At 35.9% G+C, this 112,212-nt stretch overlaps 1 protein-coding gene across 1 annotated transcript; it reads right to left on the bottom strand.

Annotated features, from left to right (window-relative positions):
• Positions 1 to 15,219: 15,219 nt before the first annotated feature.
• LOC132547908 (androglobin-like) lies at positions 15,220 to 77,962 on the bottom strand. The gene is made up of 49 exons (XM_060211712.1): positions 77,622 to 77,962; positions 62,310 to 62,412; positions 61,703 to 61,750; positions 60,686 to 60,784; positions 60,361 to 60,438; positions 57,792 to 58,010; positions 57,382 to 57,521; positions 56,683 to 56,772; positions 54,930 to 55,115; positions 53,832 to 53,964; positions 53,424 to 53,547; positions 52,593 to 52,652; positions 52,157 to 52,272; positions 51,533 to 51,710; positions 51,284 to 51,377; positions 50,814 to 50,952; positions 49,374 to 49,523; positions 48,076 to 48,202; positions 47,077 to 47,260; positions 46,667 to 46,730; positions 46,262 to 46,288; positions 43,493 to 43,633; positions 41,113 to 41,149; positions 40,643 to 40,825; positions 39,812 to 39,835; positions 38,993 to 39,149; positions 38,627 to 38,741; positions 38,089 to 38,256; positions 37,777 to 37,918; positions 37,300 to 37,377; positions 36,029 to 36,046; positions 32,793 to 32,822; positions 30,678 to 30,692; positions 29,559 to 29,595; positions 28,991 to 29,085; positions 28,529 to 28,622; positions 28,141 to 28,275; positions 27,723 to 27,876; positions 27,266 to 27,468; positions 26,458 to 26,675; positions 26,145 to 26,227; positions 24,228 to 24,290; positions 23,601 to 23,712; positions 21,901 to 21,930; positions 20,524 to 20,738; positions 19,034 to 19,129; positions 18,644 to 18,879; positions 18,218 to 18,401; positions 15,220 to 15,426 (listed from the first exon to the last, which is right to left on the bottom strand). The coding sequence occupies exons 1-49, from the start codon at positions 77,960 to 77,962 to the stop codon at positions 15,220 to 15,222; spliced, it is 5,970 nt and encodes a 1,989-aa protein (XP_060067695.1).
• Between the last annotated feature and the right edge of the window lie 34,250 nt (positions 77,963 to 112,212).

Below are 112,212 nucleotides of genomic sequence, written 5' to 3'. Positions count from 1 at the left end.
AGATATCAAGTTAGAATTTCTTTTCCTCACTTTTGTTGTTGTTTTTTTTTTCAAATGAAGATAAAATCATATGATGATTCAGATTAAACATCAACTTGCAAGAAAGGAGAATACTTATGCTATATAATTTCAAAAGTTCAGCTAGTACTGATGCAGTAAACTAGATATAAATACAAGTGATTTCTAAATTTTAAATCAGAGTAGCATCATCTTTTTCATTCCAAGCATTAAGCTGAAGTCAGCTTACATAATTAAATTTTTTTCTCCTGCAAATGTCTGTCAGATAATGGATGCAATTTTATCCCACAGCTACTTGGTAAACATGCGACGACATTGGCAGTGTTAATAGCATGTCGCTACAATCCTAGCAAAACAGGTGAGTTAATGTGCTGAACCTGACACCATCGTGAGACCAGGTCTGTGTGCTGATCAAGTTAATTGAAGAAAGTGCAACAGCTTACATCAGTTGATGGCAACAAGGTACATCTCCCGTAGTTTACAACGAGTACATTTCAATCAAAATATCTTATCAATGTGATGTCAAGTTTTTTTGAACGCTGTATTTAAGTGAATTGCATCTGATAAAGTAGCGACACTACACCTAACATTGCACTCCATAAACAGTAACCATGACAATAAATACTGAAATTTTGTATAGATCTTACATATCCACTGATAACCCTAGACAATGAGAAACCCAGCACTGCACTCCATCATGACAATAAATACTAAAATTTTGTATATATGTAACATTTCCACTGCATGATACATATATAAACAAAGTGAAACCTAACATTGCACAGTAACCATGACAATAAATACTTATTTTTGATAGCTAACATTTCCGCTGAAAACTACAGACAAAGTGAATAAATTATTTTACTCTGATGATCTATAATTTGTTTTAATATAAATCATATATAACTTTGTGAAGATAACCATCTGAATATTCTTGTTTGAGTAGCGAAGACTTCAGCCTATCGGAAACACCTCTGAATAAATACATGTACAATATGCTTACAAATGTTTTGATTGTACATAAATGAAGCAATGAAGCAAGCATATTGCAGTCATCTAGAGTTTGTAGCTTGTTTGTAGATATACATGTTAACTATATCAGTATCAATTGTCATCTTAACCGATCAACAACTTTTATAAGGCAGTAGAAGTGACACTCAAACATTTGTGGTGTTTTGTCACAAAACAAAATATCCATGACCTTACAGAAACTTTCATAACATATACAATATCGAGTCAGGATGTAATGTATAAGTTCTTTGTGCATGTGTTCAATCAATGTTCCACAATATTACATAATTAATCAGAAATACTTAGATGAAAAAGCAGGTGGCTGACATGCAATACACCTGATCACAGCTACCAACATATGATAACATTTCTGTTTTATTACCGTAGTCAGCCAACAGTGAGCCCAGAAGTCCCACACAAGGGGTGGGATTACATTAATGAATTGGGACTTAATACTACAAACACAAAAAACCCTACTAAAGTATGGTTTTATGTTGGGTGTTTTGGAAGTTGTGAATCCCACGGTTAATTCTGATGGGTGAAAGGGGTAAAATTCAGAGGTCTGTAGCTATCACAACTTCACATCACAACTTAATTTTAAGGATTTAGTGGCATTAATTAGAACAAAATAGTAGGCGAGTCTGTAAAGTAGCTTTGTTCATAGCAAAATGAAGAAAATACTGCCATGTTCACAAATTTAATGGATCCAAACTCACTGAAACTGGTGCAAAATATGGACAAAAGTCTGATTTACAATGAGACTTCAGAAAATGTACAATAAGAATAAGACCAGGTGTTCTGGAAGAGCAGCATCTTCTGCTTCATAGACAACACCCACCATGGAAATCTGTGTCAAAATAATAAGTGCCATGATTCCAGATGAAAATAAGGTAAACAACAACTGAGCCAAAGACAAACTAACGGGCATCAATGACATTCAGCTTCATATTGCACAAAGAAATAGAATATTTCTAGATGACAACCTTAAAACTTCCCCCTATTATTTATCAACCTGTATTTCTCAAAACCCTTTGTTGTGAGTTTATTTGTCAGTTGTCAACAAGCCATGGAATACTGAATCAACTGCAAAATGTAAACACTTTAGGTTTGGTATGTGCACTTATGTGACTATCCAGAAATGGAAAATTCACAAAAGGGAAATTGAAATCCTTGAACTTTGCATACATCTTGGTTGAAAGTTGTCGTTAATTCATTGTAAAAAAAGATTGAGGTATTCGGCTGTAGAAAAGTCAGTACAAGTTCACCAACACCACTACATACTGTAAATAAAATGAATGTCTCTAACCGTTCCACATTGAAACTAAGGACAATGATAGATTGTTCTGTTGTTTGATGGTTTATTATTAGTATTAAACTGCCATTGACATAATTAGAAAAGATAATCATAACATCATAGATTTAATCTGACACTTAAATAATTCAGATTGTTCAACAGTCTAAAATTCAGACAAGGATGTCATGCTTATCATGCTATATATATGGTAGTATAATTTGAAGCCATTGTGACAGTAAGATAATAGTCCTGCTTTTATAGTTACTATATATGTACTGCAGTAATTAAATGGCATTCAACTTCATGCAAAACCTGTCCCATTGTCTTTTGCACAGGTTTATGTTTCACAAACGCATGACATATTGCGAAAAACAAACCTTTCATACTATCTATAGTTTACCAATTTTTACAGCTTGAAGGACTGAGTAGCCTAGAATATAAGGCGATAATATATAATTACAGCACTGAAGCAGGTGATTGTAAAGCTACAACATATTTTCTACCTCCATTCACCAACTTGTCTCCTGTTACAGATCATTTTATTCTGTCAACCCCTAGCAGACCTTTTTCTATAGGACTCTTTGGGGTTAAATACAAGCCCTACTTCCAATTGGATTCATTTCATAATATGGCCAATCCTGAAACTCGAAAATACATAGTTAACTCCATAAGATTTCCTTCCCAATTTATCAATTTTCTCCTCTAAACAAAATGGGCTGTTTCTCAAATGAGTGGAAAAAAGCCCTGACTGGGGTAAGACAGATTACATGTGCTAACCTTTTAAACTGGAATTACGTCCGGGACTACTTTTTTGTTTACACACATGCATCGTATGCTTTGTTTGGAAACAAATTACACTGGCAGCGATATTATAATACAGATCTATGAAGTGACATTCAAAACAGGACCCTCACATCATGGTTTGGATTGGTGAAAATGGCATAGGATGAACAAAATAATAAACACTATCAATCCAACTGGCGTATGTAATACAGATAAATAGCTATATAGACAGTGGAATAGGCAATAGTGGAAAGGAGTAGCCAGTTGGAGTGTATTTCTACTTATTAAATACCACAGATAACAGCCATTTAAAATGTGCAAGTTAAAAATCATCTCTAAATGAAAAACTACATCAGAAACCAACTGATCTCTGCTTTTCTGATGCAAATGCAAACAAATCCTTAGGCCTTCTCAAGACACAACCTAAACGTTAACTCACTACACATCAATGAACACACGTAAAGCCACTGTCATACCAATTATAATACTGCCCTCCAAATTGGACATTAACCAAGGAAGAAAAAATACACTGAAGAGCAGCACAATACAACACAAGCTGGCCCTGTAACTAGCATATTACACACAGGACAAAGCATGACTTAATTTCTTCTACAAAATCATCCGCCATCATGCATGTAGTTATAAACACTAATTCCCTCATCCCAGTAAACAGAAGCATATAAGTATATATATGTGTTATTTGTGACAAGGCTTGTAACTCCAGGGAAGGGAAAATTGAACACATCTTTTCAAACTATTGTCTTTGATATTCTAAGGGCCGTAGTTCTTAGAAACACGTAAATAAACCCTTTGATATTCTATGGGCCGTAGTTCTTAGAAACACATAAATAAACCCTTTGATATTCTAAGGGCCGTAGTTCTTAGAAACACATAAATAAACCCTTTGATATTCTAAGGGCCGTAGTTCTTAGAAACACATAAATAAACCCTTTGATATTCTAAGGGCCGTAGTTCTTAGAAACACATAAATAAACCCTTTAGAGAAATGCTTTATCTTTACCTTTTTAGTGAGCTTTTGATGAACAAGATGGGCCAAGTACTGACATATTATGAAAGTTTTAATAAAAGCTGTATTTACTGGTGAAATGAACTTCTGTAAGAATTGTTACAAAATACTGTAGAAGATGTACATTTTGGTGACATTATTAATCACTAATGAAGAAAACCATTGATTATCCAGATATTTTTATTTCAAATCTCCTTATCCAGATGCTCATTATACAAAATTAGAGACAAAATGTTTCAACCAGATGAAATATACCTAGCCATTTCTGCATACCAGCATATTTCAAAATTAGTCAGATCATCACTTGGTCAATACTTGGCCAATCTCGTTCTTCAACCACTCATTGGAAAATAAACATTTATCTTAAAGGTAATGAATTTGTTACTAAGAAGTATCATCAATAAAATATATTATATAAGAACATAATTTGAAAAAAAAAATCAGTTTCTATGTTCTAATGGCCTTTTTAATAGTTTTTTTGGAAATAAACTAATAATATATACAGTATTTATTTCAGTCTGGTTAATTGCTGTAAAAATATTATGTATGTCATAACAATAAGGAAATATCCTGGATATCACAAGATCTTGTTAAGTCACATGGTTGAATTCATGTCCTCAATTCCCATCAAAAGATGGGTAGATACAGACAAAGAATGTTAATTCCTATTTGTACTAAACTATAAAACCTTGCATTGGTAAACAGCATCCTGGCAGACATTTATAAAAACTACACTACCTCATTTTATTCTATAATATCTTATAGTATAATAAAACTTTACTTTATATCAGAAGATTACTTGACTCTGCAATGCGGTTATCAATTAATTGCCATCAATGGTTTCATTCCCTTAATCATTTTTGATTATCAGGCCATACCTGTCAAAGGTATATGGTGACCAAACCGGTGATGACAAGTTTGAAGGTCAATCCCAAACTCTCTAGCAGATTTCAATGTATTTTTGCAGAAACCTTCCATGGCAAAAGGGGTACCATAATTGTAATTATGGTTCCCTTCCCCTGGAGCCAGAGAGGCGAGGCCAAAAAGGGCAAAAGTATCACGTTTCTCCTCAGGAGGAGATAAAGTTAAATATATATTTTATATCAGAAAATCTCCTTTTTAAAGAGAATTTGTTTATTTTCTATAAGAGATAGTTCTGACCTTGTTAAAATTGTTATGTAGGATGACAGTTTGATGATATACACATATTGACCCTGGCTGACACCTAGGAGCTGGTGGGCAGAGCCAAAAATCTTCTCAATACACCAATAAGGTCGGACCATTCTCTTTATGGATTAGTGTCTCAAGGTGCTGTACCAAAATTGTAAATTTCTTGATACCAGAATCTGATATTTCCTTCTTGGAAAGTAGAAAAATCTACTGCCGCACAGTTTATATAAGAAAATGACATTTTTTGAGCATTTTTATTTTCTTTCAGATATAGTTTAAACTTAGTTAGAATTGTTAGTTTAAGATGACATTCTTTTATAAAGATCAATTGGTGATGATTTATCAGTATTATTATGGCATATTTAGGAAGTTGTTCTTAACATTATTCATTTTATATGCTGAAATCTGAATTTTTAATTCAACTTTCTGGCTCCTTTATTACCTCATTTACATGACAGTCAGTTTATACTGACAGTGCTAGCTATGATATCTACAGATAGGCTTCTTCTTCATGTAAGCAAACACATGACAGCTATAACCAGTGCTTGTTTTAAAAGTGATATATTCTTATTATAATCACATGTTAGTGATAACTATATAAATGAATCACCAGACCTGGGTACTCCATGGCCATATGCCACACAGGGCCTTGTGTCCTATGTGGTTATGCTGATTTACAGGTGGTTCACACATCCTGTGTGTAGATTGCCCCAGTGTCTGGGTGAGGAAGGCTGGCCATCACTTAATTGGTGAATCATTAGCATATTATGAGAATTTTTCACTGTCACAGATGTAACCCTGGTAAAATACTAACCACAATACACTGCTGTGTGAGATATAATTTCTCTTTACCTCAATCAGTTGAGTGTCAGACAAGTAAGGCAGGGGTCCTAGATTCAATCCTATCAGAGGCATTGAAATAAATAATGACCTCTATTGCATTGGTACCAATGTAGGAATGCTGGAATAATATTTAGCATTACTTTCAGAAATGTTACTGAACTTCCTGAAAGCTCAAGGATAAGTTATATCCTGGAGGGGGAGTATGTAACCCTGGTAAAATACTAATCGCAATATACTACTAGACTAGTTATAATTTCTCTTTACCTCAATCAGTTGAGCATCAGACTAGTAAATCAGGGGTCCAATGTTCAAATCTTACCGCAGGCATTGAAATAAATAATGACCTTTATTGCATTGGTGCCAATGTAGTAATGCTGGAATAATACTTAGCATTACTTTTACAAACATTATTGTAATCCCTGAAAGGTCGAGGATAAGTTGTATCCTGGAGGCGGAGTATGTAATCCTGGTAAAATATTAACTGCAATATACCATTTGACTAGAGACAGGGCTCTCACACCCCATTTTGGGACTGGGGCCCTTAGAATTGGGAAAAATTGGGGCATTTTCCTTAGAATTGGGAAAACTTGGGGTCTAAATTAGGAAAAAAAGATACTATTTTGCATTGCGTATTCGGCCCAAAATCTGGCAAATCGAGAGCCCTGAGAGATAACCTTACTTTAGCTAGATCAGTGGAGCATCATGCTACTAAGGCAGGGGTCATGGATTTTATTTGTTACAAATGTGAACAGAAGAATTTGTGAAAAGTTGGTCCCGCTCAAGTCATCATCTTCAAACAGGTGATTTACTACAAAATGGTAATTTTCTTAGTGTGACCCACACAAATCAATGACTTGACAAGTATGTAGAAACAGCTGTTAAACTACTATATCACAAAATAATCTGCTGTCAACAGCAGTAATATTGTAGCTCTGACTGATTTCCCTTTACATGTCATATTAAATCATTTCAATACTTACGTGATCAAACAACAATCATAATTTCATATTTGAAAAAATGTTGCAAAACACAGGTACTGTACTTTCAATGATTTACGCACAGACACCATATGAGATAAAAGCCTGTGATTTACGTGAACTTTTATATCTTTTGGTACCAGTGGTTTTGACTGATCATTATACAACAGTTCACAGATTTCAGTAGATGGCCGAGTACAGGATGAAAAGTGTTTTATTTGAGAAAATCACTTACAATGCTTAAACTGCACTCGTGATATATTAAAATAGAATATATTTATAATATATTCAGAAACAAACCGACATTTAGACAGACATGCTGCAATAAACAATGCACCGGCGAATTTCCAACGCAATCAGAATGTTTTAGCAATTTTACATGTAATGACAGGAAGCATCGTATTACATAATTCATCAAAAATGCTGCATCTTCGCATAATTAAAGCATGTGAAACTTCAAAAAGTGAGATTATCCTTAGATAATATAACATTGACGTAAAATTCCTCGATCCATACGCGCTTACCGTGATAACAAGGATGCCGCCATTACAGGAAATGGAATATATCGTGGGATCTGATTCGACGATAATATAATTAGTCTACAGACTTAATAAAAGTTCTGTGTACTTTGTTGGAATAGTAACTTCGCACTATAATGTATTTGAGAAATAACACGATATAATTATCACCATTTTAACAAGGGATACATTTGATGTTTAATTTCAGTCAATTACATTTGAGAAATATCGTAACCGCACCGATTGGGATTCTCGTAATTTTCCGGTAGAATTCGTGTGTTTCCGTAAAACGTGTGCCTGTTCCACTTACGATGTACTTTATCAGATGAAAATGTAAGATAAATCATCTTGACTTAATACAAAAACAGTGAGCAATGACCAGCCTAACCATAGCCCTTTTTGGCAAGTGAGATGTGAATGTTGTTTTCCTAACAAAAATGACATTAATAAATTAACGTTACTTATTAAAAATGACTGAAAATTGAGTTTATTGGAAAATCACTCAACTTTTTAAATGCTATCTTTTTGAAGATGTTTTTCCTCATATATATCTATATCTGTGCATAGAAATAAACACTCACATGATATCAGTAACATCATCTATGTATAGTTTACCATCCTCGATACTCCAGGGGTTACGATCACTTTCGCTCATGTGCCTCTGGAACATGTCGCGGCCAAATTTCAGGCATAAGTGGAATAACTGCTTTCAGGAGAAAAAAAAACTTACCAATCACAGGTTGATACGCTCCTTTTGAACATTACAAAGTAGCGACACCCAACTTCAAAGTCATTACAATAAACCGTTATGCAAACTCGAGATTCGCTCGATGTACATCAAAGGATCAAACTAGCGTTTTCGACTTGTCCACAAGATGTCGCACATGGAACCTTCAATTTTGCTATGACGCCGAGTGTTCCAGCGGTACAGAGAGCAAAAGTGACCGTAACCCCTCACGGGAGTATCCAGGATGCTATCGACATTCATTACAAGTACAGTTAAGGTTTGGTCGGTAAAGTTTTATTAAAATCCTCACATTTATCACATATTGCGAAGAAAGTAGGCCTAGTATATTTTTCCAGTTTCTAGTTGAATAATTAGAGAACAGAATATCAAAACATATACATCATTTAGTATATACCACGAACTTAGATATATCCAAGTCCTTGGTATATGCTGGGATACAGTCTTGAAATTAAACACTTTAAAACAAACCCGGAAAGATAAAGGAAAAAGGGAAAACGTCTTGTTATCTATAACAATGATAAAAACGTTTTTAACATTCACTTACTTTTGGCTGTAATTGCTCACATATCATGCGTTATACTATAGGTTTCTATACAAGACAAATGTGCGACCAATGCAGGCTTTATAGTTCGACCTCTGAGTAGAATTTGTAAGTTAAAGCTTACGAGCTGGCAAGTTTTAATAAAAAGGCATGGTACCTGTCGGTCACGAGACTTAAAAAAACCCCGAAGGGTTACATATCAGAGCCAGAAACAAAACCGGCCAGTTGGGATTTACAAATAAAATAATTGATTTACCCAAGAGGGCTTTGCTACCTGGAGACATTACACCTTCTATATATGTCCTTGGGTACGTTCTCATGCATAGCATTTAGTTTCTAAAGGGCCTTATTTCATTCAACAGACTTATAAACATGGTGTTATTGAACAAGTCCTAAACACCTTTTACATTCAACATCTTTAGTCATAACCGACCACGAAATAATGTCATATATGTAATTTCCAAATCATCTGTTACATATTATTGCAGTTTTTAATTACACTAAGTATTTGACATGAATTTCACAAGTATTTGAAAAGTTTTTGACAAGTATTTGACAGGTATTTGACAAGAATTTGACAGGTATTTGACAAGTATTTGACAAGTATTTGACTAGTATTTGACAGGTATTTGACTAGTATTTGACAAGAATTTGACTAGTATTTGACAGGTATTTGACAAGTATTTGACAAGTATTTGACTAGTATTTGACAAGTATTTGACAAGAATTCTGTCATTATTAGTTATTAAATAATTATAGCTATTGTAATACGACGAAGACTAATATTAAAATGACTTTAGAATGCGGCTATCACGGACTTGATTTTCTAAGTCCATGCCATACATCACTGAACTTATATAGATGACCAGGTATATTACAGTTACTTAGAGAAGGTGACAAAGTAATGTTAAAATATTTTACAGGTGTTGCTCATAGAAATAGTCTGGAAACAATTAAAACCGATACAAACCCAGTTCGGCAAAACGATTTAAACTGTTGTCAACGCGAGAATATGTAACTAAGATAGGGAATTAGTCATCCTTCACGTGGTCAAATGATCAAATCGATTGACATACGTGATCTACTCTAATACCCTAACATATGAAACGTGTCACACACACAAATGACACTATGAAAGGTAAATGGTCGGTTGATTGTTGGTTGCATTTGGCTACAGTCTCCCTGACACTTCCTGTCGATAGGTGTCCTTTTCAGAAGGCCGTCGGTGATCTGGCGGCGTATTATAACCCAACCCCCGATCCCCCTTTCTAATATTTTGTTATCGGTGTATGGTAGATGATTAAACTGCGTTGAAGTTTAACAGGAGCTCTCAGATGTGATAATAATAATTTCACACAATATGTGCGTTTGTATGATCAATTCATCACAGCATTAATTAATGCTTCAATGAGCCTGCGAACGACATGCAAAACTTTCTATTTCTCTATACAATACTTTATAAATATTCGAATATGAATTAAATCAAATAGTTTATTTTTTAACTATTGTGATGGTAAGATCAAGGTCTTTTGAACGAAGAGGGTTGTGACTACTTCACACCAGCCGACGACCAGCAAGTTGTGCGTGGTACCACGTTTGTGGCGGTTTGTGTTTCTTGGGAAGCTGAGAAACGAACCAGTCTGTGCTGACGTGGTTTTGTTTCTAAACAAGAATTCCTCCTTCGTTGCTATGGGTTGCATGCCACGGACCTCCCGTATATTGTTCTTCAGTAATTTACTTACCAGGTACTACAAGAAATCATTGACTCAAGACGCTGCAGCCATGTATGTCCACGGGATGTAAACCCAACGTCAGACAATCATTCTTTTGAACAAAAAGTTAAATGGAAATTCAATTAACTTAACATGATTTATTGCCATAAAAGCCGTTGTCGGTGTCCTGCTTTAGACTTCCCGTCTTTTCCCAAGAGATACTTCACTTATGAGCAGGTGCTTCCAATCATTCTGAACCGGTTGTAGTCTCATGCATTCTGTAACGGAATCTTATGCAGATTATCGAGATAGAGTGTTAACTTTACCGTTGGTTTGACGGAAGATTTACCTATCTCGTCCGATACATGGAGAGGAATAGAAGCGTCGAATGTACCCGACAAAGTTCAAATATGACAAATTTCCCTGGATATACAGTAAACCAAGAGAATAAGGAATACAGAATTCATAGGGACGTAACTCTTTGGGAAATGCTTCAGAATCTAGAAAAATATACTTCCTGTCTTTAGTATACAAAAAATGGTAAATGTGTGTTAAGTAAAGCTAAGGATTTTTTAAGTACAGGAGAATGATACCAGATGTTCCGGAAGGGTTAGTGTCGTCTGCTTCATTGATGACAATCTCTATGTAAATATTGGCCAATCTAAGTAAGAAGGGCCACATTCACCAATGAGAAGTCGTTAATAAAATAAGCAATGACACTACTTCCCGTGGGAGGTTTTACATGGTTTACCCAATGACCGTAGGCGTTCGTTGAAATGTGTCTAAAGAGCTTATTTTAGTGTCCTTGGCTTATATCTATCGCGTTGTTGCCCTTTACCTGGCGCCTTGTTGCACTACATTTGGTGTGTTACAACTGTATATCCAGACCCTTGTTGCCGTATAATTGACTTCTTATTGCTCTATACCAAGCACTTTGTTGCACTATATTTGGCCAGTCATTACTGTATACCCGGCATCTTGTTGTACTATATTTGTCCTGTCATTATTGTATACCCTGTTTCGTGTTGCCGTATACTTGTCCGCCTGTAACCCTATACCAAGCACTTTGTTGCACTATATTTGGCCAGTCATGACCGTATACCTGGTATCTTGTTGCCCCGTATGTGCCCTATTGTTACCTTTTACCCGGCCCCTTGTTGGACTGTATTTGGTTTGTAATTACCTTGTACCTTGTTTATTGTTGCCCTGTACATCTCCTCTTGTTGCCCTGTACCCGGCACCCTGTTTCACTATACTTGGCCTGTCATTATCGTATACCTTGTTCCTTGTTGCCCTGTACCCGGCACCCTGTTTCACTATACTTGGCCTGTCATTATCGTATACCTTGTTCCTTGTTGCCCTGTACCTGTCTTCATGTTGCCCTGTACCCGGCACCCTGTTTCACTATACTTGGCCTGTCATTATCGTATACCTTGTTCCTTGTTGCCCTGTACCCGGCACCCTGTTTCACTATACTTGGCCTGTCATTATCGTATACCTTGTTCCTTGTTGCCCTGTACCCGGCACCCTGTTTCACTATACTTGGCCTGTCATTATCGTATACCTTGTTCCTTGTTGCCCTGTACCTGTCCTCCGGTAGCTCTATACCCGGCCCCATGTTGCTCTATACTTGGACTGGCATTAACCTGTTTCGTGTTGTTCTATAAGTGACCTCTTTTTTCCCCTATACTTTCATGTTGGGGGAGTTCAGATCGATTGAGATCGTCAATATTATTGCTAATCTTATGTCTACCCTTCCTCCCATATGTTCCAATGTTAGAAGATCCAGGAGCATCCATACTTTTGAGTTTGATAGAAGAAAAAAAAATGATTAGTATATGTCTGTCTACCCATAGGCAGACTGTTTTCATGCAAGGACCGAACCAGACAAAATCTTCCATTTTACATTGAATTTTCAAGAAAATCTACAATGTCATTGTATGAACATAACTTGAAGCCAGTCGCTTGCTTCAATAAAACTTTACTTATGATATAACTAATTGTAACATAATAGCAGATGTCCCTATTTTCATTTCTCTTGTCATGAATTTTCAATTCCATGTATTGCATGCCAAGCAAGACATTGCCAGTATTATCAAATAAGTCACACAAGTTCTTGTCACTAGGTGTATCAAAGACGTCCGTCCAAATTTTGTCAAAGATGCGTGTTAAATATGACAAGGAATATCTTCTCAATGGTGTGTATCAAAAATATCAAGTCATTGTCAATGGTGTTTGTCAAATGTCAAACAAGACCTTGTCAATAGTGTGTGTTAATATGTAAACAAGACCTTGTCAGTGATGTGTGTCAAATAAAGAATGTTTTTACAATGGTAAGCATCAAATATGTCAAGGAATATTTTTTCATTGGTTTGTACCAAACATTCCAGAATGACCTTGTCAATGATTGTGTCCAATGTGTCAAATAAGATCCTGTCAATGGTGTGTGTCAATCATGTCAAGCAAGACTTTGTCAATGTTGTGTCTGATATGTCAAGAAAGACCATGTCAATGGCATGATATAATGTGTATTTAGCCTTATCTTGTCAATAACGGTTAATTAACTGTAATTTGAAACCAACAATATCAAGTAAAAGTACTTGAATAAAAACAAAGATAATGTTTTGACACATTTAATAATTTATTGTAGACTTTTTATGGTACATTGCTGTCAACAGATATATGAATATTTTTTTTTACAAATATAATAAAACTTTGTTGTGGCATAGAGACAGAGGTTTTGACCTGATGCAGTGTAAACCTGTGTGTAGATTTTATATAGAAATGTTTCTACAACATCTGTGACAATATGAAGATATCCCTATTTCTAAAAACAGTAAACTCATTAATGTTAAACATATTCAAAATGTGTTAAGTAATAAACAAACAGAGAAAACCAGAAGCTTTTTTTTGTATAAATTATTATCAATTTCACAAAGTGGAAAATAGTTTTGTACTAGAAGCTTGCATCCCATTTCTGTAATACAACAAAAAGAAAGATATAAAAAAGATTATTTATTTGAGTAGAAGGTGGAATGAAATTGAACATCCTACAAAAATATAATTTGACGATGCAAAAATCTTCTTCCACATAAAGATACATTGACAACATGTAGGTGACAACAGTGACGAGACATGTATACGGGGCAGGACGGACATTACGTAAGGGCCACTTGTGATCGGTTTGAACCAGTGGAAGGACGGATTGATCTCGGACAATTAACTGTGTATCATCAACTTTGGATATACATTGGAATAAAAACTGAGACGTTTTTAATTATGGTCAACAAACCATTTTGATATCTATTATATCTAAAATGTAAAGAACAGATTTCCAGCAATACATTTAGTTAAAAGAAGTATTCAATGCCTTAAATATATTCCACGGATTATATCATCATCAATATATAATTTAAAATGTAAAATGAATAAAAGTAATTATTATGTCAGTCAGCTAAAAGAAGAAGTAACACTTGAGGTGTAAAAATAACACAGCACTTGTAATATGCATTTATTCTATATAATACATATTTATGCATATCTTAAATAGCAGTAAAAAGGAATGTTGATACATAAGCCATATCTACAATAGCAGTCAAAAGGATTGTTTATACATAAGCCATATGAAGGTGAAGTCAATAGAATTACCAAAAGCCTCACAACAGTCAGTTTATCAGCTATAGGACACAATCTACACCTGGGCTAGAATTCACTGTTGTATGATACAACTGATATGTTTTTTATTGGTAGGGCATTTTCATGCTTGATTTGGTCAAGTGAACAAAACATTTCTTTAATATATTAAACATTCATATGTACAGTGAATTTATTAAACTGCACTTTGTGCGTTTATCACAGATATGCATATAATACATATATTTAAATATCATTTGTTTTCAAACAACTGCTGCAGTTTCTTATCTAAGGTATAGGGTAACACTACCCAAAAGTTGTCAATCAGCATATACAGGTAGATGTAGGCTCAGTGTGCACAGAGAGATGTACAGTCAGTGTACACAGAGAGATGTACAGTCAGTGTACACAGTGAGATGTACAGTCTGTGTACACAGGGAAATGTACAGTCTGTGTACACAGAGATGTACAGTAATGTACACAGAGAAATGTACAGTCTGTGTACACAGAGAGATGTACAGTCAATGTACACAGCGAGATGTACAGTAAATGTACACAGAGAAATGTACAGTCAGTATACACAGTGAGATGTACAGTCAGTGTACACAGCGAGATGTACAGTAAATGTACACAGAGAAATTTACAGTCAGTGTACACAGTGAGATTTACAGTCTGTGTACGCAGAGAGATGTACAGTCAGTGTACGCAGCGAGATGTACAGTCAGTGTACAAAGTACAACAAGATGTACTATTAATGTCCACAGAGAGATGTACAGTCAGTGTACACAATATAATCTGATTGAAAGATCAATAAAGAAAGACACACAACAGCTGAATGAAATCCCTTTTTCTTTGATAAGTTAGTTAAGATAGCAACATTTTCAAATGCTACTTGAAATGAAAGACCTCATAGTACATTTGTTTATCCTATTTTGATGTCCTCATCATTTCTTCTTTTTACCACCCCCTGGACTTTTTGCTCCTTTTGCACTCTTGTTTCTACCCTTTGGTGATTTTGAGGTGACCTCTGCTGCCATTGCAGCCTCCTTCTCAGCCTCAGCTTCCTGTTTCCTGCGTTCTTCATCAAGGAACTTTTGTCGGAAAGCCTCTCTAGGTTTATTTATTCCTTCCCTGGCAGAGTCCAACATGGCCTGTACAACAGAGAAATAAGTGTGTCCTAGTATGAAACACAATGACAGCCTACACAGATAGTATACAACGTTAGACCTGATGATAATAAATATATTGTCAGTATCAACATTTCTTTGTAGTACTTTTTATGTAGTAATTTACAGGCAAATATAAGCTGTTTTCTTTATCTGGAAAACTGAAGGGAAAAAATGGAAAAATAAACATGGTTTTTCATTTTTTCCTTTGTAAGTATATTAAAGGTAAAATTATACATTATAGATACTGCATGTCTTTCTGTATTCTGTTTGTTTAATACAACATTCATTCAAATTTATATTTTGATTTATTTTTCCATAAACACCTGTTGTCTATTGTATATAAAGTAATTTTTCAGAAGTTCCTCTTTAAAGTGTGTTACATATCCAATATTTCATATTTCAATTCTGTGTTCAGGATCAGCATAAACTGAAACTATATCGTCATGGCTTTGAAGAACAATGAAATACATTAACAATGAGCTCCATTGAGATATAGCTTGACTAAGGAATTATTTCAGCACGACTTTTATCTTAACAATAAAACAATTTTCTTTTCAGAAAAAAATGCATGCTGTCTCTTTATGATAAAGTTCTTTAAATTTATTTGATACATTAAAATGATTCTCAGAGGAACACATTGTACATATGTATTAACATTAATGAATGTACACATGCTGCTACGCTACTGTGAAGTACAGAAGCCCAGAGTAACAAAAGTATAACTGTTATCAACATGTGTACATTACAATAACAGAAGCCTGCTAGACAAAATGTGAAACATGCTGTATATCTACTCATGTAAATACAGTGGCATGTGAATCTGTAAAACAAAACATAAAAAGATGTTAGTAAAACGTGAAGGAGTTGTTAAAGGGGAGGCACTCAAACAGACCAAGGACACAATTTATCAGAATCCTAATGGTAACTTTATAACCTGGTTATACTTTCTTTTGATGTGATAAAAAAACATGAATATGTACATATTATCATGTTGTTATACCATATTCACCAGTAAATCATGTAATTAAAAAAAAAACAAAAAAATAAAAAACATCAAACACTGAAATGTAAAATAACTTTCCAATGCCCAAATTAAAACATGATTAACACATCCACCAAAAATGAAAACTATCCAGTCTCAAAACGCCCGAAATTTGAATTCACACAAACTCTCACCATATCTAAATCTACAAGCAAACTACACTAAGTCTGATGAGAGATACTTAAGATTATCTCTGTTAGACCTGGTTTCATGTCCGCTATAATATCATACACAAACTAACAATTTCTACTTGGCAGACAATTTGCTGCGTTTTCTCTGTATAATAAATTTCTGTCGATATTGTTCACGAGCAAGTTGAAAGGCATCTCTTTCATCGTCAAGACATTCCTAGAATGGAAAAGGAGTAAAAAACAAGGAAGAGATTATTTGAAGAAAAGCACAGCACACAGAATCTAAACAGAACTAAAGCAAGTTCCTGCTATCATGAAAAATTTCTAATGACAAAACAAAGTTTTCAATTACCAAACCCAAGACCTGAGATAAATATCTGCATAATAGTGTTTCTACCAATCTGTTTTAGATTCAACATTCCAAAGTATATTTGCAGTAAACATTTCTTTATCATTATAGACACAAATTTTTCTAACCATGATTGTGGTTAGATATATTCACAGAAATAGCACTGATATACATGTTTGAAATATTGATAAGCAAGTAACAATAAAAAAAGACTTTAGATTAAGATAACTTACTGCTATGTTTACAGTGACCCTGACAGACTACAGTTAAAGAGTCGATCCAGATCTAAGTGAATTGTAAAAAGTAGTGTACAAAACAAGTGTTCTTATTTGACAGCTGTGTAAGCCTGTGTTCTCCCTCGACTTCTTTAAGTCACTGGCTAGGAACCCAAACTAACGTGACTCCATCCTTTGAATTCTTTTAAGTCATTGGCTAGAAATCCAAACTAACGTGACTCCATCCTCTGAATTATTTAAAGTCACTCGCTAGAACTCCAAACTAACGTGACTCCATCCCTCAACTTCTTTTAGTCACTAGCTAGAAACCCAAATCAACAAGACTCTATCCTGTGACTTTTGTAAGTCACAAGCTAGAAATCCTAACTACTGTGAATATGGTTGTTTCTTAAGGGGCTCAATTTTTGCAATTTAGACAGGCATACATAGGTGGGGGTTATTTATACAATCAGTGGACCTACCGGTATATGTACATAATGCGTCACAAATTAATGCATGTGGGTAAAATTTATTCAGCCGAATGACTTTTGTGTATTTAGTGTAAATTTTCCACATGCATACTTTTCCATGTATACAGAAACAAGACCGATCTCTTGACTTTAGTAAGTCACTAGCTAGAAATCCACACATCCAAGGCCTAATCTAACTACATAAACTATTTACTAGGATGAATAATCAGCACAATTAACTTCAGTGATTTTATATTTTGCACTAGAAACATTTCTTGTCTGAAAATAAATCTGCAAGCTGTAGATTAATAACCAGAATTATAGGACACATATATAAAAACAGCAAATTAAAGAATAAAATACACGATATCATGGCAAAAAAGAACTATTTCTAGCTATTAAATAAATAAGTTGTTCCTCTCACAGCAAACAGGCAGTGTACCTAGCTTTAAAACTCAAGTGATTGTTATTAAGGGTATTTCATGAGAAGATAAAAGTCTAGAGGATCAAGGATTGTGTGGAGAATAAAGAACACCTAGTAGACATGTTATAACGACCACACCCACCTGTAGGTCCTCACACTGCTCCAGCTGTTTGATCTTGATGTTGTTCCTCATCAGTTTATCTTGTTCCCTCCAATTCTTCACTTGTTCCCTGAAGGCCTTGTACTCTTCCACCTGTCGTTTGTTCTCTTCCTCTCGCCGCTGGATCTCATCTTCATCCAGGTATCGTGGCTCTCCATTCGCCTTCCTGTAAAATATTTTCTTCTGTTTAGAAACTTGTTGCCATAATGACACTAAATCTTCCTGAGAATATTATAGCGTACATCGTTCTGAGGAACAGGGAAGGAATGTCTGTTCGGGGTTTGTTTGGGTATAGGGGAAGATTACCCAGGTACATACTGACCTGAGGAATTGAGTGACATCCCACAGAAGGAATGTCTGTTTGGGTTTGTTTGGGTATAGGGGAAGGTTACCCAGGTATAAACTGACCTGAGGAAGGGAGTGATATCCAAAGGAGGAAGGATCTCTTTGGGTGTGGGTGGTGGTGGTGGCTCCAGGGTGAGAATCTCCTCCTTGTCTTCATGCATAGAGAGAGGGGTCTGAGGGGGTGGGATCTCTGCCTCTGACTCGGGTTTTTCTTCACCTTCCTTCACCTCTTCTTCATCCTTGTCTGGGTGAAGTTTGATCAGGTGAGTGTTTAGGTACTTGAGGCGAGACTGGAGAGCCTGAAATGGTCAATGGGAGCATATGTAATTCTGCTTTAAATCTACAATTTACATGCTTTCCATTTTCTTCTAAGATGCATTTCTATACAATTTCAATCTTTATTTTTTGTAAACTCAGTTATTACAGAACAGCCCAACAAAAATCAATCCATACCTTGGCAGCTCGGCCTGGCTCAGCATTCTCCCATGCTTTCTTCATGGCTCGTATCTCATCAGCACGCTCTGTGTCCTTTTTCACCTCAATGTCCTCCTGGTAACACAAATCCAAACATTACTGAGATCAGTTGGTATGTATATTTTAAGTTAAGTAAACTCTGAACCTGGTTGTAGTATATATTGGCTAGTTGTATAATTTTTCTGGTTATGAATTGTCAAGGTACACCTGCTCCTATCCTTGATACAAATACTTTATATGGTTTGTCTAAAACACAATTGCATGTCAGGTACATGGTTTTGTACCATTCCGTCTGCCTGATTACATGGTTGGTGTACCATTTACCTCATTAAATAGTTTTGTACCATTCCGTCTGCCTGATTACACGGTTGGTGTACCATTTACCTCATTAAATAGTTTTGTACCATTCCGTCTGCCTGATTACATGGTTGGTGTACCATTTACCTCATTAAATAGTTTTGTACCATTCCGTCTGCCTGATTACATGGTTGGTGTACCATTTACCTCATTAAACAGTTTTGTACCATTCCGTCTGCCTGATTACATGGTTGGTGTACCATCTACCTCATTAAATAGTTTTGTACCATTCCGTCTGCCTGATTACATGGTTGGTGTACCATTTACCTCATTAAATAGTTTTGTACCATTCCGTCTGCCTGATTACATGGTTGGTGTACCATCTACCTCATTAAATAGTTTTGTACCATTCCGTCTGCCTGATTACATGGTTGGTGTACCATTTACCTCATTAAATAGTTTTGTACCATCCCATCTGCCTGGTCACATGGTTTATGTACCATCTACCTCATTAAATAGTTTTGTACCATTCCGTCTGCCTGATTACATGGTTGGTGTACCATTTACCTCATTAAATAGTTTTGTACCATTCCGTCTGCCTGATCACATGGTTTATGTACCATCTACCTCATTAAATAGTTTTGTACCATTCCGTCTGCCTGATTACATGGTTGGTGTACCATCTACCTCATTAAATAGTTTTGTACCATTCCGTCTGCCTGATTACATGGTTGGTGTACCATTTACCTCATTAAATAGTTTTGTACCATTCCGTCTGCCTGATTACATGGTTGGTGTACCATCTACCTCATTAAATAGTTTTGTACCATTCCGTCTGCCTGATTACATGGTTGGTGTACCATTTACCTCATTAAATAGTTTTGTACCATCCCATCTGCCTGGTCACATGGTTTATGTACCATCTACCTCATTAAATAGTTTTGTACCATCCTATCTGCCTGATTACATGGTTTATGTACCATCTACCTCATTAAATAGTTTTGTACCATCCTATCTGCCTGATTACATGGTTTATGTACCATCTTCCTCATTAAATAGTTTTGTACCATCCTATCTGCCTGATTACATGGCTATACCATGTATAGGAACTAATTACCCATAAAATAAGTCTGCATTCAGATAAAATACCACACTGTATGTCCTATACTTACAAAAGAGCTGGCATCGCTGACCACTCGTAGTGTCCAGTGGGGCTTGGTCATGTCAAATGCTTGAGATGGAGGTCTTGATCCCTTCTGATCCTTATCTTTGTCCTTCCCTCCTTTCTTGTCTGTCTTTCCACCTTTCCCTCCCTTCTGGGAGCTACTAGATGTCGCAGGAGCCTTCTCCTGTTTGGGGGGAGATGGTGGCCTGTCTTTATTGGCAACTGGAGATAAAGTACTGGTTTATTAGTTACACAAGTAACACCTGATCATCGTTATCTTCAAAAACAGTTATACATGGAAAGTTTACCTAAAATGTATATTTTTGGATGGAAGCACATATAAGAAAGTGCAAAAAAAACTAAACAGCTGGATTCAACTAGTTACTTATCATTAATATCAAAGGGACAAATAGTAAGATTATGTTACAAAAGTAAAATCATGATCAATACAAGAAGATATCACCAACTTGATACAAAAAGATAAAGTTCTCAAGTTCTACGAAAAACCACAAGACAATCTGAAATAAGATAAACTATATCGTGTGCAAAATTCATATCAAATATAAAAGTAAATGAAAAATAAAACTTTCAACCAAGCCATCAAAAATATCTGCTTACAGAGTTTTAATCCTCCCCAAAATAAACAGATATTTTAGGTAAACTTAAACAGTTATTTGCAATTAAAATGCAACTGAAAAAAAATTGAAAACATATTTCTACAGAAATTTGTTTTTACACACACAAATATAAAAACGATTATGAACTGAACTGGATATGTAAGTCAGAAACTTATGTCTGAGTGATACATGCTGTGGTGATAAATTGTGTTGAGTGCATTGTGATAGGGTACCAACATGTCAGATTACATAGTCCAGTCAAGTTGTGCAACACTTAAGCGTGTCGTGGGCACCCATTGGCCAGTCTTACTAGCCAATCACATCTGTGGAAGTGTTGCTCGATTGATCACACATACACAGACAGTGATCATACTGGATGTGTGATTTTACTTGTAAAGCATGCACCATAACCTCAAGCTTAAAGATAATCCTTCTTCCCAAGTTAAATGTTGATACACTAAACAAATTGATAAATATATACTTGTGTATCTAGGTATATGAATACATGTACATCAGCTAATTAATTCTAATACCTTGTAAAAAAATTAAAAATACAAATCTAAAAACACTTGTATTCTAAATAATATAAAATTAATATTTAGTAGTATAATACATAATATGGGGTATACAGAAATATAACATCTTCTGCTACCTTAAGATAAATCCCCATTGCACTGTGCTCACCAATATTGAGTTAAAGGTCTTTTTTTACCTTCATATAAGACTACAAAACACCTAGTACGATCACTATATGTACAGTCACTTACTGTCTTCATTTGGAGGTGGTTTGAAGCTTACTGATAAAAAACAAATATAATCTAAGTTTTATTGAAGATGCATGCAAGTATTTATTTTTCTTCAAAGAAAACTGACAGAGAAATTATCATCAAATAGCCTGAAGCATGACTCATGTGAATATAAACTTTTATATGACTAGGAAAGTGTGTGAGAAATTATTGATATTTGCTAAAAAGATGCGAAACTGAAAGTTTGAACTAAAACAGTGTTTTCTAATTAAATTAGATGTCTAAAACATTACATGAGCATTATATATCAAATAGTTTTACAAACTACAAGGAATGGAAATAATAATGAGATTATGACCCTTATGTATAAAATATCAGAGCTGACATTTACATACACACAAAAGCTCATAGTATGGCATTTATATACACAAAAGCTCATAGTATGGCATTTATATACACAAAAGCTCATAGTATGGCATTTATATACACAAAAGCTCATAGTATGGCATTTATATACACAAAAGCTCATAGTATGGCATTTATATACACAAAAGCTCATAGTATGGCATTTATATACACAAAAGCTCATAGTATGGCATTTATATACACAAAAGCTCAAAAGCTCATAGTATGGCATTTATATACACAAAAGCTCATAGTATGGCATTTATATACACAAAAGCTCATAGTATGGCATTTATATACACAAAAGCTCATAGTATGTCATTTATATACACAAAAGCTCATAGTATGGCATTTATATACACAAAAGCTCATAGTATGTCATTTATATACACAAAAGCTCATAGTATGGCATTTATATACACAAAAGCTCATAGTATGGCATTTATATACACAAAAGCTCATAGTATGGCATTTATATACACAAAAGCTCATTAAATGTACACACTTAGTCTCACAGTATAATGTGTGTAAACACAAAGTCTCAGGGAAGGACATTTGTGTTCAGTTTTTGAGTATAATGACATACAAAGTCTCAGAACATGGCATTTTTATACATATGTGTACACAAAATGTCTTGGATTGTAATATTTGTGTACAAAAAAGTTCCAGAGTAGGACACTTGTGCACACAAAGTCTAAAAGTATGACATTTGTGTACAAACAGTGTCTCTAGGTATGACATTTGTGTTCAGTTTTTGAGTATAAAGACATACAAAGTTTCAGAACATGGCATTTTTGTATATATGTGTACACAAGAAGAATCATACCAAGACAATTGTATACATACTACGTCTTAGATTATAACATTTGTTTACAAAGTCTCATACATATATAGTATGACTTTTACCAGCATGACGTTGGTTGACTTTACTTTGATATTTTAAGTGGCCATTGAATTTCACTTATCATGTAGGTTAATTCTAGTTTTTAAAGAATGTCCAAAATACAAATTTCTGCTGTCTTTGATAGGGACACCAGATCAGTTGGATGTTGGGACATAAAGAAATAAGATAATCTCAGAACCACGGGGCAGAAGGACAAAACTACGATGTGGGAAAGAAATAAAGGGGTAACATTAAAGTGTAGAAAATTTTTCATATCATGGAAAAAGTGGGGTTATAAGAATTATGTGTCATCTGGGAACTCTATAACATTTAACTGAGTGAGACAATGAAAGGAAGGGTTTCTGATAGAGGGTGAAACCAAAGGACCATGTGACTTATGAGAAGTATTGTAGCTTGATGTGCCTGTAGCTACCTTTGAGCTCATTCTTCTCTATGTCCTTGAGCATCTGTACAAAAATCCAGCTGCTCTCGCTGAGGGGCCAGCTATTACGCATCACTGTTGCTTGGATGATGTATTTATGTGGCTGTAACAAACAAACATATCAATCAGAAACGTTCTCATTACTGCGTAATAAATCAACGAAATTTCTACGTTAAAAAATGTTCATATACTGAATATTACACTATCAACCTCATTGATTTACTAACGAAATACAGGTTATCAAATTCATGCAATTGATATGCAGTAGATTGAAAACAGCAGCATTACCAATATGGAAATAGGTCATGAAATTCAAAGCATCTCCTAACTATTGCATGCACAAAATCGCATTGCTTGCATTTTTTTTTTATATATATATATTTTTGAATTTTTGAATTTTTTACAGCTGTACAAAAAAAAAATCACATTTTCAATATTTAATATTTTCGAATATATATTTATACTCTTATACATGTAACTAAAGCAAGGCAGATTAGTGTTAAGCCTGTGTTAATTCTTTTTGTAATTCAAAATTTCATGAATCATAAATGTCTGGTAATTGCTTTTTCCAAAGTTTTACAACAATTTCATTTTTAGATCAAATCACAACTTGACTACCTTCAAGTCTTTTTCATCAATTTCTCCATCACTCACTCCTGCATCAGAATGCCTGCTTCCCCTCTGGAAAAATGACATGCCACATCACAAAAACATCACCCCATGCAGTCACTAAACTAGTCCAACGTCATGCTTTACAATATGGTGTATATATTTCTTTATATTAATTGTATTTGACTGTTAGATGTAAATTTTCATGCATAACACTTTGACTTCAATGAAGGTATCATTAGTGTTACAAACTGGACATGCGATTATTCTAATATAACATGCATTTAACTAAACATCACACCAAACACTGTGTAAATTACTTTATATGATTTTCAACACTTTGTATATTTAAGAGTACAGCACTCCAGTTACAGTACTAAAGGGTACATTCAGTACACAAGTTACCATGGATGTATTCAGAGGCGCAGAAATTACAGGGTATATTCAGAGGCGCAGGAATTACAGGGTATAATCAGTAACCAGGTTAATTACTAGAGGATATATTGAGTTTCTCAGGCACTAGAGGGTATCCATGGTACTAGTAGGTATATTACTATATTTAGTACCTGATGAACTAGAGGGTGTATTCAGTATCCATGGTACTAGTAGGTATATTACTATATTTAGTACCTGATGAACTAGAGAGTGTATTCAGTATCCATGGTACTAGTAGGTATATTACTATATTTAGTACCTGATGAACTAGAGGGTGTATTCAGTATTCATGGTACTAGTAGGTATATTACTATATTTAGTACCTGATGAACTAGAGGGTGTATTCAGTATCCATGGTATATAGTGGGTATATTACTATATTTAGTACCTGATGAACTAGAGGTGTATTCAGTATCCATGGTACTAGTAGGTATATTACTATATTTAGTATGATGAACATGTATACCATGGTACTAGTAGGTATATTACTATATTTAGTACTATATTGTATTCAGTATTCATGATACTAGATGTATATTACTATATTTAGAAGGTGTGTATTCAGTATCCATGGTACTAGTGGGTATATTACTATATTTAGTATATTACTATATTTCATGATACTAGTAGGTATATTACTATATTTAGTACTAGATGAACTAGAAGGTGTATTCAGTATCCATGGTACTAGTAGGTATATTACTATATTTAGTACCTGATGAACTAGAGGGTGTATTCAGTATCCATGGTACTAGTAGGTATATTACTATATTTAGTACCCCATAAACAAAATGGTAAATTCATTACCCATGTACTAGATTATATATTAAATGTTCCAGGTACTAGAGGATATTTTTAGAATCCTTGGAACTAGTAGAGAGTATATTCAGCATCCAGCGTACTAGAGAGTTTGTTTAGGATCCAGGGTATTTAGGATCCAGCGTACTAGAGAGTTTGTTTAGCGTACTAGAGAGTTTGTTTAGGATCCAGGGTACTAGAGAGTTTATTTAGGATCCAGCGTACTAGAGAGTTTATTTAGGATCCAGCGTACTAGAGAGTTTGTTTAGGATCCAGGGTACTAGAGAGTTTATTTAGGATCCAGGGTACTAGAGAGTTTATTTAGAAGCCCAGGCACCAGGAGGTATATTCTACTACATAGGTACAAGAGGTTATATTCAAAACCCATTTTTTTCAGGATCCCGGGTACAAGTCTAGAGAATATATTCAGCATCTCACATACTAGAGATTAGATTTAAAACTCCAGTGGTCATATTCATAATACAATGTATTACTTAATACACTTGGCAGTGAAGAATTTTCAGGTAGATTCAGCATGCTTCTCTCTGGAGTTAACACTTCTAATACTAGATAATGTATTCTTTGATCTTATTCTGTAAGAATCGATTGTGATTCCATTCAAATTATGTTACTGTAACTAGTGCAAACAAACACTCAGCTGCATGTTATAATGAAAGATCAGGCTTCACTTACCGAACCACGCCCATCTACACTTTTGGCGGACCCTGTACGCTTTAGCTTGCCTGTGCTGCCCTTTACTTTACCATCTTTATTAGCTGGGAAACAAAGATAAATCATTAACTTTCTGCATGATGAACATGAAATAAAGGATTTATTTATACTAGTTTCTGACAACCATAACAACACTTAATTTCTTATAACTACATGTATATATACATCCTTTATAAATTTATCATGTACGGATTACATTTTCCTTATGTGTCCTGTTCTGGAAAAAGAAACCAAAATCCCTATTACACCTCTGTTTACATTAAGTGTAACATACATGCTCTGGAGCTTGGACGTTTATCCTCGGAGTTCAAGTCAATGTCCTTTTGGAAGATGAAGGCTGGGATAACAGCATGACCTTTGCCTGTAGTGCTGGCAACCTCAACTTCATCGTCCAGAACAACCAGCTTGATATACACATCCTGTTTTGATGTATTCACTTGTATACTGGTTACATTTGGAGGCATGTGATCCTCATTCACCTTCACAGCATACCTGTGAACAAAGTTCTTAATTAAACCATATCTGTCAACAAGATTCCACATCTAATCACAACTATCAACAGTCTTCCTCAATAAACCATTATCTCTCAACAAACACTGTAATAAACCATTATCTCTCAACAAACTCCGTAATAAACCATTATCTCTCAACAAACACTGTAATAAACCATTATCTCTCAACAAACTCCGTAATAAACCATTATCTATCAACAAACTCCGTAATAAACCATTATCTCTCAACAAACTCCGTAATAAACCATTATCTATCAACAAACTCCGTAATAAACCATTATCTCTCAACAAACACTGTAATAAACCATTATCTCTCAACAAACTCTGTAATATACAATTATCTCTCAACAAACTCCGTAATAAACCATTATCTCTCAACAAACTCCGTAATAAACCATTATCTATCAACAAACTCTGTAATAAACCATTATCTATCAACAAAATTACTCAATGAATCATCATTCGTAAAAAAAAAATTTCAAAAAGAAAAAAAAAATCAATAAACCATTACATGTCCAGAAATTTACTCATCGAAGCCACCTCTGTCAAGGTAACTCAGATGCTACTCACCTAAATATCACATCCTTAGGGTTAGGTATGTAGTAATCCTTGAGTTCCCGTACATGGAATGTTGAGTTACATGTAACTTCATTTTTCTCATTCTTCTGTGGCGCTGGTAGTGGACTCAATGAGCCAATCAGACGCATCCGCCACTTGTTGGCAGCCAGTGGCATCTCTGTAGTCCTAGCTTCAGCCACAAATGTGTAGCCTTTCTATAAGTACATACACCTACCATCAGTGACCAAAAATATCAATTTAGAAATCCCTTGACTTACTAATAAACTAATGAAAATTTCTGAAAGATCTCTTGTAAATATATTTCTGCTGACATACATGTAGGTTAAAAGTACTGAAGAGAAATATTTCCTACATTAACACAATCTAGATATCCTCATTTACCCTTGTCCTATTCAAGTAACACATGCTGCTAATACAATACAAATTATGACTGAATAATGATACAGACCCTGTTTTTCTTGTAGACGTAGGGGGCGACTCGCTGGAAAACCTTGGGGATCTCCTCCCCATTATCATTGTTAATCACTCTCAGCATACATGTGTTGATTGGTACATACAGTTTGGGTACCACCAGCATCTCCTCTTGTACATAGAATATCTCCCTGACAATAGATAGTCTTTAAATATAGTTCTGGACATTCACAAAACATGTCAATGCTACCCCACCTTGCTATAACATGAACATTATCACATCATTATTCACAATTAGATAAACTGTAACTTGAATGCCTGGTTTCTAGAGTTTATTGAAGAATCACAACCAATGAGAACCTCAGAAAGATGAACTTTTTAATGATATTATAGCAACCACCAAGTATGAAGATTCATCAAACCCTAAATCTACTTATAGCTGGTAAAGAACTTACCTGAACACCACAAACCAGTTGTTAGCTGGCTGGTCTGGGTACTGCCCTGTGTAGTCAGCATACGAGATCTTGTTCCATTCATCTTGGTAGAATGGATACTTTGACATAATGTCAGGGTCCAGTTTGAACATGTACCTGGAGGAATATAAAAAAAACAGTCAGTTTTTATCTGACCTTAAATCAGGAAATAATTAAATGATTATAAGATCCTTCTGTGAATCTAGTCACTAGAATGCCAACTGTATTCTATACAATGCTAGGTTTACACCTGTTGGTTGGTTGTTTTGTTGGTACATGTTTCTCTCTCAAAGACTCTTCCTTTTGAAAGGTATTGTGTCACTGACAAATGTCTGTGTTCTGAGGATGTTATTTCACAACTGTGACTTACCTAAACAGATAAAGACCATTTTGTTCGATATTCTGTTCCAGGATGGCCCAGGATTTCTGTAGTGCTTCCATGGCTCGGCTGTTTTCTTCCGTCCCTGTAAACATATCAGGTTAACATAGAAACTGATGCTGATGGACCAGTTACACAGGCTGTTTTATCTGTAGTGATTCTGTAGTGAATAAGATTAACTACAAATACATACAACATGAAGGTCTAAACTTAGTAACAAAGAAACTTACCTAGAATATGTAAAGCTAACATAAAGTTTAGCTCTTTAATGTATTTTGTAGATCTGAGTTTTTAAATTAAATTTCACACCAGTTAAGACAGAAATACTTGACAGACAAGAAAATTTCCAAATATGACAAATCCAAGATTTGATCAAATTTAGTTGATGATGAATTACAATAAAACTATCACTATGTGATTCCCAGGTTTACGACCTACCAACAATATACTTACCAGGTGTGCGGGCATTGAGAAGTTTGCGTACAACATATCCTTTGCCAACCTTCTGGATCCTTATGGCTGCTATCTGCTCCTCAGTAGTAGGCTCCCTGTTGAAGAGTAAAATCTAGGTTCTAAGTTCTGTTTAATCAATAGATATTATGTCTGTTAGATCAACAGTCATACAGGATAATTTTTAATCTTTCTTAATATTTTAAACTACAGGCAGAGGACGAAGAATGTTAACAATATATTCTAATGTGCTCTTTTCTATCACATTTCAATTTATATATATATACTTTGATCATTTACTTTGTAAAATATTACACATCTGAAATCTAGGCCTTGATAATGTTACACTGGGCAGCTTTATCTGAGAGTTTTATATCACACCAACCTTCATCAGACAAATGACCAGTATGGAGCATACTAGCACTAATGCAGAAAGTCCACAACAGTCTTTTGTCTGATGAAGGTGACCATGTAGTCATCGAAACATCACATTCCAATCTTCTACTGGTTGTGTTATAAGAACTTCTATTTTATTAACATTACCAACCTGAAGAATATGCTAAGAACTTACCTGTTTGCCCAAGGGTTTTCTACTTTGTCTGCCTCTCCTGAAAAGAGACCATGGATACCATAAAAAATCATGTAATGGATGAGAAAACAAAAAACTTATCATAATATATAACAATATTGTTGATATGGTACTAGGAAACTATCACTTTTAATACTTTACTAGGTATCATTGTTTGTCATAGGAATGGCTAATATTGATAGAAAAGTGATTATTCCTTCACAATGAGAGAGAACATTACATCATTTGAAACCCTGAAACATCCTGACTGCAGAAATATCCATTTTTTAAAAAGTTTCAAATTAAACCAAACTTTGAGATACACCACCGATCTATTTGTTGTAAAAACCAGTTAGTTTCATGGCTATAATTTGTCTTTGATATCTACATCTCTAGTTAGCCAAACACATCACCTCACCAACACATACAGCAATCCGCAACACCAGAGAAACATCCTCAAACTTCTTTTATCCTTTTATGTTTTATTTAGACGAGATAGAATGAAGCAATTAAACATCTCTTAGAGACTTAAGTGAATCAGGTTGATCACAAGGCATTTTCGTTGTTGGACAATTATACCTGGTAATGAGTTTTTCTATAATGAAGTTCAGGATGAATCTCAAAACATTTTAACTAAGTAAAAAAAAATCCAATCTGATCCCTAAAAATAAAACAAACTCTCAACACCATTTTGTTTTGTCTACCAAAAATCATTCACCAATTACAATAAACCCAAACAATGTACAGTGAATCTTGTCTTGTATGCTGTGTCCTATACTTGTAGTTCCTGCTTTGTTAGATATTTGTCATGGATAATGTAAAATTAAAATTTTACGCAAACCATCAAAAAAAATCAATTATTTAACTAGTTTTCATTAAAAAGAATGATAATTTGTTTAAACTTGGTATTATTAATCAGCAACTTCAACATAAAAATGTCCGTTGTAACTTATGATAAATTAATGAATCAGAGTTTGGACACCTGAAATGCCTGTCACCTTTATCAATAGAACAAGTTTCACTGTACCAATTTCTACAACAATCACATTATAATATACATGCACATAATATCAAATCAAACATAGCAGCCAGTGTTAGACAATGTAGGTAAAACGGACATACCCTCTACGGACGGTTCTATAGGGAGGCATGCAGAAAAGAAAAACACATATTAGAACATTATAGGTGGTAAGGGGATGCAACTAAAGCTGAAACATATGGAGGATAATTTACATGTACATTATAAACAAAGGATCAGCAGGGAGGGATTATAAACACGGGCACAAATACACATTGATGGCTTATAATCAAAGTTTGAGAATTGTGGTGGGGTTAAGTTATAAGGTTTAAACAATGTTAAGATAGGTGAGTAGGCTACAAGGTTCAAAGGGATATCAGATGTTATTAATCACAAGGGTTTAAAAGAGTTTTTAACTTACATAGAAAGGTTCAGAAGTTTATTGTGGTGTTAGGGATATAGAGAAGGAAGTGTGTTCTTGTGTGATTAAATTCTAATAGTTACTGAGGATGGACACATTAGGACACATTCCTAACTTTTCTATCAGTCTTCTGGTATAGGATAAATCTATAGTAAACACTCATATTTAGTATTTTACTGGAGTTAAAATTTATTCTATACGTACTAAACAATAAAACATATTAAATATACTTTTGGTTTTTCTAGGTCAGTTGATATTTTTATCAAATTGAGACACTGAAAATGAAGGTTAGAATAACAAACATGTAAGGTTATAGGTTGTATAGTTCAATCGGACAAAAGGTTTTATATTGAATGAAGGCAATTCTAAGAATTGAAACATGTTGTTTTAGTAAAACTAGTAAACTCTATATGTTGAACTAGAAAGTACTCCAGAGCTCAATCATATTAACACCTTCCTATCACCATTCAACTGTCTACGAAAGTCCAACACACCATTCTCACTTGTCTCAAATTATCTACGAAAAAAATTATATGTAGACAAATAATGGTAGCAGATATTAGGAAAACCAACAATGTAATGTCAGAGATGTGTGAGGATCACATCATCCCTTTATCATCATTACATAATGTGTACCAATATTGACACTGTCTATAATGATATGTAACAGAAGTAGGTTATGGTTCTCCTGTTACATGTCCATCATATATCTTTTGATATACTTCATACTTGGTCTATTATATCAAATCATCAAATGTAATTATACAGTTCAGTCCAACTTCATCTGGGAGGAAATATACCAATTAGGACAATCAAAATTAGTGAAACTACTAAGTATTATATCATCTCAGGTTTTACTCTAATCTGACAGACTTTGTACAATCATCAATCACGGTTACATTTCATTTATTTGTTCTATAACTTTTGACCAATCTGATAGTAGTATGCTTATTATTAATGCACCTAGTTGTACTTTTTATATAGAATTGCTGTACTGACAGTGTTGAATCTGAGAACACTGTGGAATGTTAAGTAGCTTTTTCTCAACATCAATGATAGATTTTCAGAAAGACAACAGGATGGAATGAAGGCCACTCCCTCTATCATTCTGACAAGTAATTACAATAACATCCTCCATTAAGGGGATGAATATCTATACACTACTGTACTACTGTATTAGAAAGATAGTAGTAATTCTAATCATTCACTATTACAAATTATAGGTGCAAATCATTCCTAGGAACTAGACAAGCAGGTGTAAATTTCTCCTAAAGAGAATGTGTTTGCTTACTAACTGTGAAAAAGATTAATCAATATTACATTATAAACACACAAACAGATATACATCTGTACTCATTGTCTTCTCAGAATCTGTCAGGAATGTAATGAAAATTAGCTACAAAGTTCGCTATCCAACAGTCGATCAGAGTGAAAATCTTCTGATCATATGGTGATATCAACAATATAAGACTTATATATTCTTCTGTAAAAGCAATAATTTATCAAAACATAACAGATTAAAAGATACTGTAACATTGTTAATATCTAGAAAACTACTGTTAATATGGAAGGTAAACTGAATTTCCTGCGTCATCTGCAAGATTTAAAAAAGAAAAAGAAAAAAAAAATCATATCAGCTAGAAGTTTGGTAAAAATTAAAACCTACAATTTTAAACATAAGCAAAAGGATAAACAGATTCTTACAAGTAGCCTAGTACCAATATTATGTCCAAGCAAAGATCTAGCACTCAGTCAGATTCTGACCGGTGACGTCTATGTTCTATAAAACCAAAGTTACCTTGTGGTTTGACCTCCTGTTGTGTAACTCCTAAAGGGAGGTAATGATAAAGTTAATATACAGGGGTGCCAGAATGGACAGGTACAGCAAGGGAGATAAATACGTCGACAGTATGATATACAATGTTTATAAAGATTACAGACAATAATATATGATATACAATCTTTATAAAGATTACAGACAATAATATATGAGGAGGTTGAGCCATCACCAGTTATGATATTTTCCACCACCAGTCCTTGACTAGATGTTAATTACTATAACACAACACCTTCCAAATTCTTCTCAATCACTCCACTCTCTTACTGCCCATAATAAAATTACAGGAACAGTATATTTTTCAGATATCAAATACTAACCAGAACTGTGAAATGCAGATTTTGGGTGACAATTCTACTCAGTAAGGAACTAATTTAATGAAATACTTGTATATGTTATATACAGTTAAATTTAAAGCCATATTCAATAAGTAGTATTGTCAGCTATCCACTACCTCTAATGGCAGTGACTTACATATTAGATAACAAACCTTACTTATCAAACAATCATACAACTATAACATCTCACTCCCCTTCCAGGACCAGGTATAATTTAGTTCAGAAAAAGATAAAGACTCTCCATGAAAGAATAAGAATGATGACTAAGTAAACTTGTATAACAGAGAATAAGTTAAATAGTCATGTAAGGTACTTCTGGACATACAAATGTAACCATGGCAAACTGTAACATAATTCAGGTAGGAGATAAACAAAGCTTATGGTCTACATTACAATTAACCTTTGGTTAATCCAAACAAAAATCAAACAATATTGTTGAACAAGATCGAATTATACAAAATTATGCTAGTGAAAATAAATAATAGTTTGAACCATTGAGTCATTATTGCCAGAAATCATGAATAAATGTGAAAAATGTCTAAGCAAGACAGGAAACATTCTGATCCCCCAGAGTTACTGCCCTTGGCTTTTCTCTGTCAGATGGTATAGCAATAAGCTTGACAGCTGATGGGGGCTGAGAATGAACAGGACACAACCAAACTACCAACCAAAAACTAGAAACTGACAACAGCCTATTTGGACAATTGAAAAACATGGTGATTATAATGTAATTATCGTTAGAAACACTTACATGTTAATTGACTGATAAATGGCAGTTTTCATTTTGTACTTTATCCCCGTAGATATCGTGATAAAGAAATCATAGAGCAAGCCAAAAACACATGTCTGCTTGTGTATAGGCATACGTCAGTCACACGATGTGTTTCAGTTTGTAAGTAAAACAATTTGAACTATTTGAACAGACCAAAGGTTTATTGTACTCTTTAATAACACAGGTCTGATCATCACTGATACAGGTGTAACCATCACTGGTACACCATCACTGGTACAGGTGTAACCATCACTGGTACACCATCACTGGTACAGGTGTAACCATCACTGGTACAGGTGTAACCATCACTGGTACAGGTCTGACCATCACTGGTACAGGTCTGACCATCACTTGACCATCACTGGTACAGGTCTAACCATCACAAGTACATGTCTGATTATCACTGATACTGGTCTGACCATCACCAGTACAGGTCTGATCATCACTTGACCATCACTGGTACAGGTCTAACCATCACTGGTACAGGTCTAACCATCACTGATACAGGTCTAACCATCACCAGTACAGGTCTGATCATCACTGATACAGGTCTAACCATCACTGGTACAGGTCTAACCATCACCAGTACAGGTCTGATCATCACTGAAACAGGTCTAACCATCACCAGTACAGGTCTAACCATCACTGATACTGGTCTGACCATCACCAGTACATGTCTGATTCTCACTGATACAGGTCTAACCATCACCACTGATACAGGTCTAACCATCACCAGTACTGATACAGGTCTAACCATCACCAGTACAGGTCCGATCATCACTGATACAGGTCTAACCATCACCAGTACAGGTCTGATTATCACTGATACTGGTCTGACCATCACCAGTACAGGTCTGATCATCACTTGACCATCACTGGTACAGGTCTAACCATCACTGGTACAGGTGTAACCATCACTGGTACAGGTCTAACCATCACTGATACAGGTCTAACCATCACCAGTACAGGTCTGATCATCACTGATACAGGTCTAACCATCACTGGTACAGGTCTGACCATCACCAGCACAGGTCTAACCATCACTGAAACAGGTCTAACCATCACCAGTACAGGTCTAACCATCACTGATACTGGTCTGACCATCACCAGTACATGTCTGATTCTCACTGATACAGGTCTAACCATCACCAGTACAGGTCTAACCACCACTGATACAGGTCTAACCATCACCAGTACAGGTCCGATCATCACTGATACAGGTCTAACCATCACCAGTACAGGTCTGGTCATCACTGATACAGGTCTAACCATCACCAGCACAGGTCTGACCATCACTGGTACAGGTCTAACCATCACTGATACAGGTCTAACCATCACCAGTACAGGTCTGGTCATCACTGATACAGGTCTAACCATCACCAGCACAGGTCTGACCATCACTGGTACAGGTCTAACCATCACTGATACATGTCTAACCATCACCGGTACAGGTCTAACCATCACCAGTACAGGTCTGATCATCACTGGTACAGGTCTGACCATCACCGGTACAGGTCTAACCATCACTGGTACAGGTCTAACCATCACTGGTACACACTGGTATAGGTCTAAACATCACTGGTACAGGTCTAACCATCATGGGTACAGGTCTAACCATCACTGGTACATGTCTAACCATCACTGGTACAGGTCTAACCATCACTGGTACAGGTCTAAACATCACTGGTACAGGTCTAACCATCACGGGTACAGGTCTAACCATCACTGGTACAGGTCTAACAACCACTGGTACAGGTCTAACCATCACTGGTACAGGTCTAACCATCATGAGTACAGGTGTAACCATCACTGATCACCAGTACAGGTCTAACCATCACCGGTACAGGTCTAATCATCACTGGTTCAGTTCTAATCATCAATGACTCTTGTTTAGATTTGAGACGCTAAATTTGACCTTAGTGCATTCCTAGGGACTTACAACAGTATAAAATGGTCGGAGTTTTCTGATTACATAGTACTATCTACTGAGGACACAGGGATTATCCACAAGTACAGAACATGATAAGTTAAGACAAGAGTTATGGTTCTTGGTGATACATCTCTAATGTGAGTGAAGAATACTTTACCATGAGAAATTGACATGCCTGGAAACACATGGCTAATGCTGTTAAATATCTCACATCAATTAAGTACAAACATTTAAATGTTGATTATAGGGAGGGTATTCAAATGCTTTAATTCATCTTCTATGGATATTTTATATTCTAAATCTACTTTTGATATATTGTTCTAACAAAGTTCTGTCAATTTAACAGCTTTAGCGTTGACTTGAATGAACAATTTTTCAGAGTTCTAATGTATGTGATACAGAAATCTATATAAATAGTGCTATAATTATTGATTACTCATAAATGAGTAGCATGCATTTGTATACCATTACTGTCATGCACAATTGTGAGAGATTGAGTGACATGCAATATTACAATATATTGTGACATAGGGTGACGTGGCCAGAAGCTTGGGTGCCAATATACAAAGATAGCCAAACACCCAATATGTTCAGGGCATGATGTGGGCAGGATACAGGGCAAGGTGTAGGCAGGATACAGAACAGAGGTGGACAGAGGTGGATAGGATACAGGACAGGGTGTGGGCAGGATATAGGACAGGGAGAGGACAGGATACAGGACAGGGTATGGACCAGATACAGGACAGGGAGAGGACAGGATACAGGACAGGGTGTGGACCAGTTACAGGACAGGGTGTGGGCAGGATATAGGACAGGGAGAGGACAGGATACCGGACAGGGGTGGACCAAATACAGGACAGGGTGTGGACCAGTTACAGGACAGGGTGTGGGCAGGATATAGGACAGGGAGAGGACAGGATACAGGACAGGGTATGGACCAGATACAGGACAGGGTGTGGACCAGATACAGGACAGGGTTGGGCAGGATACAGAACAGGGTGTGGACAGGATACAGGACAGGGTATGGACCAGATACAGGACAGGGTGTGGACCAGTTACAGGACAGGGTTGGGCAGGATACAGAACAGGGTGTGGACAGGATACCGGACAGGGTGTGGGTGGGATACAGGACAGGGTGTGGGCAGGATACACAGTGGAACAGACAGAACAGTCTGTGTATGCGACACACAGCAAAATCACAAGGCAGGGTATCACTCCTGTGACAGGTGACACCAGGCAAAATTACAAGCAGGGGTCATAACATGTGACACCAGGCAAATTTACAAGCAGGGTGTCAGAACATGTAACACAGGCAACAAGGACATGTGTTTTAAACAGATTATGGACTCTGGGAAATGTGGCAAAGCACAAATTACGTACAAGGTACTGACTGGGGAAATGTGACACAGGATCCAACATTTCACTTACGCTTCTTGTCTTTATCCTTCTCCTTGCCTTGGTCTTTGGAAGGTTTAGCAGATCCTCTGTGACTTGTCATACCAGTTGCTTTAAAATCAAAATGTTAAAATTAATTTCTATCTCTTTTGTAAATTCAAGTTTTGCTTTACTGGTGTTTTGCACTGCAGTCATATGCACTGATATTCTAATATTTCATGTTTAGTTAGTACTTTCTGAACTTCATTGAAACTTCTATTTGCTTAATATACTTAGTTAAACTTTACCAAAGGAAAAACAATAATAATTTCAACCTTTCTAATGATATCTCTTTTTCAGCCACTCTTGTACTGGTTATATCAATCTGATTATTTCAATCATTCAAACAATTCACATAAATGCAGCTATATTAAGAGTGTTTGTGTAAAAACTCTCCTATGATGTCACTCTGAACCAGTATACATACAGTAGGTTATGGTTTCTCTACTTGCAGATGATATAAAACCATACCAGGCCTACTGCTGGACGGTAAACCAAGGATATTTTTGGTAGTAGCGTCAAAGGTAAATGATCTCCAGGCAAAGGCAAGGTCCTGGTTGGCAATATCTGATAGACACTTTCTCAGGGTATTATATAACGCATCATTGAAGATCTGGAATCAATAAAAATCAGTTATAAACAAAATGCCTCAACAATTTCATGTAAGGGTTTACTTTTCTAACCTACTAATAAATGGTTGGTGTTGACAGGAAATAAGTGGCCAGCATTTGAGACAACAACTGAACTTCACAAGGTCCCGACAAGTCTATTTTTGTAACCTACCTTGAAATGGTTGGCCTTTGACATAAGTTTATCATGTCTGTATGGGCAATGGTAATTGACAAGTTCCTCCCAGGCCTGCTTAAAGGCCTCACGATCGTTGAAATATGCAATACACTTGCCAATACTGTTCATTACTTGTGTGGCGTTGTCCACAAACCTACAGCTTTCCTGTAAGTAAACACACTTGTTATAATCTATCTGTAACACTTAATCAACACATCAGTTCTAATATAACAAAATGTTTCCAAACTACAACACATATATCAGTGCTATCATCAATGATAATATTGTCTCTACCTTTACAATGAAGGGAAGTAAAACCTATGTAAACACAGGGTGCTCCTCGGTTAAGTATCACAATTTACAATACATAGCTGTCACAGTATATTACTATACAAGTAAGTAGAAAATCTAACATAATATAGATATACATGACCTAAAACTGCACCTTTACCTTTCTAATAGACAGTTTTCAAATTACATTTTCCACACCATGTCTTAAATCCTCACTATCTACTGAAGTGGACCAATGTTTTACCTTTGTAAGTTGAGCCATCACAGTTTCCTCGTCACCAAAAACAAATGGTGTGGTGGAGCAGAGGTGAACGTGGTGGCCCAAAGGGGCCGTCATCTGGAACCGCAGAACGTGGCGCCTACAATACAATTCACAGCATGGTATATTACAACACAGATTTAATACACAATTTAGTTTCATTCCTGCTTTAAGACTATTTCATATGTTGATTTTAACTTTACACTTCAGGTAAAAAAATCTGCATTTTTGATAATATCATGGTCAAATTAATTTAAAATATATGTTTAAACATGCAATGGCAATGATATGGGGATTTGTACAATATGAAACTAGAACTGAAAACAGCTGATTGTCTGTGAATGTACATACCCTGCTGGGAGGTTGAGTACTGCAGCTCTGGTAGCTGTGGATCGTAGACGGAGAATGGGCTGTCCAGTAACAAGACTTTTCCAGGAGTATGGTTCAGCAATCAGTGAACCTGGATGGACTACAGGTGGCACTTTGTTTTCCATTCCTACCACTGAACCTGTACACCGTACAATGGTCATGTTATGTATTATCAGTTGGAAACACAATGTCTTGGATCCATTTAATAATGTTACCCACATACTTCTTTTTTTATTTCTTCACAGATATTTTTACAGGGCTATGAATGAATTTTCAACCAAATGCACTCAACAAAATTATCTGGAACTTAGAAACCAAATTCAAAGAAATCTTTGTCTTCTGATCTACAATGACAAGTGTGTTCCCTACAGTGTTACACTTTATATGTAATTGTGATAGAACACCATCAATTCATTTTCATCTACGTTGTCCTTCAGTCTGATCATCCACCTACAATTTTAAACTAAACTGACACCAAAATGCTAACAACCAAACAAAAAATACAAATCACCACATTGATAACACAAATTGAAAAAGTTGAAACACAAAACTACAGATGAAATCAACACCACATAATTATCACCAAGTAAAAAAAAAAAGTTTTCAAAATACACAAACAACTACTTTTTAGTACATGTCCTCCAAACCTTCAAATCATAATTGAATTTCTGTGACTTTTTCCATGTACACCGTCACCAAATCTCTACTAAACAAGCTGTATTTGTGAAATAAAATTAAAAAAAATAAGGAAAAACTATTTGTTGAAAATTCAGGAGAGGAAAACCACAGTCACCATCTTACCTTCTGTCAGATACACAAGGTCCTCTGTTAGCATTAATCACAAAGTGTTTTGATAAAAACAACAATCATCACAAGATCAAGTTTCAAGTCATTTTTTTTGATGTTATCTATGACCAATGATGTCAGGAAAGGAATGATGGAAAGATCCAATGATATTCAATCTTTTGCTATTTTTTTTCCCATTTTCCTAAACCATTTTTTTATATCTAAAACCATTTTGTCTTTCACTAAAAGGAATTTTTAGTGCAAGTTTGAAGAATGCAAAATACCAGTATCATCTGTACCATGAAGAACTCCATACATAATAATCACATTTTTAAAACTTTATTTACGATATTATTGGGAATGAAGCATCGTATATAGCTAAAAAAGGAATGATTCCAAAGAAGAGATTTTAAAATATTTGCACAGAGTAAGTCACTCATAATAAACAATGGGGAGAAAGCAGGACCATAAATGATGTAAGTGTCCTTGAGCAATGGACGAACATAACATATCAGGAAATAGAAGGTAAATGTCATCAGATCTGGAAGTCGACCTATCAGAGGACAGTTGTATATTATCCAATCAGGAGGAAGTCATACAATACAATCAGCAGGAAATTGTACAGTATCCAATCAGAGAACAGTAGTATTTCATCCAATCATTGGAAAGATGTTGATTGTCCAATCAGAAGAAAGGTGTACATTATCAGAAAGCAATTATGTATTGATTAAAGAAATTTCTTAATCAATGAAAAAGAAATTGTGCATTCACTAAGGAAGTAAAAGTTTTCATTATTCAATGGGTAAATGGTTGTATTTAAGAATGCTTAGGAGCAGAGATCTATACCTTCCATGACACTACTACTGGTAATGTTTGTAAGTTCCTTCTCAGGATCCTTGTCCCCTCCCTTTCCTCCCTTAACACTCGTGTGAGATTTCTTCTCCTCCATAGGTGTTGGTGGAGGGTCATGCCATCGTGAAAGCGAAGAAAAGTTCACTACAATCTCTGTTGGCTTCAGATTGTCAACATCTTTAAACATGGTTAAGGTCATTCTAATCAGGACCAATTTGCAATAATGTTGATAAATCTGTGCAATTTTCAAACAGCATGTTTTTGTACAAAGAATCACTTACTACTGACACTAATTGAAGATGTTATCTCCCTGATGATAATAAAGAAAATATATATGTATATATATCAGGCTTAATAAGTATTCTGTGATTAAGAAATTGTTTAAAAATAATACTTTTCATACTTCGATTAATTTCTAAAATGGTCATTAACACTAAATAGGAGTGTAACTATAACAAGGATACAGAGGTAGTGAGGTGACTTGTCATCTGATCCTGAAGTCTGTAGGGAAAAAATGAATTTATAGAATTACATCATAATACATATATATCTTACATCATTAGTGCAATTAATACATAACATAGCATATCCTTAACTGTGACTTAAATATTTACCATTAACAAGACATACAGTTAATGAACGTCTATTCTATACTTTTTTTTTTATATTTTTTTACATTCCACAAAAGAATATTCTTGATCTTTGCCAATGTAAGCATCCATGTGAAAAATGTATGTAGAAAATTTGTATAAAAAACACATGGAGAATTTAGTTTCTATCAAAACAGACCAAACATTTTGAATGCATCTTCATTTTTCAATTACATTTGTACATAATATGATTGTGATCAGTACCCTTTGCAAAACACCAACCCACACTTGTGCATTTGCATTGTGAACAGGTGCTTTAAAAACAAAATCAAAACTCCATTCCCCTACTATAAACATACACTGAAAAATATGTTTGATGAAAAATCAAACACCTGTGGTAATTTGATAGGAATTAATTATTTGTTATACAATCTTTTTCAGTTAGTGCTGTTACTGTAAGTAAAATCAGTTCACAATAAAAAAAAGGTTTTAGCAGTAAGTCATGTACACAAAAAGCAAGTGAGTCGGGGCATGCAAGATACAGCAGGCGTTGTAGTTTATTGTCATGCAGTTCTCCATCCAAATATCAGAAAAGGTATTTCATCCGTCCAGAAGGATTTTCTTTGATGTTTGGAATAGTGTAGATAGATTGGATACATTAGAACCAACAAAGGCAAGCAATATCTGTAACCATCACAGACATGTTTGTAACCATTGGAGACCATCAATGTTTTAACCAAAGGGATTATCAATGTTTGTGACTAATGGAGACTAGAAAAGTTTGTGACCAATGGAGACTAGCCATGTTTTAACCAAAGGAGACTATCAATGTTTGTGACAAATAGAGACTAGCCATGTTTGTGACAAATGGAGACTAGCCATGTTTGTGACAAATGGAGACTAGCCATGTTTGTGACAAATGGAGACTAGCAATGTTTGTGACAAATGGAGACTAGCCATGTTTTATTACATTTGGAGACAATGTTTGTGATCAGTGGAAACCATAAATTTTCAAATCAAATGTATTGATGTTATGTATCGTGATTACATCATGTACTTGAATTTCAAAAGTATCTGAGCTGAAATACCTAAAGTTAACATACATTCTTTCTGAAGTTGTTGGCAACATTTAAGACATACCATGCAAGGTCACAGTAAAATTCCAAGGTCGACTGTAGATACACATAAAGAGCCAGAAGTGAAGACAATATGGACTAACAGATTATATATAAGCATAGAACATTAGTGCATAATTATTTGATGTAACTAATCTGATGTAACTATGTATATCTAACCATTTAACATAATAAGGTATTTGACATCAGAATATTTATAGATATAAGCACAAGAAATGATCTGGCACTACTTGATATACAATGAAGAAATCAATAAGACTACAGACACCTCAGGCAGGTGTACAAATTAGCAAGTTCTGTATATACAAGCATACAAGGTCAACTTCACTGCAAGGTCAGCACATTATCACCTGTCATCCCTACACACCACATGGTATACGGATTGAGCAAGTGATAACAGTCAGTGTGTAAATCTGCCAAAATGCAATTGTGTGATAAAAATCATTGAAATGTGATTCAGAATTCAAATGCCTCACACCAGTTAAATAACATTGTTCTCTCCTTCAAAAGGAAAATGCCAACTTTATCATTGTTTAAAATGATACCTGTATCTGGTGCTCAATTGTGGTCTATGTTCTACAAACTAGGGGTAAATGGCATTAAAAATTCATAGGCATATTCCTAGTCAATTTTCGCAAAGATATTGCTCATAAGATGTTCTTTATAAAGGAACGGTTTACAATGATTTTATTTTCATTACACTCTTCATATGTAAACATGTCTGTTTTTATTTGGGTTTTTTTTTCATGTATATATATTTACATTTTTTTTCCTTTCAATTTTCTTTTATTTTTAAAGTGTTGAAATCCAAGGCTCTCAGCTATAAGATAGATGTTTTGGGGAACTCCCAACTAAACAACATCCCGAACATTGAACACCACGTGGTTACCTGTCACTGCCATCTAGCAACAGTATACACCACAGAGAAAATTCACTCTTCCAGACTTGATCTTGTTCATGGCATTTGCTACATTTTTGGACACTAATTACTACCATAAATATATTGAAGATTTTAATAAAGTAACCAAGAGTGAGGCCTGCTGAATGTAGGAAATTAAAGAGCCTGAGAGCCTTGGATTAGGGTAGCCATGCAGTGAAGTGTGACAGGCTATACTCACACTTAGGGTGTTTGTGGGAGAAGGTGCTTGCATATGGGTAGGAGTTTGAGCAGTCTTGGAGGAGGAGGTATTTACCCCAGCAGTGTTGGGTGCCGACTTCTTGTCTCCCTTGCCGGTGGGAGCTGTGGACGCGGTGACGCTCTGTAATGTGAAGCTTAGTCAAACACAAAGTCTACAGTGACAAACACAACCCAAACCTGTCAACTTCATTACCAAACCAAGGAAGCCAATAATTCTGTGAGGATCACTTGTATTAGATGTTTTTTCATATTAATTAGCATCATGGAGGGAAGTTTCTCTATCAATTATAAATCAGGGAAAAGAAAAGCATCATTGGACAATGCTCATCATTTCCACCGACCTTAGTTTTATCTACATTCTCTGTAATAACTTCTCAAAGTTATAAATTATATTAAAATATGTCTCTTATGAAAATTGAAACAAACGTCCATGATTTAACAAAACTGTGATTAAAGAAATTAACTTCAATGTCTATTTATGATCTCATTCAAACATGCAGAATTAAAAATATACACAACATATAATAATATTGTCACAACATTAAGGAAATCAGCACTACACACAATACATATGAACACATTAAGCAATATGCTAGTAATTACAAGCCAACAACACTCAAATCTACCAGTCACAAAACTTCTTTATGTAGATTGTAATAAAAGCACATCAAGCAAGTACTTCTGATAAATATCTGGATATATATTTTCACACAGTTTCAAGGAATGATAAAGAGTTAAGGAATGCTTCAACTGTGGGTACAAAATTCATTCCACATCTAGCTTAAAATTTGTGCATAAAGAACAGAAATGTGAAAAAATACTAACAACAAAAAATGAAATAATAACTTTATGTAAAATGTCAGTTTATGGTGGCAATTTTGTATGTCATCAGCAATATGGGCCTGAAGGCACTCGTAGGTACCTAATTATGTATTATACTTCCATACAGCAAAGTTTCTGCCTACCTAGATGTTTAGGAACTCTCTAACTTCATTATATAGATATAATTGTTTTCTATATTTGTGGAAAAAAAAACTGCAGAAATAATCTTGTTCTTCAACTATTTGCACACTTTCGATGTAAAATTACAAGTAGGCACATGGAAGGATTGAAACTTGAAATCTTCTTGGAGACAGAAATATATATATTGAAATAGATATACAGATATACCTGGCCTTTCAACACTGCAAGATCTGTATACATCATTAACCACACATCTATCATCAGTATTTCTTTAAAGAAAAGGCAACTTTGAAGAATTTTTCCACTACAGAAAAGAACCACATCCAGATGTCTCTAGGAGATTGAGACACATACTGTGTGAAAGGGACAGAATATCATTGTCATGGAACAACAACTAAGTTTTCTCTGCTGAACCATACCCACAGGATAGCAATCAAGTTATCTCCCCTGAACACCAAAACTTGGAATTTTACCACATTTCTTGAATATTGGCTGCACTCAATCAGGTATGTGTTCCCCATGTCTACAAATGCTATATACAATCTTTATTTACGCTATAACTATCAGGAAACCTACATACAACACCTGATGTAAAACTCATCACCAGGTGGTTAGGAGCTGTCTATATACTGATATCTAGCTGATCACTACTTAAAACAAATACTTTCTATCTGTTCTGGTCAATAGTCAACAGAATTTTAAGGATTTAACAGAAAAACCTATTTTCTATCAAATAATAATGGTGGCCTTGACTTTATCCTGTAAAGTAATTTAAGCAAGCACATTCAATTCAATAGAGTAGTTATAGTGTAGAAACTGTTATCTATTTATAGTATTAATGACTTTAACCTTACCATATTCAACTTAGAACTAATCCTATATATACAAGCAATCCCAGCAGTGTAGCAATGTAGGAAACTGAAGGTCTTTGGTGACTTCAGGATCATAGGTAATGGTATGGACCCCCAAATTGCTACACATCTTAACAGTAACTTTTGTTGTCTAAACAGCAGTTCAAAGCAATCCCTATTACTTACCAATGGGTCCAACTGATTCTAACAGTCACTATACTTAAACCTGAACAACATTGGTAACCAACACTAACAAATTGATCAATTTCATCAATTTTCAGGCATTACAATAGAATGGGTGAATACCTTAAGCTGTAATTCTGCGAAACTTTCAGTGTTAACTTAATATTGGATGATACATAAATGCATATGGCGATAACAGCGTAAAATTACAGGGAACAAACTGCTTGTTAAAGCACATTATAGTACTGCATAATCTGAGGTACCTCATCAAATGCACAGAACTAAGAACTGGCTTACAGCTGGTATGGTCACTGTTACACAAAGACAACAAGCAAGGCTACAGTATCAATGGTTTGTTTCTATCCTGGTTAATGTATTTGAGGTACCTCATCAATTGCAAAATAAATAAAAAAATAATATATAAACAATATTGAACTGTAGACATACCTGTGAAATCAACTGTAAATCATAAACAATGTTTTTGTCATCAAAGTGATCCCTATTTTGATATCAGATATAATCTAATACTTCATGCAACATTAAACTTGAGGGCTACAGTGAGAGGATACTAAACCACAACCACTGCTCGACATGCCTAGACAGTACTACTTCTACCTGTAGCTTAATTAGCACTGCAGAGCTTAACACCACAGATGTCATCTCATAGGTCTCTGATTACATTACAACATGCATGCCTATGTATCATGAATGGATAAAGAAAGCTTTGATTTCGGAAAAATCCCTCAACAAACCTGTATATTGTATATTTTTTCCAATTTCTTCCAGCGTGTAAAAAAATAAAAATTTATACTTAATTTTTCACAAATAATAGTATAACAAAATAAGTATTAACATTTTTACTCTGAAAAGAACATTTGTCAACTTAAAATTTACCTTCTTATGTGTAACTTATTGACTAATAGCCTGGCAAATTGAGTTATCCAACATGTTAACATTATTCCATTAAAGTTTAAATGTTCAGCAATTGAAATCATGCATTATGAGGTTAAAAGCCAGCACACGCATTACAACTTTTGTGTGAGGGTCTCACACATCCTGCACCTGGGACTTGTCTACAAACCAGACACCTGCGGGGCTACGCTGGCTGGGGAGACAAGCTCCTGGAGAAGCTTGTACATTAGGGCAAAAACACTTACCTTCAGGTCCGAGAACTTCTGATTACAGACATAGGTCTGAGGCTTGTGGCAGATGTACAGGGTCCTATGAATAAATAAACATATTGTCAACATTGTCCTCAACAAAAATCTTACATTGTTTGTAGTGAAACAAAACAAAAGCAGGTGTAAGAAGGGGTTTGTGTGTAGAAAGAGGGAGGAAACACTAGCAACTGATGATTTAGTCAAGCCATATCTACAAAAGTAATACCTTTTTGCAACAGTCTTGTACTGCCTTTGAAAAATAATTATGGTGCATACATTTGAATGTGAACTGAAAATCTGCAGTCATGTAACAGAGATATTCTTGAATAAACTAGTAGTACTTTTGTTACAGCCAGATCTGAGCATACATGTGTACAACAATTATAAAACATCAGAAAATTACATACTTGAAGCACTTGCAGAATTCCTCAAAATCCATCCAAACTTTCTTTGGTTTTGCCTCTTCCTCCTCTGTCTTTCCATCCTCAGTGATTGGCTGTTCCTGTCCCTCCTCTCCATCCAGGACTGGTTCCTCTGGCTCTGTTGGAGGAGGAGGAGGTGCCAATCCAGAGTCAGCTTGCTGTAAGGCTCCTAGAAAAACAGTTACGTACATATGATATCTAATATAATGTTTGTAGAATGTTAATTAAATACCCATACCCTTCTCATGCTTTGATGAAAATGGACTTAACTATGAAGAAGACTTTTTGTCAGTGATATGATTTCACCACAACTAGACCTATGAGACTTATGTTAAATAAAAGCAAAGGAAAACAACAAATAGGAAGGTCAGTATTTCAAAATTATCATAGACTGAAACACTGGTTTAATTACAGGGTCTAAGGAAAGTATTAACAGGTAGATGGATGTATGAACAGAAAGGAAAATAAGATGGGTGTATTAATAGATAGGGAAATGAGTAGGTGTAAGACGAGATAGGGAAATGAGTAGGTGTAAGACGAGATAGGGAAATGAGTAGGTGTAAGACGAGATAGGGAAATGAGTAGGTGTAAGACGAGGTAGGGAAATGAGTAGGTGTAAGACGAGATAGGGAAACGAGTAGGTGTAAGACGAGATAGGGAAACGAGTAGGTGTAAGACGAGATAGGGAAACGAGTAGGTGAAAGACGAGATAGGGAAATGAGTAGGTGTAAGACGAGATAGGGAAACGAGTAGGTGTAAGACGAGATAGGGAAACGAGTAGGTGTAAGACGAGATAGGGAAACGAGTAGGTGTAAGACGAGATAGGGAAACGAGTAGGTGTAAGACGAGATAGGGAAATGAGTAGGTGTAAGACGAGATAGGGAAATGAGTAGGTGTAAGACGAGATAGGGAAATGATATGGGTGTATGAACAGAAAGAAAAATGAAATCACTGCGATAGTGTTAATGTTTATTTACAACATACCTTTGAGTTTATCCTTGTCATCTTCTTTCTTACTTGACCTGGAGTCTGACCTTCCTGCACTCTTGCCTCGTTCTGGCTTAGTGGATCTATCAGCACTGCCACTTTTCCTGGGAAGCTTAGGTGAAGACTAGAGGGATGTGGAAAACATGTCAATAAGGGATAGCCCACGAATAAAGCACTGTCAAAACATGACATACTAAACAACAGGACAAATTTCACACATTACAACAAAGTTCAGCTATGCTATAATCTATTAATTATCATAATTGTAAGCTTTACATCAATAAAGGAAATGACTTTTACCTTGAATTCCTTACTAAAGTAACATTCCACAAATTTCCTTGCCAGGTTTATATTGTAAAGATGTTAGTAACACTAGTATCAAACAACCAGTTTGTATTATTAGAAGCTTGCAATTTCACCAAAGTTAACACCATTCAATCAAACTTTCTCTAAAACATCTAATCAATTTATATTATAGCTGAGATTTAACTACACATACAATGGTTACTATGGTAACAAATACCATGGCTATCTCATTGAAATTTATTTTACATCATCATGTAATCATGTAGAATGAACGGTAGGAATATTCTCCAGTTGTTTTGTATAGGTGGGGCAAACTTTAAAAAGCCTGGCAAACCTAAATCATGCAAAATTCTATTCCTGGTTTCTCAGGCCCGATTCCCAAAACCTTTTTTTGATAATGCAAGGCTCTCTTGTTTTTCATTCCTAAAAATCCTAATGCATGAAGACCTTTATATCAAAACTACCTCCATGAAAAGATATTAAACAGTTAATTGTTTTAGAGTTTGTTTTAATTCTAAATTTCAATCTTTATAATTTATGTGAACATCTAATCACTTTCATTTTCTCTTTTCTTTTATGAACGTACCGATTCAATTCACTATTGAATTTTCAGTTCCTTTCAATTATTTAGTTTTGGACCTTGCATATCTTTAACAGATCCTTGAAAGAGCAGGACTAGTAACAGCAGAAAGGCAACCTAAAATTACATTTTTGACATGTAGTATATAATGAAGTGGAGGCAGAGCTGACATCTTTAATATCTTCAATACTTAAGTTTTTTTTTTCCTCATTCACTTTTATTCTTCAATGACATACTAGGTTCAAAAAAGCTACGGGTAGGCCTGAGATACCAAGGTTAATGTTACTCTGCATCTAATACCTTAGATTTGGAGTTGGGCAAACTTCTGATCTCTGAATGATAGGAAGGTTTTCTGGTGGTAGTATGTAAAGGCTTGACCCAGTGACCTTGTGTTTGACCCCTGACCTACCTCACGACTGACCATTTTGCCTCCTTCTTGTATTTCTTTGGTATCTTTCTTGGTTGCAGAAGACTTGCGTCTCCCGGTACGAGGCCCTGGACTAGACGGCTTTGTTTCAGGCTTAACTTCTTTTTCTGGCTCAGGTTGTTCTACTGTCTCCTTATTTAAACAAGGTCAAGGTCAGAAAAGCTAGGTCATAATGACTAGTTGTCAAAGTGGGAATGACCCAGTAGAGGGCGGTACAGCCTTTATTGCTATGTACTCCTAGCTGATTCTACAGCTCTAATCTATATATATCTAGAATGATTATTTTTTAAAAAGCAAATTCAGCAAACAAATTATTTCAAATGTTAGTTACCAAATACAACTTAAAAACAAAACAAACTCAACACCAACATCAGAAAATTACAGATAAACCTTAAACCATTAAATTAATGCTATTAAAGATACACAATTAACCATGAATGTAATTACAGATAAACCTTAAACCATTAAATTAATGCCATTAAAGATACACAATTAACAATTAAATTTATGTACTTATACAATTAACCATTAATGTAATTACAGATAAACAATCAACCATCACATCAAGCAGTACACCTTTTATTACATTTTCATTGGTGAAGCCTAAGAAATTAGTAATCTGATTAAGATTCATAAGTTTTGACCAATCAAAAAATTGCTTTTTATTATTTCCTTAACATTTAAATTCTTTTCATTAGAAAAACAATCCTGTAATATTTATGAAATGTCTAGTGATACTCAAGGAAAAAGAAAACAGAAATCACCGTTTTGGTAAGTCCAAGATAAATATCACATCAGCACTAGTGATAAGATGAATTTTCATCAAATAAACAAAATTATCTTGATATTCAAATATCGTTAAGTCTTCCATAAACATTAATCCAGTTCTTTAACTGTCATATTTTAATCTCCATAAATGGTCAAATGTTCTGGTACCAGACTACATAGGTAATGAAATTGTTAAAAATTCAATGTTGTTAATTTCCCCAAAATTTAGGAGAATCTTCTTTATGATGATGAATCACTCAACAAAAACACAATAAGAACAAATCAGAATTATGTAGAATGAAAACAAAGATAACTTCCTCCAACATCCATGCTAGTATAGACCCAGCACTGGTAATGACTGGCCACATAAAAATGTCTCCCTGAAGTGCCCCCGTCTGACACACTACACTTTTCCAATAATTTCAGCAATAATTATTACCATGAGTATGTTTTTCTGTTTAAATCAAATACACATAAGTTACCCAAATTTGTTGTTTTTGATTAAGTTGATTCATTGATTATATTAATTTTTTGGTTTTGTTAGGACTAGCATGGTTGGAACCAGCTGTTCTGTATCTAAGACTAGCCACACCAGTACAGGTTTACAGAGCACCATTAGTAAAACCTATACTAGTAATATATAAACCTGCCTACCTCTGCCTGTGGTGGTTCATTCACTAATTCTCCCTCCATTTTAACTGTATCAGGAGCATTCTCATCAGTCTCCTCTATTGATGTAGACTTGGGTCGTGACCGTGTACCTCCTCGCTCTAATGAGGAATTTGGCCGATGCCTTTGTACATAAAATTTTTTAATTGAAATTAGATATAAACAAGATACAATGTAATATGTTTTGTTTTACAATCTAATCACAGGTTACAATGATGTATGCTGTGTGGACCTTATATAGGAAACAGACATTCTAATATGTATCAATTTTCAGTTTTGGTTACAATAAGCATTGGAAGTTAATGGAACATGTTCCCCTCAGTCCTGAAGACTTGGTTACTGTTCTTGTTTTTTAAGGCTGTATATTATTTGAAAACAACAAAAATAATACATAAACACAAATACAGATATATTTAACAAAAGGTTTAATGTAATATATAGATAGGTTTACTTACGTCTCAGTGGGTATAGGTACAGGACTGACTTTGTAGTTTAAGAATGATGAGGTAATCTCAATACACTGGATTGGTTTGGGTGGCTCCGGTGTGGCTATCAACATATAACATTCATATATATATATATATACACACATAGATAAACTTATTTCATTTTTCTTAATGTTCATTATATTTCTGATTAGCAAACAATAAGTAAGTATGAAAATATATGTTCAGCAGAAAAATTACAACTAAAGAACAACTTACAAACTGGTTCATCTGAAGGTGTCTTCTTTTTCTTTTTGGGTCTGATTAATTTCCATGCTGGTATTTTCTCTGGAGGGGGTGGGGGCTCCAGGGGGCAGGACCTTGTTTGGGTGATACACACAGGGTGTGGGTACAGGTGAGAAAGGCCATTCTGTCTCAGCTTCTCACTGGCATCAGCCTGGTAGTAAATTACATCAAAACAAATACATTCACAGGTAAGTATATAAAAAAGATACATGAGGGTTAGATATTGTTGTAACCATAGTGATTTGGCAATAAGTCAATGCTGGATGATATGCCCATCTACATCTATTGCAGTTAAAGTAGAAACTTCAGAAAATGCTATGATTGTCCTGTTATTTGTCAACCTCTCTACCTTAAATACGTTGTAGACAGCACCAGACAACACCTTAGGCAGATTACAAGTAGAATTTAATTGTTGACATGTTTCGCCATACTAGGTATGCCATCCTCAGAGCCATCTACCTTCAGTAAGTGGATATGAGTTGTCCCCCTTGGCTTAGTATAAGATGCCATATACAAGCACTCGCTGAAGTGATATGTGCACATTTTTTTGGAAAAATTTGTGAGCAAATTAACTTTACTTCCAGTCAGAATACATACCATTTCCCCAAGAACAGAGACTTTGACTGGGAATTTTGGGGTGCTCAAATAAGTAGCATACACTACAACTTCAGGCTTTTCTGGAACAGGTACATCATCAAGTGTAGACTTTTCCTCTGAAAAACACAACACATAGACCTATTAGTCAAAAATTGTAGTTCCACTTTATTCCTCCATAAAGCCTTGAACTGCTCCTCCCTTACCTACAAAGCCTACTCTCCACCAATCAGCCTTCCCCTGTCCCACTTTCCCCCTTACAGACCTCCAAAGCCTCTCCTCTTCCCATAGAATCTTCCAAAGCCCCCATACAACCTTCCCTTCCCAAAACAGCCAATACGTTTCCCATACAGCACCAACCAACACTGTAAGCTTTCCAGTGAGGTTACCTTAGATACCTAGGTTTAGTACAATCAGAACATGTTAGGACCATACTTACTGTCTTTTCCTCCCTTGTCTTTGTCTTTCCCACCTTTGTCTTTATCCTTTCCTCCTTTGTCTGAAAAAAAGATACATTAAAGATTAAACTTCCTACACAGATCAATTTAGCCTAATATCATACAAAGTTATTTAACATACATATGCATGTATATTTGTGTTAATTAAGTGAGACTTACTTTCTACACAGTGCTAAACATTCTCTAAACTATAGTAACACTGATAAATAAGGACATAAAAACAAAGGTTTGTGAGCCATCCATTATTTCCCACTTCATTACTAACATTCTCTTTACCCAGCCTAGATCACCTTCCCAGCTGCCATCCTGTTTCCCTTTACCCAGCCTAGTTCACCTTCCCAGCTACCATCCTATTTCCCTTTACCCAGCCTACATCACCTTCCCAGCTACCATCCTATTTCCCTTAACCCAGCCTAGATCACCTTCCCAGCTACCATCCTATTTCCCTTAACCCAGTCTAGATCACCTTCCCAGCTACCATCCTATTTCCCTTTACCCAGCCTAGATCACCTTCCCAGCTACCATCCTATTTCCCTTAACCCAGCCTAGATCACCTTCCCAGCTACCATCCTATTTCCCTTAACCCAGTCTAGATCGCCTTCCCAGCTACCATCCTATTTCCCTTAACCCAGTCTAGATCGCCTTCCCAGCTACCATCCTATTTCCCTTAACCCAGCCTACATCACCTTCCCAGCTACCATCCTATTTCCCTTTACCCAGTCTAGATCACCTTCCCAGCTACCATCCTATTTCCCTTAACCCAGTCTAGATCACTCTCCAGATAACATTCTTTTTCCTTTAGAGATATATACCTTTGTCCTTTGCATCCTTTCCCTTGTCTTTGCCACCATCCTTGCCAGATTTGGAATCAGCTTTCTCTGTCTTGCCCTCCTTACTGGCAGACTCTTTCTCCGATTTGTCATCCTTTGCTGCTTCCTTAAACAATGTTGTTAGTCAGGTTATAGTTGTAAACACACTTAACCAACACACATTTTTATTTCTATCACATTACAATGTAGACTTTTAACTTGTAAAATCAACATTTTTTCTTAGTTATAATAATTACTTTTAAAATATATAAGATTTTTTTCTAAATTTTCCTAATTGTGCTGACTAACATAGACTTTATTCTTCATGAAAAAGAAATATTACAATAAAGATTCTTTGTGAAAGTCTGTATAGTATCTGGATGTAAACCTTAGATAACAATGATTACATACTGATGGAGCGGACTCCTCTTTTTTCTCAGCTTCCTGCTGTTCCAGCAAGGCTTTCTCCCACTCCTGGAGGGGAAGTTTCCACTCAGGCAGGGAGCCCTTCAACAGCTCCCATACCTCATGAATATGTCCATACCTACAAGGGGCAAAACAATATTCAAACATTTTCTGTGACATCTTGAAAACAAATCCAGAACTGTGGTTCATATCAAAGAAGGGCCATTGAAAGCAGCTGCCCGCAGCATGACAAACGGTTATACATATTATTGTAAAAATGTTAATGGTAAGTCAAGTATGGAGATGTTTGTTGACACAGAATAAGTTGAGGCAGAACATTATTTACATATCATACTTAGCTACAGAGAAATGTATATATTGAAAGTAAAATAAAGTAAAAACTAAAATGAATTAAACTGACAAAAAAAGACCATGGTTACAATCACTTACATATTTGGAATCTTGAAATGAAGATTTACAACAGAGATTATAATGGACAACATACTGGTAAATATGGTTATTGCAATCATCATGCTTATTAGTGACAACATCAAAATTAATGTCAGGCAAGATAAGAGTAGCACTTAAAGATTATAACAATGTCTGAGAAATTATAATGAATATCAACCGCTAATAATTTGTACTTTAAGAACTCAACACCATACTTGGAACATTTCTCTGTGTGTTGATTTTGATGAACCATTGAATTTGTTCACATTATGTGGTAATAACCTTTGAATTCATGTACTTTGGTAAATATTATATAGACTATAAACCCACTCAGATAATAAGGCAAAGCAGCAATCAAAATTCACAGAATTAGTTATTAACAGTCAAGGCAAATCAGGACCCGAATATTATTTCAAAATTTCAAAAATCTGATTTTCAAAAGTATTAATAGTAAAAATCATCTGTCATTAGAAGTCAACAAAGTTATCTAAGGTATTTTAGTCACAAGATTGTATTCACATCATCACCAATATTTTATCTGCAAAAAATATACAAGTATTCTGTATAAAACACTACCACCACAAATAGGCATCACACCCAATAGCCCACACTACACGCCTGGCTAAACACACGCTACTCCAATGAGATCCTTGCCTGAGATCATGTGAGGTGGACTTTGAGCTCTTTACCCTAGGAGCTGTTGTACTCCCTTCCTCAGAGCGTGGCGTGGAGCTTAGCTGGAAATATTTATCAAGCACCTGGCTAGCGGACACTAACGGTGAGGCGCAGCCTGCCCCCAGAGGGTTGACGGGAGGAGGAAGGGGTGTGGCCAGGAAACCCCTGTGTGAGTAGACGAGTGGTCAGCATGCAAGAAAACACAAATACTGACCACACAAGCCAATGAGGCTCTGGTCAGCTGTGACAAGCAAAATCAGAGAGTGCTGGTTAATGATGGAGAAACAATGAATAGACTGAGGCCACGTCTGTTCTACTATCAACTACTTATAACTTATAACTACCAGATATCTGTGGCATAACCCAATAACTAACTACTATCATAAAATACCTTACTGTGATATAACCTGATAACTGATTTATGGAGAGGTATTTTCTCACCTCTTTTATTACTGATTAATACTGAGTCACTTCAGTAATTATTGTATCATTCAAAAAAAGTCAATAGATTCAAAACTGGAGAAAAGATTGTGAACAACATTGATATGTGAATCCCAAAATACGAGAGTGTGCTTAATATTTAATTTTGACAAACAATAAAACAGGATATACATTGTAAATTCTGTGAGAAAAACCTCCTGGGGAAATTCCAAGGGACAGTATGAATATCTGGGAAAATCTGCCTATCTCCAGAAAGGTGGCAGGTATGAACTTAATTGTTTATAGTAATATATGTACATCAGTAATAGAATCTATAATTTTTGACAATGCTTTTGTAGAATTAAAACATTTGGGAGGTCCCCTGACAATTTGTAATTTGCTATATTTACCCATCTGATTTTTTATATGACTTATTTTTATCTGAACGTCTATTTGAGAGACTTTCATTGAGTTTTATCTTATTTTATAGGAATAACTTATCAAATTTATCTCATATGGAAGTGACCAGTATAAAGGAAACAATACAAAGTCACCTGAATGAAGTAAGCAGCCGTGGCCCAGAAAGTCTTGACACAATGACAAAGCTGACCAACATTAGTGAAGAGAATATTAATGTTCTGGACCAACACAAACATTTAATATAGGTAAATATATGGGAGACACCACAACACTAATATATCACATCTATAGAATATTGAAGCAGTCCTCTTGCTTTTACATAGCATAATCACATCTATTTCATAAATGAAGATTGAAGTGAAATCAATGGAAAATAAAAAGGTTGAAATTATTGCCAAAGTGATGTTAATGGTTAAATTCTAGAAAATTGAAAATTACTTTATAGACAGAAAAATAGATTTGCTGTAATTGTTATTTGAAGTATAAGTGTGTAAGATGGCCATACAACTGTTGTGTTATGGTCTGGGCACAGAGAGCATATCATGGCTATTGATAACAGCGTTCTCTCTGAAAGTTCATTGAAAACAGGAAAACCAAGCCCATGGACTAGCAATTAACACAGGAATCAATAGTTCACTATGTCTCTCTGTGGACCAGACACAAACTAGAGTTAAATATTCCTAAAAATGATCTGTATCAAAAGAAAATACCTTTGGTTATTTTTTTCAGATTGTATTAAACGTTAACAGTATCAAAAATTATTCTGCAGGTTTAAATGAGCTGTTTGGCCATCACAGAGAAATCACAAATCACCCAGGGTATCTGTGTACAGGTTCAGCATTGTCCAGTGTGGACAGTGGTATATATCTTCATAAACAGAGTTAATACTTACTGGAGGGGGATGGATTCTGGTATCCAGCCTGTCAGACATTGTATGATACTGCAGTCTCCAAACTCACTGCTAGGGCTGCCTCCAGTGTAACTATGTACAACAATAACAGAGTGTTCATTTGTACAAGGAGGAGGTTTACATAATTACAGTCTATGATAAAACACTGACATATTAATTGATTACCAGGTATTATTACAGAACAATACTATTACAGCTACAGGGAAACATCAATCTGTTTATTCAAATATCAGAGATCTTGAAACATAATCACATAATGTCAGGGGTTAAATTGAGAGTATATTGATACCTGTTTGTAAACTTTGGTGGAATATATAACTTGAGATTCAAAAATGTTGGCAACATAATAACCTGGTGTTAGTGTTATATTCAAAGATCAATTTTCCCAGCATTATTCCATTACATATTCTACCACAGCACAAAATCAAGTGAAATCATTTCTTTAATATTTGTTTTGTTCCCTTAGTTTTTTTTTATATACTGAAGCAAGTCAAACATCGAAGTAAAAAATATTATCATTGGTAAAAGACTTTTTTATATAAAAGTATGGAAATTCATATTCCAGTGTACAGTAGTGATTAGAGGAGATGCACATTCAGAATTGTTAATCTTGTTAGAGTTCCCAGAAGACCAATAAAACCGATTTGGCTTGCTTCAAAAGCTGCCTAATACAGTACGTACTCGAGAGAGGCCACCTTGATGAGGGCCTTTGTGAGAAGTAATGGCCAGAGTTCGTGTTGGTTTGTAGTTGCAGGCAGTAGGAGGTTTTCGTTCTCGTCAACAGGTATCTGATCATCAATGAGGATTTTTCTCCACACACCCTAACAAAGTTATTTTAGAGTCAGTGTCCTCCAGACTTAGCAGGTATATTTTGTACTGAAAATTGTTGTCTTTACTTATTGCTAGCCATATCAATTAAACTTTTATCTTTTTAGAAATGTAAAGTCTGTAATCAATTTCAAATGATAAAACACCTAAATGAAATTGACATAGGTATTTCTTTTCAATAACATTGAAATGAATTAAGAAATTAAAGTGAGACATGAATTTCAGTTTACAAAAGAAAATGTAAGGCACTTATTTATACTCACCATCCAGTACAGCCGCACAGCATACTTGCCATACGAGTTGTATGGTGGTATGTGTGGCCCCTTCACCACCTTATTGACAGCATATATGTGTTCCCAGGGCCGCCAGGAGTGGGAAATCTCTTCATACGGAACTGAGGGGTCAGCCTGTTCCGGGGGAGGGTTTTGAACTGCACTAGTCTCCCACAGAAATGTGATCTGACTAATGATGAATCTCATCAACTGGATGACAAACAAACAGATGCTGGTAAGTGTTATACTCAACTAAATACAGACATTCAGCAGAAATGTCAAGTTCAGTGATAGGTGAAAAAATAATCAGTGAGACTACATGGTACCACAAAGTAACAATCTCCAATAGGAAAGTTGCAAAATAGAAGATAATTATTAGTTGAGACAGACATCTCCCTTCCTAACTCTGTCGTGTAACACTGAAACTTAACAAGTAATTCTACCAGATTTCTAATTCTCTATGATTGACTGTTTCTACATTGAAGTTTTGGTATTCAATAATGAAATCAGCTTTACATTTAGCAATATTCAAAGAAAATCCTGACAACTCAGACTAATAGAATCACAGAAACACTTTACAGAAAGTCTGCAGTCTGTAAAGATACTGCCAACATCTTCTTGGTTCATAATGACACAGAGATACAGTAGATCTCCACAAATCTTTTTTCAATACTTTCACTTACAACACCTTTCAAGTTAACACAAGTACATTTAACTGTTTTAAATCACATTTGATCTGTTGACAAATAAATTTTCTTCTGGGTTTTGTGTCTCGATATTGTTTTCTTTCACAGGGATTTTGATATATTGGATGCAAAAGTTCACAGACATTTACTACATAATCCAAATATTGATTTCTAACAAATTATCTCAGCAGAGATTGAGAAAATAAAGTTATAAGAAACACTGTGATGTGCAAATAGGATTTGACAAGCACCTGCTAACATTAATAACAAAGTGAGGAAAATCCAGTTTTACCGTTGACTTGTTATCAAGAGAAAACTGTTGCCATTACTGTCAAACTAAAGCCAGTAATGATCATTGGATACAGCCAGGCACCTGAACGACTGGCTGTACAGCCACAACACGCAGGCTCAACTGATCAATACAGTCGCTACCTGCTGATTAATGGTCATAGAAAATCAATGGCATTCAATCTCTAGCAAAACGCTAATTGTGGCTGTATATTTAACGATACACAATGACCCGACAAACTGGTCAACTAAACCAACAAACTACTCTATTGAGGGTCATTATAACTTGAAGGAACATTAATCATTGCAGTTTAGTCATAAATATCTACCTTACAATGACACACCTTCGACATAACACTTCATATAAAGACGTGAATAACGACCTTAAAATAAAAATACCTTTGACATACCTCTTGAGATAAAGACAATCATCTACCTTACAATGACACACCTTTGACATATTTGTTGAGATAAAGACATAAATATCTATGTTATAATGACACACCTTTGACATATTTGTTGAAATAAAGACATAAATATCTACGTTATAATGACACACCTTTGACATATTTGTTGAGATAAAGACATAAATATCTATGTCATAATGACACACCTTTGACATACTTGTTGAGATAAAGACATAAATATCTATGTTATAATGACACACCTTTGACATATTTGTTGAGATAAAGACATAAATATCTATGTTATAATGACACACCTTTGACATATTTGTTGAGATAAAGACATAAATATCTACGTTATAATGACACACCTTTGACATACTTGTTGAGATAAAGACATAAATATCTACGTTATAATGACACACCTTTAACATACTTGCTAAGACAAAGACATAAATATCTACCTTATAATGACACACCTTTAACATACTCTATGCGATAAAGACATAAATATGTAACTTAACAATGAAAACACCTGTTACATACTTGTTAAGATACAGACATATATATTTATTCTACCTTAGGAAGTATCCCAGCTGAAGAAAGATATCTTGTCATCTAAAGTTTAGTATATCTGACCTAGAGGATCAAATGTACCCGGCATGTTGTGTTCTTTGCCTGTCTGTGTATAGACATACAAATATCGAGACCTGTTATCCTAGATTATAATGATGTCTAACTGTTATCAATAATCCATGTACAGCAGGAGAAAGCACCTTATGACATGAACATCACAGAGAACTGAGAGTAAGATGGTAAGAGGCTTACATTTGACAATAAGACAGTGCATACCCCATTGTCTCAACTAAGCTTTGCAGCATGTGTTTGTTGGGGGTCTTAGCTAGGTCACAGGGTGACCAAAGGAAACAGTCTAAAGCTACTGTGGTTAGATGCTGCTGTACATTACAAGGATAGGTCAACCAGGAATTATACAAGCTATGGTAGGCTGAAGTAAGCTAAAGAACTCATGCTTCACTTGTGAAATCTCCTGACAAACAAGGAGACTATTTCTTTTTCCTAGCTTTGTTCTTTGATAAGGATATTATTGTAATTCAGTTGACCAGGATAGGGATAAACAAGCTTAATTTGCTGGGAAACTGATGAACAGATTGGAACACTAACCTCACTGTGGTGAAGATGTTCATTAGCTTTGATGAGATCAAAGTCTCCCAGGCAGTCCTGGTCCACTACCACTGGTGTCTGTAACAGCAAATACAAGGTTCATAGATTAGTACCACCAGATATTTGAGTACATTTCTTCATACAGGTGAAAACAAAGTGATATATGGTAAGAGAATTGTTTTTCCCCCAAAGAGGAATAATTGCAAATGGAACAAGATCTAAAAATTAAATCCCTTCAAAAGATCTCTATTTTCTATTAAGATACATGAATTATCTGCCAATATCTATAAATAAAGTATACCTTTCAATTAAAAAAAAAAATTACCTTTTCTGTTATGTAGTCACAAGGGCGTTTCCAGTAGTGAGTCTTGAGGGACGGTGGCATGTCAATCCGTCCATCAGGATCCTCGTACAGGTGTGTGGCCTGCCAACACATAGATAAATAGATATAGACTTTCATCTACATTCATTGGGTGGGGCATTGGGGGATGGGCTGCATTGAAACAAAATGAATGTAAAGATGTATATAAAAAACCTGTCATTAAACTATAACAACACTTTAGATATGATCTCACATACTGTTTAATGGTCACAGAACATCTAGTATCTAGCTAAATAAGTAGCCATAGGGGTAAAAACAGAGGTGTATCGGTATTCAAGTTCATCAATATTTTGACAATTTTAAAACTACATGCTTCTCTTAGACATATTTACAATTTAAAGTTCAAAACATTTTTAGAATTGATATTCATTTCAACTTCATATCAGAACTATTAAAGGATATTTTGGTTTGTTTGGGATTTCAAGTTCCTTCAACAGTCAATGTCATATGAAGATGATGTCAACACAAGACGTGATGATCTAAAGACACTTTTATAACTAATGCAGTCACACTGAAATGTCATAACCTGGAGACAGTAGAATGACAATCCATCCGGTCTCATTATATTCACAAACAGCTAACAAATTTACAGCTGTCTTCTTAAGTGTCAAGCAGAGAGCAGAAAAAACTAATTTTATAAATGTTGGTTTGTTCTGGTCAGCAGATAGCATCCATAACCTTCCTTGCTTGGATTGTCGTATCACTGCAGAGACCAAGATCAATGTTTTGACGAGTTAAAAATAAGGAATGGTTCAGCTAGATGATCTAGGAGGAAGGAGGAAAAAGTTGTAGATCTAAAATTTGGCTACCTCCTTTGATAATGCAATAAGGACAGCAGGTCAGTACCTTCACCCTACATACAGAAATAGTGTACACATACCAATCTTATTGAACAAGAAGAGCAGACACTAATTAATGGTAAGGCAATTGGGTGAAGGTTATGTAGGCATAAAAACTTACCACAGGAGATTTACCCTTGTCCTTGGCTCCACCTTTGTGGGCGACATCCTATGTGAATAGAAAGGATCAGCACTTAGTCATTCACATTACTCTTACCACCTTTCAACACGCAACTTATTTATTAGCACATAATCTTCTTCTTTTTAAATATTTGAACTCAAACCTTCCCTTTCCTGAATTGTATAAAAAAAAAATCCATATATTCAATCAAGACTTCAATTCTTAATCAATTTTATTCCACATGAAAGACTCAGACAATATCACAGAATATGATAACCAACAACAACAGCTATATAGAAAAGAGCCACTGATGTATCTAATTGCCAGCAAAATGGATACATGTCACCATCAGGTAACTTTCAGTCTATACATTAATCAATATCTAATGCCAGAGGCAAACTGTCAGCAAGGAAAACCATTTATTTTCTTTCAAAAATCAACATTGATGTTTCAATTGCCAAAAGCAACATGATTTAGCACAAGCTGTTTCAAAACAGTAATACACTAATTACAAGCTATCAAACTACATGCACTGAACACAACTTTGTACAATATCGTAACAGCAGTACATCTCTTTTCACTATACCCAAGCTATTAGTATACTCACCCATTTTTCTGCATTGACATCGACTTCACTCCATTCCGGCCAAATGACCAGTTTGGGCCTTTTGGAGTCTGCCCCACCAGCACTAGCCGCTATAGATGCAGCCCTGAAATGACACAAGGAAATAACACTATTAGCATCTCAAAGCAAATGTACCATGGCACTGCATAATATACATCCATCTTCTGCCAAAGACATAGACACTGTTTCCGTATTAAAATGTATACAGATATTGAAATAAAACAGTATTGTATGATCAAAATACCACTATATTAAAGCACAATACTCTGTCATTATAACAAGGTCTACAAAGCTTGAACAAAATCATTTGTGATTTCAAGGACAGGATTTTCAAAGACAACATAAAAAAGCTGAAAGGAATAGAGAGCAACTCCTTTTACAAAACTTGCTGCATCAAAATTCCAAAACAGTGAGCTAGATGTTGGAGATAATAAAGCATCCCAAGTTTAAATGAATTTGGCTGAAAACTGAGTAAAAGGGGTTTTTAGACAGTATCAAAATGCTTTATAAACCACACACAAAACAGGCAATAACCCCAACCCCCTTACCAAAACAAAAGATTCAAAAAATGTTGTCCAGGGAAACACATTTCATTTCACAGCAATAAAGCTAGCTAAAAGTGCAAAAGAGGTCAATTGAAAACTGATTGAGGAGATCTCCAGACAAGATTACTGGTAAGTTAATAAAGAAAAGAGAAAAAAGGGAAAATATATACATATGTATATATATCAAGGCCCATTGGCCACTTCTCTGGTATTTCTGGTATAAACATTTGTGTTTGTTATTTTCATCATATCTCAGGCTGAGATTAATGAATAATAAAGGTGATATTTCAGTTGTATATACATTTAATAAACATGATTTATTTTCAAAATGTCAAAAGTTAACAGACATATTTTTCTACAAAAGTTGGCAACATGAGTTTGAAAATAATAAAGCTTTCTACTACTGTTTATTTTAAAAAGATTTGTTATGTACATTTGAAGAAAAAAAAAGTACATAAATACAGCATGGCTATTTAACTAGAATTTCTTCACTTTAGCTTTTACAAAGAGATGCAGTCTCCCATACATCACTGTGTTATAATTATATCTCTTTGACTATTAAACTAAACTGCTGTCAATTATCTATCTAACTCTCTTCAATTAAATTTTGAAATTTCATCAGATTCCTGGTATTATGTATTCTTCTGGAAACATAAAAATTAATTTCTACTTAAAATTAGCTAGAAAACAATAATGACAATGTACAGAAATCCTTCCTAATATAAAACTGATTTTTTTTTAATAATCATACATGTATATCTTATCTATACAAACACAATGGAATATAAATATACAACACCCAAATAAATAATAGTGATGAACACAGTGTACATTCACACATTGATGCATGTTAGTATATTGTTTTGACATCTATAACTTAATAAAACAATTAATACCACATACTGATATAACATCAATTACAAACATGTTAGTTACATCCAAAATTATACAGTCAATTAAATAATTCTGTCACAGCAGAATAAAAAAGAAATCAAAATACCTTTTGTTGTATTCAGATAAAGGCAATACAAAGAATTCACTGATAGCAGAACATAATATACTGTGATATTATCAAACAAAACCAGCATTACCTGTCCCCCTGTAGGCACATTTTTGTCAAAGAGCAAACCGAACCCCACCATGGTACATGACAAACATCCAGATGACACACCTATACACATCCAGAATCAGCTGCTACATCAGTTCTAACAAAATTTATCTAGGATTTGGAATACCAAATATACAATGTTAGCAAGTAAACCTAGGTCTGCCAGGTCGACCAGCTTGATGTATGAGTGGAGCATACCTGGCTACCAGGTATTCACAAATCAATAGCCCTTACGGTGATAAGCCTGGCTGGGAGATTCATTGTTCCCGCAGCAGAATAATTATCAGTATGATGATGGAAAATTGCTTCAGTCACATGGTCCAGGGTAAATCTACCCTTCCCTTATCCCCTTAGTTCTGGGGTTCCTGTCAAAACAATTTCTTATCTCCGTATTTCATTGATCAACTGGAAATCCACTTTATTCCAAAGTAATTATCACATATCTGACTTTTAAATAATTCACAATAAATTAAAAATCAATATTTTCCAATCACAATATTTTTTGACCTGTGTAAAAAATATGTTACACTGTTTATGACAAATTGATTTAATTCCAGCTGAAGCTACATATGCATTAATATCCACAGATTTATAATTTACTATTGTCATTTTATCAAAAAGTAGGGGAGAAACACTGATAAAATCCTGTAAATATTTAAATATTAATTGGTTGTCAATATCATTATAGTATCATTGATTGAGGAAACCTTGACTCATTGTGATATTATCCATGGATTCAACACATTTTTACTTATTTTACATTCAAAAACAGGATCTCTGCACAGATATATACCCAGTCTAGCACTGCTTTCCAAAAATTAAGAAAAACCAGATATACCTTCTCAGTTTTCTAATTTATGCTGTACATCTCAGAAAAAAAATTAAGTCTCAGAAATAAAAAAGAAAAGCAAAAAAAAAATTTCTTATAGACTTGCCATTAACATTACAAAAAAACATAAATATAGATGTGGCCTAGAAATGGAAGGATGAAGTCAAATCGATGCTTTATACAAACAACTGTATAAATTACCTCAGATGTTTTAAAGGTTAATTCAGTGACAAGTAATATGTCAACACTATACAATCATTCAGAAGAAATATCAAAAGATCAAAATCTAAAATTTTGTACCTGGATATTTGACCATATGCTGAGTTCCTGTTAACTGATGACCAGTCCATGGACAGCTGGTCAACAATTCAAACCAGGTATAACACTGACCACAGGTACAGTAGATAATGATCTGACCGATGTCAGATAAAGTAGGAGGTGTGATACTGGATGGTGGAGCCAACAGGTTCATTACCAGTCACTGCATCTGTCTTGACATTCAACTGGCCATAAAGTTGACTATAAATTATGTATAAAGTTATCACCAGGTATCCACCTGAACAGTCACCTTGTTACCATGCCACCTGTCGGGGGAGGTAGTGGACAACAAGGTTCATTTCACTCTCTCTTATTGTTGAGAAGGAAAGTGAACAAGGGGTTTGAAAAAACAGTACTTCACCCACAGTGTGCTGTAGAATAATTTATGTGTGTACCATACAAGACATTTTTCAAAGAATGAAAGAGAACTTCAAAACAAAGGACCACCTCAATCCAAGTCTCCACAATGAACAGTGAACATACATCAAGTATGTCATACTTATATATACAGACAGGTATAAAACTCTTGGGGAAAATACTTGCTGAAAGTGGTACTTAGACAGTCAAACAAAGAAAAAAATAGACAAAAGTATTTCCTGGTACAAATATGGCATAAAAGAAGATATTCCATGCATAGGTGAGTTTTTCAATTCATTTTTCTTTTGGTAAAAAAAAAAAGCTCTCGGCATTATACTCTACAATACATATATGTACCACAGACTGCTGCAAGGGTGGTATGACTGCAATAAAACCTTGGCACATGGTCAGTATCAGAGCCAGGGAAGGGAATCTGAACAGTGGACAGTACTGTCTGGACATACAGTCAGTATCCTGTCCTAATGTACAGTACTGTCTGGACATACAGTCAGTATCCGGTCCAGAGGATGGGAATCTGAACAGTGGACAGTACTGTCTGGACATACAGTCAGTATCCGGTCCAGAGGATGGGAATCTGAACAGTGGACAGTACTGTCTGGACATACAGTCAGTATCCTGTCCAAAGGATTGGAGTCTAAACAATGTACAGTACTGTCTGGACACACAGTCAGCGTCAAGTCCAAAAGATAGGAATCTAAACAGTGTATTGTACTGCCTGGAAATACAGTCAGTATCAAGTCCACAGGACAGGAATATATGGACACATGGCCAGTTTCATGTCCTAATGTACATTACTGTCTGGACATACAGTCAGTATCTGGTCCAGAGGAAGGGAATCTACACAATGTTCATTTTCATCAGTCAAGTCTGGATACAATATCTGTATCTGATTCACTAGGACAGAAATTTTAACAGTGTACACTACTGTCTGGACACATGGTCAGTATCAGGTCAAGAGGTTGTGAATCTAAACTGTTAACTCAAGTACTATCTGACACACAGTCAGTATCTGGTAGAGGATGTGAATATAAGGAGTCTACAGTATGGTCTGACACACAGTCAGTATCTGGTAGAGGATGTGAATATAAGGAGTCTACAGCATGGTCTGGACACACAATCAGTATCCAGACCAGATGATGTGAATATAAGGAGTCTACACTATGGTCTGGACACACAATCAGTATCTGGACCAGATGATGTGAATCTAAGGAGTCTACACTATGGTCTGGACACACAATCAGTATCTGGACCAGATGATGTGAATATAAGGAGTCTACAGTAAGGTCTGGACACACAGTCAGTATCTGGACCAGAAGTTGTGAATCTAAGGAGTCTACACTATGGTCTGGACACACAGTCAGTATCTGGACCAGATGATGTGAATATAAGGAGTCCACTATGGTCTGGACACACAATCAGTATCTGGACCAGATGATGTGAATATAAGGAGTCTACACTATGGTCTGGACACACAGTCAGTATCTGGACCAGATGATGTGAATATAAGGAGTCTACACTATGGTCTGGACACACAATCAGTATCTGGACCAGATGATGTGAATATAAGGAGTCTACACTATGGTCTGGACACACAGTCAGTATCTGGACCAGATGATGTGAATATAAGGAGTCTACAGCATGGTCTGGACACACAATCAGTATCTGGACCAGATGATGTGAATATAAGGAGTCTACACTATGGTCTGGACACACAGTCAGTATCTGGACCAGATGATGTGAATATAAGGAGTCTACACTATGGTCTGGACACACAATCAGTATCTGGACCAGATGATGTGAATATAAGGAGTCTACACTATGGTCTGGACACACAGTCAGTATCTGGACCAGATGATGTGAATATAAGGAGTCTACAGCATGGTCTGGACACACAATCAGTATCTGGACCAGATGATGTGAATATAAGGAGTCTACACTATGGTCTGGACACACAGTCAGTATCTGGACCAGATGATGTGAATATAAGGAGTCTACAGTAAGGTCTGGACACACAATCAGTATCCAGACCAGATGATGTGAATATAAGGAGTCTACACTATGGTCTGGACACACAATCGGTATCTGGACCAGATGATGTGAATATAAGGAGTCTACAGCATGGTCTGGACACGCAATCAGTATCCAGACCAGAGGATGGAAATCTAAGGTGTCTACACTATGGTCTGGACACACAATCAGTATCTGGACCAGATGATGTGAATATAAGGAGTCTACAGTAAGGTCTGGACACACAGTCAGTATCCAGACCAGATGATGTGAATATAAGGAGTCTACACTATGGTCTGGACACACAATCAGTATCTGGACCAGATGATGTGAATATAAGGAGTCTACAGTAAGGTCTGGACACACAATCAGTATCCAGACCAGATGATGTGAATATAAGGAGTCTACACTATGGTCTGGACACACAATCAGTATCTGGACCAGATGATGTGAATATAAGGAGTCTACAGTAAGGTCTGGACACACAATCAGTATCTGGACCAGATGATGTGAATATAAGGAGTCTACAGTAAGGTCTGGACACACAATCAGTATCTGGACCAGATGATGTGAATATAAGGAGTCTACACTATGGTCTGGACACACAGTCAGTATCTGGACCAGAAGTTGTGAATCTAAGGAGTCTACACTATGGTCTGGACACACAGTCAGTATCTGGACCAGATGATGTGAATATAAGGAGTCTACACTATGGTCTGGACACACAGTCAGTATCTGGACCAGATGATGTGAATATAAGGAGTCTACAGTAAGGTCTGGACACACAATCAGTATCTGGACCAGATGATGTGAATATAAGGAGTCTACAGTAAGGTCTGGACACACAATCAGTATCTGGACCAGATGATGTGAATATAAGGAGTCTACACTATGGTCTGGACACACAATCAGTATCTGGACCAGATGATGTGAATATAAGGAGTCTACACTATGGTCTGGACACACAATCAGTATCTGGACCAGATGATGTGAATATAAGGAGTCTACACTATGGTCTGGACACACAATCAGTATCTGGACCAGATGATGTGAATATAAGGAGTCTACAGTAAGGTCTGGACACACAATCAGTATCTGGACCAGATGATGTGAATATAAGGAGTCTACACTATGGTCTGGACACACAGTCAGTATCTGGACCAGATGATGTGAATATAAGGAGTCTACAGTAAGGTCTGGACACACAATCAGTATCTGGACCAGATGATGTGAATATAAGGAGTCTACATTATGGTCTGGACACACAATCAGTATCTGGACCAGATGATGTGAATATAAGGAGTCTACAGTAAGGTCTGGACACACAATCAGTATCTGGACCAGATGATGTGAATATAAGGAGTCTACACTATGGTCTGGACACACAATCAGTATCTGGACCAGATGATGTGAATATAAGGAGTCTACACTATGGTCTGGACACACAATCAGTATCTGGACCAGATGATGTGAATATAAGGAGTCTACACTATGGTCTGGACACACAATCAGTATCTGGACCAGATGATGTGAATATAAGGAGTCTACAGTGAGGTCTGGACACACAATCAGTATCCAGACCAGAGGATGTGAATCTAAGGTCTGCAATATTGTTTGGATACACAATCAGAATCTGGTTCTCAGGATTAATATATAAAGTGTACAATACTGTCTCTGAACACATGAATTGTCAATGGATGACACAAGGCGTAACCTTTTCCCTCAGCACATCAACATATTGTGTATTATCACAAGTGATATTTTAGTATAATTTTGGAGAACATGATATTCTTTCAAGTTAAGTAACAAAGATCTAGATAATGCATGTAATTTCATATCTTCTCCATGACAATAAAGAAATTGTTTCAAGTATATCATCATAGTCAGAGTAAACCTTCATCAAAACTACATTAATGAGTAATGGCATTGTAGTAGGTAAGATACTTTAATATAGAATGGTTATGATTAAATTTTAGTTTATACTGCACACATATAAGTACGAAGTGTGGACAAGGTTAAAATTGCAACCAAAAAGTATGTTTAAATCACAAACTCAGCTGGAACTAAGTCAATCAAATGATGATTAATTTCATGACTCTGCAAACAGATAAGGTAGATTGATTAATCAACAGAAAAGTTAATTACAGATTGAGTGATCCTTTCATCATATCTTACATTCCTTTTTAACCAGTGGTTAACAGTGTATACACTGTATAAATGGAAGGATCAGCAACTTGTGTCTACCTTCAGCTACAGGGACTGGATGTTTTATTGGTATCTGTTAGTACATGTGTGTTTGATGAAGTGTAAATAGCAGGCATCTAAAGCATTTCCCAAAATAAAAGCTCACTGCTATAGATAGATCTGTGCCATATTTGAGAACTTATCATGACATAAATACAAGAATAGTTACTGTTATGAAAGCCAATGCTAGTCTAACATCAAATCATTCTTCAAAGAAATCTGTGTTTGAATAACTGTTTTCTTCTGCATTTACATGTTAAAGTTTCTTGCAAATTAAAAAAAAAGTGTGAAGTTGTCCCCATTCTGAATTCATGCTTGATATTTCTAATCAGTAACTTAGTTGTCCAGAATAAATTACATTTTTATTAGCCATTCTAACCCACAGTGACTTATAATGTATCAATTGTTCTATGATAGTAGTTATATGTCCCTGATAGGTTTAATGATCCAGCTGCAAAACCAATCTAGCTGTAAAATTCAACTCACAGTAAATATGGGGAATGTATGTATGTGATTGGTGTTGTCCTCACACAACATGATACCTGGTAACAGAAAATCATTCTTCTGTTTATCATTTGAATTCAAATAGTATGTGGAAAGTTAGTCCATGTTACCTGTGTGTTAATGAATAAGACCACTTTTAGCTACAGAATAACACTAGAATCCATTTCATTTTTATTACCAGGTGTAGATTTCAGTGTGTAATATATACAGGTATCTGACTTCATTAATAAAAAAGAAAATCAAAATGCATCAGTTCAGAATCTGAAACTGGATAGAAAGTTTACAATACATAACTAAGACAACATAAATGCATGATGCTTAATATTGCAGGCTCTTACATAATCATCCTATTCATTCCAATGACAAATGAAATGAAAACAAATTTCAGATCCTTTATATCACATAATCAATTATTTTGGCAACTATTGTAGAAAATTTTGTCCTACTTTTCACATCATACTTAAGTCCACTCGTCTTTATATCTAAATCAGATAATATGCAAAAATATCACCAGGTCACATGGGTAATATGTTTACACTGAATAAAATGGTAGCCATGTGATAATTCACATATGATGCATTGACCAGTCTATTGCAGGGTTTTCCATAAGAGCTGGTTGTCGGCCAATTTGACCGGCTTCTTTGATCATTTGGCCGCCTACACCAATCCAGTTCCGTAATAATGTTCCGTACACGACTACACATACACGGCAGGCCACCCCCACCTCGCCGTGTTGCAGCTCGCGTTGACTTGCTTCACCAGCTTCCTACTTTCACTACACAGCCTACTACTAACAAAATTATGGAAAACCCTGTATTATATCAGAATATACACAAAGTTATTGTTTAAATTCTTATGGTCAAATATGTCCCTAGCACAGGATATATTCTTTCTTTTCTGAAAGTCTGAGCCTCCCAGACCAGATTCATTACACATGTGAATGTAAAAGTAAGAGGGCAAATTCGCCCCAATCATAAAAATTTACACATTTTCATGTTTGACATATATCTGTGAGCGGTTGCACAGATGTGTCTGATATTTCATCCTCTTAAAATGAGAGGATGCAGTCAAGTCCTCTAAATCAGGTTGGAAACAAAGTCTTTTCCCAGTCTGATGACCCCTGGCTTACTAATTTGATGTTCAACCAATTGAGCTAAAGAGAAGCTCTCTCTAGTCGAACAGTATGCTGTGGCTTGTGTTTACCATGGTTACATTCAAAAGATTTCTGCTCAGGAAAGTGAATAAGCGCAAAATAGCAGTGAAAGATTCTGTCCAGCACCAATATATTTTGATAATATTGCACAAGGATTATGGACTATGTGTAACATCAGTGTGGAATGAGTAGGGGCTGAGGGTGTCGTTTTAGGTGAGGAAACAGGTTAATCAAATAACTTATTAATGAACACAGAGTTGCGAGCTGTTCACATCATATGTTTTATGTTGATTTAAAATACCATACCCCTACACCTGTATCAAATCAGCGCACACGTTCCCAATCACCAGATCAAATACGATTAGCCTACCTCGGACCGCTCTGTCTGGAGCCCGACTTATCCCTCTCTTTTTGACCTACATTTTGTGCATTAGCTTGGCTATTTTTGCCTTGTGACATTGTAGTGAGATAATTTCAGGATCTGCGATGAAAATTTACATACATGTGGTATTTAATGAAGACTAAAAACGAACATATAATACATGAATATAATCATCGTGACTGAATGTGAAAGTACCTGACCCGAGTCAGCCATTTTGTAACTAACGACACTATTCGCACTATGCAACTTACTCTCTTGGCGTAGCAGAATTAACACGATTTGTCGAAGGGCCCTTCTTTGATGCTTTTGATGCCATTTAAGACGAATTAACAAGTTATATGATACATTTATGACATGTAACTGGCATACGAGACACTGAACGCGTTGTCACGAAGGATCTGCAGGTGTCAACAAGAGCATGCGTCTGAACTTCAAAACAAACACAAGGGGGCGCGGTATACACAGAGGGAGAAATCATTATTCTAAGCGCATTAAGTACTGTACCAAATGTGCATATGCACAGCCGTATGATGCCCATACACTCTACGTGTATTTTTTATGAGTTGAAAAAATCATTACAGAATAACTTTTGCTGGTATTAGATTTGAAGGAATATATGTATGTATATATTGTTTATATCTAAGGTTGTAATGTAAAACTGTCGTCTGCAACAAATAAAGTTATACCACAAACAGATTATACTCAGTTACGTTATTATTGACAATTCACGTTATTGTCGTAAATGTTGAACAACGAGAATTGTTTCAAATTAGTGGCTTATTTTTTTTTTGTTTTTTTTTTTTTTTTTGTTTTTCTGTTTAATAATTTCTGATATCAAATATGCTTCAAAGTTGTTGTTGCTGCTGCTGTTTTCTAATCAGAAAAGGATTAAGGTAGTTTGGATCAAGTTCAGAGGAGCAAATTAATCGATTTCTAAAACTTTAAAGAATGATCGGGAAAGGGATATGAATGCAGTTAGCTCTCACCACAGTGCACATTTGAAACTTCGGCTAAACTGAAGACAATCTACGCACATTTCGTTAAACAATCCTAGGTTTCAACAGCAAGGTGTGTCTGTTATACTTCACTTAACTACCAGCCCCACCCTTCCAAAAGGATCGATGTCGGCAGTTCTTGTCCTAATGCCTAAACAGCTAGCTATTTCACCAACACACCGCCCGAAACCGGGACATCACACGGTCTACATCATCAACATCACACGGTCTACATCATCAACATTGTCCTTATACCGAGCATCACACGGTCTACATCATCAACATTGTCCTTATACCGAGCATCACACGGTCTACATCACCAACATTGTCCTTATACCGAACATCACACGGTCTACATCATCCACATTGTCCTTATACCGAGCATCACACGGTCTTCATCACCAACATTGTCCTTATACCGAATATCACACGGTCTACATCACCGACACTCCTTATACCGAATATCACACGGTCTACATCATCCACATTGTCCTTATACCGAGCATCACACGGTCTACCTCACCAACATTGTCCTTATATCGAGCATCACACGGTCTTCATCACCCACAATGTCCTTATACCGAACATCACACGATCTAAATCGCCAACATTGTCCTTATACCGAACAACACACAGTTTAAATCACCAACATTGTCCTTATACCGAACATCACATGGTCTACATCACCCACAATGTCCTTATACCGAACATCACACGGTCTACATCATCCACATTGTCCTTATACCGAACATCACACGATCTAAATCACCAACATTGTCCTTATACCGAATATCACACGATCTAAATCACCAACATTGTCCTAATACGGAACATCACATGGTCTACATCACCAAGCAGGCAATATATTGCAATATCCAACAAGATATTGTGGTACGCATTGCAATATATTAACTTGTTAAATGCATGTAAAATGCATATTGTACAAGCGTTTGATGTGTGACATGCTTTTCAATTAAATACTATGATTTTGCTTTCATTTATTCACTAGAAATCAACATTCAACACAAATGCAATATAATTGTCATTAACATAAACAAATAAAAAAGAATGTAATCTCCCTGATTAGTTTTAGAAAATAAATATAATATATGTACATATGTATCATTATCATGTATAATAAGTAAAATGACTAGATTTAGATTGTCAAGACTTCATATTACACGGCAACGTTTTCGGATACCTTACCCTACTATTACATATAACATGCGCCTTGAACATCCCCTACTCCCCCATGTTGTCATCGTAAACACACTTAACACATCTCATACCCAACTTGCTTTCTTTTCGTCACTGTTACCCCACATATAAAATATCAGTGACCATGTCCCCATAAACACTCCCGACAAACTTCGTCACCCTAAATTGTTCAGTGGCGATACCATGCCACGACTTTCAATACGCATTATTCGCTCGTAATTGAGTTTCTTAAGATTGTATCTTTAAACCACGGAATTATATTATTTAATGTGTTCATGTGTATAATTCTTTTCATATCCCCTCTGTCAAGGTGACGTCAATACTAGCTAGTGTACAAGTGGAAAACAGTAAGAATTGGTCACGCCTCTCAAAATCACCATACATGTATACAATTCACTCGCGACAATTTCGAACTGAAACCATGCAAGCGCCATCCTCCAAACGAAGTTAGAACTGGTTCTAGTATTCCCCTCACGTCAAATGTTACTGATACTTCTTGTGTGTACATTGTTCCTACTGGTCCCCAGATTTCAATTATTCCTGCTGTTCCTTACAAGATATTGTTCCTACTGTTCCCCACTGGATATTGTTCCTACTGTTCCCCACTGGATATTGTTCCTACTGTTCTCCACAGGATATTATTCCTACCGTTCCCCACAGGATATTATTCCTACCGTTCCCCACTGGATATTGTTCCTACTGTTCCCCACATGAAGATATTGTTCCTACTGTTCCCTACATGATATTGTTCCTACTGTTCCCCACAGGATATTATTCCTACTGTTCCCCACATGATGATATTCCTACTGTTCCCCACAGGATATTGTTCCTACTGTTCCCCACATGAAGATATTGTTCCTACTGTTCCCTACATGATATTGTTCCTACTGTTCCCCACAGGATATTATTCCTACTGTTCCCCACATGATGATATTCCTACTGTTCCCCACAGGATATTATTCCTACTGTTCCCCACAGGATATTATTCCTACTGTTCCCCACATGATGATATTCCTACTGTTCCCCACAGGATATTGTTCCTACCGTTCCCCACAAGATATTATTCCTACTGTTCCCCACAGGATATTGTTCCTACTGTTCCCCACATGATGATATTCCTACTGTTCCCCACATGATGATATTCCTACTGTTCCCCACAGGATATTGTTCCTACCGTTCCCCACATGATATTGTTCCTACTGTTCCCCACATGATGATATTCCTACTGTTCCCCACAGGATATTGTTCCTACCGTTCCCCACAGGATATTGTTCCTACCGTTCCCCACAAGATATTGTTCCTACTGTTCCCCAAAGGATATTGTTCCTACTGTTCCCCACAGGATATTGTTCCTACTGTTCCCCACATGATGATATTCCTACTGTTCCCCACAGGATATTGTTCCTACCGTTCCCCACAAGATATTATTCCTACTGTTCCCCAGAGGATATTGTTCCTACTGTTCCCCAGAGGATATTGTTCCTACTGTTCCACACAGGATATTGTTCCTACCGTTCCCCTCAAGATATTATTCCTACTGTTCCCCAGAGGATATTGTTCCTACTGTTCCCCAGAGGATATTGTTCCTACTGTTCCCCACATGATGATATTCCTACTGTTCCCCACATGAAGATATTATTCCTACTGTTCCCCACAGGATATTGTTCCTACTGTTCCCCAGAGGATATTGTTCCTACTGTTCCCCACATGATGATATTCCTACTGTTCCCCACATGATGATATTCCTACTGTTCCCCACAGGATATTGTTCCTACTGTTCCCCACATGATGATATTCCTACTGTTCCCCACATGATGATATTCCTACTGTTCCCCACATGATGATATTCCTACTGTTCCCTACAGGATATTGTTCCTACCGTTCCCCACATGATATTGTTCCTACTGTTCCCCACATGATGATATTCCTACTGTTCCCCACATGATGATATTCCTACTGTTCCCCACATGATGATATTCCTACTGTTCCCCACATGATGATATTCCTACTGTTCCCCACATGATGATATTCCTACTGTTCCCCACATGATGATATTCCTACTGTTCCCCACATGATGATATTCCTACTGTTCCCACATGATGATATTCCTACTGTTCCCCACATGATGATATTCCTACTGTTCCCCACATGATGATATTCCTACTGTTCCCCACATGATGATATTCCTACTGTTCCCCACATGAAGATATTGTTCCTACTGTTCCCTACATGATATTGTTCCTACTGTTCCCCACATGATGATATTCCTACTGTTCCCCACATGATGATATTCCTACTGTTCCCCACAAGATATTATTCCTACTGGTTTTACTGTGGATCCATTAAACCACAGAATTTCTACATGTCCTCGTATTTCTATATTTTTAATTTGTTACAAATCAATGAAGGTTTCTGTGTGACGGTTTGTTACTTACACAGCACTGAGACGCTACCGACCTTTTGAAACACACAGCATGTAACATTAAACACCAAACACCACGTCGAGCAATTAAGATATCCACCTTACATTGATATTGACCCTGACGAGATCGTTTGGAGTGGTTTATAAAGAACGATAAATAAAATACAACTTATTGTGTTTAAACACGACAACATAATTGCCGTCATTGTAACATAATAAAACACAGTTTAAAAAAATCCAATAAGATTATTGGATTTCACTATTAAAGCTATAGATATTAATTCGAAGATTCATAAGAAATTATGGCAAGTGCACTTTTAATTTAAGAAATACCAGCCCGCCAAACACAATTACGTACAGACATGACAAATACCAGCCCGCAGAACACAATTACGTACAGGCATGACAAATACCAGCCCGCCGAACACAATTACGTACAGACATGACAATGACATACCAGCCTGCCGAACACAATTACGTACAGTCATGACAAAGAAATACCAGACCACCGAACACAATTACGTACAGGCATGACAAAGAAATACCAGCCTGCCGAACACAATTACGTACAGGCATGACAAAGAAATACCAGCCTGCCGAACACAATTACGTACAGTCATGACAAAGAAATACCAGCCCGCCGAACATAATTACGTACAGGCATGACAAATACCAGCCCGCCGAACACAATTACGTACAGACATGACAATGACATACCAGCCTGCCGAACACAAGTACGTACAGTCATGACAAAGAAATACCATCCTGTCGAATACAATTACGTACATGCATGACAAATACCAGCCCGCAGAACACAAATACGTACAGTCATGACAAAGAAATATCACCCTTTCGAACACAATTGCGTACAGGCATGACAAAGAAATATCACCCTTTCGAACACAAGTACGTACAGGCATGACAAAGAAATACCAGCCCGCCGAACACAATTAAGTACAGGCATGACAAAGACATACCAGCACGCCGAACACAATTACGTACAGGCATGACATTCAGGAAGGCATGGTAACTAATGCCGGATTAATTGGTAGGTGTAAGAGGGCGAGGGTTACTCCTGTCATCTCACAACGACAGAACAGGTGCTTTATCATTAAAGAGTATAGTCTTCTGTTGGTTTTGAAAACTTAAGAAAGAAAAAAATGATGTACATGTTTATATGTTCTGACTGACCTCTCTCCGTATAATGGCGACTCTACAGGCCCCGGGGACCCGGTCCGGTCACTGAGGACCGATCCACGTCTCGACTCTAATTTGTCAGCGGACGATCCTGTGCGTGGCTCCCGTCCAATTTTAAAGACGGTAACCGTAACCTCTTCTGGGGAATCCGGCAGGGAGGGATAGATATGTACTGTCCGATAGTAAGTGTCTCCTTCCCTGATGTCCCCTAAGGACCCGGACACACGCATGGACGGACTAGTGAGTGTCCCATCCTTCAGGGATACTCGCTTCTTCAGATAGTCTCCGGGTTTTTTCCCGATATTTCCAGGAAGTAATGAGTTCCTTCGACTCATGGTAACGATTTTTCAAAATAAATTTTTACGTGTACATGATAACGTAACACGTAAGGGTATTTTTTTCTATCAAATGTACTCCGAATGACCTGTTAGACATTCTGAATCACACGACGAAAACAACTGGAAAAATTCCGTACACACATTATGTGGGGTATGGTCACGATACGACACTATTGAACAAGTGATATCCGAAGTCAACATCTAGTATCAGAAGAATCTCCCGTGGAGCTATTTTACTTAAAGCCCGAGTACATAGTTGATAGGCCTGTGTTTGCACGGGCTGGGGCAAACATTTACTTTCACACGACCAATGTTCTGCTCTCCTTGTCACCAGCCTTGATGGTAAGATGTCTCCAAGATACCCAGTAAGATGACCCTGTCCTCCTATCATACACTATCGGATGTTCTTTAGTGTGTTTGGACAAAGGATTACTTCTATAAACCTAATACTTCATGAGCCACACACCTTAGTGACTTACTGGAGGATTTGTTTATACCCGTTTTTTCACTATTGCCCAAGAATCCGTTCGACACCTTGTTGATACCCGCGTCACGTCCTAGAGTACTACTGTAGACCGACAAGGTCCAATCTTACCTCTTCAGATCAGTGATGTTGTATTAAATTAATCCAAACAGCAGTGATGTTATATTGTCTTAAATTAATCCAAACAGATAAAACAAATCACAAATCTTTATCCAAACGTTTGTCGCAACAATGTAGCTCTTTGCCACAAATACACTATTTTGGGGGGATAGCTGCTCATATAGACGAAGGAGATGACACGAAATAAAACTCGCCTGTGTCTCTCCAAAACTGTCTCGCTAAAAGCACCATTAAAATACCCGGTTAGCCACAGCTTGGTAAAAGATAGCGGATTCACGCTAATTACAGCTACATTTAGATAGCTACATAATATTTAAAGCGACATTCCATGTCTATAAGAAACCGGACACGCTGTAATATGCGGAACGATGTATAGTTTTTCGTCAATTATAACGACGAGGTCGATTTCAAAAGGTCTTTCTTTATGTGATAAGTGTTTGTCCAACATTTCGGATCCTCGACAAATTAGGACAACAGCGTGCTCACCTGTCGTTGTGTTCGCCGTGTAAGTAAATATAGAATTCTGTTTCACCTGTAATTCACTGTGTTATAATGTACCTTGTAGGCCCAAAAGTATTCCTCACGTGTTCCTCGTCTGTGGTTTTTTCCACACGATATTCCTGATGATCGCCGACAGAAGCATGAGACAAATTGACGGCACTACATATATTGATGGGCCTACATATATATTGGTTTCGCTTCACGTCGCGGTGTCAATTTTATTATCCAACACGGGTATTATCGATGAACCTACTTTGTGATCAATCGCTAAAAATGTTTGTTCATTTGTATGAAATTAAATTGATTTTGCCTTCTAGCAGTGCTCGTACTGTCACGTATGACAAGGGCGGTAACCTTCAGTTCATTATAAGATACTACCAAGTTTTAATGATATTTAAGAGCGATACATGAAATCCATTAATTCTATACTTTACATTTGCTGTGTATGACACCTGTTTTTGTGAAGATCAGGCTTGCTTTAACATCTGATACAACATAGCGCCCAGATCAATAAAAACAAACTGATACTTCCGTATCAAATACATTCTAAATATTGATCAGTCCATCACACGAGTATAAAACTGATTATAACATTTTTTTGTTTTTTTTTAAAGAAATTAAAGATTATAGAACCAGTATCTACATGTTACAATAAACAAGCGATATGAATTGTCACTATACCGATTGAAAAACAAGCTTGGACTTGAGTCCGTCCATTGAAAATATTGCTACATAACAGAAACATGTCTACTTCAGTTCAATACATAGATAAAAGTTCTTATAATACAACTTGAAAACAGAACGACATTCTATAAAAAGTCCATATTTTGTAAACAATCTACCCAGTGTGGACTCAAACGTCCGGGTATCACACAAATCAACCAATAACCGATTCCAGTAAGTTAACAAGCATCCTATTATATTAACAAGCCTCCCAGTATCAAAACAGACATCCCAGTTTGTAAACAGACATCCCAGTATGTAAACAGATATCACAGTATGTAAACAGACATCCCAGTTTGTGAACAGATATCCCAGTATGTAAATAGATATCCCAGTATGTAAACAGATATCACAGTATGTAAACAGACATCCCAGTTTGTGAACAGATATCCCAGTATGTAAATAGATATCCCAGTATGTAAACAGATATCCCAGTATGTAAACAGATATCACAGTATGTAAACAGATATCCCAGTATGTAAACAGATATCCCAGTATATCCCAGTATGTAAACAGATATCCCAGTATGTAAACAGATATCCCAGTATGTAAATAGATATCCCAGTATGTAAACAGATATCCCAGTATGTAAACAGATATCCCAGTATGTAAACAGATATCCCAGTATGTAAATAGATATCCCAGTATGTAAACAGATATCCCAGTATGTAAACAGATATCCCAGTATGTAAACAGATATCCCAGTATGTAAACAGATATCCCAGTATGTAAACAGATATCCCAGTATGTAAACAGATATCCCAGTATGTAAACAGATATCACAGTATGTAAACAGATATCCCAGTATGTAAACAGATATCCCAGTATGTAAACAGATATCCCAGTATGTAAACAGATATCCCAGTATGTAAACAGATATCCCAGTATGTAAACAGATATCCCAGTATGTAAACAGATACAGATATCCCAGTATGTAAACAGATATCCCAGTATGTAAACAGATATCCCAGTATGTAAACAGATATCCCAGTATGTAAATAGATATCCCAGTATGTAAATAGATATCCCAGTATGTAAACAGATATCCCAGTATGTAAATAGATATCCCAGTATGTAAACAGACATCCCAGTTTGTGAACAGATATCCCAGTATGTAAATAGATATCCCAGTATGTAAACAGACATCCCAGTTTGTGAACAGATATCCCAGTATGTAAACAGATATCCCAGTATGTAAACAGATATCCCAGTATGTAAACAGATATCCCAGTATGTAAACAGATATCCCAGTATGTAAACAGATATCCCAGTATGTAAACAGATATCCCAGTATGTAAACAGATATCCCAGTATGTAAACAGATATCCCAGTATGTAAATAGATATCCCAGTATGTAAACAGATATCCCAGTATGTAAACAGATATCCCAGTATGTAAACAGATATCAGATATCCCAGTATGTAAACAGATATCCCAGTATGTAAACAGATATCCCAGTATGTAAATAGATATCCCAGTATGTAAACAGATATCCCAGTATGTAAACAGATATCCCAGTTTGTGAACAGATATCCCAGTATGTAAACAGATATCCCAGTATGTAAACAGATATCCCAGTATGTAAATAGATATCCCAGTATGTAAACAGATATCCCAGTATGTAAACAGATATCCCAGTATGTAAACAGATATCCCAGTATGTAAACAGATATCCCAGTATGTAAACAGATATCCCAGTATGTAAACAGATATCCCAGTATGTAAACAGATATCCCAGTATGTAAACAGATATCCCAGTATGTGAACAGATATCCCAGTATGTAAACAGATATCCCAGTATGTAAACAGACATCCCAGTATGTAAACAGACATCCCAGTTTGTAAACAGATATCCCAGTATGTAAACAGATATCCCAGTATGTAAACAGATATCCCAGTATGTAAACAGACATCCCAGTATGTAAACAGTAAACAGATATCCCAGTTTGTAAACAGACATCCCAGTATGTAAACAGATATCCCAGTATGTAAACAGATATCCCAGTATGTAAACAGATATCCCAGTATGTAAACAGATATCCCAGTATGTAAACAGATATCCCAGTATGTAAATAGATATCCCAGTATGTAAACAGACATCCCAGTTTGTAAACAGATATCCCAGTATGTAAATAGATATCCCAGTATGTAAATAGATATCCCAGTATGTAAATAGATATCCCAGATAAACAGATATCCCAGTATGTAAACAGATATCAGATATCCCAGTATGTAAACAGATATCCCAGTATGTAAACAGATATCCCAGTATGTAAACAGATATCCCAGTATGTAAACAGATATCCCAGTATGTAAATAGATATCCCAGTATGTAAACAGATATCCCAGTTTGTAAACAGATATCCCAGTATGTAAACAGATATCCCAGTATGTAAATAGATATCCCAGTATGTAAACAGATATCCCAGTATGTAAACAGATATCCCAGTATGTAAACAGATATCCCAGTATGTAAACAGATATCCCAGTATGTAAACAGATATCCCAGTATGTAAACAGATATCCCAGTATGTAAACAGATATCCCAGTATGTAAACAGATATCCCAGTATGTAAACAGATATCCCAGTATGTAAACAGATATCCCAGTATGTAAACAGATATCCCAGTATGTAAACAGATATCCCAAATGATAGCTCAATCAGTTACAGTGTTGATCTACGTAACGTCAGAAAGTCTGAGGTGCGTTGTTCGACGCTCACAATCCGTGGCGGACTGTGTTTCTCAGGAATTATCAAGCTGCCGAGAAAAGTCTGTGCTGTCTTGAGTAGGACACTCAACCTTTATTGCTTTGAATGGCATGTGATGGTCCTTCTGTGTGGTCTTCAGTGAGATAGCCACCACCTTTCTATATTGAGAGACTCCGACTCAAAACCTCCAAATGACCTTGGTTTTTCATAAGGCAATGACCTCAACATAATCACAGCTAATTAAATGGCGAATACATGAGCAACATTTCCCATTTACAAGCAAGTATTCTAAGTAGACATCCGTATAAACATTTATCAATGTACCAACCACCACCCCTTACCAACCCCCCACCCCCCAACCCCCTGTAAAGTAATGTAAACAAACATCATGGAATGCTCCTTTAAGAGAGACCTGTGAGGCAATGCAATTAAGAACTCATGTTGTGAGCTCAAATGTTTGCACATTAGTAAAGTGATAAATTGTGTCTCGCGTTTAACAAGTAAAGTATGTACAACTCTATACATTAACGATAAGGCATCCCAATAGCTTTGTAGTGTTGTCATTAAAGATATATCAAAACATATCAAATATGTTGAATGTTTATTCCGTTTTAAGGGGTTTAATGTTCTCGCAACAGCCACGGTCATATAAGGACAGGTGTTTGGAGGGACACCAAGAGTAGAAAATAAAGTGAACTATCTAGATCCGCAGTGTTGTAGTAGGAATCGCAGATCTCGCGTGTCCTCTTTGTAGAAGACAGGGAAGAAAACACCAAATTCTGCACTGGACCACTTCACGTTGCTTCATACGAACATGCAGTGGATGCAGCAGACCTTATTTTTGTGCTCCAGTGTCCCAACAGACAGATCAGAGAACCACACTTGATGTGCAGGAGTCGACGCTTACAGGTATTGACACAGCAGGTTATTCTTTCCCCCATCACCTGCTCGGGTGGAACTTAGTGTACATAAGGAAAACCACGCCTAAGTCGAGAAAACAATAGGCACGCACAGTACAGTGAAGTATTTTTATATTGATGAGATCCATGTAAAACTCGCCATCTTATGTAGAAATAGTTCATTTCCTATCCCTGAATATTTGGATACATTTGAACATATCAATACATTTACGATAACAAATTTAAGAAAATTTCAGTAGAACACAGAGACAAAGTCGGATAAGATATACGGAGAACATGACAACAATTTCAAAGATTTCCTAAAATGTAGGCCATATGTAAATACAGCTGTGCCCGACAGTGACCAGGTGATATATTGTCCGACAATGGGCAGTTCTAAATGGGAAACTGATGGGGAAAGGATCAGTTGGTTTTCGACATGAAAGCAAATTGACTGGTAATAATAACTCACCTACTTATCGATCTCCGCCGGTTTTTCCTCAGCCTCAGTCTGCTACATTTTGTGTTATACGATAGCAAGGTAACCTATCAGAATCACGTGTATAAATTACTTCAAAGATACCATAAAGGTCATACCACATTTGATGTTATTTATGAGATACACTAATCTGTCCTAAGATTCATAAAATTTGTTTCATAAAGGAGCTTTGCCATATTTATCCTATATATATTTCCCATGTATAACAGTTAAGGTGTTAATTATACGTAGGCAAATATTTCTGTTGTTGCAGCATAGAAACTTGAGACAAATTCACCGCCACGCGGACGTAATTCAACCGTATAGGTCATTCTGCTGTATAATTTGAAGTGTGTGTGATCTCATATAAAACAATTACTTTATGGTCAGTGGTGCAGCAAATGTTTTTACGAGTATGCTTTCAAGAGAGGGTCCAGGGTGCAGCACCAGTGGGGGTCTGGAGGCGAAGTAAAGCAAAAACAAAAATTGGGGAAAATATCAATGGAATTCGAATGTATGCTTAAGCCACTGGTGGTGTTTAAAACTACATATTGATTTATTTATGTCGTCTATCAAGTAACCTCTGTGGTTTATACATATCGTGGTCAAATATACGCGTACAATAGTTGTTATACTAATTACTACAACTAACATTGGCTAGGTATATAAATTCTCCGATTCAGTCGTAGATATGTATACGGTACGCATTTCGTCTATAAAAAAATAATGATTGCTCCCTCGGGGGACCTATTTACGACCAGTGGTGCGATCGTATTACATTATATGCGTTACTACTGTCTAATTTTAGATATTCTGGCGCGGATATTTAAAAACACCTAATCATTCGTTTTTAATTGTTAATTCAATATCCTTCGTATAGCCAACAACACTGCAATAGTTCCCGGCTTTTGGTAATACTTTTGTAAATTTGTATTCAAATCAAAATGTTGCCAACTGTTTAGATAGTAATATAGTATTTAGATTTGTAATGTGAAATTGATTGAAATAAAACTATTTTTAGAGGTAAATGTCATTAGGTCTATATAAGATCATTATGTTTTGACTATAATAACGATCTTGGGAAGTCTTGTTTATGTCTCTAGGGATAACTTATCTGGTACAGGATTTATAAATAACAAAGATCTAAGCTCGTGATAAAAGAACCAAATAAGAACACAAGACTGACCATTTGACCAGCCTGTCTGCCTTCTTGTTCCTTTTAAATGTATTTACATTACAATATCCTCTTTAGGTATAAATACACAACACGCAGGATACATAACTTTTCACGACTGTATATGAAGGGAAGTAACTCCTGATCTCAAGCCCATAGTCGGGTGTGTATACAAACCTAGGTGTCATACTCCAACCCATTCCTATATAATTGTCATTCCAAAGGTATAAGTTAGGGTTAGGATCAGGGGATAAACGGTGTCCTATAGTAACTAAAGCAATCAGATTCCTGCTGGTCGTTTATAGTATTTTAGACACAGGGGCTTGGGAAAGTATGTTATACGTATGTCATTTGTGTAATGAAAACACACACATTCATGGGGAAGAAATTCACATAAACGTATATATATATATACATGTATATATGGTTTCAGATCAATAAATATATCATTACTGTATACTGTGGTTTTTAGGCATTGTAACACAACTGACGAAGGGAGACACATTTTCACTCGTTCTCAACATATCTACCCATACCGAAAAAAAACCAACAACCTTTAATTCATTGAGTGCATACTTATTTGTACTTTAAGACATTTGGGTAAATAAACCTTCATAGTTCTGTGTAGCACCGGTCATAACTGGACACTGACGTAACACACTTAGACGTATAAAAGATTCAGTGGCTGAAAAGGCTTCATCGGTGTCTTTATATAATAACTAGATAATAACAGCCCTTTTGATTTATTCTACTTTCCCATAAGAAACTATTAAATTCTGAATATTTATTTATAAGAAAACCTTTTCGTCAGAGTTTGTTTATGACATGAAAACATGGTTAAATAGTAAATAGTTTTTCTAACTTGTTTTCCTGATCGTTGGTGTTAATTATTCTACACGTTCTTATTCACTACTTAAGCTTCAATACTTGTCGGTATATTTTAGTTTCGGTATGATTTCACTATAATTTTATACATCAAACTGTTAAGTTGAATTAATTACTTCACCACGATCAAGATATCACTCTGATATCAATCTAACTAATACTGAACCAGTGCTGGACACACGGTCACATTGCGTTAACACAATATTGTACAGTAAGACACGACCAGTTGTACAGTAAGACACGACCAGCTGTACAGTAAGACATGATCACTTCTTCATTAAATTATTATTAATGTTCAAGACGTTCTCTATTCCTCCGACTTTTCAAACCACGATTTGAAAACATTGGATACAAAAACGTCGATATTACTATATCAAAGACAATATGGACCGACACCTTCTAACACTGGAGCATCGTTACAGTACACTATCTCCATACACTGTGTTCCAGATCAGAAGGTACAGATTGACGGGATCCGTCCAACTGCGTTAGTAACAACTGGTCTAAAAGCATTACACTTAACGTTCACAGACAAGTTATAGTATCTAAATGGCAGTTAAATCGTGTCAACTTTTAATAGAATGACTAAGAATTATCATACTTGTCAACGACTTGACATATTTATTATGATGTATTCGGCGATGGTTGGGGATGTTGGTCAGTGACAGGTTTATATATAACACATTATGTCAAAATGGTAACAGAAATTGGTACAATGACTTCATCGAGAGGAACAACGTCTTCTGAGGTTGAAACGTCGATTCGGCAACAGAAGCAGTTATCTGGAATATCGCCATGGACTTAAATACATGTCACGTTTCAAGGTACGGTTGCTATACACATATCAATACCGTACAATAAATAGGAGTGAATCATGGCTCCACATTGCCTTAAAATGAACGCAAAAATAAAACGTGTACAAACAATGACAGCGATTCTGGTTTAATGATGGCCTTTGTTGACCACAACTAGACTGTAGTCTGTATCAGCTGTACTACTGTATCATGTTATTTAATCATCACTACTTCATTTTGTAAAGTCACAGTTCTTTCCTGAATTTAATATTTCAAAATCTCACATGTAGGTATATAATTCATATAGACTTTTAGAAAGGTATTGCATTGTAACGCTGATATCAAATGAGAGTTGAAAGATGATAACAGGTTGATGAGTTACGTATTGAGCAAGCCATGATAGAAAGAAACACCTAGCTCCAGTAGGGCTAATGTATCATCCGTCCTTCAAATATCCATGAAGTACCGATATGGCATAAGACTTCATCATTATATCAACCATTAGTCATCGTTACACAAAACGCCTTATCACCCATAAAGTATTATCGGTTACATCAAACCTTTCACTCAATCCTCATGGTTTGAGACTAAACACATCCGTGTATATTGAAAGTAAATGTTGTATGAACAACTTAGAGAGACAATACAGACTGTCTACCCATCTACGTATGATCGAAGAGGATAAACGGATACACATTTACCCCTTGACACTAGTTCTGTATATCCATCCTCTATGTGGCCAGGTGTAATACTTTGATGTGTATGTTAACGTGTACAAATATTTACATATATCAATATTGAAGGTGTGCTTGACAACAGAGGGGGAATTATCACCTATTTAATAATTAAACAAAGCACACATTTATGGAATTATAACACTTGTTTGTTTACTGAACAAAGCCTCATCTTAATATTGATTCAGCCGCTGGCAGTTTTTTTATGACGCTGATGACAACAGAACCCATTTCCCCCGAATAATGCTGGCATCTCGTGTCATAATTATGATTAAATGAATGGTTGATAAGTGTATGCAGTAAAGTTTAAATATATATATTTTTATGATGAATCGATAAGATAGATATTAAAGATACCTTATCATGACATAATACCAACGGAGGGTATTTGATATCAACATCATGTAAATAAAATGCAGGGATAACAATGTACAATATCTACAACACTGATATAGTTTTTGTATTGTTCTTTCTGTTGGTCTTTCATCATGTCAAAGATACGACATAGAACTTCATGGCATTTCCTAGAAACAATGAACGCGGATTCAGTGTTTTTCTTTGTCCTTTCTGTTTTTCTTTAATTCGATTACTGAGATATATCGTATACAATACACAATAAATGATCACACGTTCACTGCCTCGTATAATGAATTAAGTATATGTAAGTCTCTTCAGAGTAGTGCTTTGTTGTTAACGACAAATATATAAAATGTATTGCGTAACATTAAAAAACCGGTCTGACAACACAGTTACCTTAACATCAGTTAACAATAGCGTAACTATGACAGAGACTAAATGCTAGTGGCAGTAACTTTATACAGAAGGAGTTGGCAGAAAAATGGCTTTGTACCGATAAGACCTGGTCTTACAGAACCCATCCTTACCTAGAGGATCTTCCTGACGTTGGCCGTCCCGAGAGAGGTCGCCCGGACAATGGCCGACCAGACGTAGGTCTGTAAACGGACCCACCCCCAGACGATGCCTGGGAAGAGGAACGAGATTTGTCCGAACCATCGTCCCCCTGGAACTTAACACTGCGGATACTATTGGAACTTCTGGTATTACTCCGCGACAAGTTTGCCTGTCTTCGAGTTCCCGCAGACATTGGCACGAGTCATATAAATCTACCATACAAATGTATATCACAATACCTTATTTACGCACATTTCAGTTGTCGGCAAGTCACCTTTTTACATGAAAACTGACTAGAAGCTGTTTAACAACACTAGAACAGTTCCCAAGGCAACAGATGCGTTCAAAGACTTAGAACGCAGCTTTGAGATACGAGCGATGTCACACAAAATCCTATTTATTTTGGAAACCACGATTCACAAGTGCTATATGTCCTCTTCATATATGTTTTTCCATCACCAGGAAAGAATGTTGATAGAGAATTTGAGATACAGAGGTACCTAAACACCTTTAGGTATCACCAGAAACCGCCAAGTATTATCCTTCCGTGTGTATGACGAACAGTCATTGGCCGATTGATTTGACTGGATCAGAGATGGAAGATTACTGATAACTAATTTACACCCCAAAACTCTTCAACAAGACTCTAATCAGGTTAACATTCCATCACTAAACTTCACAGATCACATTGTGTGTTATCATTAGTGAACAAATTATCTAAATCCATTTTCATCAATATGATTCAAATGACTTAGATAGGCGGACTCATTATAGCGAAAACTCGGTGATAACACGACCACTTAGGCAGATTTATATGGTAACATGTCCCGGCCCTGTTTTGATAATATACAGTCAATTTTACAGCCCTGTGGACCGCCAATCTGGGTGATTTACAATAAACAAACAGCGGAGTGATGTGTGCTTACTTTCATAATAATCCGCTCTAAGCCCTTCACGATACACCTGTCCTGTAACAGGTATATATGTCACTCTCCTTTGTGTTACATTGTCTCTAAATCACGAAAGTAAAAACGTGAACGTTTTGATGACAAAGTAGAAAGGTACCTGGGATGCCACGCGAGATACACTCCTAACCGACAAGCATGCACGGCGCCAGATTGCTAGCCAGGTTCCGTCAGGGTAGATAGCCTGACAGGGAGTTCTGCTCCATTGTGTCGTATAGATCTGTGGCTGATTATTGGGATGTAACTCAGTAAAATATCGAAGCTTTTCACTCAAATTGAATTATTAAACAGCTTTGTGTATACTATCTATGGTAAGACATATACACACCGCTGATGAAATATGAATGGTGTATGATAAACTACACAAAATAAAACAATGATATATCTACAATAATATGATACATCCTTACCTGTCCTTCAACATATTCCATGGACATTAAAATCTAATTAATTTCCTTGTCTCGTATCTGGAGTCTAGATTTACAAATAAATCCGAACATCACAAACGAACCTGTTAGAATTTCAACACTTAAGTAAATACAAGTTAATAGGTTTTGTTTTATCGTCATTCAATCTGTGTGTGTCTCTATTGATTTGAACTTAACCCATCTCGCTTTTATTTGATCTCATTCAACTGTTTGTATCCTAGGTGGTCAGACCATGTAAATACATTATCTAGTTGACAATACCTTGTAACATATTATCCAGTTGTTACTACCTTGTAATACATTATCTAGTTGGCATTATCTTGTAAATACATTATCTCATTGGACCTACATGTACCTTTTAAATGTATTATCTAGTTGGCAGTACATTGTAATACATTATCTAGTTGGAATTACCTTGTTCCTTGTGAACACATTATCTAGTTGGTACTACCTTGTACCTTGTGAACACATTATCTAGTTGACAATACCGTGTAATACATTATCTAGTTGGCAGTACCTTGTAAATATATTATCTAGTTGGTACTACCTTGTACCTTGTAAATATATTATCTAGTTGGCAGTACCTTGTAAATATATTATCTAGTTGGTACTACCTTATACCTTATCAACACATTATCTAGTTGGTACTACCTTGTACCTTGTGAACACATTATCTAGTTGGTACTACCTTATAAACACATTATCTAGTTGGTAATACCTTGTGAACACATTATCTAGTTGGTACTACCTTGTACCTTATAAACACATTATTAGTTGGTACTACATTATAGACACATTATTTAGTTGGTACTACCTTGTACCTTATAAACACATTATTTAGTTGGTACTACCTTGTACATTATAAACACATTATCTAGTTGGTACTACATTATAAACACATTATCTAGTTGGTAATACCTTGTACCCTATAAACACATTATTTAGTTGGTACTACCTTGTACATTATAAACACATTATCTAGTTGGTACTACATTATAAACACATTATCTAGTTGGTAATACCTTGTGAACACATTATCTAGTTGGTACTACCTTGTACCTTATAAACACATTATCTAGTTGGCAGTACCTTATAAACACATTATCTACTTGGTACTACCTTATACCTTATCAACACATTATCTAGTTGGTACTACCTTATACCTTATAAACACATTATCTAGTTGTTACTACCTTGTACCTTATAAACACATTATCTAGTTGGCAGTACCTTATAAACACATTATCTAGTTGGTACTACCTTATACCTTATCAACACATTATCTAGTTGGTACTACCTTGTACCTTGTGAACACATTATCTAGTTGGTACTACCTTATAAACACATTATCTAGTTGGTACTACCTTGTACCTTATAAACACATTATCTAGTTGGTACTAACTGGTACCTTATAAACACATTATCTAGTTGGTACTACCTTGTACCTTGTGAACACATTATCTAGTTGGTACTACCTTGTACCTTATAAACACATTATCTAGTTGGTACTACCTTGTACCTTATAAACACATTATCTAGTTGTTACTACCTTGTACCTTATAAACACATTATTTAGTTGGTACTACCTTGTACATTAAAAACACATTATTTAGTTGGTACTACCTTGTACCTTATAAACACATTATCTAGTCGGTACTACATTGTACCTTATGAACACACTATCTTATTAGCAATACCTTATAAATACATCAACAGAGTCTAGTTTTCCCTACAACGAAACCGATCATGGATGTTACAAACAATTCATATGGCGATGCATACATATCATTTTATGCCAAAACAATAAATTGATTGAGAGATTGTCCTTGTGATGTTGCGTGGATGTTTTTGTGACGTTGTACGAATGTCCTTGTGACGTTGTGCGGATGTCTTGTAACGTTGTACGAATGTCCTTGTGACGTCGTATGAAAATTTAGTGGTGTAATGTAGACCATGGGATCAGATGTTGATGTACTGCTCTTCACGAGTTTTACCCATAACAATAATTACAGGACATATACGATTCAAAATACTACATTATTCAAAGTACAGGCTAAGGATGAGAAGTCACCTGGAAACCAATCACAGCGAGGTGATGTAGAAACCAGTTAAGCATAGACGATTTATTTACCTAGTCATCAGAAATACCAAATCACAGGCATCTTGTTTCAATTGTAAAGCATGAAGCTGAATGTCGGTACTTTGTCAGGATGACAACTTGGATCCTATATCTGTAAGTGACATTAAACACGATAACCGCTAGTGATCCGCTACACGATGTCTCATACTTCTCAATCCCTGCTCCACATGCCTTTGTTAGTGTCACATCATAGTTGGTTCAATATTCAAGGGGTTATTCCCAATATCGTGATTTCCATACTACCAGCTGACAGTAAAATTACAGTGTAGGGTTTTCGATATAGGAGGAAGATGATAGTTTTACTGGGACATACTCTATTCTTTGTACCTATTAATGAAATATGGATTTGAACTTAACTTTAAGCACCTGACCTATTTAATGTGGAGTTAACTTCTCCTCAAAGCTTCTGACCAATCAAATTACTAGACTCGTTTAAGGAACTCCAAATCACACCGACGATCACGTAAGATCCTCTTTATCTTCTGTCTTTATTAGTTTACAATGTAAATCTCAAACACATCGCTCCTTATCATGGTTACAATGTGGGTAAACGATATTTTTTTCTAATATAAAAAATGATTAAAACACAGTTTGTCCTTACCATCCCAGAATACCATGATAATATTGTGGTTTTGGCTATATAAATCACTCTTCATGATATACTGATATCTACAGCCTAAGTACATATCAAAGGTCACATGATTGGTTACTAACTATATTTTGTAAGAAGTTTAAGGACGTAAGATCAACATAGATATTTTTTCTAGAGTGTAATAAATTACTCGTATTGTTGTTTATGCCAACGTTCTGTATAAATAAAATAAACAGTCTCTAGTTCAACCATAAAATGTATACTAGAAACACGTGATTACTGTACGGTTATTTATAATCTCGTAACTACTTATGACGCCCTACACACTTCAATACCACGATCGATCGCGTGATTTAGGTAAAATCACTTTCTCGTATTATAGACCACACTCAATTTCACTGATCGTTATTCTTGAAAAACGAGGACAATAACTTGCTAAATCTACCATTGTTTTGAAACAGTTAAATTATCTTTAAGAATATATTTACATTCCAAGGTTTTACTGTTTAGATATTTTAAAACATTCTATATTTCGGAATTATTTCTAAGAAAAATGCCTGATGTTACCCAACCAAACAACCCGTACCTGACGTCACCCAACCAAACAACACTATACCTGACGTTACCCACCCTTAAAGCCATACACCTGACGTTACCCACCCTTAAAGCCCTACACCTTACGTTACCCACCATTAAAGCCCTACACCTGACGTTACCCACCCTTAAAGCCCTACACCTGACGTTACCCACACTTAAAGCCTTACACCTGACGTTACCCACCCTTAAAGCCCTACACCTTACGTTACCCACCCTTAAAGCCCTACACCTTACGTTACCCACCCTTAAAGCCCTACACCTGACGTTACCCACCCTTAAAGCCTTATACCTGACGTTACCACCCTTAAAGCTCTACACCTTACATTACCCACCCCAACAACCATATACCTGATGTAAATCTTTCCCTGACGTTACCTCGTCACCTGTAGACACAAATGAACTGTCAGTCCCTAAACAGTATTACATGACGAGATAATCCACGGGACTGACAACTGCATTAGCGGCGATCAGGGACAGAATGAAAACTTTACAACTCATCAAAGTTTCTAGGATGTCAAAATATTTCTCCGTCGTCATCTCCAAGATATCTATAGAAGCTGTCAATGGCGTGCTGAGTGTGACAGTTAAATTACAGGTGTTATATAAGGTATGGAAAAATACAAGTACATGGTAAAGATAAGCAGCGTGTCATAACAACGGACGAAGTATTACATTGATTAGAATATCTATCAATTAACATTAAAATCGATATTTTAAATGGGAGGGACGCTAACTGAACAAAACGTAAACTTCTTCCATTATCTTTAGAAGATAAAATCCTGGCCCACGGAAAATATGTTTTTTTTAAGATCCATCACTCATCGGTGATACAGTATCAAAGGCATTGGTTGTATGTATTATATAATCACTCCGAATTTACTGAAAGTAAGCTATACTAAGGTAGTTGGAACTGTGAAATACATAACCCGTAACAATTGTTTACTGATTTTTTGAAGCCGAAACCAAAATGATTATTGATATCAGAAGGCATTGATTATAAACATTTATGTAAAAGAAAGAAAGAAAGAAAATACCAACAAGCCGAAACTAAAATGAAAGAAAAAAACATTCTAACATAATCATAATCCAAATTATGTCGATAAAACTGGGGTAAAACGTGAACAAAAGAAAGATTTATACGGAGACTCATGAAAAAGTACAAGGAGAATAAGAAATGTAGGAACTGTCTTTAATTTGGAGAGAAAGTTTTTTTTTATTTAGAAACAGAGTGTGTTTTAGTTCCTATAAATTTTGTTACAATATCTCAACTGTTAAGAAGATCCTTTCATACAATACAGGCAATCTTCTACAATGGGCAGCTAGTAACACAGGCTACAAATGCATAGCAAACGATTCTAAGTTAAATGTGACTTATAGGTCCTTTAGGGGCAGTGATACCAATGTGACTTATAGGTCCATAAGGGGCAGTGATACCAATGTGACTTATAGGTCCATAAGGGGCAGTGATACCAATGTGACTTATAGGTCCTTTAGGGGCAGTGAGAACAATGTGACTTATAGGTCCATTAGGGGCAGTGAGAACAATGTGACTTATAGGTCCATTAGGGGCAGTGAGAACAATGTAACTTATAGGTCCTTTAGGGGCAGTGAGAACAATGTGACTTCTAGGTCCATTAGGGGCAGTGATAACAATGTGACTTATAGGTCCTTTAGGGGCAGTGGAAACAATGTGACTTATAGGTCCATTAGGGGCAGTGAGAACAATGTGACTTATAGGTCCATTAGGGGCAGTGAGAACAATGTGACTTATAGGTCCATTAGGGGCAGTGAGAACAATGTAACTTATAGGTCCTTTAGGGGCAGTGAGAACAATGTGACTTCTAGGTCCTTTAGGGGCAGTAAGAACAATGTGACTTCTAGGTCCATTAGGGGCAGTGATAACAATGTGACTTATAGGTCCTTTAGGGGCAGTGGAAACAATGTGACTTATAGGTCCATTAGGGGCAGTGAGAACAATGTGACTTATAGGTCCATTAGGGGCAGTGATAACAATGTGACTTATAGGTCCATTAGGGGCAGTGATAACAATGTGATTTATAGGTCCATTAGGGGCAGTGATAACAATGTGACTTATAGGTCCTTTAGGGGCAGTGTTAACAATGTGACTTATAGGTCCTTTAGGGGCAGTGACAACAAAGAAAATATTTGTTCTATCTCACTCTCTTTTAGTTAATCCTCTTTTCAAAAGAAAAGAAGAAACAAACGTGCCGAGGCGTGTTCTCCTTGTAAACCTTACAAACCGTGGAGTTGAGCACACATGGTTAACAATCACAACACGCTGTATGTAAAGGTGCACCACTTTCGTCCATTCTTTATTCCTTATTTTAATGATTTCACAGTAAATGATATAGATTTGTGATGTTACCAACCCAAGTCGTGCCAAGAAGGAAGGAGACAGACAATTATGGTGTTTAAACTATAGAAGTCACTATATCGTATAGATACAGATTCCAACGAATTAATAAACACTACTGGTCTGGGTAGGGACAGTATCTCATCCCTTCCATCCTATAAATACATCCCTGAATATTACATAGGTGTCAATGTAACATGTATTAATTATTGTATATATCATGAGTCATTAGGCGAATAAATGTCAAATAATCAAACGATATAACCGGTATTTATGAATAATAAGTGATTTTTTTCAAATTTATCTCTTTATATGACAGAGTTATTTCGACACAGCTGGTACATTTATTTTTGTTAACAATACAATCATATGTCATCAAAACTTACTTTATTTATGACGTCACAATACCGTACTTTATTTATGACGTCACACTACTGTTCCTGCATTCGTGATAAGTATGAATGTGTATGATTATACTATTTAAATTGGCGAGAAAATATATTTTGAGGTTAACGATCTTCATGTATATCTTGTGTAAACCGATATTACATGTCTTGTTATGGTCTATATAGAATACATAACAGTCACCGTTTATTATCATAGCTAATGTAATCTTATTATTACAGTTCCCCAAAATAACTTTTTCAATGAAATTCATTGACGAACATAAACTTAATAATGTTTTTTTTTTCAATAGTTCATATCGTAACAGAATACGAAATGGTTTAACTCGAGTCAGCACAAACAAAACGACAGAATATAAAAATCAATTTTGAATAACTTACCTGGAATTTTGAGAAATCGCTCGCTCATTTATAGGTGCTAAGCTCTTCCCTCCTTTTTTACTCATATTTTCACACTGAATCAAAATATATGAGGTGCTAGTAATAATCCAAGTTCTTCATTTAAACGAAATTGATTGTAGAAGTAAAAATATGATGGCACCTTGGCCACAGTGTTTACCGATATGGGATCTCATACTCAACAGTAGCTAGACTTATAGGATTAGCTGTCTTAGCTATATCGCCTCACCAGGAGAATTAGTGTTATAACTTATTGATTAGAAATCTAACGCTTTATGGTTGATCAGTAAATCCGTATTTAATCAAAGAAAGAATTCCATTCATCGCACCTAAAGGGCACTGGTGGTGTGCTAGCGTCATGTGATCTGGCTTAACAGTATATATAGGTGTATACACGTGCATTACGTGCAGTATTTGATACCGTGAATTACACGCAGATTGACTGTTAACATATTAGATCTTGCGAATATAAGTTGACAAGGCGGATATGAGATACTGATAAGTGTTATACTTACAGGTGACAATACAGTTTCTATTCACACTATTGTGGCAAACTTACGTAATAATTGTAGCAACAAGGATTTAATATGACTTCAGCTTATAAAAGGTGACACAATAACATGATCCGGTAGAGAACTGACTTAGATAGAACTAAACAAAGTAAAAAACAAATGTCAAACAATACACATCAATGAATAAATATATTGATACAGAAAATTATAATATTCTCAATAAATGAACAGCGAATGAAACACTATTGGTGACGGTCATGATTTTATAAGATTTCCTGGTAAATCATCGACTAATCGTAGTATAACCGAATGATAATTTTTGATGTGATATTATAAACGAATATCATATATCTGTATACAGGCCAAATATAACCTATATATGTTGATTACAGGACGAAACAAACCGAAAACGTTACCCTAAGTATAATATATCACAGCTGTCCGTCAAACTAAGGTACGTACAAACCTACAATCACCATAATCATGATACTAGCATGTTGTATCTGTAAGTTTGAGCTACTTACGAAACATATTCCTTTTTATAATGATTATAACCGAACTGCATATAGTGGTTATAACTAGGACAGCGCTTATTATTGTTTAAAGATAAATTTGTAATAACTATGACTGTCACAGTACTTGTTCATTGCTCATGAGAAAGGTGTAATTTAATAACTAGGACTGTCACAGTACTAATAATATGATAATACAATACTCGTTAAATTTTAATGAAAAAAATTGTAATACAGTGTTCGTTGACTTGTTTAAGTCTAGATTACAGCGTTTATTGACAGAGAAAACATGGAAACGTACATAAGGACGTAGTGTTTGTTAACTTAAGAAGTGTAAAGGTAAATAACCCGAGCGTGTAGAAAAGGAAACTATTGCCTAACAACTAGAGTTGTCTCCCTTAGCTTGATCTCGCCAGCAAACCTGTTACAAAGTATCAATATTAGAAATGGCTATAATGTCAGTGAATGGTTCGCTCTGGGGACATTTCATGCTATTACGTTCGCTTTGATAGCTATACCTGGATACCATTATCTCTATAACAGTATATAGCTGATGGAGGATAACAGATTTATTCGCCACAAGCATGATACCAGACAAACATTTAGCAACTTTTTTATTTGGTCACAATAGATGTTCAGACGAGGTCCAAGGAAGCAAGGTCTATTTAAAACAAATCGAATATTTCTTATTTAGAAATCTTCAGGGAAAATAAGAAACATGCTTAAAGTATTGATTTTGTCAACAACCGTTAATTGGATAATCACTTCGCGCTTGTGTACTATATAAATCGGTATAAACAAGGTCGGTTACTATGTATGGGGTGCTCAAGCTGAAGGGCCTACACTTTGCGAAAAGGGGAAAGGTCGTAATTTCAAGGGGTGGAAATGGGAGAGATAGGTAATCACTACTGGGAAATACAGGGATATAACGAAGGGAAATTATATCATAAAGAGAGGGGGCAGATATAGGAGAGGAGATACAGAAATGTCTGGTATGTGGATCATCTGTGAGAGAGTGGATTTATGTTGGAGGTTAAACAAAATAGAGGCTGATATACAAGAAAAGATATATTATGTAAGAGAGTCGTATAGGTTCGTCATTGGATCTGATCTCCTCTTTAGATCAACATGGACCCTTACGTGTGGTCTCATAACCAGTCCCACCCGGAATGACTGTACTGGGCAGGCTAGGTGAGGTGTCACTGGAGGCAGAGAAATATGATTCAAACAAACCAGGTCAAATATGAACAAAGCAAAGACTTATAAGCTCTATCTAAACCCTTTCCTAGAATATAGTCATGTGTATTTAACTGTGATAGTATATATACCAGTTAAATATAACATACCGGTTGGGTTTGAAATACATTTACTTAAATAACCTTGATATTATTCTTCTTCGTTTTAGAAGTAAAAAGTTTCAGTCGTCAAACTTGGACAGGAATGACGCTGTATATTGCTGTCTGATTTGTCATTTTCTAGTGATTTCATCTAACTAGTCTGTCTCTAAGGCAATGTTAATGTTTAACTTAATCATATAGATAATTATAGAGATAGTCTGGGATATTTACCTGATAAACATTATATAGTTACGGTGAGACATTTACCTGATAAACATTATATAGTTACTGTGGGACATTAACCTGATAAACATTATATAGTTACTGTGAGACATTTACCTGATAAACATTATATAGTTACTGTGGGACATTAACCTGATAAACATTATACAGTTACTGTGGGACATTTACCTGATAAAAATTATATAGTTACTGTGGGGCATTTACCTGATAAACATTATATAGTTATTGTGGGACATTTACCTGATAAACATTATATAGTTACTGTGGGACATTTACCTGATAAACATTATATAGTTACTGTGGGACACTTACTTGATAAACATTATATAGTTACTGTGAGACATTTACCTGATAAACATTATATAGTTACTGTGAGACATTTACCTGATAAACATTATATAGTTACGGTGAGACATTTACCTGATAAACATTATATAGTTACTGTGGGACATTAACCTGATAAAAATTATATAGTTACTGTGAGACATTTACCTGATAAACATTATATAGTTACTGTGGGACATTAACCTGATAAACATTATATAGTTACTGTGGGACATTTACCTGATAAACATTATATAGTTACTGTGGGACATTTACCTGATAAACATTATATAGTTACTGTGGGGCATTTACCTGATAAACATTATATAGTTATTGTGGGACATTTACCTGATAAACATTATATAGTTACTGTGGGACATTTACCTGATAAACATTATATAGTTACTGTGGGACACTTACCTGATAAACATTATATAGTTACTGTGGGACATTTACCTGATAAACATTATACAGTTACTGTGGGACATTTACCTGATAAACATTATATAGTTATTGTGGGACATTTACCTGATAAACATTATATAGTTACTGTGGGACATTTACCTGATAAACATTATATAGTTACTGTGGGACACTTACCTGATAAACATTATATAGTTACTGTGGGACATTTACCTGATAAACATTATACAGTTACTGTGGGACATTTACCTGATAAACATTATATAGTTTTTGTGGGACATGTACAAGATACTACTGGTGTACATATATCTCTATATCACCTGAAACAAAGTTTTGTTTAGGACAATTAGGACGTATACGGTGACATAATAACTACTACTAGTATATGTTATAATGTAATATCGTGGTTGTCATATGGAAATATTACATCTTTGTTGTCACAAGTCATTAGTTTTGTGAAGTCAAATTTAGAAACGTTTTTTTCTGATTAGCCTGACATGTGATAAGTACAATGCTTTCTTATGTAATTATCATAGTGTTCAGATATCTGTTACCAAAGTTAACACCTCGTGCTTTATAGTGGTCATCATGGTCATCAGATGTAAATATGTTTTGTAATGGATGTCTCAAGCGATCATTGTAATATACCTGTTTTGATTTACTGTCATATGCATTTCAAGTATTGTGTTAGCTCTTTTTATATTCTTATATCCAAGCTTACAGAAATTACACCTACTTTATTTTTTTTTAAATACGATCTTGTCAGTATTGAGTTGATAATCATAATTCAATTAAACAATAGCACCTTTCATATTTCGGATCGTACTACATATAATTGCAAATCAGACGCCAAACAATGCGTAAAATTCACCTCGACAAATTTTGATTTTCATATAGAACGAAAAAAACACAATGCCAATAGGATTTTCAGGATGTAAACATTTCTTGGCAAAAATTAATTCTTGTGCTGTGAAACAGGAAATAATTCTTCTATTATGAATAGAAATTCAATCTAATAGTGCAAAAACGTTTGCATTTTGTTATCGAAAACGGAAAACGATTTTGACTGATGGAAGTGGTCTTAATGGGACAGATACAGCCAAGGGGAGTAGTTAGCGTGATTATCGCCCTGTCGCTAGCATCAATCATGCATGGTACATTAAAACATTAACAGTCATTACCATATCAATACTGCATATATTACCAAGTACGCGGGAGAGGGACACGTGACACCACTATCACGTGATCCCTACCCACCCCTACCGTGCAGGGTACAGGCAGGAACCATTCGTCGTAGAGTCGATATAACAAACTTTTACATTGAGAAGCAATTGTGTTTCTACCATAATATAGATAAAATCTTATTTGAGGAAATTGAGTCATTACCTTTTATTGAAAGAAAGGGAACGTATTCATCTCAGTTAGCAATTCCAGGCATATATCACAGATACTAAGTGTGATTTGAAGCTGTCAAATAACATCTCCAAAATTTGTCGTTTCAAGGATTGTTAAAGCAGTAAACATACCCGAGCTTCAACACACTAGGCTGGAACTTTCAAATGTACCAGGAAAATAGGCATTGTTATATGACGACTTGCTGTGTTTGTTACAGTTATTAATATAACACAGACCGCTGTGATTTCAATTGTGATTTTATACGTCCCTGCTATTACTATATTATTATATTGTTACTTAAATGACGAATGAAAACTATGAATACAGAGCTCTTCTTTGTTCAGATTTGATAAATTAGGTAACGGCTACTTATCACAAGAACATGTGTACAAATTAAGGTTAAGAAATCGTACTCTCATTACTTTCGTGGTTAGTGGAAAAAATCACAAAGTATTATATTCTTTTAACAACAATGGACTTAATGGGACATTCATTCCACAAGCTTTAGTCTTTTTAATGTTTTTAATGTCACGTGAAAATAATTAATGGTCATTTGACATCATGTTCTTAACTACAACAGAAATATATATTTGGAACGTTATAGTAATTCAGACTTAGATTTAGGTATAAACATCCAATCAGAAATTGGTTGTACGATCCTAAAAATTAAAAACATACTCAAACCTTGTAACACTATCAGTGACAGAGACAACATCAGTGACAGAGACGATATCAGTGACAGAGACGATATCAGTGACAGAGACGATATCAGTGACACAGACAACATCAGTGACAGAGACGATATCAGTGACAGAGATTATATCAGTCACAGAGACAACATCAGTGACAGAGACAACATCAGTGACAGAGACGATATCAGTGACACAGACAACATCAGTGACAGAGACAACATCAGTGACAGAGACAACATCAGTGACACAGACAACATCAGTGACAGAGACGATATCAGTGACACAGACAACATCAGTGACAGAGTCGATATCAGTGACACAGACAACATCAGTGACAGAGACATTATCAGTGACACAGACAACATCAGTGACAGACGATATCAGTGACAGAGACGATATCAGTGACACAGACAACATCAGTGACAGAGACAACATCAGTGACAGAGACGATATCAGTGACAGAGACGATATCAGTGACACAGACAACATCAGTGACAGAGACAACGCAGAGACAGTGACGATATCAGTGACACAGACAACATCAGTGACAGAGACAATATCAGTGACAGAGACGATATCAGTGACACAGACAACATCAGTGACAGAGACATATATCAGTGACAGAGACAATATCAGTGACAGAGACAATATCAGTGACACAGACAACATCAGTGACAGAGACAACGATCAGTGACAGAGACAACATCAGTGATATCAGTGACAGAGACGATATTAGTGACAGAGACAACATCAGTGACAGAGACAACATCAGTGACAGAGACGATATCAGTGACAGAGACGATATCAGTGACAGAGACAACACAGACAACATCAGTGACAGTGACACAGACAGACAACATCAGTGACAGAGACGATATCAGTGACACAGACAACATCAGTGACAGACAACATCACTGACAGACGATATCAGTGACAGACGATATCAGTGACACCGACAACATCAGTGACAGAGACGATATCAGTGACAGACGATATCAGTGACACAGACAACATCAGTGACAGAGACGATATCAGTGACAGAGACGATATCAGTGACACAGACAACATCAGTGACAGAGAACATCAGTGACAGAGACGATATCAGTGACAGAGACAATATCAGTGACAGAGACGATATCAGTGACACAGACAACATCAGTGACAGAGACGATATCAGTGACACAGACAACATCAGTGACAGAGTCGATATCAGTGACACAGACAACATCAGTGACAGAGACAATATCAGTGACACAGACAACATCAGTGACAGATGATATCAGTGACAGAGACGATATCAGTGACACAGACAACATCAGTGACAGAGACAACATCAGTGACAGAGACGATATCAGTGACAGAGACGATATCAGTGACAGAGACGATATCAGTGACACAGACAACATCAGTGACAGAGACGATATCAGTGACAGAGACAATATCAGTGACAGAGACGATATCAGTGACACAGACAACATCAGTGACAGAGACGATATCAGTGACACAGACAACATCAGTGACAGAGTCGATATCAGTGACACAGACAACATCAGTGACAGAGACAATATCAGTGACACAGACAACATCAGTGACAGACGATATCAGTGACAGAGACGATATCAGTGACACAGACAACATCAGTGACAGAGACAACATCAGTGACAGAGACGATATCAGTGACAGAGACGATATTAGTGACAGAGACAACATCAGTGACAGAGACGAAATCAGCGACAGTGACGATATCAGTGACACAGACAACATCAGTGACAGAGACGATATCAGTGACAGAGACGATATCAGTGACACAGACAACATCAGTGACAGAGACAATATCAGTGACAGAGACAATATCAGTGACACAGACAACATCAGTGACAGAGACAACGACAGTGAAAGAGACGATATCAGTGACAGAGACGATATTAGTGACAGAGACAACATCAGTGACAGAGACGATATCAGTGACAGTGACGATATCAGTGACAGAGACGATATCAGTGACAGAGATTATATCAGTGACACAGACAACATCAGTGACACAGACAACATCAGTGACACAGACAACATCAGTGACAGACGATATCAGTGACACAGACAACATCAGTGACAGACAACATCACTGACAGACGATATCAGTGACAGACGATATCAGTGACACAGACAACATCAGTGACAGAGACGATATCAGTGACAGAGACGATATCAGTGACACAGACAACATCAGTGACAGACGATATCAGTGACAGAGACGATATCAGTGACACAGACAACATCAGTGACAGAGACGATATCAGTGACAGTGACGATATCAGTGACAGAGACGATATCAGTGACAGAGATTATATCAGTGACACAGACAACATCAGTGACACAGACAACATCAGTGACAGACGATATCAGTGACAGAGACGATATCAGTGACAGAGACGATATCAGTGACAGAGATTATATCAGTCACAGAGACAACATCAGTGACAGAGACGATATCAGTGACACAGACAACATCAGTGACAGACAACATCAGTGGCAGACGATATCAGTGACAGACGATATCAGTGACACAGACAACATCAGTGACAGAGATGATATCAGTGACAGAGACGATATCAGTGACAGAGACAACAACAGTGAAAGAGACAATATCAGTGACACAGACAACATCAGTGACAGACGATATCAGTGACACAGACAACATCAGTGACAGACGATATCAGTGACACAGACAACATCAGTGACAGAGTCGATATCAGTGACACAGACAACATCAGTGACAGAAACAACATCAGTGACAGAGATTATATCAGTGACAGAGACAACATCAGTGACAGAGACGATATCAGTGACACAGACAACATCAGTGACAGAGACAACATCAATGACAGAGACGATATCAGTGACACAGACAACATCAGTGACTGAGACAATATCAGTGACACAGACAACATCAGTGACAGAGACAACATCAGTGACAGAGACAACATCAGTGACAGAGATTATATCAGTGACACAATATCATCGACAGACATATCAGTGACAGAGACAATATCAGTGACACAGACAATATCAGTGACAGAGTCGATATCAGTGACACAGACAACATCAGTGACAGAGACAACATCAGTGACAGAGATTATATCAGTGACAGAGACAACATCAGTGACAGAGACGATATCAGTGACACAGACAACATCAGTGACAGAGACAACATCAGTGACAGAGACGATATCAGTGACACAGACAACATCAGTGACTGAGACAATATCAGTGACACAGACAACATCAGTGACAGAGACAACATCAGTGACAGAGACAACATCAGTGACAGAGATTATATCAGTGACAGAGACAATATCATCGACAGAGACGATATCAGTGACAGAGACAATATCAGTGACACAGACAATATCAGTGACAGAGACGATATCAGTGACACAGACAACATCAGTGACTGAGACAATATCAGTGACAAAGACAACATCAGTGACAGACGATATCAGTGACACAGACAACATCAGTGACAGACAACATCAGTGACAGACGATATCAGTGACAGACGATATCAGTGACACAGACAACATCAGTGACAGACAACATCAGTGACAGAGACAACATCAGTGACAGAGACGATATCAGTGACACAGACAACATCAGTGACTGAGACGATATCAGTGACACAGACAACATCAGTGACAGATATCACAACATCAGTGACAGAGATTATATCAGTGACACAGACAACATCAGTGACATCAGTGACACAGACAACATCAGTGACAGACGATATCAGTGACACAGACAACATCAGTGACAGAGTCGATATCAGTGACACAGACAACATCAGTGACAGAGACAACATCAGTGACAGAGATTATATCAGTGACAGAGACAACATCAGTGACAGAGACGATATCAGTGACACAGACAACATCAGTGACAGAGACAACATCAGTGACAGAGACGATATCAGTGACACAGACAACATCAGTGACTGAGACAATATCAGTGACAGAGACAACATCAGTGACAGAGATTATATCAGTGACAGAGACAATATCATCGACAGAGACGATATCAGTGACAGAGACAATATCAGACAATATCAGTGACAGAGACGATATCAGTGACACAGACAACATCAGTGACTGAGACAATATCAGTGACAAAGACAACATCAGTGACAGACGATATCAGTGACACAGACAACATCAGTGACAGACAACATCAGTGACAGACGATATCAGTGACAGACGATATCAGTGACACAGACAACATCAGTGACAGACAACATCAGTGACAGACGATATCAGTGACAGAGACGATATCAGTGACACAGACAATATTTAACAACAACCACATGGTTAACCAACACGGGTACAATGGATGTGATATTAATTCACGTAGTTTATGTCCCTCTTATTATTTACGTACACAATCAAATCTACATACATCACCGTATAAGGTAATTAATTATCACATGGTCAGGTTATTTCTGATCACAGCTGTTTACATTATTGGAAACAGTTGACACAGAGATACTGGGATTACAAGGTACAGTCTAGCAACAGTAGGGTATGTAGGTTTATAGAGTGTCAAGATTATACAGAACAAAATAATCTGTTTTAATGATAGAATAGTAAAGACGAAACCGTTCTCATTACACGACATTTAAACTAATTAAAATGTAGATTGGATTCAGGAGTAAAAAAACTGCTTTAACAAAACTTATATACTGCTGAACTCCGTATGAAATGAAACATGTCTTCAAAGGTAGGGTGCTTAGTGATTAAACAGTATACGAGTGACCTAGGGACTGTCACCTTAGGACAGTGTGTAGTTAATCATTGTATATTAACCATTGTTAATGTCGGCTATTTCTTATGCAAAATATTCTTTACAATCGGGAATTTAAATTTGTCTAAATTTCTATTTATATAGCTTCATACATGAATTAAGAATGCTAATTAAAAGTATGACAAGAATTTGGCACACGAGCTGTTCCCATTGAAGTAAAGCTACTGTGTTTTTTTTATAATAAATGGGTCGACATGTCTTTTGAATAATTGGTAACAATATAGCTTGCCTTTTTTTCTTACATTATTGAAATTTCAGAAGAAAAAAATACTCTTATCTGCATTTTTATTTGAAAAGAAGGAAATAAGAACTTAAATGTATTCAATCGAGAAAAGATAACAATTGTTAACATATGGTATATAGTGATAACGGCTGACATGATGAATTCAATCTGCCAAATGAAGAACTAAAACACCTCATAAACTCCAGGTACAAATAAATGTACACTGTTAATGACTTAGATCAAGGAGTTCGGATTTACACTGATATAGCAGTCTGGAGGAGGTATTTCACATTTACTTTATGACGGGTCACAGAAAATGTTCCACTTTGTTGCTATCAATAATATATGACTTCTCGAGTGTCCAATACTATCATACGAGGACAATACCAGACTTGTACCAACAAAGAAGACTACAAAAGGATTCCATAACTAGTATGATGTAGGCACCAAAAGCATGTCTTTAGATTGTTATCTTATGCCAATTAAAATCGATAACACACTGAAAGAAAAAGAATAAAATATTTTAGCATTTCACCACTTCTTTTAAGTCCTGTTAGTGTAGACACGGGGTAAACAGGATAACAGTCACACCCGGTACAAAGTACACCCAACTGATTCTGTAGACACGGGATAAACAGCAAAGCAGTCACACTCGGTACAACTTACACCCCACTGATGCTGTAGACACCGGGTAAACAGCAAAACAGTCACATCAGGTACAAAGTCCACCCCATTGATGCTGTAGACACAGGGTAAACGAAAAAACAGTTGTATCCGGTAGAACGTACATCCCACTGATACTGATGACACGGATTTAACCATAAAGTAGTAACAGAAACTAACTGATATTTGTTATGTTGAAGTTTGAGAATGTTTGTCGTTGAGTTACACCAATAACTAAATCTGGTACAAGACTTATCTGTCCTTACCCGTCATTGTTTATAAAAATAACTGTAACACTATAAAAACGGACATCAGTCCCAATTGTACGACTCGCCTGGCTTCCTTAATGTTCACGGACGATTTCATGAAGACAGAGGACAATGTGAACCTGATCGAGAATCTAATGATACGACCTTAACAATGGTTAACACTTGATACGGCCGCAAGTTGCGAGTCTGACAATACACAGGTAAAAAACAATGATGCACCTGGGATATCAGGTACGGTAAGTTTATTTAAAATCTTTACTTGAAGTTCTAGCCACAGTTAATTAATGAAATGGTAGTTACAGGAAAACTACAAGTAAAAACATGACATGCTTTACAATTAAATACACGTATCTCAATGACCCAATATTTTTTCTGATTCAAGATGAAGATTTCATTATAAAAATCATCAATGTGTGTTAAGATAATTTTTTTTTTCATTCACAAAGTATGATAAGTTTACATGACAATATTTATTTTAAGCAACGTGGACTGATATTCATATTGAATAGTTTAATAGGGAGATATACTTAATGTAACGTAGTTGTGTATATTGTAAACCCTTAAAGGTGATCTATACAAACTGACCTACCTGAATATACCTGCCAATTTGATGGCCTTTGCACTTCTATTGGCACTTTTGGCAGCAGGAGAAGTTGCCACGTCTGTCATCATTACTTTACTGACTAATCAATCACCAATGCTTTCCCCAGTAAAACGGAAATTTTGAAATGTTATAATATATGTCCACATGTATCCTCGTAAGCATCATTATAGTTTCTGTCTGTCATCATTTAAGTACTCACACTATTTTCATCCAAATTGTTCAATATTCAAAACAAGCAAAACAACTTCCAATAACTTTAAATTTGTTGAGTTGAAAATTTCATACACGATCCATCACACAATAATCCGAGGACTACGCGTCCATTCCACAAAAATGTTAGAAAAATCACGAGCGTGTTAAAGAGTAGCGTGGCTACTCCATTGTGTGTAGGTAGAGGAGTGTGGACTTACACCACCCCGGGTAGTAGTCACAGGTCCGGACCAGATTGTTAATGACATATATGGATGATGTCTTTAAACCCATTAGATATAATTTACCGCTAAAGGCTCCACCAGAACCTCCAGCTCTACAAGACAATACCTCATAAATAGACGCGAGACACAAACAAGGTATAAGTCTGCATCAAGTTTAAAGGTGTACTTTTCTATAAATCGGTGCACATTCGTTCGATAACAGAAAGCATACCCGGTGCTATGGTTAACATCGTAACAATTAATGCACAGCGATTGGAAAATTAAGCTATGTCCTAACGACTGCCATTAATATAGGTTTGTTGTGTGAGATAACTCCGCATAATGGATAGCAATCAAGAAACACTAGCGGGAGTGTGTGATTGTCGCCAGGCTGACAGCCTGATACTATGGTTATTATACAACAGGATACGTTGCTATAGAGAAAACGGCGATTAACGAACGGCATGGCCAGTAACAGGTAACAAACTGATAGGTCTGTAAATACTGCTAGTCAATAATTCAACCATTTTCCCTTTTTTTTCCTTCTTATTTTAACTCTCCACAGCAAGCTCAAAGAAGCGTGACAATTCATTACATGATAAGGAAAGAGCAATGTTGTTCCTGATAGCTTGACAATATACTGGTGCAACCATCCCGCAGTATCTGTCGTTTCGGTCCCGACTTTACAGTTGTGAATGGTAAAATGATAAACGGAAGTTGTGGATTATTCGGATTAATACATTCTAATCAAACTCCAATAACATTTTATATCAGTATTCATTAATGTCCTTCTGGTTTATATTGCACCATAAATATCACACTATTTGTTATCTATACTTGTCAATTAAATGTGGCGCTCCTAATGGATACATAACTCATTCTTTCTGGGTAGTTATGACGGATACTGTTGGCGAGTGAACTCTAAGTAGAGGACATGTTTGACCAACACTCTGTCCAAGTAATATTTCTATGTACCTCAAGTCTCCACTTCAACGTTTCTATTTACATGATCAAACACGAAAATCCCTTGTTCATACTTCATTATCAAAGTCATATTTCAGGTCTATGTCAGCGAGGAACTGAAATACGTTAATGATATATCAGGTCGGATTTACATACAAAAGACCAGTTCTTCAGTTCAGGAAACATTGATAGACGAAGAATAAATTTTACATATATGAACAAATGTTTGATATGGGACATCAAAGCTAGTAAGACTCATCATTAGGTAGAGTCTTATCAGGCACACGAACACAAAATAATAAACACTTTTTTCGACTCCTTGACTAAATGTCATACTACACAATTACCTATCTATTGGTAATATAAGGACTTGGTATTAGAGTTTATGTCATAACTACCAATTATTTCATGTTCATTAACTATTTACCAAGAACCAAAATGCTCTACTACATTATGTCTAGTAAAAACACTCCAAGAAGTCGAGTTCAAATGTCGGGTGTTTACAACCATCTAGTGCGATATCATATCCCGTCGATACGGAACGGAAAATATAGGGGTGTGAATACTAATATTGCCTGTGATGATGACATATCTAGTCAATTCTCTCCTTTATATGAATGAACTATACTCTCAAAATATAAAGTTAGTATTTAACGCGTTTTATGCCAAATAATAATTACGTGTGTTACAAGGGTAGTTTGAAACAAAGTATCATCATGAATCGAGAAAAGGCCAAGGTTTAAGTATAGTGTGTGGTAAATATTAATGACCTTTATTAAGATCTAACTGAAGGTCAAAACAATTAGTTTAAGGGCGATAATTGACTGTCCTGTGAATATGACTTACGATACATCGCCGTAGATGACACAAGTCAGATTAAGATGGCAAGTAGTATCATTATTGATCTATTTAAGTACAATACGTATCGTGTTGTCTGTCATTTCGTAAAGAAAAACAATAGAACAGTATCATGCTATTCTGAGCATTGTTAAATAGGTCAGACAGGCCTAGTTGTAAATCACATATTGTAATGAATACAATAAACACTAATCTGGTATACTCAAATTAAAACAAATAAAATAAAACTGGTATCACACACCTAGAGATAAATGTAAGATAAATATAATGTAGACTGGTATTACACACCTAGAGATGAATGTAAGATAAATATAATGTACACTGGTATTACACACAGGAAGATAAATGTAAGATAAATATAATGTACACTGGTATTACACACAGGAAGATAAATGTAAGATAAATATAATGTACACTGGTATCACACACCTAGAGATAAATGTAAGATAAATATAATGTACACTGGTATTACAAACCTAGAGATAAATGTAAGATAAATATAATGTACACTGGTATTACACACCTAGAGATAAATGTAAGATAAATATAATGTACACTGGTATTACACACCTAAAGATAAATGTAAGATAAATATAATGTACACTGGTATTACACACCTAGAGATAAATGTAAGATAAATATAATGTACACTGGTATTACACACAGGTAGATAAATGTAAGATAAATATAATGTACACTGGTATTACACACCTAGAGATAAATGTAAGATAAATATAATGTACACTGGTATTACACACCTAGAGATAAATGTAAGATAAATATAATGTACACTGGTATTACACACCTAGGAAGATAAATGTAAGATAAATATAATGTACACTGGTATTACACACCTAGAGATAAATGTAAGATAAATATAATGTACACTGATATTACACACCTAAAGATAAATGTAAGATAAATATAATGTACACTGGTATTACACACCTAGAGATAAATGTAAGCTAAATATAATGTACACTGGTTTTACACACCTAGAGATAAATGTAAGATAAATATAATGTACACTGGTATTACACACAGGAAGATAAATGTAAGATAAATATAATGTACACTGGTATTACACACCTAAAGATAAATGTAAGATAAATATAATGTACACTGGTATTACACACCTAAATATAAATGTAAGATAAATATAATGTACACTGGTATTACACACCTAAAGATAAATGTAAGATAAATATAATGTACACTGGTGTTACACACAGGTAGATAAATATAAGATAAATATAATGTACACTGGTTTTACACACCTAGAGATAAATGTAAGCTAAATATAATGTACACTGGTTTTACACACCTAGAGATAAATGTAAGATAAATATAATGTACACTGGTATTACACACCTAGGTAGATAAATGTAAGATAAATATAATGTACACTATTACACACCTAGTAAATGTATAAATATAATGTACACTGGTATTACACACCTATAATGTAGAGATAAATGTAAGATAAAATATAATGTACACTGGTATTACACACAGGAAGATAAATGTAAGATAAATATAATGTACACTGGTATTACACACCTAGAGATAAATGTAAGATAAATATAATGTACACTGGTATTACACACCTAGAGATAAATGTAAGATAAATATAATGTACACTGGTATTA

The sequence above is a fragment of the Ylistrum balloti genome, unplaced genomic scaffold, assembly GCF_031769215.1.
Source record: "Ylistrum balloti isolate Yb309-2 unplaced genomic scaffold, AGI_CSIRO_Ybal_v1 Utg369988, whole genome shotgun sequence".
Taxonomy (NCBI): domain Eukaryota; kingdom Metazoa; phylum Mollusca; class Bivalvia; order Pectinida; family Pectinidae; genus Ylistrum; species Ylistrum balloti.
Note: the sequence above shows the minus strand (reverse complement) of the source record. Positions and strands in the feature narration are given on the sequence as shown.

Coding starts and splice junctions, on each gene's coding strand:
- LOC132547908 (XM_060211712.1), bottom strand. CDS start 77,962: ATGAGTCGAAGGAACTCATTACTTCCTGGAAATATCGGGAAAAAACCC. Junction 50,953..51,283: donor GTACCTATACCCACTGAGAC/GTAAGTAAACCT, acceptor TTATGTACAAAG/GCATCGGCCAAATTCCTCAT. Junction 27,469..27,722: donor ACGTCTACAAGAAAAACAGG/GTCTGTATCATT, acceptor ATGTACTTATAG/AAAGGCTACACATTTGTGGC.